General features: G+C 32.9%; 4 protein-coding genes and 1 long non-coding RNA gene across 7 annotated transcripts; 3 read left to right on the forward strand and 2 right to left on the reverse strand.

The window, feature by feature from the left end:
* Positions 1–4,324: 4,324 nt before the first annotated feature.
* Positions 4,325–56,829, reverse strand: LOC132730074 (E3 ubiquitin-protein ligase LRSAM1-like). 2 transcript variants are annotated; one of them, XM_060715929.1, is made up of 24 exons: positions 56,769–56,829; positions 43,985–44,047; positions 30,578–30,829; positions 29,931–29,984; positions 29,193–29,237; positions 28,692–28,769; positions 27,880–27,948; positions 27,577–27,661; positions 26,489–26,653; positions 22,840–22,887; positions 21,311–21,429; positions 20,421–20,450; positions 19,835–20,045; positions 19,113–19,209; positions 18,846–18,916; positions 18,033–18,132; positions 17,333–17,423; positions 16,909–17,064; positions 16,139–16,234; positions 12,455–12,553; positions 11,721–11,852; positions 10,723–10,809; positions 9,890–10,033; positions 4,325–9,221 (listed from the first exon to the last, which is right to left on the reverse strand). In XM_060715929.1, the coding sequence occupies exons 3-24, from the start codon at positions 30,803–30,805 to the stop codon at positions 9,093–9,095; spliced, it is 2,334 nt and encodes a 777-aa protein (XP_060571912.1). In that variant the 5' UTR covers positions 30,806–30,829; positions 43,985–44,047; positions 56,769–56,829; the 3' UTR covers positions 4,325–9,092. The 2 variants fall into 2 exon arrangements, with proteins under 2 accessions (XP_060571912.1, XP_060571913.1); XM_060715930.1 differs by lacking the exons at positions 43,985–44,047; positions 56,769–56,829 and adding an exon at positions 32,838–32,971.
* LOC132730076 (uncharacterized) lies at positions 44,098–48,927 on the forward strand. Its single transcript, XR_009625714.1, has 5 exons — positions 44,098–44,256; positions 45,830–45,932; positions 46,223–46,281; positions 46,945–47,086; positions 48,225–48,927. It is a non-coding gene; the product is annotated as an uncharacterized LOC132730076 (long non-coding RNA).
* Positions 56,830–56,838: 9 nt separating the features above from the next.
* On the forward strand, positions 56,839–76,185 carry LOC132730075 (uricase-like). 2 transcript variants are annotated; one of them, XR_009625713.1, is made up of 10 exons: positions 56,839–56,984; positions 65,778–65,884; positions 67,437–67,562; positions 68,279–68,395; positions 69,334–69,412; positions 70,107–70,293; positions 70,813–70,936; positions 72,311–72,409; positions 72,902–73,661; positions 74,746–76,185. XR_009625713.1 is itself a non-coding variant. In XM_060715931.1 (9 exons), exons 2-9 carry the CDS (start codon positions 65,783–65,785, stop codon positions 72,974–72,976), a joined length of 909 nt encoding a protein of 302 aa, XP_060571914.1. In that variant the 5' UTR covers positions 56,839–56,984; positions 65,778–65,782; the 3' UTR covers positions 72,977–76,185. The 2 variants fall into 2 exon arrangements, 1 of the variants encoding a protein (XP_060571914.1); XM_060715931.1 differs by having other exon boundaries at positions 72,902–76,185.
* A 13,552-nt stretch (positions 76,186–89,737) lies between these two features.
* On the reverse strand, positions 89,738–101,834 carry LOC132730078 (putative uncharacterized protein DDB_G0282133). The gene is made up of 2 exons (XM_060715932.1): positions 94,249–101,834; positions 89,738–94,120 (listed from the first exon to the last, which is right to left on the reverse strand). The coding sequence occupies exons 1-2, from the start codon at positions 100,928–100,930 to the stop codon at positions 94,107–94,109; spliced, it is 6,696 nt and encodes a 2,231-aa protein (XP_060571915.1). The 5' UTR covers positions 100,931–101,834; the 3' UTR covers positions 89,738–94,106.
* A 12,687-nt stretch (positions 101,835–114,521) lies between these two features.
* On the forward strand, positions 114,522–121,500 carry LOC132730079 (actin-binding protein WASF2-like). Its single transcript, XM_060715933.1, has 2 exons — positions 114,522–115,662; positions 120,686–121,500. The coding sequence occupies exons 1-2, from the start codon at positions 115,017–115,019 to the stop codon at positions 120,700–120,702; spliced, it is 663 nt and encodes a 220-aa protein (XP_060571916.1). The 5' UTR covers positions 114,522–115,016; the 3' UTR covers positions 120,703–121,500.
* Positions 121,501–142,863: the final 21,363 nt, after the last annotated feature.

Here is a 142,863-nt window from a genome sequence, read left to right on the forward strand (position 1 = left end):
CTTTTTCCTAAACAGCTAAAATAAAATATCAAAATAAAAAGTACAAAAGTCAATGAATCATTTTTTATGATAATTTATTTTTTAATCAATAATATTTCTATAGAATTAAAGGTACAAAAAAAATTAGGAAAAAACAGTTTGAACATAGAAATAGGCCTACAAATAATATGTAAGTATACAATTTACACAAACATAATGAAAAATGTGAGGTCGGTACTTGCATGTAAGTGGATACATGTTCATTATATTACAGCTGCATGCCTCTAGATAAACCAAAATATTTCTAGAAAATCAAACTAGAGAAAAGAGAACTGAGATGTTATGAAAAGTAAAATGATTCAAGATAAAAGTAATAATTTCCATGTTACAAGTATGGGTGATTTATGACCGATTTTGCTGTATTTTTTACCACATTTCTACTGCGTTACTTACGCAGTAAGGGCTATTTTAACATATTTTGACCTCTTTTTGGTAATTTATATGGCTAGTAAGTGCTATTTACAATATGAAAATTATTTTCTTTGTTCACTTTATAATATTTTACTTTTTAATACATTTTAAAAATTTTCATGAATCTGGAGGCATGCTGCTTTAAAGTGACATTCTGTCCATCCTAGTGAAAATTGCAAGTATGAAGGTAAAACCATATAAATCAAAATAACTGTACATTTTGCCATAATTGTTTCCATTCTATATTTTTATGAGCAAAAATGATAAATATCACACATAACCCATGCAAATTTCTAAAAATAGCCTTCATAATTTATCAATAACGCACATAACCCAAGGAAATTTCTAAAAATAGCCTTCATAATTTATCTGCAATGTCTAATTGAGTGGCGCAGTCATTTTATTATTTAGGTAGTCTTTTTATATTTTATCATAAACATTTGTCGTTATCAATTATTGGACAATCACCATTATAATAGTCAATCTTTTGAAATATAAATTTAATTAAGTTTAACTTGACAACGAAAAAATGAGCATAATGTCATTTTTTTTCTCAACCTTTATTTTGAACAGATCACACATTATTTTACAAGACCATTGATCTAGATAGATGTAATAATTCCGCAATTTTCTGAAGCACTTTTTTTGTAAAAAAATATTGGTATGAATCGAGTGATTTTTAATAAAGACCTCGAAACATGATGATGTACATGTAATTAATATCATGTACATTGAGCTGAGATATTTATGTTTAATGTTCTGAAGAACTTGGTCTTCTTTTATTTCGATCAGATTTTTTTTGGTTGAGTTTTACATTGCACCAATACTTTGTCATATGGTCACATTCCAGCTTTACTTGTGGTGGAGGATGACTTCAGGTGCCCTTCTGTGCATTATTTTAGACATGAACAAGCACCTGAGTAGAACCACTTGCATTCCACAAACTAGCTAGATATCTTCCTCACATGAAAGAATTCAAAATCCCAGTTGAATTGCAGTCCACAGCGGTAAATGACAAGTGGTCTGAAGTGAACGACCATTACCACTTGACCACAGACGCCCCTAACTGATTTTTATCATAAAAAAAGAAATTTGATCAACCACAAGACAAGAAAGTAACAAACTTACTCTGGTTCATGAACTTTTACAAAAAGAAGTGTTTTATCTTGCATTAATAACTTTGTGATTAATTTTATTAGAAATTGTGTTAAAAGTAAAAAAAAATGAAAATATGAAACAAGAGGGCCATGATGGCCCTGAGGTCGCTCACCTGTATATAGCCCCCCCCCCCCGGCCCAATTTTTACCCAAGGGCTTTTATTTGTTTATTTGAACAGACTTGGTAGACACCCATAAGAAGATGTTTCATGCAAAACATCTAAGTTCTAGCTCATTGGGTTTTTTAAAAGAAGATTTTTTAAGTTTTTACTATACACATAGAGTAAAAAACAATGACACCCCTCGGGCAGGGCCAGTTTTGACCCCTGGGCTTTTATTTGAACAACCTTTGTAGATATTTACTTAAAGATGTTTCATGCTTAATATCTAAACTCTAGTTATTTGGGTTTTTTCAAAGAAGATTTTTAAGTTTTTGCTATGTATATAAGGAAAATCAATGACCCCCGGGGCGGGGCCAGTTTTGACCCCAGGGCTTTTATTTGAACATACTTGGTAGACACCCATTAGAACATGTCTCATGCTAAATATCTTAGCTCTAGCTCTTTGGGTTCTTTAAAAGAAGATTTTATAAGTTTTTACTATATGCATATAAGGAAAATCAATGACCCCTGGGGCGGGGCCAATTTTGACCCCAGGGCTTTTATTTGAACAAACTTGGTAGACATTTACTAGAAGATGTTTTATGCCAAATATCTAAGCTCTAGCTCTTACGGTTCTTTAAAAGAAGATTTTTTAAGTTTAAACTATATGCATATAGGGAAAATCAATTACCCCCCAGGGCGGGGCCAATTTTGACCCCAGGGCTTTTATTTGAACAAACTTGGTAGACATTCACTAGAAGATGTTTCATGCCAAATATCTAAGCTCTAGCTCTTTGGGTTCTTTAAAAGAAGATTTTTTAAGTTTTTACTTTATGCATATAGGGAAAATCAATGACCCCCTGGGGCGGGGCCAATTTTGACCCCAGGGCTTTTATTTGAACAAACTTGGTAGACATTCACTTGAAGATGTTTCATGCCAAATATCTAAGCTCTAGCTCTTACAGTTCTTTAAAGGAAGATTTTTTAAGTGTTTACTATATGCATATAGGGAAAATCAATGACCCCCCGGGGCGGGGCCAATTTTGACCCCAGGGCTTTTATTTGAACAAACTTGGTAGACACTCACTAGAAGATGTTCCATGCCAAAAATCTTAGCTCTAGCTCTTACAGTTCTTTAAAAGAAGATCTTTTAAGTTTTTACTATATGCATATAGGGAAAATCAATGACCCCCCGGGGGCGGGGCCAATTTTGACCCCAGGGCTTTTATTTGAACAAACTTGGTAGACACTCATTAGAAGATGTTTCATGCCAAATATCTAAGCTCTAGCTCTTAGGGTTATTTAAAAGAAGATATTTAAAGATTTTTCTTTCGGTTGCCATGGCAACCAGAGTTCTGCATGGAATTAAATTCTTTGAACAATTTTTAAAGGTGACCACCAAAGGAACATTCCTGTGAAGTTTGGATGAAATTGGCTCAGTGGTTTATGAGGAGATGTCATTTAAAGCAAAAGTTTACGGACGGACGACGGACGGACGGACGCCGGACGAAAAGCGATCACAAAAGCTCACCCTGTCACTTTGTGACAGGTGAGCTAAAAATCATGCCAATAAAAAAAGATGAAAAACACAATATCCAGGTCCCATTTTACAACACATAGTACAGAAAATGTGAAAATTTGAATTTGTTTAAATAAGCTAGAACAAAATATAAATTAACCTTTTCCCTTATATAAGCGTGTTTCGACGGCTTTTTGCCCCCCCCCCCTTTTTTGTGGCCTCAAACAGTGAAAAAATGCCCTATTTAGGCCCCAAACACTGTTTTTCGTTTGAGAAATGTTGTTAAAAAAATTGACCATCTTTTCGGCGCCGTCCCCCATCCAAATATTACATCAGGGGGTTGCCAGAAGGGGGATGTGCCCCCTTCTGTTTGGGGGGTTTGAAGGGGGGCGGAGTCCCCCTCATCGCCAAGAAAATTTTGGACTTGTGAGAGGCTTAAAATGACCCCAGGTCGATCATAAGGTAACGTGTAACCAACGCTGAAAAGCCTTTGACTCTATCTCAATCCCTTGAGAAGTTGCAGCACTTTGAAATAAATTTTGATGGAAAATATCGAGGCAAAAAAGTGATTTTTGGCAATTTTGAGATATCCCCTCGTTGCCACGGTAACAGGAAATTTAAGACTGAGCATGTCGTTACAAAGGCAATGGTCCAGTCAACATTTGTGCCAAGTTTGATTAGTATTGAAGCATTTTTCATAGTTTCATAGCAGTTTGAACTTGTGAGAGGAGGCTTTTCAGTGAAAATGGCCATTTTTCACAATATGCTCATGGGGGAAAGGGTTAAACAAATGCAGTTTATAGTAAAACAACATATTTAAAAGTTTTAAAACCCTGTGAACTTATAATGCAAACTATTTTTCTGTTTCATTGTTTTCAACTTTATATCAAGACCATAATAAATAAATGCTTATCAAGGAAATACAATATCTCTCCATGCTTAAAAGTACAAGAAAATACTCAAACTAGATTAAAATAACAATATCTGTCATATAGTGCGATTCAGATTCTTGAGAACCCACCCATTTCCCCTCAGGACAGATATTCCGATCCGAACCGCAAACATATGTCAGATATTATTTCTATTCATATTCTACCATATTCCATCATATTTTAAATTCTTGTAGCCTTAATAAAACAATTTTCCATTGAAATTTATGCCATTACACCCGTAACTATTTTCTTACAGCGTATAAAATTACATCTTTCGTTCATAACAGCAAAATTAAGTCATCCTAAGCATACCATTGTACAGCATGCGACTCATCTGCCCCCACCCTCCTGGAGGTGCATTAAAGAACTAGTCGTTACCGTGACTTCAACAAGTGTAAAATCCATCCCTGCTAAACCCCACACCCACACTAAAAAACCTAAACAAACAAAAAAGACCAAAATGACTTGCTTTTTTTCAGACTTGGGTCTCAAAAAATTAATTTCCAGTGGCGGTTAAAAATAAATATACATGTATATCACACCAAGTGTTAAATTTGAGACACTGAAAAAAAAATCTCATTTTTAATTCAATCTGAAATTGGGAAATCAGTTCATAACAATTCATTAATACATCACTATAAGAATATCCGAAGCTTCATTTTTACGAAGAACTGTAATATTAAAGCTTCTTTAAAAAAAATTATATTGCACAAAACAGGAAAAAAAAACAACAACAAACAAAAAGAAACAATTATCACTACCCACTGTACTGAACATTTTCAGCAGCATATGTTATGTAAGGCATAGAGTATGAAAAAAAATCTTGTACAGGTTACAACAGAGTTGATAAAAGAGGAGAAAAATGAGGTTGATTGATTCAAAGCTCTGCTGTCACTGTTGTGAACTATTTACAATGTTTCTTTCTAAAATATATCTAGACCAGATTGTACACATATAGTTGTGTATATGTTACAGCAGAGTTGACAAAACTAGAAATGTGTCCATAGGACACGGATGCCCCCACACGCCACTATTCTGTCAATCTTATGACTCTAGGTCAAATATTTTTTGGACTACATGTGCCACAAGTTGAAAACTAAAAATCAACAAAGGGCCATAATTCTGTTAAATTTGGTCGCAGCAAAAATTCCTTCCTTTACTACCATCTACACATTAAGGTTGTTAATCCCTGGAAGTTTAAGCAAAATCTGCCATCCGGTTTAAGAGGAGTTGCGTTCACAAAATTTCTACATAGTATATAATGAAAAAATAAAAAAAGGGCCATAATTCTGTTAAATTTGGTTGCAGCAAAAATTCCTTTCTTTACTACCATCTACACATTAAGGTTGTTCATCCCTGGAAGTTTAAGCAAAATCTGCCATCCGGTTTAAGAGGAGTTGCATTCACAAAATTTCTACATAGTATATAGTGAAAAAATCAACAAAGGGCCATAATTCTGTAAAATTTGGTCGCAGCGAAAATTCCTTCCTTTACTACCATCTACACCTGAAGGTTGTTCATCCCTGTAAGTTTAAGCAAAATCTGCCATCCGGTTTAAGAGGAGTTGCTTTCACAAAATTTCTACATAGTATATAGTGAAAAAATCAACAAAGGGCCATAATTCTGTTAAATTTGGTCGCAGCAAAAATTCCTTCCTTTACTACCATCTACACATTAAGGTTGTTCATCCCTGGAAGTTTAAGCAAAATCTGCCATCCGGTTTAAGAGGAGTTGCTTTCACAAAATTTCTACATAGTATATAGTGAAAAAATCAACAAAGGGCCATAATTCTGTTAAATTTGGTCGCAGCGAAAATTCCTTCCTTTACTACCATCTACACATTAAGGTTGTTCATCCCTGTAAGTTTAAGCAAAATCTGCCATCCGGTTTAAGAGGAGTTGCGTTCACAAGATTTCGGGACGTACGGACGGACTGACGGACAAGTGCAACGCTATATGCTCCCACATTGTGGGGGCATAAAAATTAAGAAATGAGGTTGATTACCATAAATAATCACTGGTGTGGAATATGTACAATTATGTAGAATGTTCCTTGACTAAGTATGTTGACAAGATTACATGATTCAAGTATATAAAACTTGAATAAACAGTCTGTAACAATTGTATTTTTATGAAGTTAAAATAGAATACATTTTTCAGTATTATCCTTCTTTTAAAGATACTGAGTAATAATTATATATGTATATTTGGTAAAATAATTGTTTCATGATAGAATTTATCATATATTTATGATATCATAAAAATAACACAAAAGTATCTGAAATGTCACTGTAAATATTTGTAAATATTCTATCCAACAGGCAGCACATAAGCTAAATTATCACTAAGCTTGCTCAGAATTTATTCTGTATCCTTATATTAACGCATGTACTTTGGTTTCAGAGTCAATCTTTTTTATTTCTTTTAGTTATTTTTCTTCAAATTAGACCACTAGAAATTTAAAATAAAATAATATTAAACAGATTTTTGAAAATTTTGAGTATATTATGCCATTTGTAGGTTTACACCCTTTTATCATATATAATTCATCAGAAATTAAAGAATAATCATTGAACTTGAACATTATTTATACAATCTATGTGAAATAATAATAAAATAATTTTAACAAAAAACAATAACAACCATCAATAACAACAATAATTGGTATAAAGTAATTAATTGTGAGATAAAAATAATCTATATACAGTAGAGGGTATTTAACATTGTACATCAAAAGTGAAAATGGAAACATAATTTACATGACAAAAAAGCAAAACTAGGATAATATACATTTGAAAATTTCTAGTTACATAGTGTTTACTTATTTTGTTGAAAATGCATTTTATGGGGTTATATTCTTAATGAACATAACTTAATTCAATAAAAGAATAACTCGAATCAAAACTTAATTCACTACTGAAACTTTATTATCTATATAACAAGAAGAATTTACAAATGAGTGTCCCTTTAGAACTGCCATTTTTGACAAAAACCAAATAAATACTATTCCCTACAATATCAAATTTTGTTCAGAACAGAAACTCTTGTCAATATCATGAATCAACAGGTAAGTGTATATCCTGAAGTAATCAGGTAACATTATAAAGCAAAATATATTCTATAATACAGTCAAACCTGGAAACAAATGCCATCCAAAGGAGCGACTGAACATGGGCTTTATAGACAAGTGGTCTTTATTTGGAGGTAACTTTGGCTTTTTTAATAAATGAAGGTTTGTTGAAGAGTGGTCTTTATCTACAGGGTGTTCTTTATCTACAGTGATCTTTATTCGCAGGGTGGTCTTTATCACAGATTTGACTGTAGTACAAATTTGAGCATTCTTATAATATATACAGATGCATTTAAAAAAATCTATACAGGCTAGAATAAAATATATAACATAAATAAATTTACATAAACACAAAAAAAAACAGATTTGTAATCTCGATATTTATAAAATATCTTTATGTAATGTCCAGGACTGTGACTACCAGTATATATTTTATCGTGCTTTGTTAATTCAGATTTAGTTCCTTGTTTTCCATAATTAAAAGTGATCAATGCATATGGGGGATACGTATATTATAAATTATTTTAAATGGCTTTTTTCTACTGTTTATCTGTAATATGAATCATTTCTGGATAAAAATACATAGGAAATTATACTGGTAAATTTAAACTTGCCTTGCCCAGAGTTTGGAATAGTTCATTAATAATTGTTTAGGTAATTACATAATTTAAATACATCCAACAGCCATTACACGCTAGTCTAGATGGCATGGTACTTCAGACTAGCCTAGCTCTACACTTGTAGAAATGACATGTTATTTTTTAAGACTAGTCTAGTTCTACACTGTTGGAGATAGCACTGAATTTCAGACAAGCCTAGCTCTATAATGGTGGAGATGGCATGATATTTCAGACAAGCCTAGCTCTATGCTGGTAGAGATGACAATAGTAGAGATGGCATGGAATTTCAGGCTAGCATACCTCTACACTGGTAGAGATGACAATAGTAGAGATGGCATGGAATTTCAGGCTAGCATACCTCTACACTGGTAGAGATGACAATAGTAGAGATGGCATGGAATTTCAGGCTAGCATACCTCTACACTGGTAGAGATGACAATAGTAGAGATGGCATGGAATTTCAGGCTAGCATACCTCTACACTGGTAGAGATGACAATAGTAGAGATGGCATGGAATTTCAGGCTAGCATACCTCTACACTGGTAGAGATGACAATAGTAGAGATGGCATGGAATTTCAGGCTAGCATACCTCTACACTGGTAGAGATGACAATAGTAGAGATGGCATGGAATTTCAGGCTAGCTTAGCTCTTTAATGGTGGAGTTAGCATTGAAATTTCAAACTAGCCTAGACCTACACTGGTAGAGATAGCATCAAATCTCTGACTTACCAAGCTCTAAACAGGTGAAGATAGCATGGAATTTTAGACTAGCCTGGCTCTACACTAGCAGAGATGGCAAAGATGTGTAGGCTTGTCTTGATCTACAATGGTGACATGGATTTGTTACCATCATTTCTAGAGATCATCTAGAGGTCAAAGGTTTAATTTAAAGGTGACAATATGTGATCATATACATGTGTTATATGTTTCATAGTATAATAACAATTTATACAATTGTTTGCAATAAATATATTGTAAACAAAACAAATTAATTGATGATGGAATATTTAAAGCATGGTTTGAAGATATTTCTTCACATTAAAAAATCACAATGGTGGAATTGAAATGAAGTGAACGCTATTTCTAGTAACTGACAATGTGTATTAATGGTTGGACCTTGATTATTACACAATTTTGAGTATCCCAAATACATATCATATAAAGCTGTTAGTATGCCAGGAACCAAGACTTTTGAGTCTACAATATCATAAGTGTTGTAAAAGTTCCTGGTACCCTGTACTGTTACACCTGTGCTGTCATTAACTTCACTCTTCGTACAATATCTGCCCGACACAGTGGACATTGCTTGACTGATTCACAACATTGTAGACATGTACACACGTGTCCACAGTTCATAAATATCACTTCAGACTGAAAAAAAATTATCAAAACAATGCTTGGTTATTTAGGGTTTCTAATTTTGATAAAAAAAAATGCTCGGTTATGTTGAGTTTCTAATTTTGATCAAAACAATGCTCGGTTATGTTGAGTTTCTAATTTTGATCAAAACAATGCTCGGTTATGTCGAGTTTCTAATTTTGATCAAAACAATGCTCGGTTATGTCGAGTTTCTAATTTTCATCAAAACAATGCTAGGTTATGTCGAGTTTCTAATTTTGATCAAAACAATGCTCGGTTATGTCGAGTTTCTAATTTTGATCAAAACAATGCTCGGTTATGTCAAGTTTCTAATTTTGATCAAAACAATGCTCGGTTTTGTCGAGTTTCTAATTTTGATCAAAACAATGCTCGGTTATATTGAGTTTCTAATTTTGATCAAAACAATGCTTGGTTATTTATGGTTTTTAATTTCGATCAAAATAATGCTCGGTTATTTTGGGTTTCTAATTTCGATCAAAACCATGCTCAGTTACAGGTGTGTTTTATAAAACATTTAGCACACGTGACTTTTATTACATCTTTCAACACATGTGACTTTTATTACATATTAAACACCTGCCTGTAATACATTATTATTCTCTATCTTTATTCATAAATTCAAATCAAAACACATTGCTCTGAAAAAAAAGCATACTTACAATACTATCAAGGCATATTGTACATTCAGAGTTAAGACCCCTGGCAACAATAGAAGTCTGTCTGGCAGTGAACACAACATCTTCAGGTGGGGCTGTGGGAGGTCTTGAAGGTTCAACAAACGTAGCTTTACCCGCCATACTATCCTGTAAAATATACAGTCAATTTGTTATAAAACTGGTATAAAACAACTTCATATTATGGGTAAATAACTTTATGACAAGTTGCACATATTATTATTATAATTATCTTCCATCGAACAGACTCAATCCAGACCAATCTAAAATGTTCATCTTCTTGGGTTTGTTTCCATTGCTCTAAAGGAACTTCCATTCCCAGATTTTTATTTGGTTCGCAACAATTTTGTGCCTTCATGAAACAAGATCTGTCGGGAGGACAGCATGCTCAACTCTTCTCAGTGCTTTAAAGAAAAAATTTCATGTTAGAGTTATGGGCCTTGCACAGCGACCTATTATCCTCTCAAATAAGTGGGTGAAGTTTCAACCAATTCCCTTTAGTAGTTTTAGAGATACCAACTTGGCACAAAAACTTAAAACTAAGTGTGACGCTGACGCAGGAGTGAGAACAATAACTCTTCCTATTCTTCAAATAGTCAACCTAAAAAGTTAAACTAAATTTGAATTTGGAATGTTCAGTGTTGACAGGAATTTCAAAATCAAAATTAAGAAGCCAAAAGTGTATACAAAGACAGTACTGTGAAGTTCAAACTGCCTTTTTTATTGACACAATGCACTCAAATGATTAATTCTAATTGTTCAACCATACAAACCAGTGAACAAAATTTAGTAATTATTACAGAATAATCTGAACATACCATTTCTCCAAGCTTGTTCTGTTCTTGTTTATATGCCTCTACACATCTGAGTATATCTTTACGTATTCCTAGCTCATGAATGCCCATCTACAAAATATAGGATACCTTTTCATCTTAATCTTATTCACTTATTCTTCATTGTAAATACAAAGAGCTTACAGCTAGCTGCAACATGTTTGTATCTGTATTTTGAAAATTTACCTTTACAAGAGAGGAATTGATATAAGTATTGTTTTTCTTGTTTTCCAATTGTATCTGAATTTCTTTGTTGTGAAATGTTTGTTTATGTTGTTTATGTACAATTTATTGAATAAATAAAATGTAAACTACATGTAAATTTTATTGACAAAACATTTTGTTTTGTGATGGACGAGAGGGTAACTAATACTGCTTACGTTACTCTTGTTTTTTGTTATTTTCTTATATTTTGTTTGCAATTCACCCTAGCACTGTTAATGTCATATGGCAATTTTCAAGCTTTATTGATGGAGGGAAGACCTCAGATTCCCTTTTGGAAATTATTTCAGGCACAAGCTGTCACCTGAGTAGAACTACTGAAGCTCTGTTAGCTGGACAGCTTCCCTTCAGAAAACAATTCAAAAATTTCTGGTGGGATTCAGCCATTTTTTAAACAGGCAACCTGGTAAATTTTATATTATCAAGCCAAACATCTACACAAACAAGAGCAACGCATGCAGTTATAACTCTTGTCTGTTAAGGGCTACAACTATCAAAACCCAATTTTGACAAAAAATTTGAAGTTACAAAGGGGCATAACTCCAAAAATTAGCCTTAAAGAATAATGCCTCTTGTCTTACAAAAGTTCTGCATTTTTTCATGATACACAAGCATTCCAATTTCATATTGATACCTTTTAAATGTTTATATAATGGGCTAAATTAAGTTTTTCCATGACGACAATGTTGACGCAGAGATTATAACAGCTTGTCTTATTCTTCAAAACAGATGAGCTAAAAACCATCATTAACTACCGGTACCTGTTTGAAGTCATCTTCTGTCATCTGTACCAGAGTTTCTATGGTGATTCTATGTCTAGCAAACCTAGGTAAATAATCCTCAGCCTTGGCTTTATTTAATATCTTCACAACACTAATCTCTAGGTTCTGCTCCTGTTATAACAAAATTAACAAAACAAAGTTATCTAAAATTCCATAATTACAATATAATATTAGTCTATATAAAAATTTTTGGGTTTCTTATTTTAATCAAAACAAATAAATGGTTGTTTTTAAATATAACCCTCGAGACGCTAGGTAATAAATAAGTTCATGAGAGAAAATGAATGAATTTTTTGTTTGTGAGAAGTAATTAATAATTTTGTCAATGAGTTATAATGAATGAATAAGTAAGTTTGTTCGAGGTTATGAATTCATTCATATGATGTATTTAATGAATAAATTTGTTCACGAAAGGTCTTGAATGAGTTTGTTCATGAGAGGTCTTGAATGAATTTGTCATGTGATGAAGTTATTCATGTGAAGTAATGGCATGAATTTCTTCATGAGAGTCATAATTAAGGCTAATCATGAGAGGTTCTGAATGATTTTTTTCATGAGAGGTAATGAATGAATTTATTCATGAGAGGTATTGAATGAATTTGTTCATGTAAGGTAATGCAACGAATATCTTAATGAGAGTCATTATTGAAGCTAATCATGAGAGGGCATGAACATTTCATCAGATAATAGTTTAAATAATTTTTCCTACTAACCCTATCAATGAGAGACTGTGGTTTTTGATCCATAAGTCTTTGATATTGTACCAGCCAATAATCTGTTTGACCATCCTCTTTCTGCTGTTCCATCTCTTCCTATAAATAGAAACACAGTCTATATTTAGTAACATAATTTCTATATATGGAATTATCAATCTATATATACATGTAGTAACACAATTTTTGTAAATGGTAGCACTTCTCTATACTGGCAGTAGACAATTTCAACAATGGAATTTCATGCATTAAATAAAAATCATCGATTAATTTACCTCACATTCTAGATCTGCAAAGAGATATTTTTAATACTGTCTATTTTTCACAAACATAACTTTTTATGGGCATGTTATCTTACAGAGAGGTTGTTTCACTCTTTATCAGGAAAAAATCGAATTTGACATTTTCCTCAAATAACCATGAAATTATCTAATTGATGATATCTTTATAGAGGCATTATACAGTCTCCTTTTAGAATCAACAGAATAAAATCAGTGTACCAGTCAAAACTTTGGATAAATTATTTTAATAAATCAGTATCTCAGTCTAAACTCTAATTAAGTTCAATTTCCATAAGTTTGAGAAATTAAACAAAATACCAGTCTAGTTTTTATCAAATTTTCTACTTATAAAAATAAAAAAATAACAACATTAAAATCTTATCAATGTACCAGGCAGTATATAAAAATTATCTTTTCATAGCAATATCCAATGTATAAAAAATCAATATACCACTCTATATCAATATACCACTCTAGAAATTATCACTTTATAATATATCAAAACATAACCAATATACCAGTCTATTTAATAATCTATTTATAGAAACATCAATATCTAATCAATGTACCACCAGTCTATAAATTGTCTATTTATAAAAATATCAAAATATAATCAACAGACCAGTCTATAAAATCATCTATTTATAGTAACATCAATATCTAATCAATGTACTAGTCTATAAATTGTCTATTTATAATCAAAATAATCAACAGACCAGTCTATAAAATCATCTATTTATAGTAACATCAATATCTAATCAATGTACTAGTCTATAAATTGTCTATTTATAGAAATATAAAAAAATAATCAATATACCAGTCTATTTAATAATCTATTTATAGAAACATCAATATCTAATCAATGTACCACCAGTCTATAAATTGTCTATTTATAAAAATATCAAAATATAATCAATAGCCCAGTCTATTTAATAATCTATTTATAGAAACATCAATATCTTATCAATGTACCACCAGTCTATAAATTGTCTATTTATAAAAATATCAAAATATAATCAATAGCCCAGTCTATTTAATAATCTATTTATAGAAACATCAATATCTAATCAATGTACCACCAGTCTATCTATCTATCTCTGGATACTGCCAACCCCTCTTACGAGTGTTAAAGGCAGGAATTTAGTGCACGTCGGATTGTTAGTAAAAGGTGAAGAGAAAAGCTAAAAAGAAAAGTCCAAACATTGACATGCTTGGAAGGTGAGACTGAAAAATGTATTCTAGTCATGGTTAAAATGTTAATAGTGAAACAAGATGATAAGAGATAAAATAGTTTAAAAACACTGGGAGTAAGACTAGTACTGCAAACCCACCACTGCCTGTTTGAACTGACTCAGGTTGGGCAGGGTGGCAATGTTACTAGGAAGTTTATTCCATAGTATAATGCTATGAGGGAAGAAAGAGTACTTATGGTAGTCGGAGGATACCTGTATTTGACGTAGGGATAAGGGATGCATATGTCTGGTTAATCTATGTGGGGTTTGAACATAAGTTGGGAGATTAATTGCAACTAGGTTATGGTATATCTTATAAAACATTATCAGTCTACAGTCCAGTCTGCGATGTTCAAGGGATCGCCAGCCCAGTTTTTCCTGCATGGCTGTGACACTAGAGTGAGGGGAGTAATCCCTTTTAACCCATCTTATTGCACGTCTCTGGATCATCTCAACTTTGTCAATATTGGTTTTAGTATAAGGAGACCAAATAGATGAGGCATATTCAACCTGTGGGCGGACCAGGGACTTGTATGCTAGTTCTTTTACTTTCTCATTTTTAGTGATGACATTTTCTTTTAATAAAGCCAAGGGATCTGTTTGCATTGGAAGTTATTCGAGATATATGTGTATTAAATTTAAGGTCAGCAGATAGATCTAGTCCGAGATATTTAGCATTTGTAACAGACTCTAGGATTTGGCCATGGAGCATATATTTGTGTTTAATTATGGTCTTATTTTTGGTGATATGGATGACTTGGCATTTTGAAGGGTTAAACTCCATGTCCCACTGCTTCTCCCACAGAACCATATTGTCTAGATCATGTTGGAGAGTTGGGGGGTCTGAGGAGGAATTGATGGTTAGGTATACAGCAGTGTCGTCTGCAAATAATCTGACTTGGGATTTGAGGACAGAAGATGGTAACTTGTTGATATATAGAAGGAAACAGAGGGGCCCTAGGACCGAGCCTTGGGGCACTCCAGAGGTAACTGGGACTTCAGATGAGCAGTCACTATCCACAACTACTGTCTGTCTACGGCCAATAAGGAATGACTGTATCCAGTTTAGAATTTGAGGACAAACACCATGTTCTTGCAGGGTATCTAAGAGTTTAAGATGGTTTACTTTATCGAAAGCTTTGGAGAAGTCAAGAAGTATAAGATCTGTTTGTTTTGCCATTTGAAAGGTTGTTCACAAAGTAATCAGTAAGTTCAATGAGTTGTGTCTCACATGATCGTCTTTTCTCTGAATCCATGCTGAAGATCAAAGAGTATGTTGTGGTGGTAAAGTGAGAGGATAGTTGAGAGGCAACTATATGTTCGAGTGTTTTACAGAGGATGCATGTAAGGGAAATTGGGCGATAGTTTGCTGGATCACTTGTATCACCTTTTTTGTAGACAGGGCATACGTTTTGCACGGGTCCAGTCATTGGGAATATTACCGGTGGTCAGGGATTTTTGGAAAAGAACTGCAACGATGTCAGCAATCTCTTCTCTCAGCTCCTTCAGGACAATTGGTCTAATGTTGTCAGGGCCGGCAGCTTTGTTGGCATTGAGGTTGGCGAGGAGCTTTAGTACACCTGCCCTACCGATGATGATGTCATTCATTTGTGGGTACTGACAATACCAGTCTATAAATTGTCTTTTATAAAAATATCAAAATATAATCAATAGCCCAGTCTATTTAATAATCTATTTATAGAAACATCAATATCTTATCAATGTACCACCAGTCTATAAATTGTCTATTTATAAAAATATCAAAATATAATCAATAGCCCAGTCTATTTAATAATCTATTTATAGAAACATCAATATCTTATCAATGTACCACCAGTCTATAAATTGTCTATTTATAAAAATATCAAAATATAATCAATAGCCCAGTCTATTTAATAATCTATTTATAGAAACATCAATATGTAATCAATGTACCACCAGTATATAAATTGTCTATTTATAAAAATATCAAAATATAATCAATAGCCCAGTCTATTTAATAATCTATTTATAGAAACATCAATATCTTATCAATGTACCACCAGTCTATATATTGTCTATTAATAAAAAGTCTATAAATTGTCTATTAATAAAAAATATCAAAATATAATCAATACACCAGTCTATTAAGTAATCTATTTATAGTAACATCAATATCTAATCAAACATACCAGTCTACGTCTGAGCTCAATCTGTCTATTATCTTGTTCTAGCATCAATTGTGACAACAGCTCTATAAGAGCTATACGTTTCTCTGCCAGACGATTCTGTAATTTAAACATAACCATTCAGAATTTTTTTTTGTAAGCAATCACAGATTAATCAGTTTGATACTGAATTTACAAGTTATTTCAATACCACATGGGATTAAATCTGAAAATATACGGACATTATGTAAAACAATTATGTAGTTACACAACATTCCACTTTAATTTTTTCTCTATGTTATGCAGACATAATGAAACATTTCGGACAATTGTATATTAAACTTAAAATAACATTTACCTGGAAGAAAATTCAAAAATACAAAGTTTCCCACACTGTGATATATTATCCAGATTTGCTTAGATGTTTTGGGGCAACTAATAATTACATTAATATTGTTAAAAAAAATCATTAAAGTGTCAAAGGTTGAGAAAAATGTGCAGCCTGACTGGGACTCAAACCCTGGACCCCCGGAATACCGTTCCGCGGCTATACTGACTGAGCTATCCGGTCACATACACACTATCTCCCCTAAAAAGTGAACAGTTCTGAACCGTGACAAAAGTTTACCAGTTGATTGAAGCACAGTGACTTTGAACACACAAGTTTCGACTTTTTTTATCTGATGTTGTGACAAAATTACAGCATTATTCTTTTTGTTACACATCTAATTTCCTCTTAAAAAGATTATTTTATCAAGAATTATCAAGACAAAGTCATCTAAAGAACATCTTACCATTTCCTCAAAGGCCCTGAACTCTCTCCTTTCCACCTCCACTACTGTCAGGTTAGACAACTCTTCCTGGATTAAAGCTATCTGATTGGTAATTCTTTGATGTTTTGCATCTTTCTGTAACAACAGGGCTTCAAAAGCATCCCTCTGAAGTTGTTCCTATAATTATATATGTCTCCCTTTATCCAGTTGATATTTCCCCTCTAAAATATCTATTTATTAGCCAACTAAAGCTTTAAAGATTTTATTCAATAATTAGCAAAATAAAATCTTGAAAATTTAATTCAGTTAGTTGCCAAATGATTCATGAAATTGAAAAAAAAAATTATAATATATCATAGGGTTATGGTGATTGTGCTTTGGACCTAGTTCTTTAGCAGCCTTTCATTTCATTTCAAACTACGAAAAATTCAAACATTGAACAAACCTGTTTGGCTAAATCTTCTAGAAGTAATGTCATCTGTTTGTCATTATTTAACAAAACACTTTCTATCTGAGCATTGGCCATCATCTCATCACTGTAATAAACAATATGACAATGACAATGACAATAGATTTTATTCAGCATTAAACATTGTACAAATGTTTATAGCAAGAAATAATGAATGGGCAGACATTAAACTTTTAAACTTTTACATATAGCTGGCATTTTTTTTTCATTAAGTGCACAACTTATGTCAGTCTAAAGATGTTAGGAGCATCTTGGTTAAGTCACCTACAAAGTCATAATTCATGATTTACAAAGTCCTACTGGTTCAGGTGTCTGTCTCTAAACCTTGAAGTTATAGGTTTGAGCCCTACTTGAGTCCTTTGGCCCTCACCAATACTGGTAAGTTCCAGGCAGAAGACTCGCAAGAAATTCAAAAAAGCTTCAATCTTTTTTTATAATCAAGCTAAAATTATCATATTTAACCTTTAGCCTGTTAGAACCAGCTCGATAAATCTTTATAGTCTCACTAGGCTCTATACTGTAAGCTGATAAACTTGAAATTTTCATTTTGTTTTGCCTTAAAACCATAATGGACAGTTCCAAAAATGAAAGCCAGACAAGTCCATTTTTTTTTTGGAATATAACAGGTTCTGGGTAGCAATGAAATTCATGCAGATAATTAGAAGAAAACGTGTACTTCTCTAGGGCCATCTGTAAAGAGTTCTCCTTGTCAGATGCGAAGTTCTTTCTCACACCTTCAAACCATTCTGAATGATGTAATATCATCTCCATATTCTCTACAAATAAAAAAATAATTACATTCATCTATTGAACATCTCATTAATATTCTGTTTCGACATTTAAAACAAAATACAAGTGCCTACAGATGGACAGCACACCCAAATATAAAGCGCTTTTTTGCATATTTTGACTTTTTTTTTTGGTAATTTATGTGGTATGTAAGTGCCAAATTTCTTTCTTTGTTCACTTCCAAATACTTTTGAATATATTTTCAATTTTTAAATGAGAATTAGCATGAATCTGGAAGCATGCTGCTTTGAACCAACTTCAATGGTGGTAAATATATTTTAATAATAAAAATCTTTAGCAATAATACACATCTAGCCACAGCAGTGGGGGGCCCAAGTTATTTAATATAAAAAAAAAAACCCTCAGTGATGTAGGCCCAACAGCTTGAATTGAAGTTCATTTAGATATCAAAACTTAATAAAGATATCATGCCTGAAAATGATATGATAAGTTTGTTTCTGTTGTTGATTATATACATATAATTGGGATTACAGTTAAACTATCACTGTATAGGTCATATGACAACTTTCCAGCTATACTGATGAAGAAAGTCCTCTTATTTCAGGCATGAGCAGTCACCTTCGTAGAATCTCCACTAGTTGGACAACTTCCTCACATAAAAGAATCCAAAGTTCCCAGTGAGATTCAAACTTACAGCAGTGTCTGGTACGTGATTAAATGTGCAGTGTAAAATACTTACTGAGCACTTCTTTTTTCCTGAGGTTTTGACTTTCTTCCCATCTTACTTCAAACAATTTGTTCTCCTTGATCCTGTGATGAAAAAATAACAACATGTAACAAATGTAAAACAATATTCTAAAAGAACTCCAATGTTTGTAAAATATTATTAAATAAACTGATTAATATAAAGTTTAAATGAGTTTACTCCAAGCTTGACCCTGATATTAATTCATTTAACCTCTGGTGTGGTTAACAAATGTGTATAATGAAAATCACTTTGACAAACCTTTCTTCTTCAATTGCATCTAACAGCTCTTCAGTTTTCTTGGCTTTAGCATTCATATCCAGTAGACTAGAGATAAGGTTATCTGCCCCTTCTTCCACTGTAAAATCACAAAAAAATTATACATTTACATTAAAACTGGTATACATATTTTACCAGAGGGGATTCATAAATTTAAGGCTGTCTAAGATGGAAGTTTGAAGCATATTTGAACCATATGAATAAATTTTCTGGGAAATACCCATTACCCAGTCCTGCTGACATCTTTAAATTAAAGGGACTCGACTGAGGTATTTTGACACAGAAATATTATTTTGAGAATAATGTTCCATGTTATGTTGTACTATACCAGTAACTTATGATTTTCAATTACTCCATTATTGGGAAAAATGACCTAAATTGAAAAGAATTAGTACATTTTTCACTCAAGTCGAGATAGGAACATCCTGGGAAAAACAACAATGATTTTTCAATGCATTTTCAAGTATATTTCTTAATTATCTTCTACATATATTTCTGTTTAAAGTGCACCCGCTGATCTATGTAATAAATTCAAATTTTGTGGGTTATTTTTTTTAAACTTTCGTACCTCAGGCAAGTCCCTTTAACTTAATATTTTCATCTCCACACCCCCACCTCCCGAAATTGATAATGAACTGTTCCAAATACAAAACAGGGCAAGTCCATTATTCAAAGTCAGCAGGTTAAGGGTCAAAGTTTTGTACCTTTTCTCAGATCATCTATCAGATTTTTCTGGTTAATCTCTTTCTGTTTGGATAATTTATCGAGCTCCCTCTCCATCTTGCTCTCTTCCTGCGCTATGATGGCGATCATCTGGTCACGATTTTTCTGGGCCATGAGCGCGAGCTGTGCCTGCTCCTCCTGGTGCTCAGCAAACTGACGCTCTACTTCTATCAGCTCCAGACGTTTCTGATTCTAAAAATAAATATTACAGCATATAGGTTAATTTTTACTTGAGTTGGTTTTAAGATAAATAAAATAAATATAACAGTGTAAAAGGGCCATTTCCCAACTTTTTGATGATTGCAAGATGAAAAGGTGCCTCTAGGTATATTTTGTTTTTTTATTCAGGGTGCATGTTGATACCTGTACAGACCTTCCAAATGTTCCATTCACAACCTTTTCTTATCCTTTTTCATATATCTACAGGAATGTCTTCATCTTTAAATAAACAAAACATTGTTTTCAATTTTATATAAATTCTATCTAAAATATGCTATACTAAAATTATTATGATGTGATTTTTAATACATATGTAAATAAATCAAAGTACATGAAATAATAACATACCAACATATCATTGTAACCTGTTATGTGTTTCTGAAAATAAAATAGAAAATAAAACAGATGTAGGTCATTTCCAGCAAAATCAATAAAATGTAGGTAATTTTAGGATAACTCAAATAAAATTTAGGTCAATCAAAGTCACCTCAATAAGATGGAGGTCAATTAAAGTCAACTCAGGCTGTAGGTCAATTCAGGATAACTCAATAAAATTTATGTTATTTAAGGCCAACTCAATAAAATTTAGGTCATTTAAGGTCAACTCAATAAGATGTAGGTCATTTAAGGTCAACTCAATAAGATGTAGGTCATTTAGTGTCAACTCAATAAGATGTAGGTCATTTAGTGTCAACTCAATAAGATGTAGGTCATTTAGTGTCAACTCAATAAGATGTAGGTCATTTAAAGCTCAACTCAATAAGATGTAGGTCATTTAGTGTCAACTCAATAAGATGTAGGTCATTTAAAGCTCAACTCAATAAGATGTAGGTCATTTAGTGTCAACTCAATAAGATGTAGGTCATTTAAAGCTCAACTCAATAAGATGTAGGTCATTTAGTGTCAACTCAATAAGATGTAGGTCATTTAAAGGTCAACTCAATCAGATGTAGATCATTTAAAGGTCAACTCAATCAGATGTAGATCATTTAAGGTCAACTCAATAAAATATAGGTCATTTAAGGTCAGCTCAGTTAAATGCAGGAATTTCAAACAGACTGAAGAACATTTCAACCATTTTAAAAAGACTCAAGGAAAAGAATGTAAAGCTTTGTTAATCTACCGTATATATTTATTCATTATTCAGAATTAACATTAACATTAATTGACAAAGCAGTTATAGTAGCTTTTTTTTCAGTAAAAATAAATTGACAAGACAAAAGTTTATTTGAAATTACCAGAAAATGTTCCTCTTGTTGTAATGCCCGACTTCCCTGCGGACTAAGTAACTCGGGTTTCGGTGGCTCCAATACATTAAGGAGGAAATTGGAAGGAGGTAAATACTCCATATCACATTCTGTAAGGTGCAATAAATAAAGTATTACACAGATATGGTATGCAATATTGTTTGTTATACAGGTGATGCCCATAAAAATAATCCTCTCTGGATAAAATGGGTCTGTTTGTTAGTTATGTACATTTACTGAATGTTCTTTTGGTTACATACTGTAGGTATGTTGAGATTTATAACATCTGTAAAGCGTTTTTAATTGATCTTTAACCCACAATAACAGAATTAATAAGCCTTTGCCACCAGTAAAGAACCAGTTTAATAGTTTTCAGGGTTTTCATTATTAACAGATTGATGATCCATATCATCAGTTAAAATGCTGTTAAAAATCAGTTGTATTTTAAGCCTGTATATTAAAATTTATCCTGCTACTGTCTATATCATCAGCTGGATAAAGCCTCGCCGGATAAACTTGTCTATCTCCAGTCATAACGTCACATGGTGACGTCACATGTTTAACAGCAAAACAAAACTACATATAGATGCTATTTTATCGGGGGAAAACAAGAATGAAACCATTTAATTATTCTAAAAACATGATAAAAAGCAGGATAATTCAAATACATGGAGAAGGTTTATCCGGTTAGCTGCGAAAGTGAATCTTGGCTGGCTCACCGGATAAACCTTCTCCATCCCGACATCAACCATGTATTTTTCTATATCCCCCTTGGCCAATTTGTTGTTTTTGATAAAATGAACTCTCTGCAGTTTGACCAGGCTTTATCCTGTTGGCTGACCAGCTTCAAATTTTCATATTGATACCCCCAAAATTGATAATGGACAATTCCAAAAAATGGAAATAAGACAAGTCCTTTTAGAAATTAAGGAGGTTAATGGTTAAATATCTTAGTGTATGAAAAATGTCGTGAGAATTTTCAAAATAATTTTAAAACAAATATTTCCAAAAATTAATTTCTAAAAACTGATATTAGCTGTATGGTCACAACTGCACTGAACTTTTTTGATCAATTTACTATAGAAAAATATAGAGGGTCCTGAAAAACGTTAAATGATTCTACAAATAGAAGGAAGAACATTGATTTTCTATACAATCATTTTCAAGACCTTCCTGGTAGGTTATTTCCTTGTATCAAGATATCAGAGCAGTATTCCGAATTCACTTTGTTATACACACTACTACATACATGTATAAGACCAATGTTTGACCTTTTCACCAGTTGAAACAGAAAGTGACATTTCTATGCCATTAGTATAGAACCAGGCCAGCCTGTACAACCACACAATCTGACCAGGCTCTATACAAGTACTGTTTCCAAATTATTTTCAAATTTTTATCTTTACATCCCCAAAAATGATAATAGACATACCCAAAATTGGAAGTTGGGCAAGTACATTTTATAAATTTAGCAATGTGACAGAAATGTCTCTGCGGATGAGATAAAAATTAATACAAACCTGAGCAAAGAAATTTCATGATAGCTTCTGTACCTGAACAGCAAATAGCTGCAAAAGAAAATGAATTTGATACATAAGTGATAGCCTTGTCCTGATATTTTATTTAGACACTTAAAAGGCGCATTATGCCCTAGAAATGTGTTTTTTTTTATTTCTCAATATTGTTTTCTTTTTGGTTACTCATTGGCCAATTATCTGAACTGTTTTCTTCTTCTGTTGCTTGGTACATTGGCAATTGGTACATTAAAAATGATTGTGTATGAAAGTGAAAATACTACTTTGTTTACATTTTGCTACTTTTATATTTAGCACTATTTTCTTCAGGTAACAAGCATTTAACATACCGTACTCTAAAACCATTATTTAAATTTATAAAACTCATGTATGACCTTTCTAAGGAAGTAAATATTTGTTCATTTCTGAGTTATAATGTGCCTTAAGTGGATTTTTATTTCTATATAAAGGACAAATATGTGTTTTATAATGTTGTAATAATGGAACATGTAAAATGCTTATCACCTAAGAAAACAAGGAACATCGCAATGCGATGCAACCAGGTTTTCAGCAAAATATTTCACAGAAGCTTTGTCATGAAGGGGCATTTGTTTTTAATTGAACTTTTAGGAGGAATTATGGTTTTTTAAAATTCCTCAAACAAAAATGATTGAGAAATTTTATGTTGTCTGTTCGCCTTTTTTTCCCAAATATTTTAGAAAGGTAAACAGTACTTTATTTTTGCTTAATTTTTGCATTTTTGCGTCTCTTGTCATTTTCTTTTGTCAACAATATTGGCGTGTGGTGTTTTGTGCAATATCAAGAAAAGTATGTTAACAATTTTAAAAAAATACTTGAATGATGTCTTGGAAGAAACATGGGAATTTAGTGAGCGCCAGGGCACTTGATGACAAAGCTTCTGTGAAAGTTTGGTCAAAAATCCATTGAGAAATGTAGGAGAAGTTGCGCACTGTAGAAATTGTTCACTATATATTCTGTTATAAGGAAAAAATATACAAAGGGCCATAATTCGGTCAAATATTATCCAATCACAAAACCCCGACAATATGTGCCAGGCACTTGATAACAAAGCTTCTAAGATCAAAGTTTGGTCAAAATCCGTTGAGAAATGTAGGAGGAGTTGAGCACAGAAGAAATTGTTCTCTGTATATTTCTGTATAAGGAAAAAAATATACAAAGGGCCATAATTCGGTCAAATATTATCCCAATCACAAAACCCGACAATATGTGCCAGGCACTTGATAACAAAGCTTCTAAAAAGTTTGGTCAAAATCCGTTGAGAAATGTAGGAGGAGTTGGGCACAGAAGAAATTGTTCACTATATATTCTATATAAGGAAAAAAACAAAGGGCCATAATTAGGTCAAATATATACCAATTGCAAAACCCTGGCAATATGTGACAGGGCACTTGATGACAAAGCTTCTGAGAAAGTTTGGTCAAAATCCGTTGAGAAATGTAGGAGGAGTTGCGCACAGAAGAAATTGTTCACTATATATTTTATATAAGGAAAAAAAACAAAGGGCCATAATTCGGTCAAATATTATCTAATCGCAAAACCCCGACCATATGTGCCAGGCACTTGATAACAAAGCTTCTGAGAAAGTTTGGTCATAATCTGTTGAGAAATGTAGGAGGAGTTGCGCACAGAAGAAATTGTTCACTATATATTTTATATAAGGAAAAAAACAAAGGGCCATAATTAGGTCAAATATATACCAATTGCAAAACCCTGGCAATATGTGACAGGGCACATGATGACAAAGCTTCTGAGAAAGTTTGGTCAAAATCCGTTGAGAAATGTAGGAGGAGTTGAGCACAGAAGAAATTGTTCTCTGTATATTCTGTATAAGGAAAAAATATACAAAGGGCCATAATTCGGTCAAATATTATCCAATCACAAAACCCCGACAATATGTGCCAGGCACTTGATAACAAAGCTTCTAAGAAAGTTTGGTCAAAATCCGTTGAGAAATGTAGGAGGAGTTGCGCACAGAAGAAATTGTTCACTATATATTCTATATAAGGAAAAAAACAAAGGGCCATAATTAGGTCAAATATATACCAATTGCAAAACCCTGGCAATATGTGACAGGGCACTTGATGACAAAGCTTCTGAGAAAGTTTGGTCAAAATCCGTTGAGAAATGTAGGAGGAGTTGCGCACAGAAGAAATTGTTCACTATATATATTTTATATAAGGAAAAAAAAACAAAGGGCCATAATTCGGTCAAATATTATCTAATCGCAAAACCCGACCATATGTGCCAGGCACTTGATAACAAAGCTTCTGAGAAAGTTTGGTCAAAATCTGTTGAGAAATGTAGGAGGAGTTGCGCACAGAAGAAATTGTTCACTATATATTTTATATAAGGAAAAAAACAAAGGGCCATAATTAGGTCAAATATATACCAATTGCAAAACCCTGGCAATATGTGACAGGGCACATGATGACAAAGCTTCTGAGAAAGTTTGGTCAAAATCCGTTGAGAAAATGTAGGAGGAGTTGCGCACAGAAGAAATTGTTCACTATATATTTTATATAAGGAAAAAAAACAAAGGGCCATAATTAGGTCAAATATTATCTAATCGCAAAACCCCCGACAATATGCGCCAGGGCACTTGATGACAAAGCTTCTGTGAAAGTTTGGTCAAAATCCGTTGAGAATTGTAGGAGGAGTTGCGCACAGAAGAAATTGTTTACGCCCGCCCGCCGCCCGCCCGTCCGCCCATCCGCCCGCCGACATACCTCAATCTAATAACCAGTTTTTTCCTTCGGAAAACCTGGTTAATGACCCTAAATTTGAAATAATTTGTAATGATGGTAGCAAAATGTATAGAGATGTATTTTGACTTCCATGCAAAATACTAAATCACAATAACAGTACCAATTACCAAAGTGCCAAAGAAGTGGGCCCTTAACATTTCACAATACAGGTACTTGATTTTCATTGATTCATAAAAACTGTGCAAATAAGAACAATATCAAATATGTGTGAAATGCTACATTTTAACAAGTCATCTAACACATTAAATAAACTCATGAAAAATTAAATGTATTAATTATTCAATGACAAACAACATCTAAGTACATGTATATATATTTTTATATACATGTATATAATTCTATTATACAGTTTGATAATGGACTAAAAAATCAAGTACTAGTTGAAATACAGGGAGGATTTTTGTCTGTTTCATGTGAATATGCTATATATCACACTGAGAAGTGAGAACATTGCAATATTTTTACGATTGCGCTACATATTCTCCTTTCAATCTATTTATATCTCTTCAGTGTTATGAGAAATCAATAATTTCAATCAGACGATTTAATTGATTTTATCAGTGAAATATCATCTGTGCTGCATAACTGATACCACTTTAAACTGTTGCAGAATTAAAAAAGAAGAAAAGATTTCATATCAAATCACTTTTTGAAATATTCATGTAGCAAATGTTACATAAATATATAAACATGAGGATGAGATAAACGGCATAGTCTAAAGGAGACAAAATGTCTCAGAAAAGCATTTGTGTTCATTGATCAGATTGTATTCAAGTTTAACTTAAAGTAACATAATATTATATTCTTAAAACACACTGAAAACAAACAAGAACCCTTAATATACTCACTATAATTCGGATATTTCATACTAATAGCGTCCAGATTGAGCGTTTCTAATGTTCGGACCTGACACAGTTGCCGTGGTAATTCGGTTATCCGGTTTTCTCGGATTTCAAGCATTCGGAGAGATTTCATTTGACAAACACTGTCAGGTAACTCTTTAATCTTGTTACCTACAAAATGAAAACATTGCGATTAATTTAACAGGTCTTATCAAAATAGAAAACATTATTACATGGAAACTTATCTCATGATTATGTAACATGCCCCATGGCAAAATGGATGTTTTTTAAACATCATGTCGCATGAAAGATTGATTAACAGATTTTGAAAACAGTGTTAAAGCAATTTTGGTGCAGTTTAGATTTTCTAATCAATCATCTACCTGATGCTGTAACATTACGAGAAAACCTGAGATTTAATTTGATACAAGAAAATCCTAGGAAAGGCACTTAGAGGAAATTAGTGATTCATTTGATAAAAAAATCAAGCAAGTACAGTCAAACATGTACATAAAGGCCATCCAAGGGAGAAGCTTAACATGTCCTTTATGGATAAGTGGTCTTTATTTGGAGGTAATTCTATATAATCAATTTAGGCTGTTGAAGAGTGGCGTTTATCTAAAGGGTGTACCCTAAAAAGAGGTGGTCTTTAACACAGGTTTAACTGTTAACTTGATAATGTATTACTGAGTATGAGAAAACAAAATACTTAGATTCTACTGGTCTACAGAAACAGATTTGCAGTGATAACACTCGTCTGTTGAAATAACCACTTTTGACAAAAGTTCTAAGTTAAAAGGGGCATAACTCTACAAATATAGCTTTGAAGTTTCAGAACTATGAACCTTGTCTAACAACTGCACCTTGTTATGATAAGCATTTTTTTATTACCTCGTTATCACTTCTTTAATGTTTGAATGATGGGCTACATTAAAGTTTTTGCCTGACAATGATGACGGCAATAACCCAGCAATCATTATAGCAAAACTTTTTCTACACATCAGAAGAGCTTATAATAAATATAATGCCTTAATTTTCTACACATCAGAAGAGCTTATAATAAATATAATGCCTTAATAATATTAAAAACTTGCCTTGGATATTTAATGTTTGTACACAACTAAGATGTCCAATTGTTTTGGGAAGTTTTGTGAGCCTGTTGCGCTCAAGGTTTAACACCTGCAATATTGAAATAGTTGTTTTTAGTAATAGATCATAATCATATCAGTTTCACATCCAGACACAATCAAAGATTGGTTTACTTTAAACATAATTATCTATAACACTCAATTTTTTTCCTAATTTCAAAAGAGTTTCCAATTTTGGGGTTCCAAATTCCAAAATAGGTTTTAAACATGCAATGCAAGCAAAGCAGATAAAAATCGACATAAATTCACCTGTAAACATTTTAGTTCCCCTATTTCATCAGGTATATGTCTGAGCTCATTGTTATGTACATCTAGTACCTGAAATAAACATATTACAATTTATGAACTGAAACTGATAAGCCAGACCAGACTGCAAAATCATATTCAAAATATCTCTCCTTAATTTATTCTATTAGGTTTGAATATGTAGCTCAAACTACATGATAGATTTAAAAACATATTAAGTATACTTCATATAAATTCATGCAGGTTTTAAAGAAATAAGTGAATCCAAATTGACATATTGGTCTTTAATGTGTACAAATATTTATTTAATCTATGTTGTCATTTTTTAATTCTTATCTGAAAATGAGTTTTAAGCAAATTGGCAATTTTGAACAATTTGTTATGTGTATCAAACTGTTTATGTCTAAAATTATCACATCAGCAGCATATGAAAATAAAAGAAAAACTATTTAAATCACTTGAATATGAACCAGACATTTTCTTTTTGTAAACATAAAGCCAGAATTTTTATGATAAATTTATCAACACAGAAGAAAAGAGTTACCTTTCCTTTATAAAAGGAAAACCAAAAAGAGTTACCTTTCCCTTATAAAGGAAAAATCAAGGGTTAAAGAGTTATCTTCTCCTTATAGTGGAAAAAATAAGGAATAAAAGTTTATGTCCATTATAAACAGAAACCCAAAAAGAAAGAGTTATCTTTCCCTTGGGTATAAATAAAGGAGTGAAGAGTTATCTTTCTCTTATACTGCAAAAATTAAAAGAGTTATCTTCACCTGATTCAGATATAAAATTTAGAGAAAGAAGAGTTACCTTACCCTGATAGAGGATAGATCTGTTATGTTGTTACATGCTGAATGGATGGAACTTAACCAATTGTCGTGTAGTAATAAAACCTGCAATACAAACAAAAACATAACGAAGCTTATCTTAGTCTATAGATAATAAAGACTTCACATGTTAATAGCCAAGTTTTTAAACTTACAATAATTAGAGATTTTTTTCCCTGCAAATGCAAAGTACATTGTACTTTTTTTTTGCAGGAATTAACTCCAAAATGTCCACCCCTACAAGTTTATACATACATGTATATAATTCTGTTGTAGACTAAAGGTGTCATATGAGTAAACATGGTTGTGAGCAGAACTAGGACTCAAACCATTTGTCCCTAGGTTGAGAGGCAAATGCCTTAACCACAAGACCAAATTTTTCACGTTATTTTAAGGCCACCTTTCCTGTCTTTTTTGGCACCTTTCTAACCATCCTTTTCATTAAATAAAAAAAATTGATTAAACCTAAGTGTTACAAATAAATCTTACCTCTTTCTGCAGAACCTTACACAGAGCATACACCCCAGATGGAATCTGTAATACAACAGAATAGGATTAAGAAAGAAATTAAATAAATAAAGAGTAGAGAACAATAATATCTAGATCATTATTAAGTTGATGATCATTAACAAGTGTTAAAAGTTTCTAGGCCATTCTCAATGGGTTCTTTAAAACAAGTAAAGTGGTACTTATTGACATATTGTTTTTAAAGTTGCATGCCTTCAAATGAGCCAAAATATTTCAAGAATATCAACCTTGCAAATAATGTACTCAGATTTTAAGTAAAGTATTAACTTACTTGTTGTGCAGATTTTGCAGTAATTATCACATATTTCTACTGTGTGACTAATGCATAAGGAATATTTTTTTTCTTTTCTGACCTCTTTTTGGTAATTTACGTAAATTGAAAGCACCTTTACAATTAGTAAATTACTTTCTATGTTCATTTAACAATATTTTACTTTTAAATACATTATCAAACAATTTTCATGAAAATTAACATGAATCTGGAGGCATGCTGCTTTAACTGCTATCATGGCTATGTAGGCAATGTTTTGAAATGTTAACAAACACAATGCATACAAACAAAAAACTTTTTGGCATGGCAAATGTTATATTATGACACATATAATAACAATATTTTCTAAAACAGATATGCCCTTTTATCAATTCCCTAAGAGAACTTTGGTTTTATTTAAATCAACATACAATATATATAATTCTTACCTCCTCTATCTCACAATTAGACAGATCAAATATGGGTTCTGGATTCTCCTTTGCCTGTAAACATACATATTCATTATTAACACAACTGAAGATTTAAATCCATATTCAAGCCTTAAACTAAATATACTGTTGAGTGAGTTTAACCAAAAATTTGTCAGTTATTCTAAAAATTCACTTTAACATTTTAGAAATATTACAGAAGTCGCAATGAATTTATTTTTATTGCATATTTGTTTATGCACATATGTATTCTCATCAAACTTTGTAGTATTACATACCAGTGAGTTTTGGTTCAATTTGTTCAACCTGTTTCTTTCTGCAGGGAAAATACATAGCACAATAAATCAGAAAAGGGAGGGGGACCTGAAATCAAATTCCAACAACTGAGAATGGAATTTACCCACACATTTTATAATTTTTCAAGAAATTAACATGCACAGTACCTAGCAGAGGCTACCTACAGGGACAGCTTTCTTTCTCTCTGTAAATTAAATCAACTAGCTAATAATTATAGTCAGCTGCTGTAAAGTTGTGGCTCAGGTGAAGAATGTGCACAGTGTATTTCAGGGGAAAATATACCTATTTTGAGCTTGGGGACACAGCCTTTATTCTGCTGTAAAATGTATGGAAAAAGAATCACGACATACCAGATATTGCTGATGGTCTTGACGTTTCTTGGCATTTGTACTTTGTTTTCTAAACAAAGGCATCTTTCCTTTCTTACTCCCTTTTTTCTTCTGTGATTTTTGCTGCAAATTCAGATCCCCGTCAGCCTCATCCTCCGAGGATGAATTTGCATTCTGGGACGACAGATTTGATGCAGACTTTCTGATACTTTTCTTCAAATTAACAGGCTTGCTGCTGTTATGTCCCATAGGACCATCAATTCATTACAATGTCTGAAATTAATTAAAATCATCAATTTAATTGTTATATAATTAGGTCTGAAATTTAGAGTTGTTACTTCAGTAATTCATCATATTGGCTGTAACGAGGTCTGCATATAAGCTTGCTTTATATCAAGTTTGATAACAAAACCTCATTACAAACTATTGTTCAGAAACCATAATGTGGACCGACCAACCGATGGAAGGACGGACCGACCGCCAAGTTGATTCCTATATACCCCCCTAAACTTTGTTTGTTGGGGTATAATTAAATTATCAATTCATTAAATAAAGAGGCCTGGAATTTTAAAACCATGAATTCATTACAATGTCTGAAATTTAGAACCATCAATTCATAACAGTGGCTGAAATATTAAATCAGCAGTTCATTACAAGGACTAAATTTAGAGCAATCAATTCATGACAAAGACTGAAATTATCAGCCATTAATACATTATAAGTTCTGAAATTCAAAGCCACCAATCCATTTTATGGCCTGAAATTTAGAACGATCAATTCATTACAAGGTCTGAAATTTAATCCAATCAATTGATTATATGGTCTAAAATTTTGAGCCATTAATTCATAACAATGCCTAAAATATTAAACCATCAATTATTACTGTTTAGAGCCATTAATTAAACACAATGTTTAATTAAAGAGCCATCAATTCAATTCAATATTATATCTAAAATATGGAGCAACTAATTCACAACAAGGTCTGAAATTTTGGGCCATCAATTCATTTCAAGGTGTGAAATATATAGCCATGAATTCATACATTTTGTATAACTTCTGTAACTTACAGCCATTATTCTAAACAATGTCTTAGTACAAAGCCATCATTTCATTATTAAATTGTTTGGAATCAATTAAGAGCCATCAATTCATGTTACAATTACAAATAAAATATGACAGTAGCAACCATCTCTATCTGTCTCAGTTTCATGCAGTAGTTTTATAGAGATTTTTTTTTTAATTCAAGTCTCAGACCTCATTCTGTACTGGCAATATAGATAACATCATGCAATCAATTCCTCCATGAATAATGATACATGGAACTGCATAAATAAATCATTATATAACTTGCAGAATAAATAAAGTGACTGAATGACATTTTGACAAATTGATTATACAGAATAAATCATAAAGATGCATGAATAAAATAAATCAATTATTTAGATTTTACAATATTGCCATAAGCTTTCGTATATGAATTATGCCTGCAGTGTTCTTACATTTCCGTAACCGTACATTTCCGTAATAGAAGTCTGTAAATACTTGGTCATATAGGGGTGGGACATCATACATTACTTACAATCGTTTAACTTTGTGAATCTATTTTTGTCTTATTAAACATGTTGCTTGTGTAAATGTGACCTTGTAGTTCTGCAACTGGAAATATGCTTTTTTAATCTCTATTTTCTGTATTTGACTTTTACATTTCAATTGTATTATATTTGTCTTGTTTCAGGCTATAAGTGTGCAATGGAAGATACAAACATATTTATTAGGTTTTTTCATGTTAAGTCAGTTGTTTAGATCTCTATGTTAACTTGTTTTTTAAAGCCGGATTCCCTCAATTAAGAGGCATATTATTTGCAGTACACGAATGTAACAGTCAAAATTGCTAGACATACATATTCGCATTTTCAAAAGTAGTTTTCAAAGGAACACCTTTACGTGTCTGGAATTTTGGCAACAAACACCCTTCATACTTGAATAGTGACTTCCTATTATGCCCTCAAATATTAAGCATGTTAAGTTTCAACCTATCAACAAAACAAAAAACTTACACATGTATAAACAAAGTTATCTTTTTCAAAATCTATCATAAGCATAAGTATTCATGTATGGATTATTACAATTAAAACACCAATATTGATTATTGTCACATAATACACACAGACAAATAAATCTATACTATACATAGCAGACTGTGAAAATAAAAAAAGTGGCTTTCACAGACAGGTTCCACTGTAATAACATTCAAAGAATAAATATTTCTTAATCAATCTACCTCACAAAATTCCACATCATGTTTAAAATCATCTGCCACTATCACATGTCCTGACTCCTCAGTCACGTTAAACACACAAAAACTATCCAAAAACTTATTAAAGTGAATAGTCAGCCATTAAATAGAAAATGAATATGTTCATTTAATCAAATCCAATAAGACTGAATTTTGTAACTCAATACAAAAAATACAGCAAGCAGAAGAACATTCGAGGATCTATTATGACAGCATTGTGCCTGATCAATATTATATTCCTAATGAATAACCAGGGGAGGGTAACGTAATTTCCTCAGAATATGAAAATTTCAGAACTGAAACCTTCTGAAAAAATAACCACCGTAATTATAACGCGTGCATTTTGCCTTAGGACAATGTGGTCATCTCAAGTAATAATGCCGTCTACAAATTAAAGCTTCCTACCATTGTCATTAGCAGACACAAGGTTTAATTACCATAATCCCCTTCTTCTAGGCACAGGACACATTAACTACCAAAATCATTTGTACAACAACTACAGGGTAAAAGTATTAACAATTACTGGTCTTTGAACTTACATAACTTGCACAAAAATAAGCAACAAACACATGGAAAATAGTGTCTTTATACACCCGGTACCAGATTATTCTTTAGTCCCAACTAAATGTAAAGCAACACAAGCCATAACTTCAGGTCAAATAAATAAGGCGTAAAAAGTTTGACTCAATTTTCTATCTTTCCTAGTGTCAAACAATTAGAGAAAAGACATTGCCCATCCAAAATTCATCTAGATATCTGCTTGTCAAGTCTCATTAGTGGAATAAGCCACACCCAGTACTGGAACAGCTGTAAACAGAAGCCACTGCCTTGAGGAGGCCATCTCTACTTTTTCCTATTTCTAAAGCCAAAAACATTTGTGGAAGAGTATTGTAATAAAGAATAATCTTAGAAAACATAAATTTTTTGTACAAAATATAATTTCATTTCCATATTTGACATTGATGGTCAAGGTTAATCAAAGGTCAAGGTAAAATTTGAAATAATCATCATGTCAGTTCTGTCATAAGTGTGCTTTTGTCCAAAAATAAATACAAGAGGGCCATGATGGCCCTGAGGTCGCTCACCTGTATATAGGCCCCTGGAGCAGGGCCAGTTTAAACCCCAGGGCTTTTATTTGAACAAACTTGGAAGACACCCATTAGAAGATGTTTCTTGATGTTAAGTTTTTACTACACACATAATTATAATGAAAAACAATGACCTCCCCTCCCCCCGGCAGGGCCAATTTTTACCCAAGGGCTTTTATTTGAATAAACTTGGTAGACACCCATAAGAAGATGTTTCATGCTAAACATCTAAGCTCTAGCTCATTGGGTTTTTTAAAAGAAGATTCAAATTTTAAGTTTTTACTATACACATATAGTTAAAAACAATAACACCCCTGGGGCATGGCCAGTTTTGATCCCAGGGATTTTATTTGAACAAACTTTGAAGACACTTACTAGGAGATGTTTCATGCTTAATATCTAAACTCTAGCTATTTGGGTTTTTTCAAAGAAGATTTTTAAGTTTTTGCTATACACATATAAGGAAAATCAATAACCCCGGGGCGGGGCCAATTTTGACCCCAGGGCTTTTATTTGAACAAACTTGGTAGACACCCATTAGAACATGTTTCATGCTAAATATCTTAGCTCCAGCTCTTTGAGTTCTATAAAAGAAGATTTTTTAAGTTTTTACTATATGCATATAGGAAAAATCAATGACCCCCTGGGGTGGGGCCAATTTTGACCCCAGGGCTTTTATTTGAACAAACTTGGTAGACACTCACTTGAAAATGTTTCATGCTTAATATCTTTGCTCTAGCTCTTTGGGTTCTTTTAAAGAAGATTTTTTAAGTTTTTACTATATGCATATAGGGAAAATCAATGACCCCCTGGGGCGGGGCCAATTTTGACCCCAGGGCTTTTATTTGAACAAACTTGGTAGACACTCACTAGAAGATGTTTCATGTCAAATATCTAAGCTCTAGCTCTTTCGGTTTTTTAAAAGAAGATATTTAAAGTTTTTTCTTTCGGTTGCCATGGCAACCAGAGTTCTGCATGGAATCAAATTCTTTGAACAATTTTTAAAGGTGACCACCAAAGGAACATTCCTGTGAAATTTGAATGAAATTGGCTTAGTTGTTTATGAAGAGATGTCATTTAAAGCAAAAGTTTACAGACGGATGCCAGACGACGGACGGACGTCGGACGGACGGACGCCGGACGAAAAGCGATCACAAAAGCTCACCCTGTCACTTTGTGACAGGTGAGCTAAAAATGCATAAATAAATAACAAAGTTATGACAATTTAAGCAAATTTAAATAATTTGACATAGTCAGTAAAAGTCAATTTAAGTGCAAGCCATACCAGAATAATTCAAAATGTGAATTTGCCATGAGTGTTCTTTTGTCACAGTATAAATCAAAGCTGTTGATTTATAACAAAGTAATAAAATTTAAGCAAATTTCATTAATTTCACCCTGACAGTCAAGTTCAATGAAGTCAAGGTTTACTTCAAAGAAAGGTCATGGTTATCAGAATAATTCAAAAAGCTGGTTTCTTCATATTTATTCCTTTGTCCAAGAATAAATCATTTCTGCAAATAAATACAAAGAAATGAAACTTATAACAATTTAAGCAAAATTCAGTAATTTGATTAGCTAAAGATACTTCAGCGAACAGGTTTTATAGTAATGCTAGACTGTCGCAACGTCAAAATAAAAGCGACATATAAAATTATGGAAGCCAGAACTATAATTTTATCTGACAGTCAACGTCAATTATAGGTCAAGGTCATATCAAAATAATTCAACATGTTAGTTCTGTTGTGTTCCTTTGTCAAATCTGTTGATAAAAAACAAAAAATATGGTCAATTGTAGCAAATTTCAATAATTTGATCTAGATGGTCAAGGTCAAATAAATAAGAACTTGAGCAATTAAATTGTCAGGTCAGTTTCATATATCATAATATTCTATGAAACTTTCATATCATACAGTAAAGAACCTTGTCAAATCAATAACTTGTGCTAACCTCTGTTACAAAAAAAATAAAATAAAAAGACTAACAAAGACACAATGTCAAAATCATCTTTCCTAATACATGTATTACCAAATTAGTGATAAAATACTGCCTTTAAGCTCACCATTTTTATACAAATCACCCCCTTGTTAATATCAATAAATGAAATGATGTAGAAAATCTCCGAATTTGTCAGCAGATGATAATACCAAGCAGCTTGTTCTTGAATTCTGGCTGTCATTTCAGAGAAAGAAAACATCTAGCCATGGTATGATAGAGAAATTTCCAATAAAGTTCTCACTACAGACTGAATTTGATAACTACATAAAAGTGACACAGAAAAGGCTCCAAAGGATCAATAATGATGGAAAAGAGATGCAGTTCTTGCTATCCATAAAACTTGCTATCCATAAAACAAAGAGTGTGGCTTTTTATTTAAATTCAGCGGTAGCCTCTGTATACAGTTTCCTGTTTAATAACTACATGTAGATGGTTAAAGGGGAAACACATTCAGTCAATTTTAGTAACATGTACACAGGACAGCAATACTCGCATTTATAATGATATCACGCCATGTTGACATTATTTCTTTGTTCCTGGTAAGATATCCTGATATTCATCAGGCTTGAAATTTTATCATTCAAGTGCTTACAATAAATTAATTTCACGACTCAAAATTTTTTTTGATTTGGTGTACCTGCACTAGTTCTGTTCACAAAACAAAAACCAAACAAGAGCTGTCAGTGGGACAGTGCGCTCCAATATTCTCAGCAAATGGTCATAAAACAAGAGCCTGCAAGATGTACATGTATAAATTCACAAAGATGAAGATATCATTCAAGATGGATTATGGATGTGATGTCCTGGAAGTTGACCCACAATTATGATCCCAAAGAAGCTTTATTTAAGTGATTCAAAAAATGAACTTACACAACTCTTTCGACCAGCTTTTGTTTTAATTTCAAAAAAGACATAAAAATTCAGTCCAGCCTTTTTTCCCTTCTATAGCAGGGGCCTTATAGGGCTGCTTCCCCAAAGAAAAATTCTTTAAAATCATGCAGTTTTCCTCATAAATTGAATTTACATAAAGTTTTGTCTTCCCCTTTTGCAAATATACCCTGTTATTTCCCCCCAAAATTAAGGGCACAGCTGCTTCCCCAACCTGTGAAAAAAGCCCTGACCTAGCAATCCTAAGGACTGCAGTCCAAAATCCAGTCAGTGCCTGGGGACTTTTCTGGTTCCAAATGAATTATAATGGCATTAGCCTGATTAGGGTTTAAAAAAAAGATGATGACATTACTTCAAGTGTGTCATTTGTGCAAGGGGCAGGACGTGAAGTGGTTGCACACTTGGTTCAAGCGAGCGAATTGGTTGCAAACTTGACAAAATGGCAAACACGGCGTCATTTTTTGAAACGGGTGAACAAATTTTTGCCAGGCAAGTGGGTTTCTTTGTTATATTGTAGTTCATTAGTATGTCTATTCCATAATGCAATATATATACCACACTCGGTTTAAGGTTTCAGCATCCTAGATTCTGTTTTGACGAAGTTATTGAAGATATAAACTGATCATGTAGATATTTTGAAATTTGACATGTGACTGTTCTGGTCGGTTTTCCTCCTAATTTATTTGAATTTGAAAGTTTTGAACTGCATTTAACAATAACAAAATATGTTTCTGTCAATGCAGTACAAATGGTTTAGTTCGCAAGTCCGAAGATAACGTTCAACACACAAAAATATCTTGTTCAAGCACATTTTGGTTGCAGACTTATACTTCAAGCATTTTTGGTTGCAAACTTATTCTTATTCTATTGAAATCCATAGTAAAACTTTGCAAAAGGATTGTAGTAGTTTATATTTATTAACCTATTTGCAATGGCAATTATTGACATTTATGTTCTTTTACTTGTTTTTGTTATAAATGTTATTTATACTTTCTTCTTTTACAACAAGTATGCACTTTATGTTTCAAATTACATGGTTCTCAGTTCAATACTATAATCATCAGTAAAAGCCTGCAAACAAAATAATAGCACATAGAAGAAAAATGATTTATATTGATACTTCAATTCTAAAATATGTCATCATATGTAAAATGCAAATGAAAACTAGATACAAAACAAACGTATGTGAGAGTACTGCTGTATGTAAGTGAATTATTTTCACCATAAACATAAGGACATGTGCACACATACGATGTTACTCGGCAAAATTTCCAAAGTTTATCAAAACCACAATAAATGTTATTTTGTTTGTTTCGTATGTAAAGATCAGCAGTTGCTTTAGACATAAAGTATGTAAATGTACATATAAACCAAAAGTTAAAATGACATGCTTGTTTACAATATTTCGGATTTGATGTACATATCATACATGTATATGTCAATTGGTATTCTAAAAATTATTTTGACTATTAGATCATAATATAACTGATATACAATTGGTAATTTACATTGACTGATATGTGACAAACATACTACTTAAAGTCATTGTTCGAGTTAGGGAATTTGGAAGATGTTTCGATTGGTCAATAATAAGGAACAATTTAAAAAAACGAATAATGCCCTTGTGTCAATGTTAATATATTTTGTATCTACTATATAATCAAATTTATTTCAAATCTCAAAAAAAGAACAATAATGAAAGCTGTTTGTTGCTATTTTTCTCTACTTTTCCTTTACTGTTAATCATGCCAAGATAAAAAAAGGCCTAAGACTATGTAAAAAGAAAAGAAGTATATCGAGGAGAAAAAATGATGAAGATAAACACAACTGAACTTCAATTTAGCATATTGTGTTTTATATCTATTTGAAAGACCCTGTGTTAGGATATATCTGCACGCATGCACAATTTGTATATATATTTCTTATTACGCTCCCTTCGCAGCTTACTGAATACATTCACGTTACTTCAGACGTAAGAAAGTGAGCGATAGTGGAACATTCGACCGATGCGCAAGTAATTTCTTATTAGATGAACGGGTATAATTGCCTATATATTGCTAATTATTGCATGCCACATTATTGAAACAAAAGTTTGCAACCAAAAATGCTTGAAGTATAAGTCTGCAACCATAATGTGCTTGACAATATATTTTTGTGTATTGAATGTTATCTTCGGACTTGCAAACTAAACCATTTGTACTGCATTGACAGAAACATATTTTGTTATTGTTAAATGCAGTTCAAAACTTACAAATTCGAATAAATTAGGAGAAAAACCGACCAGAACAGTCACATGTCAAATTTCAAAATATCTACATGATCAGTTTATATCTTCAATAACTTCGTCAAAACAGAATCTAGGATGCTGAAACCTTTAACCGAGTGTGGCATATATATTGCATTATGGAATAGACATACTAATGAACTTCAAAATAACAAAGAAACCTACTTGCCTGGCAAAAATTCGTTCACCCGTTTCAAAAAATGACGCCGTGTTTGCCATTTTGTCAAGTTTGCAACCAATTCGCTCGCTTGAACCAAGTGTGCAACCACTTCACGTCCTGCCCCTTGTTGTGGGCATTACGAATTGACAAGCAATCAGTTACAGACAGAAATAACATATCTATAATCTAGCTTGTCTTATTTGAGGGGAAATCACATACAGAGCATGAGAAATATGCTGTTCAGTGAAAAGTATTAAAAGTTGCTCTTTGTAAGTTTGCCTTTTAAATAAATAATGTAAGTATTTACAAATAAAAAGTCTTTGTACTGAATATGGTTATGATGTTTTTTTTGTTCATAATGCTCTAAAGGGGTATTTTCTGTGCAATATAAACAAATATAAAGTAAAGTTCATCAACCCCAGTTCAGTTTCACTTTGATGTTTCAAACATCGCATTAGTAACATCAGGTGTCTTAGTTGATCAAATCGCCCACTTGCAAGAGCCCCCTTAATGCTGTTACTCAGGTTTACATTTCATAACATTATTAATATCATGATAGGAAAGTACTTTACAGTTAACTTTTGTGGAAATCACAGGATATAAAATTATAAACAGGGTAGCTTAAAACAGTATTGCTACAGTATACCTCTAGCACATTTTTAATCAGAAATCATAAAAGCTACATATAAAGTAATGGAAGCCAGTTGGTGTTGGTAGTTTACCCTCCGAATCACAGCAGTATGCCACATTGAATTTTCCAGATCACGATTCAGCCACCATATTGTTTCCTAGGCAGACTGCAGGGCTCATCCGGAAGGGCGATTCAGGCGATAACTTCGCCGTGTATATTCCAATTTCGCTCTCCCGATTGATCAAAGAGAAGTCAACATCGCCGATAAAATCTTAATTCCCAAATAGTAATTACTTAGCGATGTAAAGAGCAGGGATTGTATCCGCCCATATGACGACCGCTAATTATCATTATCCAATCAGAGCGTCGCTTTATACTACCAAAGCGATAGACCGCCTACTCTAAACAGTAAATAATGAGAGCATCGGCCCGAAACGGTATTATAGTTTTGGGAGATTAATACGGGATTTGGCGATAATTATAGATTGTTTTTTCCCGATTATCTAAACACGTGCAATCTTCCCTAATTGATATACATGATGCACTTCGATGGTGGGTTTTTATCCCGAGTACAGGGCGATGTGTAATGGATTTTTCACGGCTATCACAAAACTGTTAGTCAATTAAAAATAATCAATTTCATTAATGATCAGCGACAGGATTAAAAACTTAATCATAGTTTTGAATGATTTCAGTCTGTTAACATCAATTTTTACTGTAAAATTGTTATGTCGCTCACGTCATGGCTACAAGGCGAATTAATGCCGAAACCGAGCAACTTAAGAAAGTTATGATTACTGATTCTGAATGATAGTTACACCTACGCGAAAATTTAAGAAAGCCAATTCGCAAAAATCTTGCGATTGGTATGTTGTAGACAGTGGGTTGTTCTCTTTGTAGAAATGCCAAATTTGACACAGTTTACGCACGTGGGCACGACATCCCGGCTAAACTACATATCGGTCGTATATCATGTAACGTATATAACAACACAATTTGTCAGGAAAGAAGTGTTCTTTTTGTTTCAATATATATATTTGTTTTAATGTCGTAAATTACGGTAAATATGATGCTCAGATTAAGATTTATCAATATTGTAAATTTTAAAAAGCATTATTTATAAAGATATTACCGAATTTAACATTTCATGAAAATAAAGGGAGGTAATTAGAAATTAATTTTCTACAATTTCTCAGTCAAATTTTTCAATAAGAAATGAATGTATGTAATTTTAGTGATCAAATATAATGTGCACAAATGTTTGCAGTACATATTTTACATATTATTTGATGTTTGAAAATTGTTTTATAAGCATAATTATATGCATATAAATGTGACATTACAACATTCAGGAATTTGAAAGAAATTTCTGTCACCAAAACAGAATAGAACAGATATTATTAATAAATATCCAATGTGACCTCATCTTCTGTTAAAGAGTGAGGAAAGTAAAGAATATAAAATTGATTTTATCATCATATCTTTTCCTTACACATTATCATCAACAAATCTACATGAAAATATATAAACACATATTTAGAGAAAGCTTATAAATAGCTGATCAATAGATATCAAAAATAAATTTTTTTATTCATATTTGCAGCTCAAAAACATTTAGATGCCATTGCCAGATCTACTATTGATTAATCTACTATTAATTAATACTACTATTAATTAATCTACTATAACTATTAATTAATAAACTGGAGAAATATTATATGTGATGTTAATTGTGTTTATATCATAATTAAAGGATGTATAGCCATGCATGTTAATGCATACACATTGGGTTGTTTCCATTCTCCCTAATTTTCGCGAGGAAGTCACTTCTCCCTAAAATTTCCCCCCAGGATGAGCCCTGCAGACTGTCAAGCAATTTACCAGTACTAATTGCCTTCAATTTCGTAAGGAACTGGTATTTTCTGTACATGCCAGAGCTGAGGCACAGTGTGAATGATGGTAGAAAGGATTTCATTATCAGTAACAATAAAAATGACCTGCACCATGCAGGAATGGAACCCAGGTAGCCTGATTAACATTCCAATGCCCTACCTATTGATCTAACCCGATTGTGTTACTAATGGAAGCCAGAACTAGAAACAGGGTTAAATATGTAGTCAATTGGCTAGTTCAAATAATTTATTGTGGAAAAAAAAGTTATTAAACATGTATGACTTACATAATTATATCTCAGCAGCTTTTTTAAACTTTTTATACAAAATTATTTTTTTAGTATTTATCAGTTTATGTTTCTCTCAACAACACCCAGATTACTTTTAGGGTTACAGTAACGCCTCCATCACATCAGCGGATGATGATCAGCCACATGAAATTTGGTTTGTACAATTTGTATAGAAATCTGTGCCGTAGGAAGGCTGCAGGCAATTTCCTAGTCTAACTAGACAGATCTGTATATCTGTTACTTGACATCATTTGGCATACGGCATGCGGTAACTGCAAGAAACCTGCCGTTTTCGCAAGACAATTGCAAACCATTTTTACATGAGAATCTTTAGAAATCGTAAGTCTGCTGTACAATTGTCTTACAAAAGTCTTGAGACGTCCAAAATTTGTCAAAAAATCGCAGATATAATGTGTATGTTGAGAAATCAGTCTGATGTTGAGGCAACTTTGCTACCTTAAAGAATTTGTACCACTGTCTTGCGGCTGCCACATGAAACAAAGTGATTTTTGTCAAAATTCGTTCGTACGGCTGCCATAAGGCTGATGTGATAGAGGCCTTAGGGTTAGAATTATAACACATGAATTTTGAGGCAGACAGATTCTAAAAGTGTTTCTCATGTATACCTGTAGGATACCTGTAGGATGATTCTGGGCTCTGATGGAAGGGCCAAGCCCTTTTTAAGCCCCTCTTCTTTTGACAATCTTTCACTACTTCTTCTTATTGCTCTCACCACTTCTATGTTTAATTATATATACTTATATCTATTTCTGTTCACTCTGCTGTATAATTTTAACAGCATAATTTTTCAATAAACATTTTAAACTTTATATGGAGTGTCTCCGGTCCAGTATTGGTCTAGTTTTATTTTAAATTCATGAACACTTTTTGAGTCTACTACATTTTTTGGCAAATTATTCCATGTTTTAATTAATACACGTCTTGAAAACTGATGTAGGCAATGAGTTGTTCTACTACGAGGCATTTCTAGTTTTAAATTATGTCCCCTTGTTGATGCCGAATAACTAAAAAGATTTTCAAAAACACAGTCATCTAAGCCTTTTACTATTTTGAAAGTCTGAATCATGTCGGATAATAAGACAAACTTTTAAAGTGATATTGAAATCATGTATACGTATTAAAACAATAATATAAATAATGAATATAAAATTTCTTGCAGGATAAATAAATGTTTTTGAGCAAAATTGAGTGGTCTTCATAGTCTTTTTCAGTAAAAATAATTTTGGACCCCTAAAATTTAGGTCTGGACTCCTACTTTTCTAGTCTGTGCATCCACTGGACCCCTAAAATATCAAAGTGATGTAAAACCCCGATGTCCCCTCTTAATCTGCGATGTATTAGACTTCGCAGTTTAAGCTTTTTAAGACGGTCAATATATGTCAGATCTTTTAATGTTAAAACTAGTTTTGTTGCTCTTTGTTGAAGTTTTTCTAGACTTTTCCAAATGGATTCCACACAACATTTGCAAATTCAACATGAGGACGAATCAAAGCTGTATACAATTTCACAAAGGTGTATAATTCCTCTAAAAATTCTAATTCTAATCTTAGTAGAAATATGTTTGCTAAGTTTAAGATCTTTTTCAAAAATAACTCCTAGATCATATCATTGTGGCATCATCAAGGCTTTTTTCAACATGGAAAATGAAAAATGTAAAAAAAAATAATGAAGTAAGAAAATTGAAATAGGTTACGTAAAGGTATTAGTTTCGTAATTAGGACTTATTCAGTAATTGATCTGTTGATTGGCTAAAACAAACTAAACTGCTAAAAGTCACAAAACTAAACGCTTTTAAGTCGGTGATATGACAATCATGAGGGGTTAGTAAAGGCACAGTAAGAAGGATAATTATATAAATATTTTTATTCTGTTAAACCTACCAGTAGATAAGTTCGACAAACAGAATTATACAGCACTTTTTACAACTATTTCGAAATTCGTCTTCCTTGTCACGTTAAAGCGAAAGTCTATACAGATTTCATGCCCCTTGTCTATACAAATTTATCTGCCGTAAACCGTCTGACAGAACGATTTTCAGCAAAAACATCCGGAAAGTGGCCGCCAGCCGATGTTTTCAACTAGACGAGTATGAAAGGGAATACAGTGTTAGATATCATCGAGGATATGTGACCAAAGGGTTTTAGAAGTCTTGGTATGGTTATTTTGTTATGTTAAAAGGTTTCTTTTTACAAGATTAAAGCTAACATCTTTATCAGTTTATATCTTTGCGCCAATTGCGCATAGACAGTCTCTTGACGTTTTGTGATAAAATAATATTGTTGAATCCTTACTTGTCATAATCATGACAATCATCGTTCATCATAATTTGCAGATGGGGTTCAGATAGTATGAGTTAACTTCCCTTACGACCTTAGTTTCTTATATGCAATTTGCAGTTAAAACTTAAATGTGAATCTTGATCTGTATACGGTGTGACGTCAAAGACATTGTTTACACCGGCCTTTGCAATTATCAAGCTGATTAGGGCAACATGAATACCTCTCTAATGATTTTTTGCGAATGAGTGAAACAAAGGTGTTAGTCGCATTGAATGATTGATTTGACATAAACATTTGTTTAATCTTGTTATTCATTTAATATCAAAATATAGAATAGATAAAAATGGGAAAAAATAGTGTTATATTGTTATGAATTACGGACAGGGCGGACCGTGAGACAGGGCGGACCGTATGTTTGGATGGGGCGGACCATATATTGGGACAGGGCGGACCCTGACTCAAGACTAGGCGGTCTGGAATTACAAACAAAATTGCGCACCTATCCAGAATTTTTTTTTTTTGGTGGAAAGTGTCTTGATGGAATATTTTATCTTTTTTGACTCCTTTCTCGTGGTTGACTTCCTTCAATTTTGATTCCTTTGACAAGTTAGTTTACATCATGAACTTTAAGATGCTGTCTGTTTAGCGAATTGATATACATTGACGATTGTATTTAAACTATTCTTGGTTGTCCTATAGTTAGTAAGGAATGAACTAATATAAATAATCATTTTTCCTTTATAAAACTGAAATGTTATGAATGGATTATATAAAAAAATATTACAATTAAAGTAATTTTGTCAAGTTTATTAACTTCAGTGCAGAACGAAAATATGTTTTACTTATAAGATTTTTTCAATCCATTCCCACTATCTTACCCTACCTATTTTATACTTATAATTGCAAGGGTACTGTAAATGTTAATACTCTAAGTATTCACTGTAATATACATTGTATACATGTACTAGTATAAAATTATATTAATTTATTTTTTTAAACATTTTTTTTGTTTTTGATAACATTGATATCAAAAGATAAAAAAAATAAAAAATGAAATAGCAGTATTAAATTTGAAATTAATTATGGTCCACCTCATCTCGGGTCATGGTCCGCCCTTTCCAAGATATGGTCCGCCCTTTCCAAACATATGGTCCGTCCTGGTATGGTTTGCCCTGTCTCATGGTCCGCCCTGTCCTACGACCATTGTTATATCTTGTTCAATACTGTCTGGTGCCATAATTATAAGATGTTTGCATGGGACATTACAGATTGTTACTTTCTGATGCCACATAAGGCAATATTGTTAATAAATCATATGAGCTATAATAGATTACATTACACACATATTTTTATTACTTTATTGTGAATAATTGTATTTATCAATCATATGTAGGCCTACAGAATGCAAATTTAAATTATCTGTAAATAAATTTGTACTGCTTTCAGAGAGATGTATGTAGATCAAACCCATCAAGTAAGCCAACACCATGTCTACAAGGTCATACCTCTAGAACCTCTCACACCTCTACAGCTGAGGACAAATCTAAAAGTTTGTATTCATATTCAATGTATTCGAACTTGAGATTATTTGAATAACTGAAGGACTTTTATCCTTTGCAAGTCTATGTTTGCAGCAGTGCTAGACTTGGTTAGGGTTGTGTATGCAATTTTAAATTCCATATTTTAAGTGACATAATCATTTTTAGCTTGATTTAAAACTCAGGGAACAGTGTCTCTGTTTCATTCATATATGAAATGAGAAGTTGCTTATTTTGATGTAAATATTTATTATTTACTTACTATTAAAGTATTGTAGCATTTATCTCCCATGTGTTGCAGGTGGACAGAGGGATAGTATGAATGCTTCAGTGAAATTAAGGAGCTCAGGTTCTAACAAGGTACATGTATACACATGTTTATATATGAAATGGATTCTTCAGATTTGATACTAAATTGATATTATACATATTGTCATGTCTATCAGTGAATATAACTTGATAGGATTCCAATAATTGTTTTTAAATAACAATTCATTTCAATATTTTATCGAGCATATGAACATATTTAAATGTTCTTTACCCACATATATAACATGCAAGGCGGTGACATTTATTACAATGAGAAGAGCATGATTATGTTATTACAATGAACTATATAAATAACTAAACAGTAACAATAACAATACAGTCAGAAATATTTTTAAAAAAAAACATTGGAAACATGAAGAAGTCTACATTTTCATGACTTTAATATAATATTCAATTTGAACAATGGAATTATTCACAAGTCTCTACTGTTGGGATGGCTAAATGCTATTTTGTGCAGAAGACCTCCTGGTCTTTAATATTTACTTTGGTGCCATGTATTGCATTATTATATGTGACATTAACCAATATCAAACTCCTGTAGTGCAAGTTAATATTTACTAGTATACCTGGTAAACTTTGTAGCAGGGCAAGTATTTACTGCCGTTGTGATATGACTAAATTGTTGTTGGAAGTAGCATCAAACCCTTTACCCACAATAAATTGTTTAAACAATATTTTTCTCTTCCAGTCAAGCGTAGTAGAGCAGTGCAACACAGAGGTACTCCGATGTGCAATTTTACAAGTTTTTCCAGACAGTGATTACAGCGAGGCTTGAAGACTACTGTACACAATTTCTTAACAAATCCAAAAACAAAGCCGTGTAACATTCAACTAAGTATGTATTTTTCCTTAACTTCATACAACATATAGCACAAACCCTGCACATTTCTGAAAACTTATTTTAAAGGTTGAATTATATCTTACCGACCAACTTCAGAATGTCAGAAGACTCAGAACTTAGAAACATTATTAGATGTGTAGTCAATTTAGTCAGTCATCCTGCCACCTCAGTGATGTCCCTATTCAGTGACAATAAATTTTGAGACATATTTAACTTAAAAGACCAAACTAAATAGCATTTCACATATTTATTATTTCAACAGAACCCTGAAAATGCTTTCCTAAAACGTCTCAAGGGAATTGGCAGACTTTTCTACTTATTTGAGGTCATTTCAAGCGCAGATAACTTATACATACTCAAATGAATTCTTGTTTTTACTTCTGGATTATGCTTTTCTTTTTATTTTTGAGTACAATACATAATAATATGCAATTCCTTATGTTGTTTCCATTAACTTTTTTTCAATGAAAATAAAGGTACTTTAAATCCTTAAAAACAGGCCATTTTTTTTAAGAAAAAATGCACAGGTTAAAAAAAGAAGTGGAAATAAAAACTACCCACTCTAAATTTGTTCTTGAAATTTTGCATATCAACTAAAATGAAGGTAAGCTTGATGAAAATAAGAAAAAAATTGTATTAATTCCCTTCATTGTAAATTATCTGCCCTTGAATTTAACAAAAAAGTCCATTTCAAAGGCAGATGACTCAAAAACAAGAACGGTGACCCCAATTTTTTTTTTTTCACTTAAAATGTTTCTGTTATCATATTCTAACAACATCTTACATGCCAAGTTTAAAGAAATTCTATTGAACAGTTTTAATTTTGCCTATATGTCTATATGAAAACTTCCAAAAACGTCCTTGAGTGATAAAGACTGACAAGTAAATCAATAACACATTTTGCCATTCCCATGAGTGGTCTTTACTTACAGGTTTGACTGATCATTAAATCTAAAAATATCAAAGCACTACATGCTTGGGAAGAAAGCCTTAACCAAAATTGAACACTTAGTGCCTGAATTTAAGTTTAAAATTTGTGCATTTATTTAAGTGATCACAATTTTGGTAGAAACAATGTTATAAATGTTGCTTTAAATGCAGAGTAAAGTAAACTTTTGTCATTTTTTTACAGGTGATTCAAAGAAAACCAAACTACAAACAAGAAAGGTTCTATTGAATGGAGTGACATTTTTACCCTGAAGCGTCCTATTAAGATAAAGAGAATCTAGTCGTTCGTGCCATGGCACAAAAATTATCAGACACATAAGTAACATTCAAGTAGTAGTATGCATTTACATGGAGGATATGACATAATTGTATTTTCATATTGAATTTATCATATAAGTTGAATAAAGAAAATAAAATGTGAGGCTCTGTCGAGCATTTTAAAAGTTTTAATAAATGCAATTTGGAAAGTCACAAATGTAATATTCTTTTATCACATGTTAGATTTTCCTGTCAAAACATTGAAAATTATTTTTTCTTTTACTATTTTAACAAGCCAACTTAATCAACACTTCCAATACTTTAAACGACATTGACGTCAAATCTTTATTACACTAGTGTATAATAATTTTTTTGTAATGACTTTATTACAATCCTGTGATGTCAAACATATGATAATGTTCTATTAGCATTAATTGTAGACTTGTTGAACTTTTTTCTTAACAAACTCTATGAAATACTGGTTGAACCCTAATAGTGCTGGAAACAAACGTTTCAGGCCATGTTGACCAGTGTAGACCAGATCTGCAGGCACCCTTGCCAGTTGATCGAACCACACACTTAATTGCCAACATGGTTGGAAGGGTCTTATTGTCCAAGCTGCAAAGAGTGTATACTGTAAGGATCTGACATTCTAGCATTATTCTGAAATGTACTTACAACAGAACTTTTAATGAAATCCAAGTGACATTGTGAAATCCTATAGCTCCATAATTTGTTGACTTCTACAATAACAAGATTCACTTACCTGATTGATCTGAAGGAACACTGTATTAACACTTATTGACTTTGCAATTTAAGCTGATAAAATTGTTAAACTTACCTTTTATGTATAGCAGATAACTGATTTTCTCTTTACATTTTTGTGTAGCAGACGTCGAATGCTAGACATCTTTGAAATCTGTCACTTCATATTTTATATTGAAGATTTCTTATTGTTAATATCAATTTCAGTCAAATTCAATTCAAGAACCTAATTTATGTAAAGTTTATGATTGATTAAGGTCAGAAATCCTTAAATATTCACTACATGTTTCTGTATATTAATGATTTTCGTATGTAGATTTTATATGAGATTTCAATATGGCCGCCATTGAAATCCAAGATTTCAGATTCAGAAATCCGGCCGTCTGTCCATTGGAGGATTTCCGGATTTCTGTTGTTTCATTGGTGGATTTCAAACATCGAACCTTATAAAAGTCGGAATCCAACCAATGTTGTCACTTCGGTCTTGACCTCCAAGTAATGCAAATAAAGTTTTAAAACCGCCAAAGTTCAAATACAGTAAACATCTTACAAACGACATTGTTATCCAAACTTGTAAGTTGGTATGTATTTATATCCAGTATTATTAACTCACTAGACACTGTTGTTGCCGAAATACTTGTTATAAACTTAGAAAACTTTAAAAGAATTGTATTTATTTTCCCCATCCTAACATACGTTTACAATACCCATATAAACTAGCTGGCACAGTTGTGTGTCAGTTGATATCAGTCTGTGCTGGTTGCAAATTCAAATCCAATACTTTCATAGAATTATACGTTTTTATTTACTGTTTATAGCATCAATAAATTGATAATCTGAAAACATATTGCAAGTCAGGTTGCAAGTACTCAAATTTTGTGACATTTTTAGCTCGACTATTCGAAGAATATGAGAGCTATTGTAGTCGCCCCGGCGTCAGCGTCCGCGTCGGCGTCTGCGTTGGTTAAAGTTTTTTGTAAAGTCAAATATCTCAATTATTGCTTGAGATATTCAATTGAAACTTACAATACTTATTTATAGTAACAAGGTACATCAGATTGACAAGTTGGATAACTCTGCCTACAATATTGACAGAATTATGCCCCTTTTTAACTTAGAAATTTTGTTAAAGTTTCTTGTAAAGTCAAATATCTCAATTATTGCTTAAGATATTCAATTGAAACTTACAATACTTATTTATAGTAACAAGGTACATCAGATTGACAAGTTGGATAACTCTGCCTACAATATTGACAGAATTATGCCCCTTTTTAACTTAGAAATTTTGGTTAAAGTTTTTTTGTAAAGTCAAATATCTCAATTATAGCTTGAGATATTCAATTGAAATTGAAAATACTTTTTTTATAGTAACAATGTACATCAGTTTGCAAAATTGCATAACTCTGCCTGCAATATTTGCAGAATTATTTGCCCCTTTGAAACTTAGAAATTTTGGTTAAAAGTTAAATGTCTTCAAAGATATTTACTTGAAACTTTACACATGCACTTAGGGTCATAATTTGAGGGTCATAATTGTATGTCACTGACCAAGTTCCATAAATCTATCTTGCATTAAGGCTAATTCATATCCCCTTTTCTATTTAGTCTCTTGGTTAATGTTTACATGCAAGTTTTACATATCTCAATAACTATTAAAGATATTTATTTAAAACTTCACATATGCATTTAGGGTCATAATTGTAGGTCACTGACAAAGATCCATAATTCTATCTTGCATTTAGGCTGATTTTTCTCCCCTTTTTCAACTTAGAAAGTCATGGTAGGGTTTTGCTTGTAAGCTGTTATCTCAATAACTACTGAAGGGTTTGTGCCTTTTTTGGGACACTTTTATGCATTCATAATAATAAATTAGTGATTTACTTGATAAACATCTTAATAACAAGCCTTTGTACCTTTTCTGTCAAATTTATGTATTCATAGGTAATTAGTATTATTATACTCAATAAAACACCCTTGTGACATTACCTTCCGAATAGTCAAGCCAATACTGTATAATTAGACTCTCTCTAAGGCCTATAACATGAATTTATAAAAAAAAATTAGCCCTTTTGTGAACTTAAAAAATTTAACATTATCAAGGGTCCTTTACTATCAAGCACTTAGAATAGTCGAGCGTGCTGTCCTACAGACACAGGCTTTCAAGCGGGCCCTACTTTTCCTTCTTTTCCTACTTTTCCCTACTTTTTTTGTTTGACCCCTACTTTTCCCTACTTTTTACTTGAAATGCCCTACTATCCCTACTTTTTTAAGAAAAAAGCTCGAGAATAATTGATAAAAAAATCCAGTATAAGCAGTAGATTGATTTGATATAATCTTTATCTCAAATTTAATAAGAATCAGATGCTAGTTTAATTGTAGGAAAAAGTTGATGGAAGTAGGTCATCAGTGGTGCAAGAGGGGTTTCATGATGAGGATGGTTTTAGCTGACATAGCAGAATCAGCGACTTTAGGTGAGTTTGCTTCTATAGAAATATTACTTACTGTTCAATTATATTTTATGTTTCATTTCAAAATTATAATATGTTTTTGTACACAGACTAGCTTCTCAATTGTTTCATTACAAAATTATAATATGTTTTTGTACACAGACTAGCTTCTCAATTTTTTCATTACAAAATTATAATATGTTTTTGTACACAGACTAGCTTCTCAATTTTTTCATTACAAAATTATAATATGTTTTTGTACACAGACTAGCTTCTCAATTGTTTCATTTCAAAATTATAATATGTTTTTGTACACAGACTAGCTTCTCAATTTTTTCATTACAAAATTATAATATGTTTTTGTACACAGACTAGCTTCTCAATTTTTTCATTACAAAATTATAATATGTTTTTGTACACAGACTAGCTTCTCAATTTTTTCATTACAAAATTATAATATGTTTTTGTACACAGACTAGCTTCTCAATTTTTTCATTACAAAATTATAATATGTTTTTGTACACAGACTAGCTTCTCAATTGTTTCATTTCAAAATTATAATATGTTTTTGTACACAGACTAGCTTCTCAATTGTTTCATTTCAAAATTATAATATGTTTTTGTACACAGACTAGCTTCTCAATTGTTTCATTTCAAAATTATAATATGTTTTTGTACACAGACTAGCTTCTCAATTGTTTCATTTCAAAATTATAATATGTTTTTGTAAACAGACTAGCTTTTCAATTGTTTAATTTCAAAATTATAATATGTTTTTGTACACAGACTAGCTTTTCAATTGTTTAATTTCAAAATTATAAAATAGATTCTCAATTGTTTCCCAATGATGTTTATGCTGAGGGACAATACTTGCCAACATCTTTGAGCACATATAGATTTTAGACAATGTTTGGCATATTGGCAAGTATTGAAGTTGCTCACTGTGATCATTTTGTCCTGAATTTTCATTGAATGAAAGATACTGGAAAAATGTAGTGAGTGTTTCTGAAAAATATGTATGCTTTAATTAGATAGAATTTAATAGCTTTAATATGGTGAGGGATTAGGAATCTTTATCTTATAACAGATAATTTAAGAATAATTAATTGTGTGTTTAGGCTTTAAGTGTGCCAATTATTAGTTATAACCATTAAAGATGTGAGAGATTGTTGTTGCATCCAAAGTTTACTTATCTCTATCTTTGAAATATATATAATATAATATGGCATAAATACTCATCTCTACCTTGGAATTATCTGAGACTTACTTACATTTCTCGCAAGTGCCATTAAGTTTCTTTTTAAATTCCATTTTACTAACAATTTATTATTTCAGGTTCATTAATTTATAAAAATTAACTTCACAATGCCACATGGACTCACAAAATTTAACAATGCATGGTTAATGCAAAAAGATGAAAATGGACATGAACTCCATTCCTAGTGTAAAAATGACTCTAACTCTGAATACAGTGGCTACTGTTCTCTCTGTTGCAAATCTGTCCAATGTTCAAATAATGGAGTCAAGCAAATCATGTTTTAACACCTATCCTTGTTGTAGCCTGTGTTTCACATATTATGCTAGCTAAAACCATGTTAATGCACATAACATTTTTCTTGTTTGTATTTTGTAACAACCATACTATCTTAAAAAAGGTTTTAACACATTTCCTTTTTCTAGTATGTGTACAAAAAACATGCTTACTATATGTTTAATGTTGCTAAAAGTCTGTGTTCTGACATATTCATTGTTTATAATTTTCTGTTATTATTTGGAATTGGATCTAATAAAAAAATACCAATTCCAGGTTGATGTCCAGATTCATCCCGTTGTGGAATCCCTATTGAGACACTGGTGACTGGATTCCTAAATGAAGAAAATGCCATGGATATTAGTTGATAAGGGTCTGTATTTGTTTTTGCATCAACTTTGGAAAAAAGGTGAGTAGAGAGTCCTACTTTCCCTACTTTTAGGCTCTGAAAATCCCTACTTTTCCCTACTTTTTTACAAAAAAATTCCTACTTTTATCCCTACTTTTTTGTTATTGGCCACTTGAAAGCCTGCAGACAGCTCTTGTTTAATATATTTTCCACCATATTCCTATTTACAGTAATTTGTTACATTTCTCTTTCCTCTACCATTCTTAGTTTTTGTATTTAATATTTTCCAAGTGGTAAATAAAAACAATAAAATTTCACGATTATTTCTAATATTTTATTTACTTGTGTATTTCATGCAATTAGGCTAAAAATGTAAAAAAGTAATTTTTGAAGAATTTTTTTTTAAAGTTAGACCAGTGTTGCTTCAGCCATCAATATGTTAGCAATGTAGTTTTGAATTTTAGATGAACATGATTTGCTCCTACCAGTACTTTTATGGAGATGACCTTGTATATCTTTGTTACACAATTAAATATTCAAAAAAAAATGTTACTTATGAAAATGGTAAATTTTTAGATTCATACCAAACAAAGTCAAGCAAAATGTGTATAGGCACATCATACAGATAGAATAAAGTCAAATTGGTATAGACACATCATGTCCAGTGAAATCTGAAACCTGTAAAGACAGATCATACTGATTGAAATCTGTTTAGACAGATCATAATGAATGAAATCTGGTGAAATCTGTATAGACAGATCATACCAAATGCAGTCTAGTGAAATCTGTATAGACAGATCAAAACAAATTAAATCTGGTAAAATCTGTATAGACAGATCATATTATGAATTAAATCTGGTGAAATCTGTATAGACAGATCATACCGAATGAAGTCTAGTGAAATCTGTATAGACAGATCATATTATGAATGAAGTCTAGTGAAATCTGTATAGCCAGATCATACCGAATGAAGTCTAGTGGAATCTGTATAGACAGATCAAAACAAATTAAATCTGGTAAAATCTGTATAGACAGATCATACAGAATGAAGTCTAGTGAAATCTGTATAGACGGTGAGATGATACCGAATGAAATCTAGTGAAATCTGTATAGACAGATTATAATAAATAAAGTGTAGTGAAATCTGTATAGTCAGATTATAATGAATGAAGTCTAGTGAAATCTGTATAGACAGATGATACCGAATGAAATCTAGTGAAATCTGTATAGACAGTTCATAATAAATGCAATCTAGTGAAATCTGTATAGACAGATCATACCGAATGAAGTATGGTGAAATCTGTATAGACAGATCATACCAAATGAAGTCTAGTGAAATCTGTATAGACAGATTATAATAAATAAAGTGTAGTGAAATCTGTATAGACAGATCATAATGAATGAAGTATGGTGAAATCTGTATAGACAGATCATACGGAATGAAAACTAGTGAAATCTGTATAGACAGTTCATAGTAAATAAAGTGTAGTGAAATCTGTATAGACAGATTATAATGAATTAAGTATAGTGAAATCTGTATAGACAGTTCATAATGAATGCAATCTATTGAAATCTGTATAGACAGATCATACCAAATGAAGTATGGTGAAATCTGTATAGACAGATCATACCGAATGAAATCTAGTGAAATCTGTATAGACAGTTCATAGTAAATAAAGTGTAGTGAAACCTGTATAGACAGTTCATAATAAATAAAGTGTAGTGAAATCTGTATAGACAGATTATAATGAATGAAGTCTAGTGAAATCTGTATAGACAGTTTATAATGAATGCAATCTAGTGAAATCTGTATAGACAGATCATACCGAATGAAGTATGGTGAAATCTGTATAGACAGTTCATAATGAATGCAATCTAGTGAAATCTGTGTAGACAGATCATACAAAATGAAGTATGGTGAAATCTGTATAGACAGATGATACCGAATGAAATCTAGTGAAATCTGTATAGACAGATTATTATAAATAAAGTATGGTGAAATCTGTATAGACAGATCATAATGAATGCAATCTAGTGAAATCTGTATAGACAGATCATACCAAATGAAGTATGGTGAAATCTGTATAGACAGTTCATAATGAATGCAATCTAGTGAAATCTGTACAGACAGTTCATAATAAATAAAGTGTAGTAAAATCTGTATAGACAGATTATAATGAATGAAGTCTAGTGAAATCTGTATAGACAGTTCATAATGAATGAAGTCTAGTGAAATCTGAATAGACAGTTCATAATGAATGCAATCTAGTGAAATCTGTATAGACAGATCATACCAAATGAAATCTAGTGAAATCTGTATAGACAGTTCATAATAAATAAAGTGTAGTGAAATCTGTAAAGACAGTTCATAATGAATGAAGTCTAGTGAAATCTGTATAGACAGATCATACGGAATGAAGTATGGTGAAATCTGTATAGACAGTTCATAATGAATGCAATCTAGTGAAATCTGTATAGACAGATCATACCGAATGAAGTATGGTGAAATCTGTATATAGACAGATGATACCGAATGAAATCTAGTGAAATCTGTATAGACAGATTATTATAAATAAAGTCTAGTGAAATCTGTATAGACAGTTCATAATGAATGAAGTCTAGTGAGTCTAGTGAAATCTGTATAGACAGTTGATAATAAATGAAGTCTAGTGAAATCTGTATAGACAGATCATACCGAATGAAATCTGGTGAAATCTGTATAGACAGATCATAATGAATGAAGTCTGGTGAAATCTGTATAGACCGATCATAATGAATGAAGTCTGGTGAAATCTGTATAGACAGATCATACCGAATGAAGTCTGGTGAAATCTGTATAGACCGATCATAATGAATGAAGTCTGGTGAAATCTGTATAGACAGATCATACCGAATGAAATCTGGTGAAATCTGTATAGACACATATACATGATAAAATATTTTCAAATAAATATAGACAGTGGTCTATTGATCATACGGAATGAACTCTGTTGAAGTCTGTATAGACACATTATATAGGGTGAAATATAGTAAAATTAGTGAAGTTTTTTAGTACACATAACTTGGTAAGATCTTTCAAATCAGGACACATATTAGGATAGTTCAGTCAAATCTGTATAGACAAAATATCAAAGAGTAAAATTTGGTGGTCATGAGCCTTTTTCAGTACATGCGGTAATGCATTTTTTTATGTTTTTGTTCAAACTATTCCTTATAAAAACCTAATTTATTTCATGAAAATGAAAAAGTTTCAGAAAAACGTATCTTTTATTCCTTACAGTAGATCTATATTTACTTTCACGACATCATGCAGATTTTACGACTTTCAAATCTGTATAGACAAGTACCTCGTAATTAGTATAGACTTTCGCCCTTTCCTCCTTGTCAAAATTATGGCAGATTAATGTCAGACTGTGTCAAGATCAAGTTCACCAGGACAAATATTTTGATGTAAAAATATGAAAACCAGACTGCCCGGTGATTGCATAAATATTTTACCGGTGTAAATGTAAACAATTGGGAAACCAACCTTGACCTGCCAAAATAAATCCTCATATCACAGGAGTATAGGGGCATACTACGGTCACTTAAAGGGTAACAAATCTAGCAATTTCCTTTTTCTGTGAATTAGCTACTTGATAAAACCATTAAAAATGCATGACATCACTTTTGTTTCAATATCGCGACCTTTGACAAAGACTGGAAAATTAATGAAATTATGGAACGTGAAATGATACATGTATGATCATCTGTGCAAAAATTCGACTTTCATGTCATCAGATCATTGCGTTAGTGTTAGACTGCACGTACGCCTTGCAGTTTGCAGCATTAATTTTACTAATTTTGTTTTTATAGAAATGAGACAAATTTCATTCTTTATTACATTCTTTATTGATTGTATATTTTAACAATCATAATGGTAATAAATTATATAAAAAAAAAACAGAGTATAATGGATGTGTCCAAAATCTAGTTCTAAACAACTAATTATAGGCCTTCTACAAGTTGAGATAGTGTGCTATTTCATGCAAGGGCAGTATAAGTGAGATTCTGACAAAAACCACAAATTTGACAGTACATTTGCAGGGTCTTCATTATTAACAGATTGGCGATCCATATCATTGGTTAAAATGCTTAAATCGCTTTTATTTTCAACTTTTAGATTAAAATATCCCCCTTGACCTTTAGTAAAATCAATTGTTTTCGTTGGCACATCTGTTGCCTCAGATAAAAATGAAAACCCTGACAGTATGCTTTTAAGTAAAGTTGCAGCTGGCAATACCAGTAAAATATAAGGTCTTATCATTCTTACAAATTTCTGGAAAAAATAAGTACTGCAGTACCCAAGGGCACCATCCTAGTCAAAAAAGTTTAAAGTGATACATGTAGCTATTAAACTTCCACAAAAATTCTTACATTCATTAGATCAACCCTAGTACATTGATTTCAATATTATATTCCAGGGCCTTTTCACTAGTTTTGGGGAAGGCGCCCTAGCCCTTTTTATGGGGAAAAAATGCGCGATTTTCACACTTTTGGGGAAAATATCATATTTTCACACATTTCGGGGGAATATCATAATTTATTTGCATATCTTCCTCCAATCACATTTAAGGTTTACTATAGTCTGATTTTATTGACCTGTCAATTATGAATACATTATAGGACTCATTTAAATATTCGATCCCACTTTGGTTTGGTCCGTGTAGTTTACGAGAATTAATGTGGAGTATATTAGTAATGGATTGAAAGTCACGCCAGCTTAATCTGAAGGTTTTCGTTAATTCACAATAGGACAGTCGGTAAAGAGAATGCCTGATAATTGAGAGGTCTGTGGTTCGATCCTTACTGTTGCCATATTGTTTTAGTACCCTTTCTTTATTTTTGCAGTATATTTTAATGGAACAGATTTTGTAGTGTGTTGTACGGCATTGAAAAGACATTTATTGATTTTAATCCGTTTTAATTTTAAACATTAATTCTTAAAAAACATGTTATTTAAAAAGAGTACATACATAACAAAATTAAGTAAAACATAATCAAACAAAACGAACAACATAAAATAATCATATATAGATTCAATAATGTTGAAAGTATTAATAAGAAAAAAACATGGACCAACGTGGCCTCGAACTTAAAACACGTGTGGCACTTAGATTATAAACTCGTGATTTACCCTATTGCGCTATAACGATGAGTACTCTTAGTTTAGAGATACAAATTAAATTAAATTCCATCGTACAGCGTACATCTCACGAAACTTACCGAACATCTACCGAAGATTAATATACTGGGTGCATCGACCGTGTAATCAGTATGTAATTGACAGGTTAATAAAACCAAACAATATAGTATTAAGCTTTCTGTCCAAAAGGAGTAAAAGACTTTTTTTACAGATCAATTTATTGCCCCTTTATATTAACTCATATTTCCTATTTATAGTATTTTACGTTGGTCATGTGAGGGTTCTTGGTTTGATTCAGAGGGTACATTATTATCAGTTTACACTGTATTACTGGCACTGATGTGCTAGGCTCGCTATTTCCAACAGTTGGGCATGTTGTGCTACTCGGACACATGGGCTTGCACTAACAAGGTCATCAATTCATCCAATTTTTAATAAACAATTACAAATGTCACTCAATCGTATTTCTGTGACATCGTTTACATTAGTGACATCGTATCGGTCGCCATATTGTTGTAAAAAATCACATGTGCACTAAAAAATAAGGCAGCAGGGATTTCCCATGCTGTTTTTAGAAAGTTGCAAACTCAAACTGAAGCTCTGAGTTAACATCAATTGTATTAAATCAAGGTATCCCTCTATTGGGTTATTGAATTATTAGCTTTCAGTGGACAAAACAATTATCTATTTTAAAACTAGAAAGTTTTATTCTTCAGTTAAAGGGGAAATATTTGCCAGAAGGGGAATTTTAGACTGTTTTTTGGGGAAAAAAGGTAGTAATTTGGATTGGGGAAGTAGCCTGATACAGGCTACAGCAAAGAAGGGTAAAAAGGCCCTGTATTCTCAGCTGAAAATTAAAAGTTGTAACATTTATCCCAAAAATCAAATTAAGTTTTCAAATTTTGGACCATTGATGTAACATAAATGCATTTAGAAACTTTGTATTTTTGTAGCTCTATCATCTGTAGTGTATGTTACATTTTTTGAAATTGTGAGATTCGTGTAATAGTTTCCAGACAAGCTTTACTACAAAAATCGTTCTAACAGTGATTAACTCAGGTTATTTATTCTCATCAATTGAGCCTTACTAAAGATCACAATAATGTTATCAATGGTTTTGATTAGTTTCAGGTTTTCTGCTGATTTAATAGAGCTTCAAGCAGCTAAAATAAATATCTATAGATTAAACTACATTAACAGGGAATTAAAATTATTTTAACCACCAATAAGAGATTAAAGAAACATTATGCTCATTCTTTCCCTGTCAAGTTGAGTTAGAAATATATTATAACAGATTGACTATTGTAATGATAATTGACCGATAATTGATAATGAAAAATATTTATGGCACAATATAAAAAAACTATATCATAAAAAGACTGCCCCACCTTTTAGGAATTTAATACTGATACATTCTGAATGATATTTATAGAAATTTCTGTTGGTCATGAGGAGTATCGACTTTTTTTTTCATAGTAAAATATTAAATTTAACACACATAATTATGGCAACTGTTTACAGACCATTTACAGTTGGATGGGAATTATGAATGTCATTTTAAACAACTTTAAACATAAGATATAACACAGGTATATACCATTGTAGGGTTGATGTTTTAAAGAGGTCTTGAGAACTTTTTTACAGTATTGAGTATGACTTTAAATGACAATGTTGTTAGGCAATGAGGCCATCTATGTATCATCGTATCTTCTGATAAAGTACAGTAAAACTTAATCCATATGTGAAACTTAAATTTATCACACACCAGTGCCGCTTTTACGACTTCGAAAAATGGTATTGCACAGCCGTGCATATATTTTAACACGTCATTATTTTTGTTGTATAAACATAGCATTAAGATGCACTAAATGTAAGTATTATACTATAGGCGGGTCAATGTAAAATGTTTCTTTTTCACTTCAAACGGTCTTTATTTTTGGTATGAGATAAATTGAACATAATATTTGTGTAAGTTTAAAACTAAATTTTAAAAATTATTAAAACCCAAAAGCCACAGGCTCACATAATATAATTTTATTCAACTTGTTCAATAAATTCAGTATTGAACTTACACTCATTTAATATCAGATATTGAATGAGTGTAAGTAGAAAATAACTTAGAATATATTTCATTGACAAGTTTGATTAAGTGTGAAATGAAGTTTGTTTAGCAAAACTTGACTAAGAAATGAAGACTTGCATTTAAACATTGACCTACAATGTTTGTGAGTCTGCATTAATGAAATTGAATCTGTCTAGAGCTACACAGTCCCATGGCTTGACAGATTAAATTGCAATAATGATGACTTAATTGATACCTACCTACCTGGTTGAAATTATGTTTTGAACCTTTATGAGTATGAAGAAAAACTTAAGCGTCAAGTGTGTGCAATGATAAAAAAAACAGACCCTTGTTATGACCAGTGAAGGTAAGGTTTATGTTTGCTTATCTGTCCAGTTTAACCTGCCAATACACCTGACTATTTAAATTTAGAGTATTTTGGTATTGAGACCCTTTGAAATTAAAATAAACTAATCCAAGGTCATAGCAGGACATGTTTATTATATAAATTTTAAGCCAAGAGGTAAATGACTCTTTTGTGAATCAACCATAAAATTATGGAAACAATATATATTTTATAAAAATATTTCATATGATAAAGCTTTATACACTTTCATATAATATGAATGAAACAGCAGAATTGATCAGATATTCATCGTCATGACATTTAAAGAGTTGCCGTCTGCATATTTTACTGTGATAAGAGACTGATTTCTACGTGAATATTGAATTCACCTACATATCCTTGACATGTTGCATTGGTTTTAAAGCAGCATGCCTCCAGATGTGCGAAAATTTATTATATTTCAATAAATCAAACTTGTGAAAAATATACTTGGATTTTAGGTCATGGAAAAGTAGAAAGATTCAAGATTCATGTAATAATTTACATGTTATGAGCCAAAAATAGTGAAATTTTCATAATGTATAACTATTATATTTCTACTGCGTTACTAACGCAGTAAGGGATATTTTACATTTTTGACCTTCTTATTTTTTGTAATAAACGTGGGTTGTAAGACTAGTGTCATTGATAATGTGTATATTGCTTAATTCTTTAATTTAATATATAATTTTATACATTTAATTTCATTTTCAAAATTTTCATGAAAATAGGCATTAATCTGGAGGCATGCTTATTTAAGAGAGGGCACAGGGTACAGCCCAGTGTTCACTAAATCTTAGTGAATATTGGGCTTCTATAGGCTGTGTGGAAATTGAAAGAGAAGGAGAGTAAATTGCTTGCTTACTTGCAATTTCTAACAATTCCCTGAATATTCACCTCTGACTCATAATATCCGATACAAATGGATTTTATATGGGAGCATTCCCTCAGTTTTCCTACACATAGATGTTAACCATGCAAGCTTCATTATAGATGCATGTTTACCCCAGAACGCAGTCTGATAATAAAAAAACCATGGGTTACGAGTTTGATCCCCAGTTATATTAACACTTGGATCAGTGGGTTTCTGGTGGCAACTATATTGTATAAGACGGTTTGAATATTTTTTATTTGGATCTCTACAAATGTGAGTTTTTCCAGTCCTACATGTATCTTTGGGTACAAAGAAACTTACTGTTAAAACTTGGAAAGTATAAGAATTAATAAACGCAACATGTTGGCCACACTTATGTGAATACCAATAAACCCCGAAGCTTTAATAGTAAAAGTTTGATTATACCCCAGGATATGATTGGATTTGATGGGAAAAAAATCCACATTTTCAGAATTCGAAGTTTCATGTCTTGTTTCTTAAAAGATCCTGTAACACATGTTTTTATGGTTTTATATCATAAATATGATGCTAAAATAGATTTATCAATATTGTAAGTTCCAAAAAGCATTATTTGTAAAGATATTACCGAATTTAACATTTCATGTAAATAAAGGGAGGTAATTAGAAATTTATTTTCTGTAAAGTCCAAGTCAAACTTTTCAATAAAAAATGAATGCATGTATTTTAATGATAACATTTAATGTGCACAAATATTTGCAGTACATATTTTACATATTCTTCGATGTTTGAAAATTGTTTTATAAGCATAATTATATACAAATGTACAAATTTAAAATTTCACTTAATCGTTTTTTTTTGTTTTTTTTTTTTATGCGTTTATTTAAGGTCGCCGCCGGAAAGCCCATATGGGCGACCGTACACTCAAGTCGGGTCATCATAGAGCGTCCCGCCGAGATTTTTTTTCGATTTTTTTCCAGCTTTATTGGTGGAGGAAGACCCCAGGTGCCCCTCCGGGCATTATTTCAGGCACGAGCGGGCACCTGGGTAGAACCACCGACCTTCCGTAAGCCAGCTGGATGGCTTCCTCACATGAAAGATTTCGACCCGAGTGAGGATCGAACCCACAGTGGTGAGGGACCTGTGATCTCAAGTCAGCGACTTTAACCACTCGGCCACGGAGTCACTTAATTGTGGTATACAACCTCAATTATAACATACAGGATCTGTAAACTGAATACAAATGTGTGACCTGTCCTTCACCATGTTTACCAATAAATGACACTAGTTTATTGTCCCATCTTGATGTATCTTGATGTAATTATGCATTATTTAAGTAGTCATATAAACTACACATCAAAGGTAACGACAGTGTATTAAATTTTGTGAACCTGCATAAGTAAGTAGATTCAAAATAGTAGAGATGGTAATATTGTCTAGTTAGAGAAAAGCTTTCAGACAGTCAGACTTGTGAGTACATTTACAATACAACAGATGTAAGTAAATGTTTTCATATTGATTAACTGCTGTAGATGTAACAGGATATTAAAGGGCCTCCACTGAGGTTTAAAAGCCTAAAACATAACATTTGAATTTCTTACATAAATGAGCCAGAGCACTTTAAACAGAAATATATGCAAAGATAGTTGAGAAATATACTTTGAAATAAATTGAAAATCGTATTTTTATGCTTTTCTTAGCCTGATTTAAGTGAAAAGCGTTTAAACGCTTTTCACTTTAGCTCATTTTCTTTACAATTTGAATAATTATTCTTGAAAAACTAAGTGTGTGAATGATCTTAAATTTTGGACAAAGATCAGTGGTCTAAACCTACATCAAATGGTACTTTTATCTAGAAAAATATTTTCAGTCCCATCATGTCAAAAAACCTCAGTGGAGTCCCTTTAACAGGATATTATCTTAACAAGGTAATTGTGAAGAGGAGTAAGATATAACAGGATATATACTATATAGTATGACAGGATATTTTTTCATATTTTCTTTATATTATTTATCATCATGATTTTCTGTAAAGATTTTTTTGAATGGATATTTTGCCTTGACTAAATAAATGTATGTGTTGAAAAAACAAAGCTTGACAGAATAAATAACATTTATATATAAATTTTGTAAGATAATTCATTACAAAATATTCTTTCCAAGTAATTGCTTGAGAAATTACAATCTTTAGTCTTTGCTTGAGAAATTAAATAACAGCCATTGCTTGAGAAATAAAATTACAGTCTTTACTTAAGAAATAACATTCTTTGCTTAAGAAATTAAATAACAGTCTTTACTTGAGAAATTATAATCTTTTCTTAAGAAATAACACTCTTTGCTTGAGAAATTAAATAACTGTCGTTGCTTAAGAAATAACAGTCTTTGCTAGAGAAATTAAATTACAATCTTTGTCTAAAAAAAAATAACAGTCTTTACTTGAAAATTTATAATCTTTTCTTAAGAAATAACAGTCTTTGCTTGAGAAATTAAATTACAATCTTTGCTTTAGAAATTACAGTCTTAGCTGAAGAAATAACAGTCTTTGTTTGAGAAATTAAATAACAATCTTTGCCTAAAAAAACAGTCTTTGCTTGAGAAATTACAGTCTTTGCTTACAAGATGACAGTCTTAGCTTGAGAAATTACATTCTTTGCTTAAGAAATAACAGTCTTTGCTTGAGAAATTAAATTACAACCTTTGCTTGAGAAATTATTTTCTTTGCTTTAATAAGAAATAACAGTCTTTGCTTGAGAAATTAAATTACGATCTTTGTCTAAAAAAATAACAGTCTTTGCTTGAGAAATTAATTTCTTTGCTTAAGAAATAACAGTCTTTGCTTGAGAAATTAAATTACAATCTTTGCCTAAAAAATAACAGTCTTTGCTTGAGAAATTACTATCTATACTTGGAGAAAATAAGTCTTTGTTTGAGAAATCACAGTCTTTGTTTGAGAAATTACAATAAATTATAACATTAGCTTGAAGAATTACAACTTTGCATGAGAAAATACTCCACCATTTATTTATTGTCAAAATCATTCCCTGCCAATTACAACATTTGCTTGGCAATTTCAATGTTTTCTAGGTTAATGAAAAGTGGTAAACATGTTCATCCAGGCCATTGCTTGGATTTTTTTTTGCAAGGCCATTGCTTGAAATTATTTTTTTGCCAGGCCATTGGTTTGAATAATTTTTTGCCAGGCCAAAATTTGATGGGTTTTTTACCAGGCCTTTGCTTGATATTATTTTTTGGGAGGCCATTGCTTGGAATTATTTTTTGCCAGGCCATTGCTTGGAATTATTTTTTGCCAGGCCATTGCTTGGAATTATTTTTGCCAGGCCATTGCTTGATTTTTTTTTACTAGGCCATTGCTTAATATTGTTTTTTGCGAGGCCATTGCTTGGAATTATTTATTGCCAGGCCATTGCTTGATATTATTTTTTGCCAGGCCATTGCTTGGTATTATTTATTGCGAGGCCATTGCTTGGAATTATTTTTTGCTAGGTCAATTAGCATGGTAATGTTTTCTTTATAGACAGGTGTATATTTGCCAGGGTACTATTAGATTATGATTTGTTAATTTATCACTACATGATATAAGGTCATTGCCAGGTAATTGCTTTGACAAATCTTTGCTTAGAATAATATGTCATATTATAATACATATTACTTATTTAACATCGGGTATTGTGTCTTTTTGGACAAAATATGTTCTGCACAGGCTTTGCGCTGAAAAACAATCTCTAAACATACAGATGCTCCCAATTTATAGAACATGATATTGTGAGGGAAGGATAAGTATTCAAGTATACATGTATATTTTGATTAAGGAAAAAAGAGGTATAGATACTAAGAAACTCAGCAAGCAATAAAACCTAAATTGTGTTTTTATTTTTTTGTAGAAATTATGGAAACACCAGTGGAGACACAGTTTGTGGCATCAGATTATGGGAAGAACTGGGTGAAGATCCTAGTAGTGAAGAGAGACACAGAAAAACATTACATTAAGGTTAGTTCCCGACTCATTTAATTGTTTGTTACTTTTTCTGTGAAAATAACTTCACAAGGACATGGATTATGTGAGTTATTACAATGATTGAATATAATTATTGCTTGATTAAGCTACTACACCCTTGCTTTGTTAACAGAAATGGAAAAATAAACGGTTATCTTATCTTACAATGCTATTTACAATGGTTATTAATTATGCTAATTTACATTTTGTAGTTTTAAACACATTGTAGTTAATAACTTAATATGGTTATCAAGATACTGTTCTTGCTATGGCTATCATTTTATTTTTGAACTTACTGTATTTTTAAACTTACCTTGGTTATAAGCATATATGTATTATACTTACCTTGGTTATCAATATACTGCAGTTATTCACTCACCATGGTTATCAACTTAATGTAGTTATTCACTCACCTTGGTTATCAAAATACTGCAGTTATTCAGTCACTATGGTTATCAACTTATTGTAGTTATTCACTCACCATGGTTATTGACATACTGTAATTATTCACTTACCATGGTTATCAACTTACTGTAGTTATCCACTTACCATGGTTATCAACATACTGTAGTTATTCACTCACCTTGGTTATCAACATCCTGCAGTTATTCACTCACCATGGTTATCAAAATACTGTAGTTATTCACTCACCATGGTTATCAACATACTGTAATTATTCACTTACCATGGTTATCAACTTACTGTAGTTATTCACTTACCATGGTTATCAACATATTGCAATAATCAACTTACCATCATTATCAACTTACTGCAGTTATTCACTCACCATGGTTATCAACTTACTGAAGTTATTCACTCACCATGGTTATCAACTTACTGTAGTTATGACTTCACCATGGTTATAAACATATAGCAGTAATCAACTTACCATGGTTATCAACTTACTGTAGTTATTTACTCAACATGGTTATCAACTTACTGTAGTTATTCACTCACCATGGTTATCAACTTACTGTAGTTATTCACTCACCATGGTTATCAACTTACCGTAGTTATTCACTCACCATGGTTATCAACTTATTGCAGTTATCAACTTACCATGGTTATCAACTTACTGTAGTTATTCACTCACCATGGTTATCAACTTACTGTAGTTATTCACTTATCATAGTTATCAACTTACTGTAGTTATTCACTTACCATGGTTATCAACATACTGTAATTATTCAATCACTATGGTTATCAAAATACTGTAGTTATTCACTCACCATGGTTATCACAACTTACTGTAATTATTCACTCACCATGGTTAGCAACATACTGCAGTAATTAACTCAACTCACTGTGGTTATCAGCTTACTGTAGGGATTCACTTATTATGAATCTTACTGTAGATTGTTATCAAGTTACTGTAGTCATGAACTCACCATGGTTGTCAACTTACTGTAGTTATTCACTTACCCGGGTTAATAACTTGATTAACTGACCCCATTGTCTATACTTTTTCTACTGGTTTTTATTTGTCCATGATTCTGATTTTTATATATTTTATCAAATTATGATATATATTTCATGTTTTTTACAGGAGTTGGAGGTGTGTACAGCATTAACATTAAACAACCACAGGGATTATATATTTGAGGATAATTCAGATATCATTGCCACAGACTCACAGAAAAACACTGTACATGTTCTTGCCAAGCAACATGGGGTATGTAGACATAATAGTTAAAGTTAACATCATGTTATTAGTTATAAAGATGCATGTACATGTAGTTGATATGTTATATGGCTCATAAAGGCATTTGGTATGTTATATGTTTCATAATGACATTGGATATGTTATATGGCTCATATTTAATGCATTTGCTATGTTATATGGCTCCTAAAGATATTGAATATGTCATATGAAACGTTTCATAAAGACATTGGATATGTTATATGCTTCATAAAGACATTGGATATGTTATATGGCACATAAAAAACAGTTGATATGTTATATGGTCCATAAAGGCTTTTGATGTGTGATGTGGCTCATCAAGAAATTTGATATGTTATATGGCTCATCAAGAAATTTGATATGTTATATGGCTCATATAGACATTTGATACATAAAATGACCCAAAATGTCTGGTTATAATAGTCCTCACCTAGCAGATTAGGTTATATAGTTGTGAAAAACTGTTTATATAAAGCCATATAAATTTTTTAATATCTCTGTAATATAACAAAATGCTGCACCATTCTTTCTTTGATTTAAAATAGAAAAAAAAAAAATTTGCTGCAGCATGTCATAATCACCACTATTGTTCATTGAAAATTCTTGGGAGTAATTAAATTACGAAAATTAACCTATATTAAAGATTTATAACATTTGTAGCTTCTTTTCAATTTCTTTAAGTTATGTGAAAGCTTTTTTTGTTTCAGGTCAAAAATATTGAAAAGTTTGCTCTAATACTTAGCAACCATTTTTTACGAAAATATCCACATGTTGTGGCAACAAAAATAAACATTGAAGAGTACCCGTGGAAAAGAGTTGATATTGTAAGTTTCTCTTTTGTTTATGGAAATGTATTGTAAATTTCTTGGACATATTCAGACTTTTATGCTCTGTGACTTCACTAGAGGACAAAGTGCTCAAAGGTGAGCTTTTTGATAGCATGAGGTTCAGCCTCGTCATATTCTTCATGTGGGTAAGTTATCCAGCTAGCTTATGTAACATTGGATGTTCTACATAGATGGTTTTTTTTGTGAGTTGCACCCGAGTTCTTCCTCAATTTAATAAAGCTTGAAAGTCAGCATATGAGCTATAATGTGTTGGTGCAAAGTAATACACAACAACAACAAAGTGATACCATCAATGTTCTGTTGTTTTCCCCAGTTTGTTCAACATCATCTTCTTAGCCACATTGTAGACTGCAACCAAACTTTACTGGAATAATCTGTAGTTTGTCTTCTTCAAAATTTATACAAATATTTCAAGTCTGACTTAAAATTCAAAATTTATAAAATGATGTCCATCGGATAAAACTTGACATAGTCATACATATCATGTAAGTTCTTTATGTTCACATAGACTTACATAGGAAAACACATTAATCTTGTGTAAACTTACATGACCTATAGCTTAGATATTTTGCATGTATCATCATTGCCTAGCAGATTTCTTCAAAAATTATCTACCCTAGAGAAAGCCAAAACTATCTTTCCTGTTTTTTTCGCTATATGAACAAATTGTGTTGGTGCATTGTTTAAACCCCCCCCCCCCCCAAAAAAAAAAACCCTATAAGTCTTGGGAGGGACTTGATATATTCTGTCTTACTTTTCACCATCTACATAAATTTATAATGATTTTATATATTTCATTTCATGTATTATATTTGTTTATGATTTTATTCTAAATTTAGCTATTTACTGTTTTACCTTTTCATGTATGGTTGCTGCAGTATTCATTAAAAAAACAATTTATGTTTGAATTTCAGAACGGAGAAAAACATGTTCATGCATTCCAGTTTGTAAGAGATTGTTTGCGAGTATGTGAAGTTACGCAGAAACGTGGAGGTAACAATATGAATCCTTTAACTGTTGAATTTACTGAATGAACTTGCCCAACTTCCAATACGGCACAGTCCATTTATCCATTTAAAGGGATATGATGATTAAAATTTGGAAGTTTGCCAAATAACCATATAAAGGTCAGTTAGACATCTACGATCTGTAGATTGGACTGGTTCTAGACTAATGGCAGAAATTTGCTGGCTGTTTATGTTCCAGTGTTAAAAGAGTTTGCACTTTACAGTACCGTCTATCAACAGGCTCAGTCAAACTGAGTCTGCAACATTTTAGATTTTGCCGTTTTTGACTTTCTTTAGGGTTTCTTATTTCTTTAGTTTAACAGTAGGGCTTAACTTATATTTCACTATCTGGTTGGTTTTATTGATACTTTGAGAAATTACATGCTGATTTTCATTGAAAAATCATGAAATGAGCTACTTAACGTACTTTTTAAATATAATTGAAAATACAGTTTTAGAGAAAAAAAACATAAATAATCTGCATTATCCTGGGTTTTCATTAGTAACAGATTGGCGATCAATATCATTGAAATGGTTTTAAAGTCTGTTGTATTTCCAGCTTGTAGATCTTGACCCCATTGCAAAATTTGTTTTTAGTTGTCTCGTGTGTTACTTATAACTACAGTAACTTACATTGTTTAAACTCGGGGAAATCATAAACAGTATGTTCTCTAATACAGGTGAACCATTGGTCAGAGCTGGAATCCGAGATTTGAGAGTTTTGAAGACTACGCAGTCGGCTTTTAAGGATTTTGTAACAGACGAGTTTCGTACCTTGCCAAACACGGATGATCGAATAATGTCAACTATAGTAACAGCAGACTGGTGGTACAACACGTCAGAAGGGTTCTGTTTTGATAAAGCATGGTATGTTTTGTAGGAGAACCATTTACGTGGCTATGACTTGCCTGAAATCTTATTTTTTTATATTGGTTCAAGTCAGTTTCAATTCAGGATTTGCTTTGCTGTGTTCATAACCCTGAAATGATAAATCAAATGATTCAACGGGTTTGTTAATTTGTTGTGTTTTTTTGCCAGCTGTCCATCTGTGATCAACATTAGCTGTGGCATTAAAATAATCATTTCAGAATCAAGATCCTTTATACTTCAATTGGATGTGACCTTGACCTTAAAGTTAAAACATTTTTGGAAATATTGTTATAGAACAATTTTAGGAAGATACATTTTAATCAAAATAAGCTAATTTGGAAACATTTTTTACTGTAAGAAGCAATCTACAAATAAATGGCAAAATTGAAGATTTGGCAAAGAAAAACCGAAAAGAACTGACAATGAATAATCGTTTTTGATTAACAATAAAAGCATTGAATTTTTTGTAAATTCTAGAAATGAATAATCTTAAGTTTTTTTCTGGATTATAATTAGGGAAGCTGTTAAAGCAACTATACTAGAGAAGTTTGCGGGTCCACCAGACACAGGAGTGTACTCAGCATCGGTCCAAAACACATTATATATCTCAGCTAGATCTGCCATTACACGAATACCACAGGTAAATAGTAACTTTACACGATTACCACAGGCAAATAGTAACTTTACACGAATACCCCAGGTAAATAGTAACTTTACACAAATACCACAGAAAAATAGTAACTTTACATTAATACCCCAGGTAAATAGTAACTTTAGAAGGATAAATAGTACATGTAACTTTACACAAATACCACAGAAAAATAGTAACTTTACATTAATACCCCAGGTAAATAGTAACTTTACAAGGATTAATAGTACATGTAACTTTACACAAATACCACAGGAAAATAGTAACTTTACATTAATACCCCAGGTAAATAGTAACTTTACAAGGATTAATAGTACATGTAACTTTACACAAATACCACAGGAAAATAGTAACTTTACACAAATACCCCAGGTAAATAGTAACATTACACAAATATCCCAGGTAAATAGTAACTTTACATTAATACCCCAGGTAAGTAGTAACTTACACAAATACCCCTGGTAAATAGTTACTTTACATTAATACCCCAGGTAAATAGTAACTTTACAAGGATTAATAGTACATGTAACTTTACACAAATACCACAGGAAAATAGTAACTTTACATTAATACCCCAGGTAAATAGTAACTTTACAAGGATTAATAGTACATGTAACTTTACACAAATACCACAGGAAAATAGTAACTTTACACAAATACCACAGGAAAATAGTAACTTTACATTAATACCCCAGGTAAATAGTAACATTACACAAATATCCCAGGTAAATAGTAACTTTACACAAATACCCCTGGTAAATAGTAACTTTACACAAATATCCCAGATAAATGGTAACTTTACACAAATACCATAGGTAAATAGTAAATTTACACAAATACCACAGGTAAATAGTAAATTTGCACAAATACCATAGGTAACTAGTAACTTAACATGAATTTCCCTGGTAAAGAGTAACATTACAGGAATACCCAAGGTAAAAAGTAACTAAATTTATATCCCAGGTAAATAGTTACTTTGCACAAATACTCCAGGTGAACAGTAACTTAACATGAATATCACAGGTAAATAGTAGCATTACACTTACACTACAGATAAAATTGTTGAATTGTTTGAATTGTAATTGAAAATCATGAACTGTTACAGCATTGTTATAGAATATCCCAAACCTATTAACTGAAACTGTAAATGTAGTCATAAAATAAAAAGTTCATATTTAGTCCTCTATATATTAAATATTCATAAGTACAATTTTGTTTACATATACATATATGTCCTTAAATTATTCACAACAAATTATTTCAGGTAAAGCATGTTCCTCTCATTGATATTTTCAGGCAATTATAGATGCAGTCTATTATTGATTAAATGATGTTTGCTAACTGTCTAATTTCCATACATTACAGATAGATAAAGTGGAGATTACTCTACCAAACAAGCATTACTTTGATATAGATTTCTCCAGATTTCCCAAACTTGAGTTTAGTGGCTGCAATAACACTCAAGTAAGTTGTGTTTGGTTTTTTAATGCGGGGAAAAATATAGCATTGTACTTGTTCTTTTTAATACTGTTTCTCTTACATGGACTATGTTTTGAAGTGTTACCAACATGTTATTCTTATATAAGATTGAATATGGGGCATCTGTGGCTGAGTGATTAAACTACTTGCCCTTCACTGTTGTGGGTTCGAATGTCAACAGGGACTTTGGATTCTTTCATGTGAGGAAGCTATCCAGCTAGCTTATGGAACGTAAGTGGTTCTACTCAGGTGCCCATTAGTGCAAGTAAAGCAGGAAGGACCTACACTGTGTTGGTGTTATGTAAAACCCTACCAAAATAAAAAGGGTGAAAATTATATTATGCTTGCCATATGGGCTGAATATGGTCAGTTCTCTCTAAGCTGAAAGCAAATATTTGAATAACAGCATGTTAACTTGATATTGTAGGATACATATATAAACATATGTATATTGTATCTGTTTTATTATATTTTAAGGTGTATATGGCCGTTGACAAACCCTCTGGAAATATCCATGCTGTTGTACAGAGGAGCAAAACTTCCAAATTGTAGACTGGTTTGTTAAGATGAGAAATTTGACTACACTGTATTGGGTGCCGTAGAGAAATGTATTCAGTAATGGACACAGTTGATACAAAAATCTGTAAAAAAAATAATATTGTTTGTGACAATGTGATGTTGTTGTATCAGAATATCTCCCACCAAATAGTCTTCAATTTTTCTCTGTTCAAGAAATATTTATCTTAGGTCATTTTGTAAAATATGTGTTTTGTTGGTTGCCGTTATGTAATTTATATGTTGAAAATAATGTAAACCCATCTCGTTTTTGTTGTGATTGTGATAATCAGATGTTTCTTTGTTGAATATATACATGTATGTATATATACATACCCGCTGGTAAAAGATTTGGTCTTGTTTCAGCAATTTAACAATATTTTAATGATGACCTATTGATGACTTATTTTTTTTAGTATTTTTAACAAGTAGTTCCAGTTATTTCATTTATTTTTTTATTTACTTAATTTTTTTTTAGTAGGTGATTGTGTTAACTTGGTTTCATAGAACTAGAAAGGTTTTTCTTTTGTTTCTTCGTATCTTTTTTTTTTCCAAAAAATTATAATACTTTTATAGTTATTTAAGTGACAAAACATACAGTTCATATCAAAAGTATACAATATGCACAGAGTATTATTATAAACATTTATAGGATGTAAACTTGTATATTTTTTCATTTTTTGTGTCGCCTTGAAAAGGTGACATATAGGGGTTACTTTTGTCGTCGGCGTCTGTGTCATTGTCGTTGTCGGCGTCCCCTAAAGCTTGTCCGGAGCATAACTCAGTCACTATAAGTCTGATTGACTTCAAACTTGGTATGCATGCTTCTTTCAAAAACCTGAAGTGCAGTGCACAAGGACCGGTACTCTGCAGTTCTTATTTTTTGAGTTATTGCCCTTTGTTAATTTTCATACTTTAATTTTGTCCGGGCCATTTCTCTTCAACTAAAAAAGCTATGGACTTGAAACTTCATAGGATGATAGATCTAATTAAGAAGAAGTGCAGTGCACAAGAACCGGTACTCTGCACTTCTTAATTTTTGAGTTATTGCCCTTTGTTAATTTCATACTTTATTTTTGTCCAGGCCATTTCTCCTAATGTATAAAAGCCATGGACTTGAAACTTCATAGGATGATAGGTCTCATAAAGAAGAAGTGCAGTGCACAAGAACAGGTACTCTGCATTTCTTATTTTTTGAGTTATTGCCCTTTGTTTATTTTCATACTTTAATTTTGTCCGGGCCATTTCTCCTTAAGTATAAAAACTATGGACTTGAAACTTCATAGGATGATAGATCTCATTAAGAAGAAGTGCAGTGCACAAGAATCGGTACTCTGCATTTCTTAATTTTTGAGTTATGGCCCTTTGTTAATTTTCATACTTAATTTTTGTCCAGGCTATTTCTCCGAAAGTATAAAAGTTATGGACTTGAAACTTCATAGGATGATAGATCTCATTAAGAATAAGTACAGTGCATAAGAACTGATACTCTGCATATCTTATTTTTTGAGTTATTGCCCTTTGTTGATTTTCTTACTTTATTTTTGTCCTGGTCATTTCTCCTCAAGTATGAAAGCTATGGACTTGAATCATCATAGAATGATAGATCTTATTGATAAGAAGTGCAGTGCACAGATATGCTGCTCTGCACTTATTATTTTTTTAGTTATTGCCCTTTGTTATTTTTCATATTTCATTTTTGTCCTGGCCATTTCTCCTAAACTACATTGTTCACAAGGCGACACATCCGACTCGCGGAGTTCTAGTTTTGTATTCATTTTTTGTTTCTATATAATCCAGAGCAATATTCATTGAATGCTGTTTTATTTTATTTTTTGTTGTTTGTTTTGTTTTCTATTGTACACATTCAATGGAACCTCTGTACAGCAATACCCTCTTTACAACAATACACTCATTATAACAATACCCTCATTATAACAAACCTATTTACAACAACAGTACCTTTTTTCCAAATGGAAGACTTCAAATTGAATTTAACCTCTCCAGAGCAGAACCTTGTAATAGCAACCAAAGTCGTCTCCCAAAGGGTGTTGCTGTGCAAAGGTTGAGCTGTATACCCGGGAATGTATTAATAAAATTAGATAAGTAAAAATTTTAATTGACTTAAACAGCTAATAGTGACACATATAAATTCTTAATTGTTGGCGGGTTAGTTCTGCAGTACAATTTTATTTTTCTATGATTTACTGAGGGGAAAAAACTGTGATAATTTTGCTAACATTAATGCCAGAATATAAACAAAGCCAGGTCATAGCTTTTTGTTTGTCTTTTTTATTGTTGATAGTTTTTCATCCTGTTTTGGCATTCAGTTTAAATTTCAACATCAAAACAGGGTTGTATGTTTTTAAAGTAAGTCTAGTCAACATAGCTTTTATTCTTATTGAAGACCATTTACCTCATGAAATGTTACTTAAAGTTATGGTAACTGCAAATGAATCTTTGTTACAAGGTGTCCTATTTTATGATGTGTTGTCTTAGTGCAGTAATGAGTTTCATCACATGCCCGTGCCGCTTTTGCACAGCCACGAGGTGATGCCATTTGCGTTATACAAAAATAGTATAAAGTTGCGCTAAATTTTAGCGTTATACTATAGGTGCATCGATGAAAAATGACTCTTTCTCACTTAAACAGCCTTTACTCTTGGTATGTGATGAAAAGAATATTAAATTTGTGAATGTTTATTACTGAATTTATTGAACTCGCTGAATAAAATAATATCCTGCTCACCAGAGCCTCACACAATATAATTTTATTCAACTCGTTCAATAAATTCAGTATTGAACTTACACTCATTCAATATCGTCTATATCTTATATTAAATATTAATAGGAGTTAACCTATTACTGCACATGTGCATGATTGTCCTATAATTATGTAATGCAAATTTACTAAATACTTGCCTTGCTGTTAATACATAGTTTTTAAAAATATGTTTATTAATTAATAAGTTTGAGGTGTTATGAATTATTTAAAATCTTTTTGCGTCAAAATTGACTTAACAACTGTTTCTTGAAAAAACTTGGAAGATATTCAAAGAAAAAATCTCTAAAAGTCACGAAAAACTTTGCTGTAATGGTGCTTTGTGACATACAGGTATTGCAATTTTGTGAACTGTTTATGTGTATATGGCATGTTTTCTTGATTGAATGCAATGTTATCATAAATATAATTACATGAACAAAGACAGTGTTATTTTGTTTTCCTTAAAATATGAGGTAGAAGCTGTCCCCTTGGTTAAATCTCTGAATTTATGAAATCGGCTCAATTAAAACTTTTAAACATTTGTCAACTTCGTAGTATAAACGGGCAAGTGCACTTAGAGCTGAGGACTGGACTATCTCAGCTCTGATATTTGAAAATAAATTTTTCTAAAAGTACATAAAGTGATTCATTATAAAAGTAATTTTCATGTACATGTATTGCATTGATGCATACTTGTACATTGTTATCATTGTTATTCTCTTTTTAATTTTGAATATTCCTTATGATGTTATATAATTATGACTCCAAACACAGTGTTATTAAAGCTGCATTCCTCCAGATTTGCCGAAATATTTTTAAAAATCAAACTCGTGAAAAATGTACTACAATTACATAAAAAGTAAAAGGATTCAAGTTATAATTTACATGTTATGTGCGATTAAGAACTGATTTGCAGTATTTATTATCATGTTTCTATAGCATGACTCTGGCCATAAGGACATTGTTTTGCATATTTTGACCGCATTTGGTTATTTACATTGGATTGTAAGTGCTGTTTGCAATGTGTAAATAAGTGTCTTTGTTCACTTCACAATATTTTACTTTTTAAATAATCAGCAGGAATCTTGAAGCATGCGGCTTTAACTTCAGAAAAATGATCTGAACAGTATGGGTGTTTATCACATACTTGTGTCAATTTTATGACTTCGTAAAAAATGGTATTGCACAGTTGTGCATATATTTAGAGTTGACGTCATGTGCATTTTATCCTGTCACTTGGTTCAATTTCGACCCGATAACAAGGTGCCGTATATTTTTACTGATCTACGGCACTTGATCACGTGGTATGCATGTTTGCCGGACTACTTTTCAAGAAAAATATAAAAACTGTCGTTAAATCTTCTGTGTGGAGAATAACGAGTTTTGGAAACGTTGATAAAACTTTGTTTGTTTATTTTATTTCACTCTATAATTTTTCAAGCGAAATAAAAATTATTAAAAGTGAAAAAAATGTAAAACTTAACTCGTTTGCGACATTAAAATAGCGTACTTGATTTGATTGTTTTGCACGTGCTGTTTGGCGCTACATTGTGACGTCACGTAAACAATACTTTAAACGTCTGTACAGCGTTAACGACTGAATAAAAAATATTGGTGTTCGGATTCATTTTCTTAGTTAGACCATTTTCTTTCTTTCTAGATAGTTTTCACAACAAAATTCGACAAAAAATTGTGTTTATTTATCACATTTTTCAAACAAAATGGCGCCCTCAATGTGAAAATACACAGGGAGATAATAAGAACGGCGAGTACATTGTTGTAGAAAAATTAGAGCCTTCTTTGTTTATATAGAAACATTTCCGATAGTGAGATTAAAGGAAGTTCGCTTAATAAAATTCTTTAAAAAAACGGTGACAGGATAAGTAGAATAATAGATTGGTGCCGTGGATGGAGAAAGTTTATCTGGCTCTGCTCCGGAATTTATTGGGTTCGCCTTCGGCTCACCCAATAAATTCCTCCGCCTCGCCAGATAAACTTTCTCCATCCATGGCACCAACCTATTATTCTCTATATACAAACATAGTGTAAAGACGCGCTGAATGTTAGCGTTAAACTATAGGCGTGTCAATGAAAAATGATTTTTTTGTGCTTTAAACAGTCTTTATTTTGGGTATATGATATATAGAATATTACATTCATGTAGGTTCATTATTTAAAATTTATTCAAATTTATTGAACTCATTGAATAAAATTATATTATGCTCGCAAGAAGCACACGTAATATAATTTTATTCAACTTGTTCAATATATTAATTATTGAACCTACACTCATTTAATATCCTCTATTTATGCCCAGCACATTAATACTAAGAATGACTTTGACCTGTAAAAATTTTATTTTTGAAATTTGCAAATCTCAGCATGTTTTTGTTATTTAAAATTTGAGAAGGTGTTAGAGGTTTTATGTGTAACAACTTCCTTTTGTTTTATTTTCTGAAATGATAGGAAATAATTTATTTACTTGTGTGCATAGATTGCAATTCTTTTATATATATAATGCATATATTCAGAAACATTTTTGTTAAACCATTTATTATTCAGATATATTATGATTGTTTTAATGCAGTTTTTGTTTCATAGATGTTGTAATGGTTTTGTGTTAATTTCTTTCAGGGTCCCTCATGGCCTTGTTACAATTCATTTTGCCACTACTTGACGGTACATGTATATATTGTAGAAAAAAGTTGAATACATTAGTTTCATAAATGAAGAAATTGAATTTTAATCTTTTACTGACATAAAGGTCAAATTGAAATGTCCTAAAAATGTCAACTTTTATGGATCTTACTAAAAATTCTAGGGAGGAATACCACTAGAATGGCTGATGCTAGAGATATTCCATAGAGTTCCAGTGGTATTCCTGATTTCCACTGGAATCCATTGTTATTCCACTGGTATTCTAATGACATTTTTTTCTCACACAGAGTCATAGACTTGTTAGTTACACTAACTGTTAGTTACAGTTGAAGGGTTATCTTTATTATTATTTATTGCTTTTAGCATAATTGTTTATATAAATGGACCTCATATGTGATACAAGTACTAAACAGAATTATAGATCTACCACCTTTATGTGCTGTCATCTGCAATGTTTATGCATATCATTTGCATGTGAATATTAACACTTTAATATGACTATATTTACTGTTAAAGCAGCTTGTCACTAGGTTTCTGAAAACTTTGAATTGTTCTAATAAAATGTTGTCAAGTTAACAAATGTAGTGATTTCACTTAAAAATGAATTTATCATGCAGGTATCCCTTGCTTTCACAAAATTAAAAAAAAAAAAACATCACTTGCATATGTTTGTGTGTATTCTATAAGCTTATTGAGGGTCTATCCTCTCTTTCAGGCACTGAAGGTACGGAACCATCTGTTTCCTATTCCCAGTCTGTTTCCTATTTGGTTTCTATATCATATGTATGTGAACAAACAATTATTCTGCCAATTTCAGACAGCACAAAGATAGCTTAATTTCCTCTGATATGGATTTTATTCAAGAATTAATTATGTGTTTAAGTTTCTTTACTTTAATCACAATTTTTTTTGAAAGCCAGAATGGCTGGAATGTGAAACAATTTTAAAGGGAATATACCCAACATAATAATGTTTGGGGACTTCTTATATACATTTATGTAGTCAGCTGTTATGTTGTGTTTATTTTAAGATTGAAATTATTAAGATATGAGCCACGCCATGACAAAACTAACATAGTGTGTTTGCGACCAGCATGGATCCAGTTTCTCTACTTGTAATATGGTTTGTGAGGGAACAGCATGGATCCTGATCAGATTTTTGTGGATGTGCAGGCTGGTCTGGATCCATGCTGGTCGCAAACACACTATGTTGGTTTTGTCATGGCGCGGCTCATATAATGACCACCTGTGAATGCAGACCAGGAAAACTTTTATGACCACCATTCTATTTTTGTTTATGTCAATCATTGTGCAGGAGTTACCTGTATTGAGAGACCTGTCAACAAGGATTGCTTATGTTGAGGTTACACATTTCTACTGTAGAGGTTTGATTGTTGTTACAAAGAGACTTGACATTGTTATTTGAAGGTTTGGTTTCCATTATGCAGGGGTTTATGGTTGTAATATAGATGTTTAACTGTGGTAGTTAGATGCTTAACATCGTTATTAGATACTTGACATTGTTATAAGATACTTGACATTGTTATAACATACTTGACTTTGTTATAAGATATTTGAGTTAATTATTAGATACACTTGACATTGTTTTTTAAGATACTTGACATTGTTATAAATTACTTGACATTGTTATTAGATATTTGAGTTAATTGATAAATACACTTGACATCGTTATAAGATACTTGGCATTGTTACAAGAAACTTAACATCGTTATAACATACTTGACATCAAATTAGATATTTGACATTGTTATTAGATACCTGGACATCGTTATAAGATACTTTACTTTGTTATAAGATACTTGACATTGTTATAAGATACCTGGACATCATTATTAGATTCAATGTACATGACATTGTTATAAAATACTTGACATCTATATAAGATACTCAACATTGTTATAAGATACTTGATATTGTTATAAAATACTTGACATCGTTATGAGATACTTGGCATTGTTATAAGATATTCGACATCGTTATAAGATACTTGGCATCGTTATAAGATACTTGACATTGTTGTAAGATACTTGACATCATAATTAGATACAATGTTATAAGATACTTGCCATTATTATAAAATACTTGACATCTATATTGGATACTCGACATTGTTATAAGATACTTGACATCGTTATAAGATACTTGACATCGTTATAAAATTCTTGACATCTATATTAGATACTGGACATTGTTATAAGATACCTGGACATCGTTATAAGATACTTGACATCGTAATAAGATACTTGACATTGTTATAAAATACTTGACATCTATATTAGATACTTGACATTGTTATAAGATACCTGGACATCGTTATAAGATACTTGACATCGTTATAAAATACTTGACATCTATATAAGATACTCAACATTGTTAAAAGATACTTGACATTGTTATAAGATACTTGACATTGTTATTAGATACTTGACATTGTTATTAGAAACTTGACATTGTTATTAGATACTTGACATCCTAATTAAATACTTGACATCCTTATAAAATATCAATAAAAATCAATATTAGAAACTTGACATCGTAATGTAGGGTCCGGAAATTTAAATATTTAGTGGTAAACTACCATCATGTTGAGGCATCCTCCATGTACAATTGGGTTTGAAGCAATGTATAGTGAAACTACGTGTGTATAACCACTAGGTGGAAAGTAAAGTCTTTGTTGAATGAAGGTCTTTTAATGCAGGTATATCTGTACCATTACAATTGTTATTTTTTTATTTAAATGGATGAGGGCAATATTTTTCCTTAATATAATTTTCTTGTTTTTCGATTTTGTGAAGAAAATAAATAATAACAAGGAATTGTTTTGTTGTAATTTGTTTACAAGTTTTGATGAAGTTGGTTGTGTCTAACTGACTATGTGGCACTCGACTACCTAACATTACTTTGCTGGGGGACAGCTACTGCTAGCTACAGCTAGGTAGCTCCTCTTTTATATTGTTTTTTTTTTTCTGTGAAATAAAATTGGACAACAAAATGAGAGAATCACTGTAAGAGAGTATGATTTTTTTTTCTTCTAAAAATATAACAGTGTAGATATGTCGATAATTACTTGTGTTGCCTAGCAATATTCTTGTCTTTACAAAAAAGCCACCTAACATTTATAGTGCTTCATTTAGACACTTAGGTGGCTACAGGAACGGTAGGTAACTGTTTTTTCCCCTTGATGTCATTAATTTTGTAAGCTGTTAAATAGCGAAATGAAAAATAGGTAAAACGATAGAGTGGCCACCTAAAAATCCAAATAAGCCGCGCCATGACAAAACCAACACAGTGCGTTTGCGCACAGCATGGATCAAGACCAGCCTGGATCGAACAGTATGAATCCTGACCAGACTGCGCGGAGTCTGGATCCATGCTGGTCGCAAACGCACTGTGTTGGTTTTGTCATGGCACGGCTCAAATGTAAGCACGCCCCTCGGACACAGAAGATAAATACTAATCTCTACATGTGTCTGTGTTTATTTCGGATTAGAATTTATGCCCGAAAGTTGATTCTACATAGAAACATGAATTTTCCCAAACAGAACTGCATCGTATTTCAATACTTCATGTAGTTATGAATATGATTTTGAAAATTAAAAAAAAAAATTGTACAGCCCGATCAATGTTAAATACTTGATATATAAAGAATGCTTTCGGTAAATAAGCAACCTTTCAACTCCGCGTTAAAGTTAAAAATATTACACGGGCTTGCCCATCTTTCAACCCGTCATTTTTTTAAAGGAAATTGCAAAATTCACGGATCGTATAGCGAACAGCGCAGACAAAGATTAGACGGCACAAATGTGCAAGTTAACCTTAGTCTGCACTGGTCGCATGGGCAGGCTATGGGATTAAAATAGTTCATTCGAAGTGTTTCTTAAAAGTTTTTATCAGTTCTCTTGTTCAGCACTTTTCCTTCCCATGAGAAATAATTTAGTCCATATTTATTCAGTACAATTTTATCTTTTCGATCTCATTAAAATATAGTCAAATGGGTAATGTATTCACTTTAAATATTCCATCCAGCAAAATATTCCATCCAGCAAAATATTTCTTCAGTTTCATGAACGTGTTCTAATCGGTTCTCCTTAATATATATCAAAGTGCTGCAGCACTGAATGCGACGGACATGCAACCGGAGAGACACCAAGGCTTCTTTTAGAAAAACAAAACAAAACAAAAACAAAACACAAAATATATAACAGAGAAAAATTTGTTCCATACAAGTTCGAGATTTGTAGAGCAAAAAATTTTGTGTCCCAAATTGATATAATTCAGATTTTCTACTTTCAAGCACTTAAATACAGAATGAAATTTATGCCTAAAAACTCTGGTCAAACTTGTAAATCAGTGTCCTAATCGATTTATTCTAAGAAATGATATGTAAATAGAAAAAAAACTATCAACGAAATATTTCTAGAATAAATCCAGGCAAATAAACTTCAAACATAATACATTGTACATTTGAGAATGCTATTTAGAATTGCTTCGTGTTTTATCATAGTGGGCATACAGACAATAAAATATAAGTCATTTGTATTTTTATTTCTCTTGGATATGTCTCATTAAAAAAAATTGGTTAAAATCATCAGCAATTAATAGTGTATTTCTTAGATTTTTTTATTTACAAGGTAAAGATGTAGAGGCCAGAGCACATCGTTTTTATTTTAATTTAAATGTCACTTAAGCACTACAGTGTTTACTTGTCCTTTTCAACTTCACACTAAATTCCATTTTCAACTTGTTTGCTTCTTACAATTGTATAGCATTTCTAAAAGTATTGCATTACAATCCGCTGGTTTATTAATTACTATTAATGTGTACTTCCTAATCGCCTGTCCAAAAATCAGAACAGGTAAAGCAGAATCTATTTTTAGAATATCGAAGGTTAACTCATATCATGACCTAGTAAAATATGTAAACAAACCACGAGAATCGGAAGTAGAACTGATATTATAACTTCCTTACCATGATTTCAAGACTACATGGCGGTAAAGTGTCTTACATGCATTTTCAAAAATAGATATTTATACTAGCCATTGAACTGTATCTAATATATTAATAACTGCTGAATATTCAGCTAAACCCGCGGTATGAGTCACGAAAATAGTTCTTCTTTTATTAATGCGCGAGTTATCCTAGAGTCACGAAAAACTTTTGATTTGTTAATAATAATGTTTTGTATAATGTAGAAATATTTATTTCCTACTAATAATGTCATGGAACTCAGAGGTTACACCTTTATTGTAGTATAATTTGCTGTCCTACTTTTTCGACAGCGGTAAATCGTTTCAGCAGTAATTTGCATATTGCGCAATAATACTACAAGACTACAACGTTTTTATCAATAATATACGTTCATATTTTAACTTGGATAACTTAATTTGAAATTGAAAAGGCTAGATATGGAAGACATTAAGATATCCAGACAAAGTATGGGAGTTTTGAAGGATCAAATTCATGTACTATTTCTTGGGCTGTTAATTGGTTTAGGACACATTGCGCGAGTGTAGCCAACGAAATCCCATGTGTAGATGACTTAGCTCTGAACGCGCCTGAGGGCGCGTCCGTCGCAAAAATTGGAATATTCCATTCCATTCCTTGGCCCCGCCCAAACACTGCAAAAGCTCGAGATTAGGCACGAGCATTTTCATCTCAGCGGCAGAAGTTAGTATAGGGGTGTGTCCAAGAATGATAATAACTCCACCCTTTTTCAAGCATTCAGTAAGAGGCTTGAGAAAGATGGAAGATATTTCTGTTTTAACTACTTCCGAGTTGATGAAACGAATAAAAACAACATCTACGCTCCGTGCAGGTATTTTCGGCTCAAGGGCATTTGCACAGTAAATTTCGTCAACCCGTTTCGTTGCAAATTTGACCATATGTGCGCTTAAATCGCTGCCAATTGTGTAACTCTCTGGAAGCGCTTGCTTCATCGTCCATAGGAATTGGCCAGTGGAGCATGCGCAGTCGAACAGACGTAGATCCTTTCGTCCAAGTGACCTCAAGTAACGTATTGTAAACTCTCGAATATATACTTCACCCTCTCCTAGCGAGAGAGCCAGTTTTTCGTCTATCTCCCATCCTTCTTCGGGTGCCTGAATTTCCTCTTTGGCCTGTCCTATCAGTGCCGGAAATGGAAAGGTTAATTCGTAATTGGACATTCCGGACTCAAGAATTTCATTCATCAGACAAATCTTCTCGCCGGAAGTCATCTCATTGTAGAAAACCACATACCCACTTTCCATTGTCCTTTGATCCACAAGTCTTCCCAGAAACATACTCGGCGTAACGTGACTGCAGTGCAGTTCCCGGATTTTATTGCGAACATACTGATGCGACAAGATCCTTCGCCCTACAATAACTCTGTCGCAATTATTTGATCTTAATAGGAACACACTTTGAGGCAAGTCATCGCGATTTTCAAAGTACTTCTGAATTTTTCTTCCGGCAACTTTATTCCAATCAATACCACCGTCTGCTTTTGTTCCTTCCGGTATTGCACGCGCTTGATACATTTCTACTTCCGCTAGAATGAGCTTAAGATTTCTTACGTCATGGTCGTCATTTGAATGATCGAAAGCACTTGTAAGTAAATTCTTTGCATCATCCCACTTATTCTCAGAGATAAGTTTCTGCGACTCATAAAGTTTTTCCCGCGATATTTTCGAATGCACATCACGAAAAACGCCATTAAAATTGAAAGTTGTGTCACCTTCGCTGGCAGTCGGTAAACTTTTTTGTTCTGCCATTTTTACTTCAGATGTGAAATTCAAATGAAAATGGACGTAAAATTGTGGTCAGTTTATATATGACCTATCAGAGGGTCAAACGTAAATAGCAACGTTCCAATTTCTAGATTATTTGCTTACTACATTGATAAAGTATGATATGTCGACTTCATAATTATTATCTTAAGTTTGACCAAGTCATAGTATTATGTTATCATAGTTACCAACTGAAATATTTATTCATTTTACTCTAGCAGGGCAATGTTCAAGACCGAGTCTATGATTCGGATTGATAGCGGATTTATGTGCATCTCTGTAGTATAGATATTTGATCTTAGTTTGTTTCACAGACAAAATATTGTACAAGCTTAATAGCGAAGAATGTACGTGTTATGATAATATACAAATACAATTTGAGTTCAAATATTTTCATAATCTTTAAAATTAAAATGAGTCAACGCAAGTTTTGATCAAATCCAGTACATGCTTCATTGTCAGCTTTTTGAGATAACCACAAATACCGGTTGGAATGACGGGATGTCGAAAAATTGTCCAACATGGATGGCAAAATGTATTTAAACACGACTTCATAAGTGGAAAACCTACTTCTTGGTACATTAGGAATGCCTTCTGTCACGGAAGTGTTCTTTATAAAGGAAAGAAAAAAATTGTTACATTTTAATGTTAGAACTGGAGAGCCTAATCAGTGTTCAATTCAGCCCGACATCCTCCTGTTCATACCTTAAAATCCCCGGTCTACTATCTGCCTACATGATGGTGTAGCAGGTACACGACTGCCTATCATTGTCTGACGAAGACTGAGAATGGCAAAACGGTGTCGATCTTAGGTTCGAGCGTGGATGGCCGGGCATGGTATTGCTGTGAAGATCTCTATAGACATTTAGTTTCAAGGTGAGTAGAACACGTGTCTAGCGCACGCTGACAGAACGCAATATAGCACCGTGAAAGCTACGTAACATAGTCTTTATCGTCATGACGCCGCACATGGACAAAGCCCTTTTAAGAGATAGCTCGACAAATTCCCCTGAGAAAAGACAGACGGATACTCGCATATACCTACTCATTCATTTAACCATTTAATGGTACATTTATAATTTGGCAAGACCGAATATCTCAATTCATGCCAAGAAATTTGTAAAATTTTGAACAAGAAAGATCTTGACATACTGTTCCAGACAGGCCAATCAGCTATCAGATGAAAACAGATTTTCAGGATATTTATTTCTTTCATCAAAACGCACCTATACACTCTCTTAACTGCAACATTTTTGGCAACATAAATCATTTAGCTATTGAAAATTAAAATGCCTTTAGTCAATGATGTAGTGATAGTCTCGCGGATAATGTTATATCAAGAGAGACAACTCTTCCAAGCTTACTCAATTTATATCACCCCTTTTACCAAGGGAGACAATTCTTCCAAGCTTATCTAATGTCACTCTATTTTGACGTTGTAATTGTATCACCCGTTTTACCAAGAGGGACAACTCTTCCAAGTTTACTTAATCTCGCTGTTGTACCACTTAGGAAAGCATACAGTGTAGTCGTATGCTATAATTGCTCTATTTATAATAATTGCACAATAATAATAGTAATTATAACAGGTTTGGTGTACGTTTTATAATTACCACGTGTATGTCTCACGGATCGAATGCCTACCAGTTGACGTGTACAAACATAACAGATGGCTGGCTGCCTGGAAGTAAAGTTTGAGCTGATACTGTTGTATACGGTTATAACTTTTCAGAGCACAATGCTTTGGCAGTAGACGATTTGTTTATGCGCGCGCATAGAACAATTTCAGTCATGGGGCAAACATCTACCGGAAATATGGACAGACATATACCGGGGCTCAGTAGTGGTAGCCGGTAGGTTAGTCCGTCAGTCCCATAATGTACCTCAATGAACATTCAATTTGATCATTTTGTTGTGTTGATTTTTCTGTACTTCCAGAGAAAAAACATCATTCACTCTTGATTTGTTCAATCAATTACTTTAGATTTGTTAATTTCAATCCGTTATATAAATAGATCACTTGGCTCAGTGTTATGAGGAATGAATTATATGCCAGATAGCAGGTCCGTTGCAGATTCGAATCCCGATTGTAAGCTAGGTAACACCAATTTCATGATGTATAAAATAAACTCTGTTATCGGGCAACAACACTATAAATGAACATAGACAGATGGTGGTACAACCCATGCATAAAATAGAAAAACTGTTTGTTAAAAATTGTATTTTTTCTTCAATTCTTTAAATGTTAATTAAATGATATTCTAAATGCATTACTTTTTTACTGACATTCTTTCTATATATATTTGTTCATACAACTGTCAAATATAGGTTAACACAAACATATAAAACCAGTATAATCAAATATATGTAAATAATATTAAGGGTTTAAAATGTATGTACAGCTATTATACAAAATGTATATTCAAATGAAACAAAAAACAGGTAGCTAAAATTAATTTCAATAATTCATCACAAAACTTACACTTTCTCCAAATTCACCAAATAACGACAATAGTCATATCATGTTGAAAACTAGGTTTGTACAAATATAAAAAGACAGTCAGTGCATAATAAAACTTGAACATTTTTTGTATGTGCAAGGCTAAAAAAGGCTTGCTTAGTTTCTACATCTTGAAATGACGTCATTTATAAACAAAATTATAAATATAAACAAAAACTAAACAAAATAGATAAATCATTTAGTCAATTGATATAATTCAAATAAATGAGAAATAAAGGACAAAATTTGTTAACATCAGATAAGATACTGCTACTGCATTCAAAACAAGACCAGTATATCCTCTAAAATAACGACCAAAGGGCTCATTTTACCGTGACGTTTCACATTTTGTATCTCATTTTATGACAAGCTTTCAACAATACAAAAAACAATAAACTCAAAACGTAATATCCCAAATTAAACATGACATGTTTAACCTGACTCATTTTATCAACCGATGTTTTAATTTATCTATACAACATGTACACATGTTCAATTACAAAAAAAAAATTTGAACAAACTAGGACACCTTTGTAATTCACACCAGCGTAATCTACCATATAATTTATCCCTGTAAACCTAGATTTAAAGCAACGTTCACGCATTTATTTTTGCAAAAAAAAATAACATGCTTGATATGTACTACACATCATAAACTTCATTTGTTGTCAGTAAGCCAAAACTGGTTCTAAATTTATTAACATTTAGTTATTTTCGAGCACATACTGTTGCATAATTACGAAATACCTGTTACAAAAAAAATCTAAGAAAATGCACCGTCATTATTTCCGTATAAATGACGCGTTTCGGGTAATTAAAATAATCTGACCGCGTATAGGTATTCGGATTTCAAAATAAAACCTACACCAGAAAAAAATCCTATAATAAAACAATAACAATTAGACGATTGTTTGTAGTAGATGCAATAATGAATTTAAACTGAATTTCCTTATTTAAATTATTTTAATCGGTCGCTGTTTCAATCCATAGTTTACCGCGATACGGCCGGAAACAAGGCAAATGAAAAATGCAGCCGACAAACTTACAGTGGAGAGAACTGGACACCAAATTTGCGACACAGAACGTTTTGTTATAGACATAGAATTTTGCTTCCGGTTTTTTTTTCACAAACAATATTATTTCATGAAATATGATCAAAATTCCTAATCACAAACCGCAATTTTACTCTGCGTTATCAATCATGTTCAAAAATATGACATGCCTAATGTTAATTGTAGGTTTACAAAATGCCAACTATATTTTTTTTATAAATAAAATACTACAATTCAACGTCAAATGATTAAAACAAAAACAAAAAAGCTCTACATTCCATATTTTTGTCTCGTTAAGTGACTTTTTTTTCTCTCGCTGCAATAGAATATGAACGGTACGTAATGTAACAAAAATAAACATATTGTTATCTTTAAAATCAGTTGTTATTTATGTCATATTGTTGGCTAAAGGATCGGAATTTAGTGTAAAAGTTGCCAAATCCTTATACTGTAGATAATTGCCTTGAGACCATGGGTCTTAATTGAAGATAAACATCTTACTATAACTTTGACAGGGACGTTTTGAACTTTTAAGAAAAGCCTCGTTTTGAATTAGTTTATCACACGACGGTACTAATGTAGTATTATGCGAACAGTTGAGACTGGTATGCGTACCCTTTAAAAATGTAGGAGTAGAAAAATGCTGAAAATGTTCAAGCCAAGCCTGTTATAAGATTCTTTCCTGGGTAGATAAATGCAAGCAAATAAACATCTTTAGTAAACCTGGTATGAGACATATTACACAATGTAAACATGCACACAACTCTAGAGATATATAGTAATAGTTTAAATATTCACTGGACTAACAACATGTAAAGGTTTTGAAGTTTTTTTCGTAAATTAAAATGATAATTAACTTGATAAAAAAGATATGGTTTTCAAAAAAAGGTGAAAAACAACAAAAACAAAATAAATATAACAACTCTAGCCATATCAACCATAGATATACATGTACAAATAACAATGTCTGGTAATAGTAAAGTCTAGTATATTCATAAGTTTTTTTTTTTACGATTAGTTCAACATGAAATAAATATTACATAATAAAACAAATCAAAACAAAAAACAACCAGGAGTATATGTATAATGTATAAAGATATGAATGTTTTAACATAACAACCTTCTTCATTTTGTTACTGTCCCCCTCTTTTTCCCCCGCTCCCCCTTCCTATAAAAATATCTCATTTAAATAATTGAACATCATCAACAAAACATAGTCTTCCCTTTTGTTAACCTTATCTTCAAGTCTTACATAAAAACTTACCTAATAATGAGTTTCAATCAATCAATTAACTTAAACTTTATCTTGCAAAGAAGAATCGTTTAGCTAAACTTTGCAACATTTAACAAATGATTTCGTGCACACAGAAAATTAAAGCAGACTTGCAGAGAAATTACTGAAAACATTACTGAAAAAAAGTCCTTACATTACTGCATTATTACTGAAAAATTAAAAAAAATGAAAATTTATATGAATGTCGAACAAAATGTAATCATATCTATAAATAAATAAAAATTAAATAACTGAGGCAGTACAACACAAAACTGGACCTTGCTTATATAAGACATCTTTAATATTCTAGTCAGTTAAGTGTAATGTAAAACAGTTATTATCCATTAAAGCTTATGGTTTATTAATCAGAGTTTAGCATTAATAACGGACCTAGAAAAATTATATAGTGTCGAAGCTAAATACAAAAGTACAGGTATATATTACAAATAGGTATTTGAATTTGGTATGCTGAAAAAAAAACTCCCCCTCCCCACAAAACACAACTGTAACATATTCAAAATGATATAAGCTGGGGATAATTATATTTGCACATTAAAGTAAGTGGCTCTTTTATAGTGACAATAAAACCTTTTGTTCATTCACAACATTTTTTTCCTTAATGTGTATAAAAATAAATACAAAGCATAAAAAAGCATAACATGTAGAAAAAAGCTTATATTTAAGTGAATTCCTGATCACTTATTCATAAATAGTAACAACCTGTTTTGATAAATATTAAGTTCACAACTTTTGTAAAATGTCAAAACAAAAATATTTTGTACGCGATAGAAAAACTATCACAACATTGTTGACAAAGGATAGCTATGTAGTTGTATTGAAATACAAAAGTTAGAGCGTTATTGAGAGTCGTAACAATTTCAGATAAAATGTTTGCATTTTTTTTAATTTTTCTTTTACATTATATATAATTTCATCCGTAGCATTTGTCTCCCGTCAGCTTTGGAAACGACTAAAACGGTATGACGTCATAAACATATCAAAACGTGGAAGTCTTGCTTGAAAAACATCAAAAGTTGCACGGTATATATTTAATTTAATTCGGATAACTCGAACTTTCTTATAACTCGAATAATAGCCAACCTGCACGGAAAAATGTGTGTCTGACGCCCGTTCGTAACAAAATTATCTCGCATTAATACAGAACGCTATTTATGAAAAGAATTCTACGCTATTTCGCGACCATTTCATAGGGATAACGTAACCTTGGGGCGTTTTTTCTTATTGGATCGACCTAATTTTTTTAGTGAAAGCGGAACCAGGATCGCGCGAAGTGCAGAAGCACCAAGCGTAAAAAGGTCCAGTGAATAGCTGTTTCATTTAATAATCGGTTTTTGATACCATATCGTTCTTTAACATTTTAATAAAGCGTCACTTAGTGTACTTAGTTAGAACATAGCGCCAGCAACGTCACGGCGAATAATAAGGTAATATGCAAAAACGGTTAGTCTTTCCGTCAGATAGTTGTTTCCCGACAAAATACATAGATTAGATATATATTTTTTTCTAGAGAACAAAGCGTAAATGACACGTTACACGTCAACGTTTGCATTACAAAGCTGATTGCTAAACGTATTAACGTTCATTTGACAAGCACGTCATGTATGTTTATTAACCGGATATCAATACCACGTTGCGTTAATCATTAACGTCTGAGCTACACAAGACACTTCGTGTAAAAACGTCAGTTTCCGGGTTATTCCGTAACCACTTTCGCGATAACGTAGAATGCCCTGGTTCCCGTTGTGTCATGTAATTTTACAAAATTGCAATATTGACCATTATAGGGCTAAGACCTTAAATATCCCTTGCGTTTATCTGATACAAACGTTTACCTACCGTGATCAAATAACCCATATATACGTGTTTTATAGTTTTTCAAGAACAAAAATTAGGCTTAGTTTTCAAATAAGCTGGCAATTCTTGCTACAAAACAATGGAAATTCTTAAAACGAAAATATAAAATGGGTGTTTTTTTTGTTATAAATGTATGTGAAAATCTGACATGCATTTTAAAAAAAGGTACATACAGGATGGAAGATGAAAAGTTACTACGGCTTGAGATGGACACCCTAAAAAATGTAACTTTTTGATTATTTTTTTTCAAAGCAGCTGAAATTTTTTCAAATTAAATTCAACTAAGAAAATTAAAAGTGAAAAAAGTCACACAATCACAAATACATGAATAACGATGCAAAATATATATTTACCAATTACATATTAAATAGTGAAATTCATTTCCTTTAAAACTAATATCTTTAACAGTCGCGTTAAAATATCCGGTCTCAAGATCATTAATTTTAAGTAGCGTTATGTTAATATAACGAATTGAGTTCAAGTAGAATAGGTAAGAAATTTAAAAATCATTGCTTAAAAATTAACAATTTTTGCAAGCACCGGTACCATCGGCTTCATTACTTAAGTTTTGACGTAATTTCCTGTTTGAACAATTTACTTGCATTATTTGCATATTACAAAAACAACAACAAAACAGTGTGTCCAATCTCCTGGTAACAAATCCTGCTTATTCTAATACATTGTATATAAATGATTTACAAACACACGATCTGAATAATTTAAATATCATTAATACTCTTGTAAAAAGATTTCTACTGTAGTTCTAAAAATACAAAGTCGCAAAAAATTACATATCGAATTACGACGATTCTATAACATTATTTCCGGTTGATGGAGTATGGACGTGTTTGGTGTACTCATGTCCGGGCCTTCGTCATCGAAGACATCTAGTTCGTGAAACAAATCCGGGTCTCTGATCCATTCTATTTCCGGTTCCGCTTCTGGCATGATCACGCACATAAATCTTCTTCCGGTTCGATTGTCCGTTGGATAAATTATCAAAGGACTGAAATGCTTTGCATCAGACACAAAATCAATGAGTTTGTTGTATATATCCGGAAACTGATGCCTCAAGCTCACACCACGATTTCTTAATTTACGCTGAATGTTCACAAAGCACAGTTCCCGCGTTTTTCTGTCGTCTGATTCATTCGCGTGCTGATTCCCGGGAACAGCAGTTAAAATCAATGTGGACGGACTGTCAGTATCCTCCTGTTTTGGATGCATGTGAGCCGGGCTCAATCTCAGTTTGGCACATTTCTGAATAATAGACTCCATTCTACGCGGCATGGGCTTCACGGGAAGCTTTGGCGGTATCACAATTGCCACATGTATCACATATTTAAGTTCCGGATTGTATTGTTTGCACGTTTCAGTAAGTATTCCAAGCTTTGAACCTAACATTTTCGCGTGCGGTAGCTCTTTCAAGCATATGTACACAGGAGGTACCCATAAACTCTCAATACCGTAAATCAAGAAATCTTCCGAAGAACTGATGTCCGGAAATGCGAACACAACACAACCACGACCTTGTGATAAGTAGCCACGACGAGCTATCCTAGAGCATTGATACTGAAGATGAGGTTGTTTGTTAATGTATTTAATCACATGTTTACACGCACTATTAATTCGACTATAAATACACACGCGTTTGTGCGACTCCCAATGAAGTTTTCTACAATTCCGACTACAGTAATACGAGAAACAACTGTGGCATGTCTTAAAGAATTGTTTGGCTTCTTTAAGATTCGTTTCGCGTTTACACGACGTGTATTCACATTTTACTAGATTATATTCCGCATTTTCATCACTAACTTCGTTTCCATTTTCACAAACACTAGAATTATACTCACGCGCACTAAGATTAAGAGACAGTCCAGGAGGGGTATCTGGGGAAAAGACAAAATCATCGGGTGTTCTCGGAACTATTCGCCCATTTTCGTCAATTCTCATTCTGCCAGTTCGATGACCATCCAAAAGAAGCAACCCGTCTAATATTTCATCAACTGATGCGTCACCGCGAAGCTTGTTTTCGAGATAACCATTCGATACATTGTCAGCATGAGCGTTTGTGAGAATCACATGAAGATCCGGAGACCCGTCCATCGCCAGGTCGCCATTTTGGTTGGAATGTCTGCCCAAGGCCATTACGGGAAAGCTGAAGGTTCTATCTTGCAACTCGTTAAGCTGTTCAGCAAAACCATTCTCCAAAATGCTGCTATACCGTCGTTTCTGTAAAAATTCAAACAAAGTTTCACCATCAGTTTTTGTTTTAAGTTCAAGAGCATGCAACCATGGTGGAAATTTAACTGGAAGTTCACTATTTACCTCAATGTCAGCATTTCTAGCGATATTCTTACCTTTTTTATTCTGAGAACTCGTGTCACTTGAGGCCGCTGCCGGAGAAGCAAAACGGCCAGGTCTCCTAAATCTAAACTGAGGCAGGGAGGCTCTTAGGCTCTGAGGCTTTTTAACGGTACGAGAACTGGTGCTCGAACTTGTGTTCGAAGCACTGCCATTTTGGCGTAAAGTGTTTGTATTTTGCTCTTGGGATCTACTCACATGATTTTCATCCGAGAAATGAACTTGTGTCCGTCTTGGCGCATGCGCACTAGTTTCACTATGTTTCACACTATGATCGGTTAATATAGGTTTGCGTTCTGGAACAGGTGGGGGTGGGGATATAGTCCTATTATTCTGAACAGGTTTGTCATCACTAAATCTGTCTGTAACAGTTTCTTTTGTAGGCGTAGGGGGGTCAAATCTTACGTTGGATGAAGGTTTCTCCTTTGTGGGACTTGTGACAGGAGATTTACCGTCCGATGGACTAGATGCCTTACTTTTGGCGTCATTTTGCGCTTTCTTTTCAAACATTTCGCGAAGTTTTGCGAACGGTACAATTGCTATAGGCTTAAGATTGTCTTTCTTTTCTTTTTTCCTAAATATATCGCTAGGTAACTGAGGAGTGTTATGAATAGGCGCTTTCTCCGGCGTAGTCGGCAACAACGGGGCACGGAGAAGCCGTGCTGCTGGGGAGATAGAACTAGTTGGGGTAACGCGCTTTTGGATGATAACTGTATTAGACTGGGGGGTTACGGACGGCGAAGGGGAGGTGGTCAAAGAGGGAGGATAGGCAGTCGACCCTACAGTGGAAGTCGAACCAGTCCTGGCATATGTAAACAAACTTTGAGTACTGCCACTTCGCGAAAATGACGACTTTCTAAACCAGTCTGGGACATTTAATTTCGAAAGTGATTTAGAAACTCGAAGTTCGTGTTCTGACGGGGTTCTAGACAGTTGCCCAGGCTGTGCTGTATCGTCAAACACGTCATCTAAATTAGTTTCTAAAGTTTGTAAACTTTTAGACTTTGGAACCTTTCTATTTGCAAACCGTCCTTTACCAGGTTTCCTAGGCAACCGGTGACTCTCACTTGGTCCTGTAATCGCACTCATGCTTGCAGCCCTTTCCAGAGGATACTGAAACGAAAGATAATAAGGATCTTGTAAGGACTGTCCATGTGCGTTGACGTCATCAGTGACGTCGGCGTCAATATCCGTTTCAGTTGCGAGAGACGATATCGATCCGTACCGTAAAAGCTGCTCAAACATATTTTCGAGAGATTCTTTCGTATGACGGATTTCTTCGCGTTTATGATGGGAAAACATACAATTTGCATGCAATTTATCGTAATCGGCTTTTTCGTAAGATGAGTTTGCACTGCTATATCGCGAACCGTAAAGCTCTTCAATATGACGGGGTGACGGGAGGGAATGGTAATTATCCATGCTTGTATTACTTCCGTAGGTCATATTCCAAGACGCCATGTCTGATGGCAAACTTTCTGTAGATTGCTGATGAATTTCGTGACGTTTCAAGTATTTCCTTGGAGTAGAGGCTAAAGATGTTCTATGCTGTAAGAACTTATCTTCAAAACTTCCGTTTGATAGATTTTCAGCACTTAGAAACCTTTCCCGCGATTTCAATACTTTCAATCTTGAAATAGACGGTTTCTTGTGTTGAGATTCAAACGTGATATTCACTCGTTCATTTGTAACCGGTTGTTGCAGGATAGATGTGTATTTCTTTAAATTATGCTTAAAAACTTTCCGTTTCACTCCTTTCAATTCCTTTGATCTAGATAGAAGATCGGAAGGTTTAGTCGCCGGTGACCGGACGACACGTGACGTCACTTCCGAGTCACTCAATCCTCTTATTCGGGCAGCATTGTATGTATCTTGTAGACTGTGAAAACTTTCTTCTAAACTGTTTAAAGAGTCATCATCCGAAACTAGGGAACAAGACCCAATAGAATCTAATTGCTCATCTTTATAATTATCATTCTCTAATTTCACATTATCTGTATGTTCAATAATTTTCAATTCCACGTCATTTATGTCACACTCCTCTTCACTTTTTAACAAGCTATCGTCAATTTGTATTCCAAGTTTTGAAATATATTCAGTTTTATTCGGCAAGCTTGTGCTACTCGGCTCTTCTAATGAAGAAATGTCACTGCGTTTGTAATTATATCTATCATCTATGCCTGGAGAATGTCCAACTTGCGTATTTTGTTTGACATTATTTAAATTTTCTGATTTTGGCAACGAATCACTGACATTCTGATCTTTAAAATCCAATTGACTAGCTTTTAAATTGTTTTGTAATGGTGTACTATTGTCTTTTACAATGTTATTTGGTGACAAAATTGATTCTATACTTTCAGTAGCATTGTTACAAAATCCGACATTTTGCTGATCATTATTTTCTACACTTTTATTATAAGTAACGTTCTTATCTGCTTTATCTTTATATTTTTGATCGTTAGTATTGGATTTTTCAGGTTCTTCATAGATTTTTCGATAATTGGGTCCGATTTTATGCTGAGGCGGTGTTGTTTTGTCCTGAAATTCTTTTGTATCTTTATAAATCTTATCTGAACAATTATCTATATTGTTATCGCTGTTCAAAATCTCTCTATCATGTACATTGTCCGTTTGCCTCGGATCATTAGATTTATGAATTCTATCCCCTATGCTCAATGTCAAACTATTGTCTTTTTCAGATTTAAATTGATCGGAAATATTTTCCGGTTGAACACCTTCAGGGTGGTCAGCTGACAACTGTAGGTCTCTAGACTTATCTACTTTTATTGCACTTTCTGAGGTAAGAACACTCCCAACTGGACGCGCATGCGTATTACTTTGACTAGAATTTCGAGGCAAATCGCTTTCAAATAAATTGTCTACAAACGTTTCATAAGAAAGGCTATTATTTTGCTTAAAGTCATCACTTTCTAATGAACTGTTTTTTTGGTCATTATCATTAATAGTCCCTGTCTCATTTATATTAACAGAATTTAAATCATTCAATAAGTCATCAACAGACGTTTCAAGGTTCGATTTCTGTTTTGCTCTTTTCTGTTTTTGACTATCTACACCTACACTGTCAATAATATCATCAATATTAGTTTCACGTCTTGACGTCCACTCTTCTTTCAATGGTGTAGAATGAACGGGAATATGTGATGTCACTGTTACTTGTTTCTCAAATATATCATCAATGTTTGTTTCTATGTGTGATTTAGATGGTGTTATTGTCCTACGACTTGATTTTCTTGCTGGTTTTCTAATGTCTTTATTATCTTCATTAATTTCACTTAAAACATCATCAATATTTGTCTCAATACTTGAATTTGACCTAGTTTTTAAATCATTGACAGACTCACTTTCAAATATATTATCAATATTAGTCTCTTTTTTCACTCGTTTACCTATCTTTGCATCATTATCTGTGCGATGTTTTGTTTTTGATAAACTTTCATCATCAAGTTCGTCATCTATAGAAGTTTCCAGTCGATTTTCTTTCAAACTTTCATTTACTGAATCAACATTATTTTTAATATTTTGTTGACCTTTATTGTCTAATCCATGATGTTTACTTAATCCAGTATCATCTGCAAGTCTGTCGTTATTGTCAGTATTTTCTGAATTTACGTCACTTAAATCCGCGGCTTTTTCTGCACTTTTTCTGGTCAAGTATTCAATTTTTTCTGTCAAGCTGCTAAGTGTTTCACCAAGTCCTTCGGGATGTTGTAAATTATTCATTTCTTTCACACTTAAACTACCCGTTTTATCACCATCTCTATCGATTACAAATTTCTGATCAAGATCTTGTATCAAATAATCTTTATCGATCGCGTTTGGATCTTTATTAAAAGATGATATATCTTGCTCAGGAAACGGAACATGTTCAGATATCGGACTTAGTTCTGATTGAATAATATACTTTTTAAAGTCAATTTCACCAACAGTGTTTGTCTGTTTACTTTCATTTTCACTTTCAATGCCTGTTTTTGCGATCGATTTTTCTGCGTCAGCATAACTAGAGAGATTTGGCAATTTTGATGGCGGAGAATAATGGTCTTGATTGATTGACAAAGATATTGGTTTTTCTATTTTTTCTTCAGATTTACTTTCTTCGTCTTCAGAAGTTATCGGAGAAAGAGGCCCGTCACTGCGAGTATCCGAATCTGACAAATTGTTTCTATCTGTGACGTATGATCGTTTTTTAAATTGCGTGCTTATATCTTCTGTGTGTGAAAATTTAAATCCCCTGGCATCGTCTGGTAATGTATGGGAGATTACTGCATCGCCATATTCTGGAGATAATCCGACAGAGTTCAAGTTCGTGAATGTTTCAAAGTTCCTTAGTTTACCTTCATCGTCATCTTCATTTGACTCATCAGCAATTACTAAAAAGAAGGAATCATCATCGCTGTCAAGATTGAATTGAAACGCTGCCAAATCATCGTCGTCAGGGTCGTATTCACGTAGCGGGGGGTCGGAGCTATCTGATGAATTGTCTGAATCAAAATGCCTGTCAGTATCACTTACGGTTTGTTCAGAGGGGTGTTCATGTATGATTTCATCATTATGTGCATTAAGGGAGTCTGTAGAGTCAATATGGCCGTTCTCTGAAATGTGTGCATTTATTTGGGTCATTTCATCAACCGCAGGCAAAGATTCAGCTGATGATATGCATGAGTCATCACTTGCAGCTTTACCATTCATATTAAAATTTTCTGATTGATTCTCGCTTTCTTGTTCTAGAATCTCTTTCCCAGAACTGCTATCGGCATCACTCTCATTTTCATTACTTCCGGTATTTGCACTAAGTAAACTGTTTAGACTGTCATTTAGAAAACCACTTACGAGAGAGTAACTTTCGTATTTTCCAAGTCCCTCTGTCGTCTGTCCACTGAGATCAGACGACATACATTCGCCCGAGGCCCTGTCAACGTTAATGACCGGTAAGTTACTTAGGGAATTATTTGCGTTATTATTTCGATCGATGTAACTATCACTATCATTTGATTTTACGCTTAACACCGTTATGACTGATTCACTGCTGCAAGACTCGGTGTCTGAGAATGGTTCCTCTGTTAAATTGTCTAATGCGCATGTACGAATAGGTGACGGCGGTAAATCGTCGTCTGAAATCTCAGAAATTTTATAATCATCCTCTGCCGATTTTAAATGAAGATTTTCTTTCATAGTTTCTGGCGTTTTACTTAACTGGCTACTTAATTCAGCATTATAAATCTCATCATTTACTTCACATAATTCATCGTTTGTGTTTTTCACATTTGACCCCAGGTTGACATTACTGTTGATCTTACCGCTATTTAAAGCCGCCCCCTCATTAATATTCAAGTCACATACCGTATCAGAGGGTGCTACTTTCGACTCAAGAACATGCTGCTCATTTAAGTTTGCATCCTTGCTTTTTGAATCATCAAGCGGAAAATTGCTTTTAACATCGTCTGCTTCATTTCGCTTCAGTGGCGTTTGACTATGTTGAGGCTGACACATTGCATTTATTTCAATTTTGTTAAGTAACATTCCTGACTCGGTAATTTGATCAGTTTTATGGTCATTATTTACTTCATTTTGTGAAGATCCCGATGTTATCAAGTTTGTATCTTTTACGCTTGCATTATTGCTACCGGTAAACTCCGAATGTTGATTTATTTCTGATATATCACAAGATTTCAATGTTTTATCATTACCTACAGCAGAGGTTTGACTATCACCCTCTACTGAAAGACCACCCTCCCCACGTGCATAAGGGTCAAGGCCCTCCTCCCCCCGGTCACTTGCTTCATTTTCGCACTCCTCCATGATTGTATCTAGCGACGTTACCCCATAAAATGCCCCGCCTCTTTCTTCAGAATCCGAATCCGAATCGGACACTTGGATTTCATACACGTGCTCGTCATCGCTAGAATCTGTATCATCGTCACTTTCAACGTCAGGATATAAGTCTATATAGCCACTATCCCCACCCGTATCTTTATATTCAAAGTTTGCAAACCTTTGTGAAAATGGAACATTCGGACTTAATGAAGAATTACTGCTCGGACTGGAACCAAAAGATAGAGAATTAGTATCATGGGAATCATTGTTTACTTGTAAATTTAATGCCCTATTAGGATTTGAAACAAAGTCTCTTACAGTCCTTCTAGTTTTAATAACACAGGGATTTTCATCACCAGTTTCTTCCTCCCATTTATATTCGTCCCATGTGGTCAGTGTGTCGACTGTCAAACTGTCGTCTGCACTAGAAATGGAGGACAAACTGTCGTCTGCTACTGGCACAGCCTCAGGCAAGCGTTCTTGCACGGGGTTATGGCGATCGTATACAACGTCCTCGAGTACAACTTGTTGATCGTCTGCTAACCTTGAATTTAAGACACTCCCTTCATCAATGCTCAGATCGATACCTCGTAACTCTCCCAGTCGTGGTTTGGTCAATTTTGCCCTATCTGGTGATTTATTATGAAAAGTGGATTTTTTATCTACAGAATATTGCAATGATTTGTGTGGACTAGAACCGAACCCGGCTGCACCTGAGGCCTCCTCCTCTTCAGCCAAAAGCCTCCATGAAAACATTATGGTGATTATAGTGGCGATAGCTGCCGTCAAGAACCGTTCAAATGCCCCGTCCGGAGCACCGCCGGCTGATGATGGTAATCTATCCATGGCGATGTATGATGAATTGATCTATTTCATTAAACTTTAACACAGCGTAATGTCAACATTAACAAGAAAACACCTGACACTTAATTTATCTTCATATTTCACATCACTTTACTTATTAACCTGATCCCAAGAGCTTATCAATCAATTCACTTATCCTTTTACTAAGTATTATTAAATCCAGTATACTCCATTTTCCTGACGAATATTACATTATCCTCAGAGAAAGTTGAACTGCCTCCAGCCTGCCATATACCGAAACACGAAATTCCCGTAAAACGTCATGGTAGACATGTATAACAAATATGGCCTCCATCCATTGACCCAATAAGAAATACCGATCTTGTCACGTGTTTTAGAAGTTAAATATAGCAGTGCAAACTGTCACCGGAGGGTAAACAAATCGTTATCAAGCCACAATAATAATGTTTGTGTTCTTTATCATCTTACAAAAGGCGACAATTTGTATTTTAGCAGTTTATTTCTATCGAGCAGAAGAGTTATGACTGTTTAATTCAATAATAACATGTTAAAACGCATACATGCGGCGATTAGCCGTGTAATTAAGGCGAAACGCGATATCGATTTTAAGGTCAATGTCAGTTAAAACCGCATTTTAATTTACGACATCCTAGGTTTACGACAATAAATGGACCCTTTAAAGATTAAATGAAACCACGGCACGATTCGAACTCTCGCAACTGAAACGTTTATAAATAAATATAAGTTTACAATACATAAAAAAATAAATATTGGAAAAAAAAAATGAAATATAAGCATATAGGTTAATAATTAAACGTGATCGAATACATTGCATTGATTTTTAAGTTGACATATGTATATTGTAAATATTCATCATCTTCATTAATAGCTATTCGATCAGTACTGTATAATAAATTACCAAACATTTAATTAATACTTAAATTATTGTATTGATCAAAGAGTAATTAAGATCTAGATTCTTAAAAATTGAAACATTGTTTGATCTAATCATCACAAATCATCATCATCATCATCATGATCGTGAAGAAACTGACAAAATAAATCATCATCACTATCATCACCACCAAAGGAGATCTTATATCGTAACACATATCAACAACATAGCATTGATATTATGCATCATCAAAGTCACCATCATCTTTCATCATCATCCTCATCATCGTGAAGAAATTGACACAATAAATCTGCATCATTTCCAGAAGAAATCTAATATGGTATCATATATCATCAACATAGCATTGATACTATACTTTATCAAAATTATCATCATCATTACCATTATCATCTCATCATCATAATATAATCATCATCATCATCATCATCAACAACAACAACAACATTATCATCATGAAAAATCATCATGAATTGCTGTGATGTGCTTATAATATGTTATTGATCTCCATAACGAAAAAAAAAACCTAAACAATCTACATTTGTAATATCTGTAATGACTCACTTTCCAGATTTTAACAGAGAATTCTGATGGTTTTTGCTGTAGCAGGAATCGATATAATAAAGTAGAGATGATAACAATAATTTTAGGTATATGACAGGAGTTCGGAGTTTAAAAATACATGCTACAAACTTCAAAATGACACTGATAGCAACTGTATACCATCTACAGAATTTTATTTGAAATGTGAATGAATGCATTCGTGCGAAACACAAGTCATTTTGTATAGCGAGAGCATTTTTTTCTTTTAAATTTCAATATGAATGTGAAATGTAAATATAGCAATTTGTGAGAAACACCAATTTAAACTTTCATTTATGAATCAGAGAATGTTGATGGTATAGATTAAATGTGAATGAAAGGGTTTAATGTAGTTGAAATAATATTAGGTAACCGTAAAGATATCAATAGCTCTATAGTGGCTTAATCCCTGTCAATAGTCGTTGATATATTTATTATCTGTTAATAACATGTGAAATTCCTTAAATCCCGAAATATTTAAAGCCTAACGAAAATAGTTGACCTTACAAAAATGCGAAAAGAATTCCGAATTACGTAAGGTTTTTTTTTTTATTAAATTGATATAGCACCGACACAAGAAATGTTAATAAGTTTCTTAAACGGTCAATGTGGCTAGATATCTTTACTGTACATTAATTTAAATAGGTGGAATTTTGTCAACGCACATAATATCACCCCACGGTCTACGTATTTCTCCTTGAACAAAACGAACTAATATTATCTATCAATAGCAAAGATTTTCTTAATTTTCGCCTCACTTCACTAAATGTTTAAAAAGACCGCTTTCTTTCTTTCTTTCTTTCTTTCTTTCTTTCTTTCTTTCTTTCTTTCTTTCTTTCTTTCTTTCTTTTTTTCTTTCTTTCTTTCTTTGATTCAACAGGCCATTCAATACGTGATTGTTTAATGTTGAACTTATTAAAGAAACTTTTAGCATGTTAGTACCCACTCATAGTCTCTTTCATTTCCTAACATGTACTATACAATTTAGTATTAATAATGTATATATCAAAATAGACATCATTATATTATCAATGTATAATAATGTACGCTTGAATAAAATTTCAAAGTGTTTAAATACTTAACTTGCATGGTTACGTGTGAAATTAATCATCAGTGAAATATGACATTGTTAGATTGATGAGTTGTCGGGGGGTTACTTAGCCATGTAGATATCTACAACACAACCAAGAAACTCGAGTATGTGTGTTACCCCGAAGCTGAAATCTAACTATGTCCCCGTCGCGCTCTCTATACATTTTATACTACAAAATACATTATTTTCATCCGTTTCAAACGCTGATATATGTACTAAAAACATTATTTTCATGCGTATCAAACGCTGATATATCTATCTTATTTTAGGGGGGGGGGGGGCACAAAGAATTGTGTGTGGGGGTTAAGACGTCGTTGTTGGTGTTATTCGTCATCGAAAAGTTATCTATGATAATTTAGATCATATCTCATATCCCATTCATGTTTGTTTTTATTATATCTAGATGTTCGGTCAAGTAAAACATTTGTTTTTATTTTGAAATAATGACACATTACGATATTGTTGTTTTTACTTGTTTTTTTTTCTGTCCTTTAAATGCCCTGGGGGATATTAAGTATGTACATATATATTATGTAATATTTACTGACAAGTAACAGTAAAGGCACAGCGTAAGTAAACAATGTTGAAAGTAAATTTAATTTACGAGATATCTTCTGTAATAAAGTAGTAAGCCTCCAGATCCACGCTACAACTACTGTTTAAATGAAAATTATGAAAGTGTTTTAAGCAGTTAATAAAAAATATTGTCTATGTACAAACTAACCAAGTTTATACATAAGTACATGTATTTAATAATCCACAAAAATAACCTAAAAGCATTAACCGTTAGTAACGGTATATAGATAGATGGCGATAAAGTATAGCATTTAGTTGCATATATTTCATTGAATATCATATGAATATTTATAAACCTTATAAACTCTTGTAACATTGTTCTTTACTTATTTTTTTTAAAACTTGGATCTCTCAGTCATATGGAGTTGCCACTCCACGAGGCACTACCACACAATTATTTCATTTATCTAATGTGCTCTTTGCTAAAATCTGTACCCGCAAACGCCACTACCGTAAACTGCACAATTTACCTGTCTATAATGTACAATATTGGCGATCCTAAAGATTATGTTGTGACAGGTTTTATTGCAAGCTGTTAATGTTCATATCTAAATAGAGCATCCATTATTGTCCTGTAGTCGAGACTGTTATCATAATCAAGTTATCTACAATCAATGCACGAGATATGTATTTCCCCGTTACAAAACCGCATTGTCAAATGAAAACAAGATGTCTCTTTAAAAAAGATACCCGGTCGTGGTAAACCTGGTTAATAGAACAACTGGTCAGGTTTATTTCGCTAATTTCAATGCAACGATAACTATACTGGATATGTATGCTTTATCACGAAGACAAATTATTATATCATTTGAGGTAGTCTTACTGCAATGCTTTCCCGCCAAAAAAATCTAACATCGCCCAATATCGTAATAAATCGATCATTTCCGGAACGTTATTTTTCACAATCTTCGGTATTTAATCATTTTTATCCGTTTAAAACTGGAATTTAGTACATATCGATAAAGGATGAATGATTATATAGAGGATATTTGTTTAGTTCAGTGTAAGATCGGAATATATTTCACCGAGTGAGCACGAAAAGGTATATTTCATGAGTGGAGCAGCCACGAGAGAAATATGAACTTTTGGTGTTCACAAGGTGAAATATATTTCGATCTTACGCTAAACTAAACAAATTTTCTTTTTATTATATGCAAATAAACGTTTTAAAAAGACATTAAATCTAATACTGAATGAAAAGCGCGCCAAATAATAATACAACGTGACGTCATTTACGACGTCACGTCATTAAGTTGGTACCCAGTACTGTGTACGCTGGTATTTCACTGAAACAACGTAAGGGGCTTAAATTCAAAACAGTGAAATTATCAAAGTGGTAATTTCACTGTTTCAAACAGTGAAATTACCAGTTTTATATCACTGATATATTTCTATAAACCACCGAAAAGCATGTAATAAATATAATCAAATGCCCACGATTTTGAAAAAAAAAATGGTACGGAAATAACCGATTTGCTACGATATTGGCCGATGTTAGATTTTTTGGCGGGAAAGCATTACAGTTAGACTACCGACTACATAAAAGGTATACACCTCTGTATATTGTATACAAATCAAACAAGACTAAATGAAATCAATTTGTGTGAATGGAAATAACTTATGGTTATTAGATACACATCTATGTACAGCTTTTAGACATAAGTGAACATCAATTATTGTGATTAGACTAAGTTAGCGTTAAGTGTGGTTTCAGATATAAGAAAACGTTACGTTTATTTGACAAGGATGGACGTTTCGTATGGTTGTACCAGATACAAGTGAAAGTAACTCAGAATTATTTGACATAAATGATTATTGGACATAAATGAAAGTGAAATATGGTTTTCAGATATATGTCAGCGTAAATTATGGTCAACCTAACTTATGGTTGTAACTAGACATAAAGGAACTTTATTTATGGTAATTAGTCACAGAGGACCATATCTTTTCAACAATCGTCTATCTCTGGCATTAATAACTCGGTTATTTTTATGTTAACATGATAATCTCTTCTTTTAAACAAGACACCATGCTTTAAGGTATTAAAATCAGTATTCTAACCACTGTACAAGCTCATCATGGTATATTATCTTGTCGTCTGCTAAAAAAGATCATGCAAATGATATCGATTCTTTTAACAATTTGCAGACGACAATACACTTGAAGCAGAAGATACGAATTTACGGATGTTATTCAGCAGACGAGCACATTACCAGACGACCTGTCACAGGGTGTCGTATAACATTTTAACAAAGACGTTTCGTAAATGCAATTAGATACGCTTCTGGCACCGTTTTAAATTATATAAATAATAAACTGGTACGTCTTTTCAGTCTTTGACAGGGTACGTCTGCCTACTAAGCATATTATCTTCAAACGACTAGAGGCTAAATCTATTCATTTTTGTAAAAGTAGTTCAGTTGAAGAGATGTGAGTTCATTTGACAATTTTAGTCGAATGCTTTTGAGATATTATGGTACAATACACATAACATATGGAATAACCCTCGTTTAAGTGTGACCTAATTATTGCGTGCGACGCGTCATCATGTCCATCACATTTATGTAAAAATATTTCAAAATACATATAGGAATGACAGATTTGTTGTCAAAAGATGAGCATCAAGGCGATTCTATAAACAAATAATTTTATTTTGGACTTAATAGTGTGACCTTGACATTTATGCTGGAATCCTTGTTTTTGCGCGCGACACATTGTCGTCTTGTCTGATAAATCATTATGTAGTTACCAAGAATGACAACTAGGTTGTTGATCGCACACGATCATCGATGCTCTTTTATGAAAAAAGGTCCTGACCTTTGACCTATAAACCTAATAAAAAATATATCTAAAGTCTGAGTATAACCTTGACTTTTGCATTACAAACCTGGGTAAGTGTACATTAAAGGAAACAAGTATGGCATTTCAAAAAAAAATGCCAGGGATCGCCGTTCAGCCAGGCCGATGTTAAATATGCTTCCGCATATGAAAACATGGCGGATGATTTGTCCTGTCCATTATGCGCATCTTTTTGAAATTCTTTTGCGTCCATTTTATTATCATGTGGTATTAAACTTTATGTCTGATTGGCTTAGGGCAAGCGGTGTACGGGTAAAAATTGTAAAATCTTGTTAATTGTAAATGTGGCCAGCAACGGCGACAACAAGCTTAAGATATACAAAGCTTTTGAAAAAAAAATCAGGAAAACCACATTCCCCTCCCCCTTTTCTTTCTTCACGATATACCTAATTGTTCGTCGGAAGGAGATTTAGGAATCGATGACAGATCAAACAACACCAAGTCTTATTACAGAGTTTCACAATGGGTGTATATAATGATATACGTTAATTTGCGAACAAATCGATCCGCATCATGGAAACAGATGTCGCGGTGTACGTATATGAACGTAGTAAGTATCATTTGTATTAATAATTATTGATGTTATTTACAGAAAGGCATGTTGACCATTTCTTCTGTAATTGCATATAACTGGCAGCAATTTCGAAGATAATTCCCCTCTATTAGAAACGGCATATTTAAATGACATGATATACATGCGCAAGAAAGTATGGCAATTCAATTACGAAAAAAGCCCCCATTACGCAGCACAATAGTAGCAGGTCGTGCATAATAAGACCATCGATGTTATGGTAATGTGTATATTAATGTCGACCTTTTTGACGAAATGGGTGCCATCGTTTTTATCTAACAATATCGCAATTCGCATTGTCGTTTTAAAAAGACATGTCGTCAATAATTTTGATATATGCATATGTTACGAACGGATTGCTCATAATGATCTTTAAGGGAGATTTTTTTTATTGTACCCTAACCATATCTTTGGCGATGGTTGGCCAGCACAAAACTGTTCCTCTTTTCTTCAACAATGACCATAACTTTAATACTTTTGATATTATTCATTTTGATATTTTTCATTTTTAACGAACAGGCTACTTACTTCACTTAAATGCCCTACAGACATAAACAATGTAAAAAAAATGTAACACATGTAGCATGTCTGTACAAGAGGATGAATACCACTTTAAAATCGTTAAAAACAATACTAGATCATTATGTCGTGCTAGTCAATACGTAACCCGAAGAGCTAATTAATTGATTGATTAATTTATTTATCGAACACGCCTTATTTCTCTACGTTGTCTGTTACGCTGATTGATTGAAAAGATACTGAATGCAAATATTAATGCAACAATAAATGTAATAGTAGTGTTACATTATTGACAACTGTCATGAAAATTGAAATCAGTTAATTTGATAAAGAGATAATGTTACAAGTTACGACCACTGTGCCAGTGGCTGGTTGCCAGACGCTTGCATAATGGTAAATTAATCTTCTCAATGAACTAGAAAAAAAATTGCAATAACTTCAAGCTACTGACTACATTAGATAATTCAGAATTCGAAAGCGTGTTTATAGGGATAACGTATTTAAAAGCACCGCATAGTTTTTAAACAACCATATGAAATAAAGACAAACTCCCTACAAACACACTAAGGTGTCCCGTTAGAACCATCGCGACACACACACATACGACACACCATCGTGTTTTCGTTATTTCTACTCTTCACCATCGTACTTTCGGCTTTTCATCATCTTACCTTCGACTTTTCACCATCATGGTATTGTGTTTTCGACTTTTAACCATCGTGTCTTTATGTTTTCGTTGTTTCTAGTTATGTGTGTGTAGCGTTGGCCCTAACGGGACACCGTAATGCACAGAAGCCAAACAATACAAATGTACCGCGTAAGGGGTTCGAACTTGCCATGTTTAAGCTATAAAAACAGCCACGGTCGTCCCTTGAAAAAAAGAATGATTATTATCAAGAAACTTTACCAGTAAGTTGTCCGTATTAAAGTATGTACTGGTCGTCGCTATAACACGGCGAAATGAGGACCATATTTATCAAAACACTTTCCCTACTAAAGCAACGCCATTAAGGATTTTAACTCTTTTTTTTCATCAACCAGAGTGCATACATCTCAAATATCACCAGGAAACGTAAAATAGAGCGAAAAAGAAAAAAAACTAAAAAAATGTCAAGAAATCTCTCTGCAAGTTTCTTTGATTAAATGACCCTGTTGTTTTTTTCTGGCAGTTTGCCGCCAATGTCTATCACAATATAAAGTGGTGCACGAAATGTTATTGTCCGGTTCTTGAGATTCGTAGCTTATCATTTTTTCCTCGTACGGTACAGATAAAAAAAAAGTCGGACGTATCATTACATTAGATAATTTATCATTTTTCCATAAATATCATTTAACAATTTTGTGAAGTTGGCGGCCTAGCGACGTGAAGTTGGCGGCCTTAGCGGCGTGTAGTTTGCGGCATAGCGGTGTGATTTTGGCTTACGTTTTTAACACTAACAGATACCGGAAGGTATGGCAAATCTTTACACTAACCAAAACGTTGCTTTCATTTTGGGATCATTTTACAGCCGTTTTTTTTTAATCAGTTTTCGATTCATTGCATGACATTTTTATGCAGCTAAGTTATTATTTTTGACAAAACCCTTAATAAAATTAAGTCGAATTTGAAGACATCTTTCAATCTGGTTTAGTACAGAAATATCAATGCTAGTAAAAAGGTAATATTCCGCTACATTTCCCATCAAACAAGTTTAAATTATCAAGTAAATTATAGTTATATTATAGACCCCAAACTCATCATAACATTCTCTATCTAAATTACGTGTCTAAACAATGGAATTAGTGAAGTAGGAGGAGAAAAAACAATGTTACGTAATATATTTTCTCGACAATACTGATCTTCTGTTTACGATGAGAGAGGCTTTTTTTCTTGTATAAAACTAATGAAAAAACAGAGAGGCGATTGATTGATTGATGTATATCTTCACATGGGAAGGAAGTATATTTTGATATTTCATTATTTTCTACAGAGATTTACGACGTATATTTACACCAGTAAGGTTAGTTTGTTCTATAGTAATCAGTAATCGGTAATAAAACGAAATAACCGAATAAAGCAAAATTAGTTCTATGATTGATGAATTATATGTAATAGTTGGGGGAATACATATTCAAAAGGACAACCTTTCTGTCGGCGAAACTCTGATATATGCAGAATGAAAGTGGATAGTGGTCCCCTTGGATGTTTCAAAGATTTTCACATCATTTTAGTCGAAATGAGTCAGAAAGTTTTAGAACAAAACATTTGCAAGATTGATTTCCAAATTTACTTACATTGAATATTCATGAAATAAAAACATTGTCCGTCAAGCGATAATTTTTTTTTTTACCAAATCAATCAATGATTTTATTTTCAAAGACGATCAATATAAAATGTATCATGTTTTTCTTTAAACAAGCTGCGTTGTGCTTTTGAAAAAAGTCATGACCCTTTTTCACAGTTAATTGCATTAAAACTTTTATTGACATACTATTAATTGTCGTATATAATCAGTATTATCATGCCATTTGACACCATAATTTGGTATAGACATGTAAAAACTAGAAAATATCATTATGTACTAACAGCAAGTCTGAATTTATGTTAATTTGTAAAATGTACATTGTATTATTCAAAAGATAAGAGTGTAACAATTAAGTGAAAATACTTATGTTGTAGCTAAAACTTTAGGTTAAACATAGACTTTTCAAGTACATGTATTAAATTATTAATTTGCATGTCTGACTAATTTTCAAAATGTCTTCATTTCATCCTTTGTAAGTCACGTATGTTTATAGCATTTATTGTAAAGTCCTCATATTTGCATGCTAACATGTATTGAGAGAAGTAAAGATTATCATGATATGTTGAACAAGACCTATATGCATTGACCAACCTATTTCCTCACCCCCATCCCCCACCGTCAACGAAGAATACAGGTTGACAAGTTTAGTACTTTTTAATATACTTTTCCCTTTACATGACACTTTAACAATCTTCTTTCACTACGTTGTCATTAAATTTAATAGTTTATTATAATAGATACCCGGAGCGTTTTTTTAAACCATGATACGTTACAAACGCCACGCTGAATTTAACACATGGAATGCAACCTTAAGGGGGTATACGAGGATAAAAACATACTTTTGATAAACACACATTTATCTTTTTGCGGCTTTTTTATTTGAAGGAAATAAAAAAAAGAAAACATTAATGACCTATATATAAACTATGATCTTGTTACTTTACAATACTAAAGAGAGTGAATCATCCAAACTTCTGCAGGGTGACCTTGAACCTTTAAACATTGTGTAGAGTAGTGGCCCAGAAGTAGAACACGCACATTGGGTTTGAGAGGTCTCCGGTGCGAGTCGCATCAGGGATACTGCAAATTCCCCGAGCATGAAAATTAACTCTACAGTGCTACACTTTACTAAAAAAGTTTACTTAAGGTGATTATTGGTACATGAAAGGGCAGGATAATTCCGTGGATGGCTATAATAAGGGCTGCCTTGTGAACTAATATTAAATGGGCTGCCATGGCGTGGGTGGTCCTAATATGAGCTGCCATACTGTGGGCTGACATAACGTGGGCTACCCAAATTAGGACGGCCATAGTGTGTGCTAATATTATATGGGTTGCCATAACGTAGGTTGCCATAAGGGCTGCCATACTGTGGACTGCCATAAGGTTCGGTTCCATAAGGTAGGCTGCCAAAATAAGGGTGGCAATAATGCGGGCTTATATTAGATGGGCTGCCCTGACGTGGGTTGCCATATGGGCTGCCATAATGTGGGCTTCCATGACGTGGGTGCCGTACTGTGGGCTGCCATGACGTGGATGCCATTATGTGGGCTGCCATGACGTGGGTGCCGTACTGTGGGCTGCCATGACGTGGATGCCATTATGTGGGCTGCCATGACGTGTGTGCCGTACTGTGGGCTTCCATACTGTGGGATGCCATGATATGGGCTTGCCATGATGTAGGCTGCCATTAAATGTGCTGCCATAAAATGGACTGCCATAATGTGGGCCGCCATAAAGTTGACTGTCATAAAATTGTCAGCCATTTTATGGAAAGAAAGGTGGATTCAAGTGCCTTAATGGCCAGGGATAAATGTAGTAAAGTCGGTAAAGTTTTTCATGCGCATTAAACTAAAATTTATAAATTGCAATTTGACAGAGTGTATGTGATATGGCTAGAAAAATATGATGCTTCTGATGCGATCAAAAAGATGTACTACATGCATATCCAATAAACGTATAGAATAACACACACAGTTCACTAGAACGAACGTGAACAGACTAGGTCAATTGTAAAATATTCAAATAACAATCGATCTAATAAATAACTCTCTCGCGATTATTTTTCTCTATCAAAAGCCTGCTAACGTTCACTGAGCATAACAGTATTTCAGTAGATGTCTATTTTTTTGTCTAAATAGCGCTTACAAGTGTTAAATTTCGGAACAGTTTAAGAAACCAATGCATCGTTACTATATAATTATAATATAATTGTTTAACAATTTATTTATTGACTACCTCAGTGAAATTCAGTAAATGTAGACATTGCAAGAGTTTTATATTTCAAAAATGTGAAAAAAAGTTTTGAGCCAGCGTGATTCTCATTTAGTTTCTTGTTGTTGTTGTTGTTATTATTTATATGTTTAGCAAACGCGTTATGAAATATCATAACTTTTGTTCATTAATCCGCAATTATGAGAAAGAACAAACGCACGAACTCGCTTACATTAATTTATTAATCAATCAATCAATCAATCAATCAATGAATCAATCATTCAATCAATCCCATACCATCCTATCTGTCCTCAATCCATGAAACAGTCTCCTTTTCTGAACTTTTATCTTGTTCATTATTTCTTCCGTCCGCTCGACCATTTGACATTTGTCATACACTCATTCGTTTTCTTCACCCCCCCCCCCCCCCCCCTCTCTCCATTCATTCATTCGTTCATTCATTCATTCTCCCTCCCTACCTCCATTCATTCATTCATTCGTTCATTCATTCATTCATTAGTTAGTTCTTTGAAGAAACCTTTAAGAAGAACTGTCAAAGCATTTAATTCATAAAATTTCGAGTGAGTTTTCTCTAAATCCAGATTAGATAATCTTTCTATGAATCAAGCAGTAATTACAGAAAATTATCATGAAACAAGTGTCAAAAATACAAAAGGATTAAAAGACGATAAAGCTATTATCCTTAAAGATTAAGTTAATACTTAATACTAAAAGACGAAAGAAGCAGTGACGCATTTAGTACCTGAAAATGGCTCTATCTGTAATTCCGGGTCACCTAGGAAACGGTTTCATATTTTCATCAAACCTGCAAATAGAACAAAATCAATTTTAAAACCTGCATGTGCAGTTTGAACCACTGGAAAATTGTATGAATATATATGATTAGATGAATATAGCAAGATCTGTTCCAAAATGTGAAAAGGTGCCACCTTTTATTGACGTCTGATGTTACAAAAGTGCGAAAAGTGTCATCATTTACACTCTTTGATGCTACAAAATTTAGATGCTTTTGCTTACGTCACTGAAAATTTGTTTACTTCGATTCAATCAAAACATCCATGTAAGTACATGTACATGTACATGTATATATCAAAATGCGTAGTATAAAAAACATGAAATATAAAACCGAAAAGATGTTATGTTATGTAAAGGATAAAACAGGCATTAAATAGTTTACATAATAAAAGTCAAATTTAGCATGTATCAAATTGCCATGGAAAATATTACGATGCATAAATATAAAAATTGAGACAAACAATCAGGAAATAAACCTCATCTCACGTGCATCTCACGTGTTTCTCACGTGCTTCTCGCGTGCATAAAAAGGGCTTATTATAAGTCCATCTTCACAAAAAATATCATTATTAAAGAGATATTTGAAGTAAAAACAAAGGACCTGATAGATCATTTAGATATCGCCAGTCGCAAATATCCAGTTAAAATGTCCTCTTTTTTTAGTTGTAGAGTTTTTACATATACTCCATCTTTAGTAACAACTTCGCCTTTGGAGGAGAGTTTTCAACACACCAAAGAAATTGATAAAATAAAAGAAATATTTTTGTGAGGTCTTCTGGGGTGTTTTTAATTCATACCTTTTAGTTGTTTTTGTTTTTTCTTTTTTCTTCAGTGGTATGCTCATAGCAAAGTGCGAAGAGCAAGCACCCTGCTTTTACGAATGAAGGTAGATATAATTTATTTACGGGTGCATTTTCCTTTTAATATAATATTAAAATAAATTGAAAAATAGAATCGTCCATGACCTTCTCAAAAGCTTCCAGTTAATTATAAATATAATATAATATCAAGTCTCGTCTTAGATATATTTTTATCTGGGAGGGGAAGTAACTCCTTTACCTTTAAAGGGTAAAAATTTGATATTCATTAACCGGTTTTAATAATATGACGGTTCGATAAGTTTATGTGTCACTCACGACTAGACATTTCTGGAAACTCAGGGGGAAGGTCAAAAATTTTTTTCCCTCAGTTTTTAAATTTCTTTAAAGTTAATTACACGTTTCTTTTATTGTCTTATTCGGGTATTAATTACTTTAGAATATCTTGAACGTTACGTTGCCCGAATTATTTCCAGTAATTTTTCTTCTTTTATCGCTAAATTGCTATTTATTCTCATTTTCCCGTCGAAGCACGTGGGGTAGAACTAGAAGTGGCAATGCCATGGCGTGGCGGCCATATTTCACTGTTTAAGTGCACCGTATTATAATAACATATATTTTATAAATCTTATCAACAAATTTATTCGAATGAAAGTAAATGCTAGTAACTAAAGGAATTTTTATAGAATTCATTAAAATCCACAGACCACGTGGTGTCTTAGCAGTGCAAGCCACATAATACACATTTTTATAATATTCATAGATTTAGTTCAAAACCGTTCTTAAAATTTCAACATTAATTATTGATAAAAGAATTGATAAAATAATTTACTTATAAATGAATGAATTTGAATAATATGAATGAAATTAAGAATTATTGCAATAAATAAGATGTTGCTACATTTATTAAATTTGCTGAACATTCCACTTTTAATTTCTGTTTTAATTTATTTTACATATACGGCCGATATGCCTCGTCCGAAAAGGAAACTTCCACTTGCTGGACAAGTTGATCAACGTCGTCAAAGGAGGAGGGCAGCTGCAGCTTCCCCCCCTTTTTCTGGGCCTAATGTTCCTGCTCCACTTACTAATTATACACCTCATCCGCTGGCAAGTAGTGTACCTGCTCCATTATACTCTAGTGGGAATCAACATTTTCAGTGTGCGGTACCTCCTCCACCAGTTCATGGCTCTGTTGCATCATATGCAACTGCAAGTAGAAACCAAGACTTTCAGTTTCCTCCACCTGGCTTTCCTGCTCCACAAATTAATTATACATCTGGTCCGCTGGCAAGTAGTGTACCTGCTCCATTATACTCTAATGGGAATCAGCAATTTCAGTGTGCGGTACCTCCTCCCACAGCTCATGGCTCTGTTGTTTCATATGCAACAGCAAGTAGAAACCAAGACTTCCAGTTTCCTCCACCTGGTCCTAGTGTTCTTCAACCACACCCTGATGTTTTGGATCAGCCTCCAGTTATGGCAACACCTGCTGATCATAGTTTAGGTAACCTTTTTCCTTTACATTCTGTTTGTACCAATATGTGTATGCATATTTCACAAAAAATTAAAGAGCAAGTCTGGTCAGGTGAATATATTGATTTAGGATTACTGTTACAAAAAGAACCATTACCAGAGGCTCAGTCTATTAAAGTTTTAAATGGCAATATTGTATTAGACAGTAGTCCAAAAATACATGAAATGAAGAACATAAGTTCATGGACTGACGCATTTTTAATATATATTCAAATAGTTATTATGAAAAGTCCCTCTCTTGCCTCGGAGTTAATACAGTACATGCACATGGTCCGCCTAGCTGCAAAACGTAATTCATTTGGCTGGCTGTATTATGATAAAGCTTTTCGACAGAAAAAATCTATGCATGCCGATATGAAATGGTCCTCTATTGATGGCGAACTTTGGTTGCTTACAATGACTGGTACTTCACATGTTAGACAGCCTCAAAACCAGTTATATAAATATAACTTATGTTTATTCTTTAATAATAAAGGCTTTTGTACAAAGTCTGGATGCCCTTATCAGCATCTCTGCAAAAATTGCAGAGGTCCCCATTCAGCTATTTCATGTGGGATTCGAACCTCAACTTCTATGCAAAATCCGTTAAATAATTTCAGGCCTAGAGTCGTTAAACCACAAGGCCCAAGATTTAGTGCTCCTCGAGCGTTTGTTGGAGTTAGGTACATCACCAATTGACATAAAACGTTTAAAGATATGGTTAAAGGGTTATGAGGTTGCTGAACAAAATTATCTTTTGAATGGTTTTAGAAAAGGATTTGGACTCCAGTACTCTAGCCAACAGATTAGTTATGAATCAAAAAACTTAAAATCTGCCATTTTAAATCCAAAGGTATTAGAGGTAAAATTAATTAAAGAAGTTGAACTGGGTCGGATTTTAGGCCCATTTAATGAAAAACCATTTTCTAATTTAAGAGTCAATCCTCTGGGATTAGTCCCCAAAAAATCAGGGGGTTGGAGATTGATTACTAACCTGTCTCATCCTATAGGAAATGGAGTTAATGATTTTATTGATTCAAAGTATTGTTCAGTTCATTACTCCAAGTTTGACAATGTTATTGAAAAAATTCAAATATTGGGTAAAGGGACTGAACTTGGTAAACAAGATATTTCTTCTGCCTTTAACCTGTGTCCAATTAGGCCAGAAGATTTCCCACTGTTGGGGATCAAATATAAAAACAGATACTGGATACAAAAAATGCTGCCTCAAGGTGCATCAATAAGTTGTGCAATATTTGAACGTTTTTCTTCCTTTATCCAGTGGGCAGTTTCAAATTATACAAAATCTTCTAACATTGATCATTATCTAGATGATTTTATTTTTTTGGGTAAATCTGGAACTAAAGATTGTTCTAAGTTGATGTCGGATTTTAAACATATCTGTGATGACATGAACATTCCACTAAATCCGGATAAGTCTGAGGGTCCAGTTTACTGTCCTTACCTATTTAGGTTTTGTACTTGATACAGACAAATTGGAAGTCCGTATTCCATCGGAAAAAATAGAGAAGGCTAAAGATTGTATTAATGAAATTATTCATAAGAAAAAGGTCAGGCTAAACAAATTCCAGTCTGTTGTTGGTCTTTTAAATTTCTTTACAAGAGTGATTCCTTCAGGGCGAACATTTAATTGTGGTTTATACAGAGCAATGTCTCGGGCTAAACGCCCAAATCATTTCATTCGAATTTCTTCCTCAAACAAAGAGGATTTAATGATGTGGCTTCATTTTTTAGAGCATTATAATGGTATATCTGTTTTCAGCAACCTTGATTGGGTGTCAGATAATAAGCTCCATTTATATACTGACTCTGCTGGAAATAGAAATTTGGCCTGTGGAGCATATTTAGATGGAGAATGGTCAGTTTTTAAATCGCCAGAGTGCTGGGGTGATGAAATTTTCAAAGACATAACCTTTTTAGAATTAATCCCAATTGTTTTGTCATTTTATTTGTGGGATTCCAAATTAAAAGGGAAAAAAATCATTATTCATACAGACAATCAAAGTCTTGTCCAAATTATTAACAATAAATCTTCACGCAACAATCGTGTAATGATATTAATGAGACAGTTGGTTCTTAAATTGTTGCTGCAAAACATTCAGATTAAAGCAGTTCATATCGAGTCAAAAGAAAATGGTATTTGTGATGCCATCAGTCGTCTGCAATATTCACGATTACTATCTTTATTGCCACATAATGCATGTAAAGTTCCACTTTCAATTCCACAGGACTTCCAGCATTTTTGTGCAGCGAAATTGACCATCTTGTAGATCAGTCTTTGTCTGCCAATACGCATAGAACTTACTGTTCTGCACTTCAAACCTTTGACAAATTCAGATGTTCACAGTTTAATAATAAAAGTTGGCCCCCGCCATTATTTCATATTACTCATTATATAGCTTATATGTCATTAAGCGGTTATGCATACAAAACTGTTAATTGTCATATATCTGCAATCAGTTTCATAAACAAATTGTATAATTTGACAGATAACACTCAATGTTTTTTAGTCCGCAAACTTCTTGATGGTATGAATAGGTCTCAAAGGCGTAGGGACACTAGACAGCCAGTTACCATTAATTTGCTACATCTTCTGGTTCACAACCTCAAATTTGTCTGCTTGTCCCATTATGAATCCATTTTATTTACAGCGGCATTTATGGTTGCATTTTATGCTCTCTTGAGAGTGAGTGAAATTAACATTATTAGTAAAGAAGATGTATATTTATCTGATTCACACTTGTGTCTTAATATCAGACATTCAAAGACTGATCAATTACATAGAGGTTCCATAGTGAAAATTCCTTTAGATAGAAATTTGTCCGGCCATCTCAAGGAAGTAATCCTTCATTATATGGCAGTGCGTCCCACCTCTGGCTACCAATTCCTCTCCCATTTAGATGGTTCACCACTTATGCCTTACCAATTTAGGTCTGTTTTAGCAAAAACCTTAAAATATTCAGGTATAGACTGTTCTAGACTCAAAAGTCATTCCTTTCGAATTGGTGGTGCTACTTACTGGATTATGCAAGGCTTTTCAGAAGATGAAGTAAAAAAAATGGGCAGATGGAGCTCAAACTCGTATAAGCTCTATGTGAGGCCATAGTATAGTTAGTCCATGTTATCATTCTTTTGCATTTTTCCATATTAGGTGAACAGTCCAGCCATTCAGTTTGGTTGGTTGGCTCCTCAATTTTAAGAGATGCTCATCAGTATGCAAAGTGTAACAGTACATTTGGTGAACATTTACAATTTAATACAATTGGTGTAAACGTTGTTTGGCGCTATAGACCAGGCTTAAAAATTCAGCACCTTTATAATGATATTCAGTTATTAGCCACTGAGCATAATTCTGTGCCAGATATTTTGTTTATTCATTGTGGAGGAAATGATTTGGGTCAAACCAGTCTTTCCTACATTAATTATTCTTTAAAGGCGTGTCTTGCAGATTTATTACATTTATTACCAGGTACGAGAATCATTTGGTCTGCTATTCTTCCTAGGCTCCATTATCGAAATGAAGAAAATCATTTCAAGTTAAATAAAGGAAGAAAACGTATCAATAGCACCATGGCAAAATTTTGCATATCAAATGGTGGTGGCTACATACATTACCCAAGAATTGTTGAAAATCAACTATTTTTCAGAGATTTAGTACATTTATCTTCCTTTGGTAACTCCATATTTGTGGACAGTATAATGAATGGACTGTGGTCAATTCTAAATTGTGAACTAGTATCGTATCCATGTTAGCATGAGCATATTTCTAATTATGAGTTGGTAGTTATTAAAGGGGCCATGTCTGCCACTTTCTGCGCAGTTTTTCTCCATCCAATTTGGGGGTATTGTATGGCAGAGGCTTGCATGCAAATCACCAGGCTGATGTGGATCCAAGCCTTTTGGCAGGCACTTGCGCAGATTTTTAATGCATTTGCAATGTACAAGGGTGTTTAGCAAACAAAATTGTTTTTATAATTTTAAACATGATTGGATGTAGCTGTTTCAACAAGATATATTTTCCAAATGTCCGAAGTGAAATATAAATTTCCGATTGTCCGGAATGATACATAAATTTCCGATTGTCCGGAATGATACATAAATTTCCGATTATCCGGAATATGAACAAATTTCCGATTATCCGGAATATGAAAATAAATTTCCGATTATCCGGAATATGAAAATAAATTTCCGATTATCCGGAATATGAAAATAAATTTCCGATTATCCGGAATATGAAAATAAATTTCCGATTATCCGGAATATAAAATATAAATTTCCGATTGTCCGGAATACTTTATTACTATGTAACGCTCTCCAGTCTGAACAAAATAACTTCTGATTTTCCAGAGTTTGTACATTCAATCATGTATATATATATTCTTTATATGTAAATTTCCGAACATCCGGAATTATGGTGGTCTGCCATATTGCCCCTTGGGATCAGCGCAGCACCAAAAAATTCTCTTGTGCATTGCAAATGTATTTTACAGCCATGGCCAAAAACTGCCAAACTTATTTTATATGCGTTGATTGACATTCTTAAGAATATAATATTGTTAAATTGTTTTTGTATTAATGTTATAATCCTACAGAGATTATTGTAAGACATTGATATTTACAATTACATGTATTATTATTTTATAAAGAAAATAATAATTCAAATAGATTATAAAACAGTTAGCTTTACTCTGTTTTTATTATATTGTATATTTAATTGAAACCTTTCCCTGATAATATAATATATATCAAGTCTCGTCTTTAGATATATTTGTTATCTGGGAGGGGAAGTAACTCCTCTAACCTTAAAGGTAAAATTTGATATTCATTACCGGTCTTTATAATATGACGTCATAAGTTTATGTGTACTCACGACTAGACATTTCTGGAAACTCAGGGAGGAAGGTCAGAAATTTTTTTCCTCAGTTTTTAAATTCCCTCCACACCCCCACCCTTTCTATGGTCTTTTGCTGCTTTCTTTTATTGTCTATTTTCAGATTTGTCCACAATTTAGGGTTCGTCATGGCTGTCGTAACCATTTCCAAAGTGGCTGCTCATTATGCGGGAACATGGATGCCTCGTATAATAAAGTGTTTCACAATGGGCTTAGAATCGATGGAATGGATAAAATAGTAGTTCACAACATGAAAGTGTTCAAACTTGTGTAATGAAACATTATTATGTCTTTCAAAGGATTCAGTTTTCCTTTACATACGTACATTTTATTTAGATACCATTAATTGAAAATTATGGCATGGAACATTACTTCTTGTGTACTGTGAACATTATTTATGTCATTGATTCATTGGAAATTAAACCCTTGCATTTAATTTTATGCATATTTAAAATTATTTAAACTTTTTAATGCCTTACATGTACAGTAGACATACTATATTGTTAAAGATTAATGTATAATCAATTCTTTAATTATAATTGTAACTTAATACAGTAAGCAAGTCTATCCATTTGTAAATATGTAAAACTTAAGTGTAGAGATTATTAATTTGACAAATGTTTGTGATAAGCAAAGCTAGTGTTGTCAGTTGTAATTGTATTAATCAGTTTGTTTCTTAATACTGTTTCTAATTCTATATGCAGTAAGCCCATTACTTTCAATTTCTTGAGCAGGCACTTGCGCAGATTTTTAATGCATTTGCAATGTACAAGGGTGTTTAGCAAACAAAATTGTTTTTATAATTTTAAACATGATTGGATGTAGCTGTTTCAACAAGATATATTTTCCAAATGTCCGAAGTGAAATATAAATTTCCGATTGTCCGGAATGATACATAAATTTCCGATTGTCCGGAATGATACATAAATTTCCGATTATCCGGAATATGAACAAATTTCCGATTATCCGGAATATGAAAATAAATTTCCGATTATCCGGAATATGAAAATAAATTTCCGATTATCCGGAATATGAAAATAAATTTCCGATTATCCGGAATATGAAAATAAATTTCCGATTATCCGGAATATAAAATATAAATTTCCGATTGTCCGGAATACTTTATTACTATGTAACGCTCTCCAGTCTGAACAAAATAACTTCTGATTTTCCAGAGTTTGTACATTCAATCATGTATATATATATTCTTTATATGTAAATTTCCGAACATCCGGAATTATGGTGGTCTGCCATATTGCCCCTTGGGATCAGCGCAGCACAAAAAAATTCTCTTGTGCATTTGCAAATGTATTTTACAGCGCATGGCCAAAAACTGCCAAAACTTATTTTATATGCGTTGATTGACATTCTTAAGAATATAATATTTTTAAATTGTTTTGTATTAATGTTATAATGCCTACAGAGATTATTGTAAGACATTGATATTTACAATTACATGTATTATTATTTTATAAAGAAAATAATAATTCAAATAGATTATAAAACAGTTAGCTTTACTCTGTTTTTATTATATTGTATATTTAATTGAAACCCTTTCCCTGATAATGTTCATTTTAATTTCTTTACATCACGTGATTTTCATGTTCGCAAAAAAACAGAAAGAACTGGACTGACAAGAACAGCATCAGAAACAAACGTTATTAAAGCATCTTAGAAACTGGAGGAACCATAATAAATAAATTAATAAATAAATAAAAAATGATGAAATAAATGTCCAAATCAGCCCCTTTACATATTATATTCAGGAAAAATACTAAACTTCAACATAATATAAGAAAAGTTTACTACTTAGTTTTATGTAAATTGAGGTATAAATAGTTTATCAGATTAAAACGCGAAGCTTTCAGCATAATGACTGAAGAAGATTTAATCCATATTCATCAATACTAATTATACGACAGGTGTCCTAGTGGATCAATGAAAATGAAAAAAACACCCAGTCATATCAAAATATCTCAAAACAGAGAGACGCAACAAAAAATAAACACAATAAACACATCAACAACAAAAACAAATAAAGCTATATGATACCTGTTCAGAATTTCTATAAACATATTAAACTGATATTCTCCCAGACATTTATCGATATATAATGTTGTCAATGTCGGCAAAAGATAAATAGAACGACTTTCACAACTTGCACGTGAATTCTATTAATGAGAGAACTTATTTTCACTATGCCTGTGAAATTGAGACTGGTACCGATTATTTTCTTCTGGACACCTGTCGTCAGTGACAACGATTACGTGAATCAATCACAGAACCAGTCTTTTGTGCTGACTATTGATTGGTCCATTTCAATTTCTGGAATTGTTTTTAAATTAACTGAAAATGAATCCGGACTGTATTGTTGAACGCCGGCGGAACCAAAGGGCGTCGAGTGGCAGTTTACACGCGATGTAAAAGAAGAAAGAAAATGCGCTCGCTTTCTGAGTGTTCTTATTTGATTTTTCTCCTTTAAACAATCGTTTGAGAAAGTTACTTTCACTGGAACAACAATATTTGCCTGCGCTATTTAAACGACAATATGATATGCATTTTAAATGTAAGAATGGGTTTATTCATTGAAAAATATTTCATCAAATTTTAAAGTCAACGAACATGAAGTCTCAATTAGATCATTGTCAATGGAAAGGATAGTATCAGCTTCTTTTATTGCACAACAAACAACTTTTCGGATGTATCAAATCTATGAAATTTTCATTTTGTACGCACAACACCATATATGTCCTGTTTTCCTGTACATTATTTTAAGGGCTTTTTGTTGGGTTTGTTGTTTTTGTGTGTTGTTTTAATGTTGTTGTTGTCTTTGTTCTTGTCATGACCTTGTCTGAAGACCGGTGTGTTGATTAATATGATTAAACGTATAATTTATCAATTTATATTTATTAAGTTAATTAACGGACTCTTTCTCATAAAGTCTGTTAACCCACGACCGATGGACTAATAAAAATATTTTCCCCACAGTATCAAAAGTCAATCTAAATGACCACAAATAACATCATAATACGATAATATTTTTAATTAAGTCATTATTTTTTATAAAGTCATTGTGTAGATCATTCAGCAACTTTCGAGGAAGAATCTGAGTAGCCATCCGTGCATTATTACAGATACAAGCGGGCAACTTAGTTAAACAACCAACCTTCCAGTGATACCGGTGATGTGTTCAGAGACATAGATCACTCAAATGAGTAAGGACCCAAGTGATAAGCCTTCACATGGCAGTGTGGCCGGGTTCTATACTTAAAAATGCATTTTCTTGTATTATCAAGTTAAAATCCCTTAAACTCTAAATGGACTGTTCCAAAATCCAAAGCCGGGCAAGTTCATTACACAAATTCAGCAGATACAACATACTTGGACCACCAAGAATTAATAAAGAACAGTTGAGACATTAACTATAACACAGCTCGACTAATATATTTTTTATATATTTTTGTACAAATGTATCAATAAAACACAATATGCACACATCTGATATCTGTGTTTTATCTTTTATTTAAGCTTCTGTTTTAACAAAGTACATTGTATTCCTTTTAAAAATGTATAGACTGCCTGGTTGATTGATCGAGTAACAAATCCTGAATTGGAGTAAATATCTATGGAATTGTCTTTTATACTATAACCCAGATATTAGTCATTTATAATGCATGTACACAAACAATAAATTATGCCACACTTCTCTGCATCAGAACAATATCTCTCAAATTTGCAACCAGGTGAAAATCAGTTTATTACACATCTGTGGGAAGGGAGGCAATTCAAATAGAAATAGCTATATCGTTGACAGAGTTGTGTCCCTTTGATATAAAAAAACTCTCACAAACTTCACTATTGATAAATTGTTTTCATTTACCGACATCTCGTCGTATCACAAGCATCTAAAACACCAACGCTCTTAGGATTTTTTTCAAAGGTAACAGGTTCAAGATAATCATAAACATCTTCTGAAGAAAAATATTCACCTATCTTGACATCTTGTGGCAGATTCACAGGTGTAATTATATTCACAAGTTGCTACATTTTGATCAGGGTTTTTTTTCTTTCGAGCAGATAATTCGCCATTGTGTACGCTTAATCATAAATATTATACCATAATGATAAAACTGACCCGCATTTTAATGGAAAAAGCTTACACGAACTGTCGAACAGCCGGATACTTCATCTATAACAGCGAATCATAAGAAATCTCTGAATGTTTTTGAATTAATAGGACCAATCGAACCACATCTGCAACAGTTTCAATTTAGCAATGTTGAACGACCTCCAGTGCTCCCATATTTCGGCTAGCCTTCTAAATAAGAAATCATCCGCCCAGCAGAAAGTTACGAGGTGCAAGGATAAAAATCTTAATTGGAATAATTTTGGGGAAGTTGATATATCATGTAATTGTGATAATGGCTCATTTATGCCAGATAATGCAGAATTATTTCGCCATAAACATGTACGACACGCAAATGTGATGAATATTTGGAAACTCCGAAAGATAGGCATGAGCACAAACACATACTCGGACGAGAGTAAATCGTACAACATTAACTTTATTTTTTATATTTGTTATTGAAAATTGAGAAAAAAATAAAATTTTCAGATTTTAAGAACGTTGCATTACATTGGCCGATTCATAGTCGTATAATTTTAATATCACCTCACCTGATTGGTTGAACCAACATAAAACTGACCAATGGCAGGTCAGCATTATTGGCAATAGTAATAAATCTTGTAATAAACATCACATGAACATGATAAATAGAATCATCATGTTTGGTAGCCGTTTTGGTAGCTTCTAAAAATACGCCGCTCCCACGGGACGTCACATGGAGTGTAGACATTCTTATCTGTTACAATAATCTTGTATACTTATTTTTATTACACGCAATCAGACAAATTGTCCAACTGGATAATAATAAGATAATTTATACCCTTAATTGTTTGATACTGCATGGCTACCCGGGTAATAACGCTATTTATTGCACTGCACAGGTAATAATTGTAATAAATATAGTTTAGCTGTAAAGGTTAACCGATTTTCTGGTTGTTGAGTTATTTTTATCAGGCACTAGAAACCTGCCAAGAGGAAATATGTTCATGCAATCTTAGCTTATCAATGGCTCAGCTATGTACTCGATTAAAATAGCTCTGGGGAATTTTAGCACGGTGTACTAGATTGTTTTATTATTAGATATCATAACATCCATGTGGCTTCAAAAATCTTGATAAAAAAAGTTACAGACAGTGAAAACACTTGTTTTATCTTCCGAAAAGAAAAAAAGGTGAGAGAAAAAAAAAACAATAAAAAGTCAAAACAACAACATCAACAACATATACCGCGTCGGCAAACAACAAGACATTTTCGCTTTATATGTTCAACATGGCAGAGTCTCAAATTTTTGTTTAAGGAATCGTCTCTGAAAGAAGAAGACTATTCTTTCATGACAGGTGGTTTCTCAGTTCAGGAAATATTAAATGGTTTGTTGAATAATGTGTAAAATTGACGGAAAATATAACTATGGTCTTAAACGGAAGGATATCTGATAGCATTAAATGCGGTTGTTGCCCCTTCAATTTTCAGCACATAAAGATCGCTTAAGTTGTATCCGGATAAGCGGGTTAGTGACTATGTCGAACACTGACGGCCTCACTTCAAGAGTTCTAGTTCGAGAACTTGTTTTTTTCTGACTGAGAAACCACCTGCCATGAAAGAATAGTATTCTTCTTTCGAAGACGATTCCTTAAATATGCAAAAATTTGAGACTCGACCGTGTTGTTTGCCGACGCTGTATATATATCGACTGCAGATTTTTTTATGCATTGCACTCTTTAGTACCTACAAAGCATAAAAGTAGTCCTAAAAAAACCCATAAAATGACTAAAAAATTGTTTGGGGAGACGCTTAAATGACTGTTGAGACCACAAATATATGTTTTCATAAACACAAGTGTTTAATACTGCACATTAAACATGCAGTATACCATTTACTCTAAATGTCAAGTTGAAACCGAATATATTTGTATATGTCAAACATACAATATGGATACATCAGCAACATTTAACCGATTTCCCGACGGGCAATTTCGGTTATCGTCGTATGAAAAATATCATCACAGAAACTAACAGTAAACTTTGCCAACATATTGTCTGTATAAAGTTTCATAGTTTAACATTAAAATATCATTATACGACATGTATTATAAATAGTTAAACATTAAAATTTCAATATGCAACATCATGTATTATAAATAGATAGACACTAAGAGCCTATCAATGTTGTCTATGTAAATGTACATGTACATGAATAAGATATATATACTGTATATACAATGTGAAGGTAAACCAAAATATACAAATTGTGCTTGAAATTATGCGACGTCTTTCCTTCACCAGTAAAGCTAGAAAGTCGCCATATGACCTATACAGTGTTGGGGCAACGTCATACCCTATATAAAAGAAAGCTTTTCATCATGTGCTTTGATGTTGTTATCACATCAACCGGATATGAGTAACACATCAGTCCCTTTTAAACAAATGAGCCGCGTCACGACAAAACCAACATAATGGGTTTGCGACCGGCATGGATCCAGACCAGCCTGCGCATCCGCGCAGTCTAATCAGGATCCATGTTATTCGCAATCAGTTTATCTACTTGTTATAGGGTTTGTAAGCGAACAGCATGGATCCTGATCAGACTGCGCGGATGCGCAGGCTGGTCTGGATCCATGCTGGTCGCAAACCCATTATGTTGGTTTTGTCATGACGCGGCTCAAATAATACTTTCAGAAATGACAGAAAACAGTGTACCTCAACGGAAAATATCAAAAAGTTATGCACACCATAGTCATACAATCGTAACTTTTCAATCCTTTCCCACCAAATTGCGGATAATGATGATTATCAGTAATCGCCGGGGAGTTCCTAATGCACTGTACATTTTTAAGCTCAACTGTGAAGTCCGCTCGCTGGATTAAAGCAGAAATTGAGATTATTGACATAAAAAACATGGAGGTGACCCGAGTAGGGCTCGAACCAAAAATTACGTAGTTGAGGGCAAACACCTTAAATCATCAACGCACAAGTCCTATTTCCTGAATGCAAAGACATGCGCATGAATAAATAAGGTATTTTCCGGCCTAAATTGTCTTAAACATCTTTTGTTGAGGCGTTTCCTAACAAGATACATGTACATGTTTATATACGCAATACACCCGCAATGATCTTAGTGTAAATAAACCCATTGTTTCTAAATTAATCACCCATCTATTTAACAGATGAAAGAACGTGTTTAACATACATGTAAATAACGTGAATTAATTAGCTACACTTGAAAGAAAAGAACGTTTTTTTTCTTGATACTCTACTTATTTCAGAATAGTTTTGTTGATTGTAAACATTTTTAAGATGGAACTCTGTAACTCTTGACCAGCATATGTTATTTTATGCAACATTAAATTGTAACCAAGTCCCCCGGGGAATGGGCGAAAAGGGATGTGTTTTACCCCTTTTGTTTGTCCCCGCATTGTCGGGTCTAAATTACCAGAGCTATGTCCAAACAACGGCTCGCGCGTGGGCTTTGATGAATGCATTTCTATCTGATGTCCCTACAGGGCAGAACATTCACTAACCACAATCGGATCTACTCGACAATTATTCATAATATCCGAAGACTGTCTGAAATAATCGACAAGTTGCGATTGACATAACCGGGCTCAACCTCAGAAACTTTGTCACAATTTGTTTCTAGCCTTCGTATTTCAATTGTCAACATGTTATAGCTTCTGGGACACATACCAGTTAAAGGTATGTTACAAAACCATTGAGAATAAGCTACCTTGGAAAAATACGCGTCTTGAAATGCGTACAACGCACACTCGATTCCGCGTCATACTGCCGTTCAATATGATATTGCACATCAGAATTAAACCGATAGAATCGTAATCCTATTTATGCTTCCATTACTCTTTTTAATTCTGATTTAACAAAAGCAAAAGCTTGTTCTACAACGCCCATAAGCATCAGAGGCTCGAAAATGTACGGTAATGTACGGCATATTTCGCAATTTTCCGTTTCAATAAGCTTCAATATATAAATGTAAGTTACGGAAAATAACGAAATGTTCCGAAATCATACGATATATGAACATATTTATTTAAGTTCTTGCTACTTATATCAATCACTTTCGAGTTCGCTTCCTGGAACCAACCAGTACTAGTGTCATATGAAGAAACATGGTCGTGACCAGATATATAGGGCTCGAACCCATGATCTCTGTGTTGAGAGGCAGACACCTTAACCACCAGGCCACCGCTCCCCTTGTATGGGAATTAAACGAATGGATACATTACCTTAAGCTTTTCTATCATATGTTCCTACTTAATATGATATCATGTGACAACGCACGCGACTCGTGTTACACGTTAATTGATTTTTCTCCAGGAAATAATTCTGGAAAAGTTATACATTGCACGATGAACAATGCGATCTGACAGAATAATATGACCATCTGAGAAATTACTTTCATGTTTGTGGAGCAGACGATAATTATATCGTTATCTTCTAGAGTGTATCGAACACTTGCTTTTTCATTAATGCGAATTTGATGGGTCTTTATGTCATACTGATACAAATGAGGTCACGTGACAACTTAGGAAGAGCGGTGGGCTAGACGTATCTGCCGCTCAACTAAGGGATGGTGGGTTTGACAATTTACTGCATACACGGGCGTCGAGCGGTATCTTTGAATAGAGCCAAAGACATTTTGTTAGTTCCCTGAATAAACTTCCATATACGGCAGAATTCGCTTCTATCGTGTTTTCATTTTTATTGAGGGGGGAAAGGGGATCAGTTTTGAAAACTAATCCGATAAAGGTCTACTTCATACGGTGGCAATAAGGTAACTCGTGGCCACGTCATAGTATTTCGTGCGCACGAGATAAATAAAAACACACACATGCCACCTTTGTGCCAACGTAATTTCACTATGCATAGCGTATAAAGGACAATGCTTACAGTCAAACATTGGGACCTTCCTTATAGATATGTAAGCACTTTGCTCAATGGACTTGTATATCGTATATTTTGTCACTTCGTTTTAGATATTGAGCAAATGGGCAGCTCTGTCAAAACAGATACGGAAAATGACGACGTTTTGCCGAAACTATTGACGGAGGGTATATAAGATAGCATGGCAAACTAATTAATGAACAAAATGCCGCCCAGTTAACTCAATAGGTACAGCCTTTGACTGTGAATCAGGCACCCCGGGATCGATTCCTAAACGGTACAGGTCACTATTGATCATGAAATCTTTTCTACGACTATTCGTACTTTACCTCTGCTCCGGTATCAGTTCCTTGCGAAAGTACTGGTAAACTGTTTGACAGCATGCCCAGGAACGATACGGTGGCTGAACTGTGCTCGGATAAATTCAATGTGGCTTACAGCCGTGATCCAGAATGAAAACAACCAACAGCATCACCAACAAACACGAGTATACATTTTGCAAAAAAAACTTTCCCTCTTTACGATTGCAAAAGAATATCATGTATATCTTTTTACACGTGAATCTCATCCCTTTGAACTCTAATGACTTTTAGGTAGGGCTCATTAATCATATATAAAAAGTGATGGCTCTCCATGTACACCATACTTTTATGTCTGTTTAAATCATGGTTTGCTTGGAATCGTAAAAAGCAGATACAATGTAAACTAACTGTGAGAGGTATTTATATACTCAGTTATAATTATAACTGCCAGGAAATTTACTTATCATTTCAAGGTAAAATGATAAACAGTTTGGTATTGTATAAATCTGTACTCAGTAGTCATGAAGTACGCCAAGCTTTATGCGTTCTGAAAACGTATTCCGACGGTTCAGCATTACTTAGTAACCAACATCAAGGGTTCCATAAAATCAAGGCAAAACCCACAAAGCTTTATTTAAAGGCTCATTATGCCTCAGAAAATTTTAAATGTTTTACTTCTTTAGAAAGGGCAGACAATGTAGTATACCGTATAAATAATGGTTTTAGAGCATTTAGATGCTCGTTACCAGAGGAAAGTAGCTCTAACTATGAAATTATTTGTCACAAAAGTAGCAAAAACATAGTAATATTTTGACTTCCATACAAAATACTCAATCACTATAACTGTACTAATTATCAAAACGCAACAGAAGAAACAGATGATTTAGATAATTGACCAATAAGCTACTTGTTTAAACTATAAAAGTACACCAAAATAAGAAAGCTTTTGAGAAATAAAAATAAAAGCATTTCTGAGGCATAATGGGCCTTTAACGATAATAACGTTCGTCCGCCTCCTTTTCCCTATTATAATCAGAGGATTTTTTAAGTCTAGGCATAAAATGGTTATCCAGTTAAAAAGGTTTCTATTCTTAATTGTTCTTAAGATGACTGTATTAAAATGTTGTTTATTTAAGAGCAATGTACCGGGAAACAGACATATTAGCTTATAAAATACTGTACACATGACCTTGATAATCGTGCAATAATTAGCTCGTATATAATGTTTCAAATCCGACCTAAAACATTGAATATTAATTTGAAATGATAACCGCTGACGCCGAAGAAGATTTTCTTTCGTGTATTTAACACAAGAGAAGCGTTGGCCTAGTGGTGAAAGTGTCTGACTCTAAACCGGGGGATCAAGGGCTCGAGCCCTACTCTGGCCACGACCATGTTTCTTTATATGACACCATTACTGTTAAGTTAATGAAGAGTGGTTCAAAAACCAACCTACCCTTACTTTCCAAATTTCATTATAATTGAACTAAAACATGTATGTTAAAACTAATTCATGCAATGAATTAACTTTTATGAATGAAGATTACCAAACAAGATAAAAATCGATCCGGAAAAAAAATCAAATTATTCATTATCATTACATGTATAAGATAAAAAAAATATTAATTCACTTCGGAGTCCTCTAACAAATATAATTGAGCCGCGTCACGACAAAACCAACGTAATGCGTTTGCGACCAGCATGGATCCAGACCAGCCTGCACATCTGCGCAGTCTGATCAGGATCCATGCTGTTCGCTATTAGTTTCTCTACTTGTAATAGGGTTGGTTAGCGAACAGCATGGATCCTGATCAGACTGCGCGTATGCGCAGGCTGGTCTGGATCAATGCTGATCGCAAACGCACTATGTTGGTTTTGTCGTGACGCGGCTCAATTATTATATTAATATAAATCAATTATTTACACATTTTGCAACCGATGGAGCATTCCTCATCCGTGTACTGCAGTAACTGCGCTCTATAAATAACTGACAAGATTATTTCTAGTAGTAATTGATAAGATAATTCAATTAAAGTTTTACCTTTCCAAGAATTCAGGTTATATTTTAAAGAAGGATCGATGCCTGATATGCTTAAAACTATCTGTCCAACTTAAATTTGCACATTCTACAGTGAAGCATTTTGAGAAAAAGCAAATAATGTCCCAAGTAAACGACTGGGAATAACAAAAACTAAATGTTATGGTGATTTTCATGTTGGGTACGACAATGATAGGACGCGAAACTGATCCTTAAATCCTTAAAACGCACATTTCACTACCACCATCACCACCAACAACAACAACAACTAAAACTTTCTCAAAAAATTCTATTTCCTTCATGTAAAATTGATGTCATATATTAATGAAAGGTCGATTCAAAATACATATAACATGTTATAACTATTTTTTCATGTCCATGTCAACATTTCATTACATTTTGACATTCTAATTTAGGCTAGTACTGTTATAAAAAGGTAACAAACTGAACTTTCTGAGAGTTGTTACATTTTGTTTTCTTGTCACCTAATTATAAATCCTTCTAAAGAAATGAGCAAGCATTAAACTAGATTTTCTACCATGGAAAAGACTGACTAATCTGAACGAAACAAATTTTCGCTCTTAAAGTTGCATGCCTGAAGATGAGCCAAAATATTTCAAGAAAATCAAACCGGAGAAAAATGTATTAAGAGTTGAGAAAAACAAAATGTACTAAAAGATTCAAGTTTTAGGTAATAAGTTAAATGTTATGTGCGATTTGTGACCACCATATTTCTATTGCATGACTAACGCAGCAAGGGTTATTTTTGCATGTTTTGACCTCTTTTTGGTTATTTACGTGGTTTGTAAGTTCCGTTTGAAATGTGTAAATTACTTTCCTTGTTCACCCTACAATATATTACTATTAAATACTACATTTTAAAATTTTCGAGGAAAATAGCACGAATCGGCAGGTATACGCAAAAGTAAAGGGTGATGTATAGTCAATCAGTGCACATGTCAAGCAAGTAACATCCATCGCTGGCTGAGAAATGTAACAGACTTAGTTCCCCGATATAACTAGTTACAAACAGTTAAAAAATTTGCTGATTTTTATGTTTTTAACGCTGATAAAATTTCTTATAGTATAAATATGTAATATTACACAATATATTATAACTGATATATTGCATAAAAACATAGAGAGTTATCATCATATCAGAATGTGAGCATGACGCACACCCTTTAAAAAAATGATTAAAATTAAAGGGAAGGGCAAATATAACGCCATAGTAAAAAACGGGATTCAGCCTTTAAATTTTATTGGTTATTTTCCTGTGTATATTACTTGCCTATTTTTCATTCTTTAATGCATTTTCATAATGGGTAAGTTATCCACTTTAGTTAAAACCAACTTAGTTTACGGAAAGTGTGATTATGGTACAGTTTTTTTTTGGTTTTTTGCCTAAAATTAAATACATGAGGCCCCTTGATATATAGTCAAATTAAAGTTCAAAAATGCCCGAGCGACCCCCTTTAATTTTCAAGGACTTTTGTCTTGGCGCCCATCTTTGTTTCAGTTGCCGCCCAAATTATTTCCCTATATAATTGGTCTAATTATTACACTCCAGCGTCATAGTGAACTGTTGGGTTCAAATGCCTTTGCTTTGTTGAAATTTAGACTATTTTTGTTCACTTCACAACATTTTACTTTTATATACATTTCAAAAATTTCAGGAAGATAAACATGAATCTGGAGACACGCTGCTTAAACATGTATAGCAGGTCTTTAACCATTTGCAACATTTTATTAAATGATTGAGTTTTACACAAAAAAAAGCCAACCTTTATTTCAAAATTATATTTAACTAAAAGTGAGTCCGAGAAAAGTTGGACTAGGCGTTAATCATCGGACTGATTATCCGAAAGATGTAGGTGCCACCGAAACTGAGATTGTCTTTACTGCTTCGCAATCCACTTGGGTGCGATTACTGGCCAAAGACGCTTAGGACGCTGCGCAGGTACGTCTGTATATCTAGTCCCCCAAACCACACACACCGAAAGAGCTTAAATTAAACTTTTCAGTATTTTCTAGTTATACAGCATCTAAATACACAATTGTAGTACAACACATAGCTATAGATTTGTCTTTAAGCTGATGTATTTCTATATGTTTTTATTTTAGATGTAATTCTAGATCTGACATGGTCTGTCACGTGATATAGGTTTCAAACGAAACTACAGCGTATGATGTGGATATTTTAAAAAGGTGCACCATATACGCATAATTTGGCTACAATAAAATCATCTGGAAACATCGTAAATAATTACAGAGTTATAATCATCGTACCGATTTCAGTACAACTTCCTCACATCTGAGACAATAAACGATGTTAAACTTTGCGTCAGAGCGATAAAACCGAAAATATAATCCTAAAATGCCTATTGGTACAGGTATTGATTTGTTTTCATATAAATACAAGAACATTTAGAGGATAAACTTCTTGTGAGTTTAGTTTCAAACAACGAATTTCACGATAAACGTCCATTCAAGCAAGTGAAAACAAGTGATATTTACATCCAGGTGGTTATATACAATTATGTAAATGTTAGAGCAATTTTGTTTACTTTCAACTATACCTCAAGATAATGTTATATAACAGCAATACGGGACAGATTGTTTGCTTTATCTATCCAGTGACTAGGGGCATATGACCTGTACCATGATCATATAATTCATGTTGTTTTCACATACTCATGCTATTTATTTACATGTAGAAACTGTATGGATACACTATGTTAACATGTCCATTAGCGTGTTAATTAGTCCATTACATGTATATGTAAGTTGTTCTGTAATTGTAAGCATTTGTTTTCAATATACCATTTGGGACCTCTCGCCCTGATAAGTAAACATTTTTCTTGAAACCGCTATCGTTTTTAGGTCAACTTACAGGAAAACAAATCTATGAGAGTGCAATGTTTTACACGTGCATTGAAAGTCACTCCCTCGATTCGTTCCAATTTTAATTATCTGAAATTCCCATTAAATTAGGAAAACAATCATATGATTTAAACAGTTTTTAAAGGATAGCCTGACATCCTCGGCTATTATTCATAATAACCTCGGACTTGATAGGGCTAGTTCTTCCACGTTGTTCTGGATGAAAACAAAACAAATGTATAACAAATGTATATTTTTGACATCCAAAGGAAATAAAGGTAAATTAATATGATTGAAAATATATCCAACAATCATAATCAAGTTCTTAATCCGAAATTTGACGGAAAGGGCCGAGAAGTTGCGACTGTCTGATACTAGAGATAGTGGCACATCCGATATACATGTATCAGAAACTTTAAAATTTTAAAAAGATACATTAAGCCTCTGAAATTGATATGATTGTTCTTTGGAAGAAAGAAAGGGCAAATCTGTGTTTTCTGTTTTCAATAATGGATTTGAATAGACCCTGTAACATGCTTATCATGTTAAAAAGCAACCCCGAATGTGTAATTAATTTGTCGTGAAAGTAGTAAACCATAGATGATAGTGGTAGTTTCAATAGTTTTTACAAATGCTCTATATTTTGTTAATCACTAGAGCTTTTCTAACGGCCAAATTTGCTAAAAGGAATCAGATAGTGCAGCTTAATGGTCAATGAGTAGATCTACCGAAAAGATGACCAATACACCTTTTGAGAAATATTTTGAGGACTTAATGGGCCTTTAATAAAGAGTTTTAAAGGCTATCTGCAGAGGAAATTCGCTCGGAAATAAAAACAAAGTATCTTTTGTATATATATTTTTTAACTTCTAACTTTAATTTGAACGCATTAGCACACTGCCCACTTTCAAAGAATGTTATTAATCTTCATATGACCTTGACTTTAATGTAAAATTAGCTACGCAGACGACCACTTAAAGCTATGCTGAAATACACATCCGCTAGTAAATGCCTACCTGTATATACATGAAGACTCCCAAAAACTTAACCACACGGAGTAGAATCTTTTGTAAAGACAATTAACAAGCTCATCGCCTGCTCATTGAAAACTCTAATTATTTACAGACCCCTGTGTAAAAAAGTAACATGTGCTGTGTTTTGTGTGTATAGATGCAGAATATGACTGGCACGACATACGATAACTACAAAACATAAAGGTAAAATAAGCTGGAACATTATTCCACGTGTTACCTTAGCCAGCCTGCTTGATGATGTATAGATAGATAACGAAACATTATTATTGATAATTTACTCACCTAAATACCTCAGAGCCTTGTGCGAAAATTAAACACAAAATAAATCCAATTGTTATACAACGCCCTGCCTCTTTCACAAATATTCCAACACAAACACGCATATGTCGTAAGAGAAAACACACTATCGAAGTTATATGATGTATTCTACACACAAAAATCAAACAAATTCCTATACTCTATTCTCGTATAGACTTCCACACACCGGTGTTTGATTCGCATACATCTCCAGGTAAGATATAATAGAACACATTCATAGTTTTCTATTCTGGCGCGTGCAGTGTAACCAACGCAACTGATTTTAGGGTCACGTGACCTTTTTTCAAACATTGGCAGACGAGAAATTGCAGCTGGTTATATAACTGATGATCGGTGTATTGTTTATCGATCGTCTACCACCATATGTTATGAGGTAATATTAGATCGAACAAATCATATGATCATAAAATAATTAAATCAGGAGTTTCGCATAGAGTTAATTGATATTTTGCTGTCTGCTAAGCTTACTTTTAGAAGGTTGCTGAGCTTTCTTTTCACACGACCACACCTGCATAAATGTAACTTTTGACACTATTTATATGTTACAATAATTTCAAAGGATAACACTGTTAACATTTTCAATATTAGTTTATAATTTATGAATTTGAAAACAATAATTCGGTATCTCGTTAGGACGACACATATCTCGTTAAGACGACACATATCTCGTTCTCGTTAGGACGACACATATCTCGTTCTCGTTAGGACGACACATATCTCGTAAAGACGACACATATCTCGTTCTCGTTAGGACGACACAAATCTCGTTCTCGTTAGGACGACACATATCTCTTTCTCGTTAGAACGACATATATCTCGTTCTCGTTAGGACGACACATATTTCGTTCTCGTTAGGACGACACATATCTCGTTCTCGTTAGGACGACACATATCTCGTTCTCGTTAAGACAACATATATCTCGTTAGGACGACACATATCTCGTTAGGACGACACATATATCGTTCTCGTTAGGACGACATATATCTCGTTCTCGTGAGGACGACATATTTCTCGTTCTCGTAAGGACGACACATATCTCGTTTTCGTTAGGACGACACATATCTCGTTCTCGTTAGGACGACATATATCTCGTTCTCGTTAGGACGACATATATCTCGTTCTCGTTGGGACGACACATATCTCGTTCTCGTTAGGACGACACATATCTCGTTCTCGTTAGGACAACATATATCTCGTTAGGACGACACATATCTCGTTCTCGTTAGGAAGACACATATCTCGTTAGGACGACACATATCTCGTGAGAACGACACATATCTCGTGAGAACGACACATATCTCGTGAGAACGAAACATATCTCGTTAAGACGACACATATCTCGTTAAGACGACACATATCTAGTTAAGACGACACATATCTAGTTAAGACGACACATATCTCGTGAGAAAGGCACATATCTCGTTTGGAGGACACATATCTCGTTAGGACGACACATATCTTGTTAAGACGACACATACCTTGTTAGGACGACATAAATCTCGTGAGGACGACACATATCTCGTAAAGACGACATATCTCGTTAGGACAACGCATATCTCTTTAGGATGACACATATTTTGTTAGGACGAAACATATCTCGTTAGGACGACACATATCCAGTGACGACGACACATATCTTGTGAGGACGGAAACATTTCGCGAGGACAGCGCATATTTCGGCACTTATCTCATTCGAAAGGACCATATCTCGTTAGGACATTGCTTATCTCGTGGGAGTGGCACATATTTTACGAGGATCCACCCATGGCACATATTTCGTTAGTCTGATGCATATATTTACAAAAATAATAACATAATTTACAAATAGAAAAAAAACACTAATATTGAAAAAATGGTACATGTATAAACTTTACAAGTTAAAAGCGTCCATTTGAACTTTATGTACATGTAGTCCTTTGTTGATTTTCTGTTCATCTCATTTCAGAAATTTATAACCTATTGTACTTTACATTAACATCGCGTTTTCTTCTTTTCCTTTCCTTAAAGTGCAAAAATTAATTCAAAAGACCCCTTTTCAGGTTGGTGGCCGGGGCCAATACAAACATGTGGAGCATTGAAAACTACATTGAACACGAATAATAGATTGTACACATTGGAACCCCTTAACAATCCCTACTCGATAGATGACCTTTTAGTTGACCTTCTTTTTAGAAAAAAAATAAAAAGGCTATAGAAACCCCTTTATTTGTTACCCTCGTTCAATTTAATATGTTGGTTACAATAATAAGTCCATACATATACAGTTTGTAGCTCATTGTCAACATATCCGAAATGTTTTGAGTTTTATAGATCTATATCCGAAATGAGTTTTCTTGGTTTATTTTTTTTTTCTGATTTTTTTTCTTCTGATTTTTGTTTTCTGTGATGTATACTCTAGCATGTGGTAACAAAATATTTGCAGGAAGGAAGTAAGTTAAGAAATGTAAATAAAGAAAATGTTGAGGAAAATTTTTAATGATGGAAAAAAAAATAAATGAACATTATTGAAGAAAGGGCATAATCAAAGTTTAGCTTTAAAAGGGAATTGAAATATGAATGTGATTAAATAAGAACTGGCTGTAGAAATGCAAGCAGAGTTAATATTTAAAATGTCACGAGCTTATGATATTCTAATTGTTATGATTTATTTTGTAAACAAATATGATTTGAAAATAGTTTAAATGATTCACATTTCAATATTTGTTTATCGTGTCAGGAAGGTTACATATTTGCAGAGCTTAGAAACTTAGTCACTCTCCACTTTACTTGTCCACTCATAAATGTGACCGTGTCTATGTAAAATTCATTAAAAAATGTGTTTCCCACTTCTATTTTGGCAAATCAAGGGACGCAAGTCGTTCATTGTTCCTGAGTATCACTTGTACAAGTTGTCTCCCTTATGTATGTTACGACCGAGCAATCACAAATTGGAAAAAATTATATTGAAATTATCCCATGTACAATTGTCAAGCAGCTAAATGGTCCGAGACCCAAACAACACATTTGATCTCTATGGCAAAAAATACCTGCAATATTAGGGTACAGGAGCACTGTCTCTGTTTCACATGCAATATTTGACAAATTAACTGGTGCTTTGCCTTGAAGATGTTTTTGCTATTGCTCAAAGTTTATTTGTACCCCATGTAAAATGACTTGATCTTACCGAGCATGCAGTAAATAAATAAAAAGTAAGGAGGAAATAATTGACGGCCTTGACATCTATAATCAACAGTTGTGATTTTTGCCCATGTTTTCGAATTTGCAAAAAAAAATATAATAATAATGTGTGTGTTGTGCTTCGTAAAGCAGACATTCAAATTTCATATTGCGAGCTGCTGTCTTCCGATACTTTTTCAACAAACAACTTTCTTATGAATCTTAAATATGAATGATAAAATTAATTTACAAATCGCAGTCACTGTTCGTCTACTACTATTCTATTCTCCTTGTTAACGTGTCAATGCAAATCGGTAGAAAAAAAATGTCCTTTTAACGTAATTTGCAGCTCTGATCATTCACAAGGGACGCTAATCGTCCAGTATCATATTTCGTTATCTGTAAGGATTATCTCTCTTACTTTTACATCGTCGTATGTGCTTGTTGAGTCTCTGATTTAAAATCTCTATTATCAAATGATTTAATTTAAACTATTCTGTACATATATAAATATATTTCTAGCTAGTTCTGTTTCATCAGAATCCAAACTCGTGCTGGCTTTGAAACCCGTGCCAGTTATGGAGAATTGTAATAGTGCGATTATCAAGCTAGCATTGAATTAGATCGTCTTTGATCATTTTGAAAAGCACGAACAGAGAGCCTGTATGAAGTTTGACATTCTTTAAAGGCACATAATGTCTCAGGAACAAGTAAATTTTTACTTCTTTATAAATGGCAATCATGAATGTAAATAATGCTTTCAGAGAAATGAGCCGCGTCACGACAAAACCAACATAATGGGTTTGCGACTAGTATGGATCCAGACCAGCCTGCGCATCCGCGCAGTCTGATCAGGATCCATGCTGTTCGGTATCAGTTTCTTTACTTGTTATAGAGTTTTTTAGCGAACAGCATGGATCCTGATCAGACAGCGCGGATGAGTAGGCTGGTCTGGATCCATGCTTGTCGCCAAATGCAATTATGTTGGTTTTGTAACCGTGACGCGGCTCCAAATGTTAAAGATGCGTGGTTAACTCTCTGGAGAAGAAGTGCTGAATGTGAAATGATTGTGTCATTAAAGAAGCAAAATGTAAAATAAAGTACATTTGTATTATTTTGACTTTCCATACAAATGCTAAATAAAAAAACTACCCAAAAAAGAGCAACTGATGAAAAAAATGGGGGTTAATTAGGTACGTAAACTAGTTAAAATTTTTTTCAATGAATAAAAAGATCATTTACGGGGAAAAAAAGCATGTTAGTGCCTGCAACTGCCATCCTTTTTTATTTTACCAGCTTAATATTAACTGATTAACTAGTTACGTAACTATGTTTAACCACATAATAACTAGTTAATAAGGGGTTAACTAGTTTACGTGGACTAGTTAATCACTTAACCCTAAACTAGTTTGATTAAGAGGTTTTAACTAAGTTAAGTAGCTTGTAAAAACCTTCTTAATAAACTAGTTAGTTATATGGTTAGCCTGTGGCAGAAAAATTTGCCACCATAGTATTAAGTTTAAACTTATTTTATTTATAATTCATACCATTTACATAATAGAGTAATAATAGAGTTTATAAAATAAAAAATTTACGGAAATTGAGGTAGGAAGCTTGGTAAAGGCTTTTTTGAAAACTCTCTGTAATTCATATTTAACAAATTTCAAACCAAATGGTAACAAAAAATAAATATCTTAAACCTTAACTAATATACCATATCATATCGACTGTATTTTTGCTTTCTTACTATACATTACTATGTTTATGACAAGTTTTCATGAACTAAATTTAAATACATTACTGTTAGAAATTGAGGTACAAGCACGAGAAGAATTCATTTTTTAAAAGGGAATATTACTTATTTTAGGATTGCGTCTATTAAACTAAATATGTTGAGAAAATTTTTAATGATTAAAAACTATGCGCCTTAAATATTCAAGTTAAATAAGACAAAAAAGAAGAATAGGAAAACCCAAGAGAAAGAAAAAAGAAAGAAAGAAGAAAGAAAGAAAGAAATAAAAAGAAAGAAGTAAAGACAAAAGAAAGAAAGAAAGAAGCCACTTAAAGTACTATGGAGGTAAAGAGGACATTTTTCTTTTTTTCAAACGGAATATTATAATTATCAAACTTTTTTTTTTTGTCATATGTATGTATTGGTATGTATTCGCGTTTAGCAAAAAATTAGATTGTGGCCGTAGCACCCACTTCGACTAGAAACTGGGGCGTTATGAAAAGATTACCTGGGAATCTGAAGATGTTGTCCAATTTTGCCCCAAAGGAACTTGGTGGAAAAAACGAAATCCAATGTGTTATTGAAAATGTTCCCCAACTTACTTGTTGATAGGAATTTACTTTTAGAAAAGGCAGTTATATTAAAAATACAAATTTTGAATTACTTTAATGATATTGTAAGTTTTTTATTTTTGTTTACCCACCCAGAAATGATACGTTACATTAGCAAAAAACCTGCTGCAATAATTAAAACTTCGAAATAACACTCTGTATAAAGCCCAATGTTTAAACACAATATTGACTTAGAAAATTATAAAATGTTTTAACTTAAAAAAATTATTTGGTTTTGCCTCCAGTCAAATTTTAAATGATATTTTAACAAATCTTTTCCATATTTTTTTAAATTTTTTTTTTTTATGTATTCTTCTTCCATTTAGTGAAAGTCGGATGTTTGTATATTAAAACTATTGAATAATTGTCTTCACAACTGACTTTGTTATGACATTATTTTATTTTTTTTTAACAAAATTGGACTGTATTTTATCATGTTTATATCAGTTTAAATATGAACTAATCATGTTTTAAATGTATTACTGATTGCATTCTGTAAATTAACAAGGTAAATTCTTGGGCCAATTAGACCACTCCATAAATCAAAGAAAAACCTCTAGACAAAAAATATTATAAAAGATGCAACACTTTTACCTTTTTTATAGTGAGCTTTCATTTAAAAGCTTTACCTTTTTAATAGTTAAGCTTTTATTAGAGCTGTCCACTATTGGCAGATTTTACAGTGGAAATTTATGTTGATGTTTTAATATTGCATTTAATTTTTTAATGTGTAATATATTTGCATATATATGTGGCAATATTTCTATATTACACATACATATGCCCATAACATAACAGAATATGGTTTTAATTGTTTAAAATATGTTTAAAATATTCTTAAAGTTCTCCTTTGTAATTCTACTTAAAGGGAATGGCTATGGTGTACAAATGAATTTTATCTTTTATTTTGAAATAATGTAATTGTACACAATGAGACTAAAATAAATAAATAAATAATGTGTGTATTTTGAAGAATTTTTCATTTAGATCATCTGTAAGTGAATTATCGCCGTTATAGTAAAGTAGTTGTGATTTGTCTTTTAAATGGTTTGTTAGGACAGTTCGGTCATCTTGATTACATGGGAAGCGGAGGAAATTAGTTCTTGTATTTTTCTTTTTCCCACATAAACAGATAAGGCTATTATGTTTTTTTTTAAAAACAAAAGTTTCTTTTCAGAGAGCTCA

This window comes from Ruditapes philippinarum, unplaced genomic scaffold, assembly GCF_026571515.1.
Source record: "Ruditapes philippinarum isolate M1 unplaced genomic scaffold, ASM2657151v2 ctg3869_1_1_1_1, whole genome shotgun sequence".
In the NCBI taxonomy this organism is placed as follows: domain Eukaryota; kingdom Metazoa; phylum Mollusca; class Bivalvia; order Venerida; family Veneridae; genus Ruditapes; species Ruditapes philippinarum.

Bases quoted from the DNA above. Each gene is read 5' to 3' on its own strand.
- LOC132730075 (XM_060715931.1), top strand. From the start codon at position 65,783: ATGGAAACACCAGTGGAGACACAGTTTGTGGCATCAGATTATGGGAAG. The intron at 68,396-69,333 runs GTAAGTTTCTCT...TTTGAATTTCAG, and splicing joins CGTGGAAAAGAGTTGATATT to AACGGAGAAAAACATGTTCA. The intron at 72,410-72,901 runs GTAAGTTGTGTT...TTATATTTTAAG, and splicing joins GTGGCTGCAATAACACTCAA to GTGTATATGGCCGTTGACAA.
- LOC132730078 (XM_060715932.1), bottom strand. From the start codon at position 100,930: ATGGATAGATTACCATCATCAGCCGGCGGTGCTCCGGACGGGGCATTT.
- LOC132730079 (XM_060715933.1), top strand. From the start codon at position 115,017: ATGAAATTAAGAATTATTGCAATAAATAAGATGTTGCTACATTTATTA.
- LOC132730074 (XM_060715929.1), bottom strand. From the start codon at position 30,805: ATGGGACATAACAGCAGCAAGCCTGTTAATTTGAAGAAAAGTATCAGA. The intron at 29,985-30,577 runs GTATGTCGTGAT...GTATGTTTACAG, and splicing joins AAGACCATCAGCAATATCTG to GCAAAGGAGAATCCAGAACC. The intron at 18,133-18,845 runs GTAAGTATTTTA...TTTTATTTGTAG, and splicing joins CAGGAAAAAAGAAGTGCTCA to AGAATATGGAGATGATATTA.